The sequence below is a fragment of the Mixophyes fleayi genome, chromosome 6 (genome assembly GCF_038048845.1).
Source record: "Mixophyes fleayi isolate aMixFle1 chromosome 6, aMixFle1.hap1, whole genome shotgun sequence".
In the NCBI taxonomy this organism is placed as follows: Eukaryota; Metazoa; Chordata; class Amphibia; order Anura; family Limnodynastidae; genus Mixophyes; species Mixophyes fleayi.
The window spans coordinates 173103580-173238876 of record NC_134407.1 but is presented as its reverse complement, the minus strand read 5'-3'; the positions used below and the strand labels follow the sequence as shown (position 1 = coordinate 173238876).

The following is a 135297-nucleotide window of genomic DNA, read 5'->3' as shown; positions in this document are numbered from 1 at the left end:
GGGGGACAGCAATAGAATCCTAACAGTACCCCTCCCCCTTGAGAAAGGACCCAGGACCCCAAACCATTTTCTAACCCTAACCCTAAATCTATCCCTAGCTCTGACCCTTACTCCAATCTCTCACTATTTCTGACCTTCACGCCAATTCAATTCCTAAATCTAACCCTAACTCTGACCCTCACACCAACTCTATTCCTAATCTAACCCTAACCCTGACCCTAATCTAGCTCTCCCTAAAACTAGCTGTGGCTGGATCACTTATAAATAACTTATGGTATAAACTTATTTAAAGGAAATAGCTCAGGGCGCTTATTTATATAATTGCAAATGTACTTATTTTTGATACTGTGTTTATTTTGGTTTAGGAAATGTCTTTATTTCTGAGTCCAGGGGAGGAAAATTGTTTTTTGTTTTAACCTTTCTAGAGGAAATCCCAATTAGGCATATGTGGGGAGGAAGGCTGTGTTGCTGATAGCAGGAAATGCTAACTAAGTCTTTTGATGTGAAGGGTCAAATGCCTGCTCTGGCCTGAAGGCCCAGCAGGAAGTCATTACCTCTATCCTGATTAAAGTGAAAGTAAATCTCTGATCAATGTGATTTAGAATATCACAGATTACTGCAAAATTTGTTAAGTATAAAATGCATTTAAAATTCATGTTTAAAAGAGCATCTCACATCCTGATGTTAATCTTTCAATGAAATATTGCAGTCTGTGCGGAGCCATTTGATCAGGAGGCTGGCTTACCCCCTGCCAAGACTAGTCTCTAAAACTGTATAAAAAGAGAGCCCTTGTACACTGAAATGTATCATTATTGTTCCAACTGACCTGATCACTGGTGCGTTAAACCAGTGTGAACTGTCCTTGTTAGGACTACTGGAATTAAATAAACATCACTTGCTTCAAAGACCTGCTTGACAATTTCTTCCATGCTGCTCTGAGGTTTGTACTCAGCTCTCCGGTACCACCGCCCTGCCCACTACCCAGCAGCTCTGGACAGTGTGATAGGCCATGGGGGAGTCATCCACAGCAACCCTGATCCATAGGGAGAGGTCTGGGGTATCAGCCCAGGTACACCAGCAACGGGGTACACTAGCAGCGACAGTTACCCAGAAGGAACGCGGTTCTGGATGCCGTTAAAGAGTCCAGTTGTGGCAGCAGCTTATACCCCTCATACTGCGGTTAGAGGGTGCATTTGGGATAAAGAGAGGGAACGGTGGCACAGTAAGCCCAGTCGGTTCCCAGCAGCAACAGACAGGGTGGCATAAGCGGTCCATCCTGTCGCACTAATTCTTTTAGAGATCTCTATCATGGTTGGCTGGGAAATGTCTGATGAAAACTAGCCTTGAGTCTATCAGCATGTAAGTCTCAGTCATCGACCCACGACCTTTCCTCAGGACCATAACTTTGCCATGCAACAAATACTGTAGTTTGTTCCGGACCCTACGGGAATCTAACATTCTCTCCACAGTATACTTAGGGCACCATCAATAATTACTGGTTCAGAAGTCTTAGAACTTGCTCTTTTGCACAAACCCTAGATCGGAACACAGGTTTCAACAAGGAACAATGATTTATCACATTTCTGGGTAAATCAAGGCATACAGTAGCTGCATTTATCTTCTTAATAATTTTGTAAGGACCGATATATCTAGGACCCAACTTAGTGGTTCATTGGCAAATGTTAATATTCTTGGTATAGAGTCAGACAAAATACCCTACCTAGAACCTGAACCTTCTATGGTGCTTATCAAAAAAATGTTGGCAGCTTGTGTCAAATCCCTATTGTCTCCTCTCCAAACAGATTGCAGTGACATACAGACATCACAGACCACAAGAGGCGTGTCACTTGGAACCAAACTGAGGGAAACCGCTTTGGGATGATACCCATACACACAGAAAAATGTAGAGATGAAGTGGAATGTGGAGGATTATTATATGTCAACTCTGCCCATGCTAAATGTTCAGACCAATAGCATCTTAAGAGCTGTTCCATGGTCTGGTTTACCCTTTCCTTCTGCCCATTGCACTGTGGATGACATGAAGAGGAAAAGCTCAACTTGATGTCCAACAGACTACAGAAAGACAGACTACATAATGACTTCCAAAATTGGGCCACAAACAGTGCCCCATAATCAGACACAACATCCTCAGGTATGCCATAAAATCTCCCAATATGCTGAACACTAATGAAACCAATGCTTCTGCAGAAGGGAATCGGAGCAAAGGAACAAAATGGGCCATCTTGCTGAATCTATCTACTACTACCCAAATTCAAAATCCATGTATATGTGTGTCAAAGGCCTCTTACGAATAGGAAGCGGTTGCAGCAGACCAAATGGGACATCAGTACCTTATTCTTGGGAAAAAAATGGCAGAAGACAGTACGAACATCCCGTCTGCAGGTTGGCTACCAAACCAACCTAGATACCACAGACTGCATCTTCCTAATACCTGGATGAGCAGCTGTGATCAAGTAGTTCAGACAATACCTTCTGTTATAGGTTTTTGGAACAAACAACAATCGCCCAAGAAGTTCAGGAGGCACAGAACCTTGAAATTGCTGTAACGACTTAGACAATGCAGCAAATAACAGACGCAAGAACAGTAGAGGAGTCATCAACAATACACTCTTGTCTACAATCAAAACTTCTAGAAAGTGCATTTGCTTTTACATTCTTGGTACCTGGGTGAAATTAAATGACAAAATTAAATCTAGTAAAGAACAATGCCCACCTCGCTTGTGAAGGTGCAAGTCTCCAGGGCCCATTTAACCGCTAGTAACTCACGATTATCCCCATGGTACTTCTGTTCAGCGGAGAAAAACTTTCTAGCAACATATGCACAGGCTTGGAACTTAAAATCTACTTTTGTGACAAGACAGTCCCTGCTATTACACTGGAGGCATCAACTTCTAAAATAAATGGAGCTGTGGATCTGGGTGCCATAGGACAGGGGCAGAAACAAATGTTCTCTTTAATGTCTCAAATGCAATTACAACTAGTGATTACCAATAGCAGGAAAGAAACTGTGCGCCAAAAAGGGCGTGACCACATTGTGTTGTGGGTGTGGCCAACATGGGGCATTGATACATACATTATAATAAAACATTACATTTATCACGCCCTCCCAGCAACATCACGGCATCCCCCCCAGACACATTATGACACCCCCAGCCCACTATACTTATCTATGCTACTGGTGCTGCTGACATCCATTAGGGTGGGGACTTCCTGTAGAGTGAGCAGGGAAGCTCTTAGTCTCACAAGATTACCAAATCTTGATAGACTTAGAGCTCCTCGGCTTGCTCTGCAGGCTGTGTCCTATGCAGGGACTGGGAGCAGCTATCCGCTCTCTCCTACCAATAAGAGCTGGATTAATGATCGGGGGGCCCGGGGTATTTAAGACAGGGGGTCTCTATTATGTAACATGGTTATCATTTTAGACAAATGTTAGACAAATACCCAGGCAATACTGTGTGCAATACTGTTAGTTGCACACAGCTCTGCCTTCACAAGCAGTACAGTGTGAAGTGGAACATACCTCCCAACTGTCCTTGTAGTCGGACCAAATCTCACTAAATGATACAGTCACCAAAATTCGGAACAGTTGGCAGACTGTCCTGCTCTCTCCTACCTGTTCTTGTCACTTTCATCACCTGTGGCTGTTGGATCAGTTGCTGTTTGTCTGGATCCTGGAATGTTGGAGGCCCTATTTGGAAAAAAAATTGGTACATGTAATTTAGAAAACTCCAACCAGCCCTGGGGGTAAATGTATCAAGGTGCATTTTGCAAAATCAGCGATTTTCTCGGGAGAGTTGAAACTTACAGATGTATGAAGCTGAGATTTCATGTAAAATTGCCAGAGATGTGTTTCTGTCAAAAGCGCTATTTCCAAAATCGATAGAGATCAAACTCCCGACTGTTTGCCACTCTAGCTATACAAGTTTCAAATGTATGAAGCTGCGATTAAGCAAACTCAGGAGAGTTTGCTTTCAAACACGCTAGATACAACACACTGCATCCTAGCAGTGTGTTTAGTAAACACATCACTGTTACACTGCCTGTCATATAGCCGGAGGTCCCGGCAGCTGTCAAAACTGTAAAAAATAGATAAAAGTTAATACAAAAAAAAAAAGTGGGGTCCCCCCCTCTATTCACTATTAACCCTAGTGCTGCCAGACTACTGCTGGTTCTGTGAAAATTGGGGAAAAAAATTTCGTGGGGTTCCCCCGATTTTCACTATAGCTGGGGGACACGCGGCAGTGGTCGCCCTACCATAATGACAGACCAACCCCAGCCTGTTCAGCACTGGGCTGGATTCCCTAGGGAGTAGGGTCCGCTGAAAAAAACTAGCGGGCCCCCCCTCTAGGGACAACCAGCCCAGTGGGTGTAGGGTAATAACGGTGATTAAAGTTGAAAAAAATAAACGGATGCCATTTTGTTTTGTGGAACTACAAGTCCCAGCCAGCCAGGGTGACATAAACGGTGTGGGCATGCTGATACTTGTATAGCTACAAGCACCAGCATACCCATGGCAGCCAGGACATGTTGGCACTTCGAGAACCACAAGTGCCAACATGCCCTGACACCCACGGCTGGCTGACACCTGTAGTTACACAAAAGAAAATGTTAAATAAACCACCACACCCTCATTAAAACCACAACATTTAATACAAATAATAAACCCACAATAAAGACAGTAAACACCCTCATTTATACCACATATTTTTATTAACAATAATAAATGCCCTTTTACTCACCACTGATGTTTTCATCTGTTGTCAGCAGCTTTTAATCCAAAAATGGCTGTCAACCAAGTCCCAAATAAATTTGTATCCAATAGTCCGGCTTGAAAAAGTCCAAAATAAATTTGTAATTCCCAAAGTCCGGCTTGAAATGTCCAAAAAGAATTTGTATCTAAAAGTCCCTGCTTGTAATGTCTTCTGTTCTTCTTGGGCAAAAAGCCCCCCTTGTTGATTACAATCTTCATTTCTTCTGGCCAGGAGGACCCCTTGTTGCTTGAAGTCTTCTGATCTTCAGCCAGGAGGGCCCCAGATTTGTAAAATCCCATCCGGAACATGCTTGCTTGAAAAAAAAAAAAAAAGAGGAGAGCTGCCGCAAACAGCTTCTACAGTGTAGAAGCTCCGATACGCAATGAGCTTAGCTCATTGCGCTAGGTCTGTTTATAGTATATGGGGATTTTCCCACGACAGCGTGGGAAAATCCCCTAATACCATCCCTGCCGCATGTCCCCCTGCTATAATGCCACCAACCCCGGCTGGTTTGTCTAGTGCTGGTTCAGTGAAAATCTGGGTACCCCACGAAAAAAAATTCCCGATTTTTACGGAACCAGCAGTAGTCTGGCAGCACTAGGCTTAATAGTGAATAAAGGGGGTACCCCACGCTTTTTTTTTTTTTTTTAAACTTTTATCTATTTTTTACAGTTTTGACACCCAGCTGTATAGGCAGGGACAGTGATGGGTTTAGTAATCTCGCTGCTACAACACAGGACAGTTAGCTAAACACAGGAGTGTTTTACATTGCAGCAATCCGCCAGAGATGATCAGCGATTTTGAAGATCAGGGTAAAAATCACAGCTTGATACATTTGATGACTTTTGGACTAACATTGCGGGTTAACACCCAAGATTTGCCTCGATTTCAACACGCTGAAAAAAATCGGACCTTGATACATTTACCCCCTGGTGTTTAATCAATACAACCCATGTTTTATAATTAGGCCTCCCTCCAGCCTCAACATTAAAATACTAGTATTCACATTTAATTTCCCTCCCTCCAAACAACCCCAGGAATAAATTAAATAGCATTTATGTTTAAAAAATATACCTATTTCCCACAACCATCACTGCCATTAAATAATTCATATTCACATTTAATAAATAGACGTTATTTTTTTTTCTGAAACAGCCCCACTTTCAATTGATGGCCCCCAAACCACCCCAGCATTAATTTAAAGGTCCAATCACCCCTTCTTAAATTGCTAGGCCCCAATATTAAATTAAAGTGACCCACATCACCCCACAAAAAAAATAGCACCAATTAAATAATTAGCCCCCACCTAAACTCCAGCATTAAATTAATACCCTACTTTCCACATTATATTAACACTCTCCCCATTCCCTCATGCCTGAGTACGTGCCCCCAATTGATATTAAGCCACCATAGAGCCCACAAATCATATTATGCCATACAGTTGTGCCCCCAAATCTTATTATGCCACAGAGTGAACATATTAACACCACTAAATTATATTTGTATAAACTGTGAGTTTATATAAATATTCATTAGGAATAATTATGAACTATACAGCATCCTTTCTCTTCTCCCCCCCCCCCCAAGTGGCATCCTTTCTCTTCTCCCCCCACCTGTGTGGCATCCTCTCTCTTCTCACCCTCCTTCATTTTCTGTATGGCCTTTCTCTCCCCTTCGTTTAGTGTACTTACCTTCTCATCTTCTTTTCTCTTCTTGTTTCTGTCTTCTGTCTTCATCTGTTGGCTCCTCAGACAGCGTGTGCACACAGCACATGTGATCTGGTGGCTGGTTTCTGGGGAGGAGCCAGCCACCAGGAAGCCTGTCACTGCCAGGCTGTCAGTGCACGGTGTGCCCGGGACCAGCCCATATGACCATCGGCCCTTTTGGCATTTGCCAGAAGTGCCAGATGGCAAGTCCGGCCCTGCTGCCAAGCATGAAAACATCATAGTATGTATCAAATGGGTAGTTGGAGGCCACCAAGATGCCTGTATTTGAAAAGAGAGTCATATATGAAATATGGTTTCCTCCCACTCTGCACAAAGTCTCTAATCAAGCGGTGCAGATCTACAAACTACTTACATGCGATGTGTATGGGCAGAGTTTGTAGAGATACAGAATACGGGAGTACATTCATTTTGACAGTATTAGTACTCCCTATCCAAGAGAAGTTCTTGTTTCGCAGTCCCTCAGCTCAGTGCATATCTTTTATATGATAGGGTGAAAGTTGGCTTTGAAGAATTCGGATATAATCTTGTTAATCCAGATATCTGATCCAGATTTCTGATATGTGCCGTGTGCCATGTAAAAGCAAAATCGTGTTTCATCCCTACAACATTCGGAGAAGTGGTGAGGTTGAGTGCAACCTGTTTTCAGTAGTTTATTTTAAAATTGGAGAGTGCTGTTAGGCTGCTGGTCTGATCACCAACCCACAGAACTAGATGACGGAGGTTTTCACCTATAGCAGCCGCCTTTCCCTTAGAGCTAGTTGCGCTCACCGGTACTCAGATGCCCCCAGGACTTAGCTCCAGATGTAGTGTGGGTCGGTAATGCAGGCTTCAGCAGCAGGCCAGGAGACTGGGTAGAAAGCAGCGGATAGTCAAATGATAGCCAAGGTCAAGGGTCACAGGCAAGCAGGGTAGTCAATAAACACGCCAAAGGTCGGGGTCACAGGCAATTTTTTAAATTTAGTCACTAAGTTTGGGACTGAAAGTATAGGGTTGGGGATCAGCACCAGCAGATCATCTGCAAAAAGTTCTAATTTGTAGTTAGTCTCACAAACTTGAATATATGAGATATCAGGGTTAGCCCTTATGGATCTTGACAAAACTTTCATGCACAAAACAAAAAAGAAGTGTTGAAAGTGGGCACCTTTATCTAATACCATTGGTAATTACCACTTGGTCTGAAAGATTCTCATTTACTTTAATTCTATCTGTGGGGTTTATGTATAGTGCAACATCCAGTGTAGTTCAATCTGTCCCAGTCCTAGGTTCCACAGCTCTCTGTGCATAAAATTCCAGTCTATTATCTCAAATGCCTTTTTACTGTCTATTGATAGTAGCGTCTGTATGGGGCTTGGTATACTAGATCAAGAACCTTAGTTGTGTTGTCCCGCGCCTCTTGGTCCAGAACGAATATCACCTGATGGACTTTAACCTATTGACAAAGAGCTTAGCATATAGCTTCACATTCACGTTAAGTAGTGATATGGGCCTATAGCTCGGACATCTGGACGGGTCCTTACCCTCTTTGTGTATGACGGTGATGTGAGCCTCAAGTATAAATTTGTAAAATGTGATTTCTCAGACATTGATTTGAACGCCGATGCTTCAGGGGGACCAACTTTTCTTTAAAAGTTTTGTAAATAAGAGATCGTGAACCCGTCCAGCCTGGGCTTTTCCTGTTGGGTTGGGTTTTATTGCTTTTACTATTTCCATGGGTGTGAATAGGCGTTATAACATTCTTTATCTGTTTCTCAGAGAGTGGAAAATCCAATAGTCTTTAATAGGATGTAATTTTTCTCCTGAATTATGTCTCCCTGGAGGGTCCCCCTGGTTAGATTGTATAGAATACGAGAGTGAAAGGCCACCACTATCATCATCATCATCATCATTTATTTAAATAGCTCCAGTATATTCTGTAGTGCTTTACAATTGAAAATAAACGCAATAATAAAACAATACTGATTAATACAGAGTTAAGGAGGCCCTGATTGTAAGCTTACAATCTACAGTACAATATGCGTTCGATACATGAGGTTAAGTGCTACATATTGCATACCGGTCCAGCCAGATGCATAGACTGCTATGTCTATGGTATTTCTGCAGTTCTTTCCAGTATCATCTTTGATAGATTGGATATGGGTGGTAGCTCTCTGATTGGGTGTATAAATGCTGACAAAAGGGAACATTTGATTGTAGATTTTACATTTCCCCTCCTCCAACCTGTGTTTTTCTTTATCTGAGAGTGTTAAACTCTTAGAGAAGAATATAGCCACTACTAAGGTTTTCCCTTTAATGGTATTACTAAAGTAAGCATGGGAAAAGTAGCAGTTACCAAAAGGGGAGCGGGGGCACCCCTGGTTGTCAATTAATTCTGCTTTGTAATAGTTTCAGTTCTGTTACCTGCTGGGTGAAAACTTCTCTTAGATTGTTGTTTTCCTCTATGGTTTCCTTGCTTTCTTCCAAAACTGACAACTGGCAGTAAGGTTCGAAAGGTTTGCTTGGACCCTGGCTACTTCTTTATGTACCGTTTCCTGCATTTTAAAATCTTGTTTAGTTAGGCTGCAATAATTCAGCTATGTCATGAGTTCCTGCTCCAGTGACATTGAGAGCAGGGTCCTCAGCTAAAGATGTAATTTCAGAGATAGTCGAGAGGATCGTTGAGCATTGTCATAAGTCAGAGTGTTGTGGTGTATCAGTCATTTTCATTATTAATGGACCTTTCTTGGCTTTGCCCTTCTACTTGAAGAATTGAGTAAAAGTGAGTGGCTCTTGGAGGATCTTATAGTTATATAGAGATGGACTGTTAGGAAAGGTTGTCACTGGTTGCTTTCATCCATTGTAGGTCTAGACAGCTATTTACGTTGAAGATGTTTTAATAATAGCTTTGAATTAATAGCTATACATTACTTGGTAGCATGCTTCCAAGGTTCCAGAACTCTTCATTCACAGGCTCCACTCTAGAAACACTATTGTCCACAAAGCAAGGATGAAAATAGAGCATTCATATTTGTGTAACAAATGTTTCAATCTCCAAAAGATGGCAGCATTGCTGCACTAATATTACATATGTTACCTTAGGTCACGTATACACGAAGCAATGCTGCCATAGTGTCCAGATAGGAGAGCCACACAAAGGGACTTTTACAGTAAGTCAAATCATCGTTGGATCATCCTCTTATCAGACACGCTGTCCTGGGATGATTTTTTTTTTTATAAATGGGGCCGAAAAAACATCTGTCATCATTGCGATGACAGATAATAATTAACAGGGCAAAACCCTGTTAATTAATAATTATGTCCCTTAGTCTTTACAAAATCTGGAGGAAGTTCATGTATGTCACTCATTCCTATATAGGTGACCTGTGTTTTCCACAGGATTTACTTATCTGTCACCAATGCGCTGCCTTGTCATCAGCGATTATTCCCCTCAGCAATTACTCATCAGATCTTCACTCCTAAGCTGTTGTTTTCTTCATAAGATCCCCATCACTTTCCTTGTCACCAGTTACGTGTCTCTCTCACCGATCTCCACACTTACCTCCTCACATCTAACCAGACTCTCTTCTGTATCCTATCAACTCTTCTGATCACCATCACTCTCCTCACAGCTCCAACCGTGACTTCCCTCACTCACCAACCGTCACTTCCCTCAATGACCAGCCGTCACTTCCCTCAATGACCAGCCGTCACTTCCCTCAATGACCAGCCGTCACTTCCCTCACCAACCGTCACTTCCCTCAATGACCAGCCGTCACTTCCCTCAATGACCAAATGTCACTTGGCCTCACCAACCGTGACTTCCCTCACTCACCAACCGTCACTTCCCTCACTCACCAACTGTCACTTCCCTCACTCACCAACCGTCCCTTCCCTCACTCACCAATTGTCACTTCCCTCACCAACCGTCCCTTCCCTCAATGACCAACTGTCCCTTCCCTCACTCACCAACCATCACTTCCCTCACTCACCAAGTGTCACTTCCCTCAATGACCAACTGTCTTTTCCCTCACTCACCAATTGTCACTTCCCTCAATGACCAACTGTCCCTTCCCTCACCAACTGTCACTTCCCTCACTCACCAACTGTCACTTCCCTCACTCACCGTCACCTCCCTGACTCACCAACCATCAACTCCCTCACTCACCAACTGTCAAACTGACTCTTCGCGGCTGAGCACATGCCCTTTTTCTTACAATTCCGAGCAGCCCAAAAGGCTCTTGGGAGATGTAGGTTTTCTTTTACTACAGTGCGGCACAACTAACTCTCAGGGGTACTGCATATGGATATCAGTTAAACAACAAGCATAAGCAGTGTGCATACATTTATAAGTAGCTGGGAAATATATCCTTCCCTTTGGCAATCTCTGACTTTACTTGTCAAAGATAATATATTTCACTTTTTTCCATTACAAGCTGTTATTCTGTTTCAGTCCTTACCCCTTCATTAAATGTACCTGTCAGATATTACACTGCTCACAGCAGACACATTATCAGCCCTGAACCTAGTCCCACCCCAGCTCCTCCTCCACGCAGAATCCTGTCACAGACAGAATCACCTACAATATAAAATATAATTAAAAAATATATATATTAATTAAAGAGAAGGCATTGAGTGGGCAGGAACAAAGTACCCAGGTCCCCTTTGGGCATACTCCGATGGTCATGATGATGATGGGGGACAATAGGACCACGGCCCTATCTGCCAACTCACAGTCCCCTTTGAGCTGTATTGTGAGCCTATTGGTCAAAGTGGTCTTCACCCCCATCCCCCAGGGTAGCTCTAAGAGGCCTTGATCGTAATACTAAAATATTTGATATTTTTTGACACAAAACTACTACTCATATATAAAGAATATGAAGAATGATGTGCTGTAAAAATAATATTGTAAAATACATGTATAGGAATCACCTTACAGCTTCATGACCTGCAGAAAAATAAAGGTCTTTGAACTCTTTAGAGAATTTTAACAGCTTTAGTATTTACAAAATGGGCTTAAGCACTGCATGATGCTTAGTGATAGCGGTGTACACAGGATTCTTATTTGTATCATTCTTAAAAAGAAAATGAAAATATATCTTTCCATGACTTGAACATTTGAAATATTGAACAAATAATGGTGTTTTTAGATCAAACCTACTTATGAAGTATTTGTATTATTTGAGTGTGAAGGAAATGTCTATCTATACTCCTACAGACATACCAAAGCAACATAATACTTTGTATGTGCAATATCACATGTAATTGCAGTATCATACTATACGCCCAGAAGGATATACCAAAAATGAAATACTTGTTGTCTGCTGAACTGATTAACTATAGAGGAATTTAGTCTTATTTAAGACTAAAAGAAAAGTACATTTCATTAGACAGAACCACGTCAAGAAGAGTCAAGCAACATGAACCTATCACAGTGCTCGGAACATGACCAGCTGGTTTATAGGACACCCTTACATTTTGTTCTCAAGGAATATAATCGCCTTTTGAAGAACACGGTCACATTGCTTCCTGAAAGAGTGCTGTTTGAACTGAAGGAGTGATGGAGTTTGTCAGGACTGAGACCTTTGCTACTGGTTATGGGTAGACTTAATATGTATTTGTATATAGCATTTTGTATTTCGGAGTACTTTAGGAAGTTTTTTTACTATTTGCACATGCAATGCTCAAAATTTTGGGTTCAAGTTAGTACCAAATGTTAGGAACTCCTCCAGCCAGTACAACAACACCCGGAGTTTGCTCCGAAAGTCTGGTGTTCACTGTTGCCCCTAGTGGTGGGGACAGACTGGGATGCAGACAAACGGAGGGTCGTGTGATGTGTACCGACTGTGGAGAACCCCGGAACGGAGAGTTATGGCAGACAGCGTATCCAGAGAACAAGCCGAGGTCAGGGGTCACTTGCTGGGTAGAATAGTCAGAAAACACGTCAAGGGTCGGGGTCACGAGCAAATCAGCAATATCCAAGCTACAAGCCAGAAGGTCAAGGGCACAGGCAAAGGGCAAATCCAAGGTACAGGCAGGGGTCATACACGGCAAACGAAAGTCCAAAGGTTTTCACACCACAGCACACAGCTGGCAGCAAACAGAAGACTGGAAGCTATAACCGGCATGGAGGCTAAGCCCTCCCTGCCTTAAATACAGGAATGGATAAATGAGAGCCTAGCTCTCTAATTGCGCTCAGACTGGCATTAATTACATTAATTAGCCCGCAGACTTGCTGTAATACTGCGCACGCGCCCGGCTACCCCATAGTGCCAGGACGTGGCGCTGAACTAATTAGCGTCCGACCGTTGCTACGGCAACGGTTGGGCTTGCCCCGGAAGTGATGTCCCGGTCGTCATAGCGACGGCCAGGACGCAGGTGAGAGAGTCGTCTCACCTGCGGCGGCGGTGCCCAGCCGCCGCGGCTCGTAACACCAAAAGGATAATTATCTTATGAAGGGTTATTGGTTATGACTCAAAACTTTCACATCTCTGACTGTAAATTGTACAAGCCGGATTTACCCGTAGCCATGTCTACTTGTCAAAAATACACCTGGAATTTGCTGGATCTATTCCTAATTCACCAAAACACAACCTGATCCTGCTGGATGCATGCCTACTTCACACAAATACACCTATGTTGATGCAATACCTCATTCATACAGACAGATCCAAGGCTAGCTGACACAAAGGGGTCTTATTTACTAAGCAGCAATGAGCCAAAAATCTGGGGGGAAAAAAGTTGTTTTCTCCAGAAATGGCCATTGCAGCTCTTCCTTTAATTTATCAAGGGGTTCAAGCAGAAAAAAATCAGAAATGTCTCCTCCCATTAACCTGTCTAATGCTGGTCACTACAGTCCCCATTAACTTCTATGGGGACTGCGATGTGACTCAATTCAACAATCAGTGAAAAGCTTTGTCACCTCAAAATGTCATTAGCTTACCTATCTAATGTAGTCCTATGGACTCATTCGCCACCGAAGTGCCTTTGTCCTCAGCACCGGGGTCCCATCGCAATGAGCATGCGTGACCTCAGCCTCGCATGCACAGTCGCCACTAGGGTCAGACTCCTAGATTTTGTTGGATCCATACATAATACCCATAAACACACCAGGACCTATGCCTAATTCATGCTTACACATGCACAATGACTAAATAACTGAATCAGACAGATTCTGCTGGATCCATGAATAATTCATCACTACAAATATATCCAGCAGGGTACTTTATTATTAATTATTATTATTATCGTAGATTTGTAAGGTGCCACATTGCTCCGCAGCGCCATACAATAGGGAAAACAGTACATACATAAAACAAGGACATACAAGGTAGACAAAATAAATGCAGACATAACAACAAAGGGTATGAAGGACCCTGCTCATTAGAGCGCTTACATTCTAAAGGGAAGAGGGCACAGCTGAAACAAGAGGAGCTTTTTTTTTTACTTTTTAGTTTTGTGTACATTTTGTGTGGATCTGGTAAGATCTGGGTGTGTTTGTGTGAATCTATTGTGACCCTGGATTTTTATGTGAATTTAGATTCCGGCTTTTACCCACACCCTTATGAAATAAGAGAAGTGGCACAAAAGCAAGCTTTTAACATAGAGTAGATGGATGTTTGATTTTTATTACTTCTGGGTATTTTAGAGAGACAATTTGTGGTTGAACAAGACATAATACACACAATAGCATGTGATTAATAAAATGCTTCAGTGAATGCTTACAACTGGCATATCAGATATTGTAAACCTTTAAAAGAGATTGGGTCAGCTACAAATGATACAATTTTGTTAACCACATGCTGGGATGTGGCAATAAATGGAGTAATCCAATAAATGCTTAAGTTAATATAAACAAACGGAGTGATAATTTTATTAGGTATTGGTTTGCTATTGACAAACTTAAAACAAATGTATGGATAGAAGGCATGTTGTTACAGACACATACAAACATTCTCCAAATAGGAATGTAAGACAATCCTATGAAACCTGTGCCTCAAATTATTGTGGAATTACTAGATTCACTAACTTTGAGTCAGAAATTGGTTTAGTATATTTATACATAATATTGTAATGGGTGTGATGTAATTAGCCATGACTTGTAGTCATATATCATAGGAACATCGCCCGCATCTGTCCCTTTCTCTCTCAGGATGTTGCCAAGACTATCATCCATGCACTCATCATCTCCCGCCTGGATTACTGCAACCTTCTCCTCACTGGCCTCCCCCACTCACATCTCTCCCCCCTCCGCTCTGTACTCAATGCAGCCGCAAGACTCATCTTCCTCTCACGCCGCTCCTCCTCTGCCTCCCCTTACACTGGCTTCCCTTCCCCTACAGAATCCTTTTCAAACTACTCACCACCACTTACAAGGCTCTCTCCCAATCTACAGCCCCCTACATCTCTAACCTCCTCTCCATTCACACTCCTGCCCGCTCCCTGCGCTCAACCAATGATCGACGCCTCTCCTCCACTCTTATCACCTCTTCCCACTCCAGAATCCAAGATTTTTCCCGTGCTGCACCCCTTCACTGGAATGACCTCCCTCGTTCCATCCGCCTCTCTCCTACTCTGTGCTCCTTCAAACGTGCACTGAAAACCCAACTCTTCCTTAAAGCCTACCAACCATCCGCATAACCCCTTCATCTCCTCCACTCGCTCTCTCCCTTGCCTCATCTGGCTCCCCTTGTGCCTGTTCTGTTTACCCTCCCTTAGGATGTAAGCTCACTTGAGCAGGGCCCTCTTTCCTCCTGTCTCCTCACCTGTTCTTCTGCTCCGTGTTTATTGCTTTAACCTGCCTGGAGCTCCTGAAGTACCACTTTGCAGATCGGGTAGGGGGCCTATTTATCATGTATTTGCCATAATCATGTGGAAACTGCCATATCTGTATGATTAAGGCAAATATTAGTATTGTGGCTATTTAACAATAGGCTGCAGCACAAGATATCAAAGATATCTCCAACTTTAACCAAACTAAGAGGCTTATTTTTGCCCGCATTGCATCAATGACAGATGACTAAATGCAGCAAAATACAATTAAAATCATGTCAGGACAGCACATCTGATAAGAGGCTGTCCTGTCAATGACTGTGCCCATTGGCATTTCTTTCACCACTTGATTATCACAGCGGTGAAAGAAGGAACATTGACCCAGTCCAGCCTGCCAGGTAGAGATCCGAAGTTCCCTCTCCGGCGATGCTATAGGCTATCCTATAGGCTACAGCTGCTATTGTGAGATGCCGTTAGATATTGGGGTAAAGCTCTGAAAAGCTAAACTTTTTAGAGCTTGATAAACACCTGCAGACCGCAGTCCCCACCAAGTGGGGACTGCTGTATTCTGTGTTAGTTATCCTAACACAGGAAATATCTCTGATATATCCTGTTTGAGGGTTTTCTTAAATAGCCCGATACCTAAGTTTGCCTGCAACAGCAGTTTCCACATGGTTTTAGGCATGATAAATAGGCCCCTAATGCTCAGTACTGCTATCCCCATTATTTTTTATGGGGACTGTGAACTGGAGTTAATATACAAAGGTCCGTAAAGCTTAGCTTTCTGAGTTTGTGGTCAGCAGGTGGCGTTAGCAGCTGAAGTCTATGAGCACTCTCCTGCAAATGGGATGGATAGAGGGATTTTATTGAGATACCTCCCCTGTGATTGGAGCATGCACAGTTAGGTCAACTGGGAAAAAGAATGAGAAAACTTTCACTATCTCATTGGAATTGTCTTCAGGAGGGGCTGTCCTGGCATTATTATGGTCCTGGCATTATTATGGTCATAAACTGATCCAAAAATACATCTATCATCGCTGCTATCAGCAGTAATGAGATATTGCTTTCAGAACCAAAAATGCGCACCCTGGTCTGCAATACGAGACATAATGTTGGGCTTGATTGGGATGACAGTCAGGGGCTGGCCGGGTTAGGGGTATCTGCCCCCCAGCCCTGTCCAATACTGGGCCGCTTTGGGACAGGTGAGTATGCCACATGCATATTTATTTTTAAAAAATGTTCCTAATAAGCTGCTGGGCTGAGTCTTGTATCCCCCAACTTAAATTTGACAGCCAGCCTCTGATGACAGTGGATGAATGGGAGACAGTTTACGCAATACACAGCCAGCCTCCTGCCTTCTTCCCAGCCAGGGCCTGATCAACCAATAGGCTGGGGCGCTGGGACCTGCCTCCCTCCTCCCCACTCCACCCCTCTCCTCCCTCCTCACTGGCTTTCGGGTGTGATGTCATCATCACGTCCCGACTGGGTCAGTGAGGAGCTGCAGTGAGAAGAGCTGACTGGCGGCTTAAGAGAAGACGACAGGTAACTAGATTTGAGTTTATGCAGGGGGACAGCGTGCAAAAAGATGGACAGAGGGTCCTATCTATGTAGCACCGCATTTTATGAAAGATACTTTTCAATCCTCATTGCATAGATAAGGATTGTGCGCATGCCCCAACCGAAAAGCTTGGGCATGCGCAGAGATTTGGACTGAAAGATGGTGGGTCATGTGACATAGAGGGATCACATGTTCCCTCCACACATGCGCTGTCCAGCTCTGCTCTTCAGAGCTGCCGGCAGTGGAACTTTTCAATTATGCCGTACATTAACATTATTGAAAAGTTAATTTTGTACATTGTTAAATAACATTACTGAGCACTCCCCATACACTGTTATGGGGATTGCCCAGTAAAACGATAAGAGATACAAAGTAGCAGATATCTGAGATATCTGCTGTGATGCTACAGTCATAAATGGCAATTTAGGGGCACATTTATCATTTATCGTAGAAATAGAGAAATGGTTATCAATCCTTATCGGACGGATAAGTATTGATTCATTTCTCAAATTTATCAAAACCGGAGCACAGAAACAGCAGTCCCGATAATCTGCTGTTTCTGTGAAAAGAAAAATCATACTTACCTGCCTCTTCGGACGCGCTGTCTTCCCATCTCCTCCTCCTCTTTTTTTTTTCATTTGTAGATGCAACTGCGCATGTGCAGTCTAGAGACCTCCAGGCTGTGCACAGACACGAGACTAGTGTTTCGGCATCTGTAGTCTGAAATGAGATCAGATGACAGGGAGGGATCACAAGATCACTCCCTGGACATGCGCTGTCCAGCTCTTCTCTCCGTAGCAGAGCTGGACATAACGAGGAAGAAAAGAATCTGTAACAGTTCCGATGATGTACGCCAGCGCTGGCGTACATTTACATTACAAGTTTCTGAAAAATTTGTTTTTTTCGGAACTTGTTAAATGCCGGCCCCGAGCAGTCACCATACTGTTGTATGGTGACTGCTAGAAAAAACGAAGTGCAGAGAAAATTAATGGTTTTCGAGATTAAACAGTCCGATGGAGCTTTCATAAATATCAATTGGAGACTTCCATTACCTAATTACACGGTAAATGCACGATAGTGCAATACCGTCTATTGTTAAATATGCCCCTTAGTGGTTAATCCCAGAAAACAGCAGTTTTTGGGGATTTAACAGGGGGGAAAGCATTGATAAATAGGCCCCAGAGTGTGTTCTGAAGGGACTGTGTATGTGTAGAAAGGGGGACAGTGTATGTGTAGAAAGGGGGACAGTGTATGTGCAGAAAGGGGGACAGTGTGTGTTCTGTTGAGACAGCGTGCAGAAAGAGGGACAGAGTTTGTTTTGAGGGGGGACAGAGTGTTTTGAAGGGGGACAGAGTGTGTGCAGAAAAGGGTATAGAGTGTGAACTGAGGGGGACAGCATGCAGAAAGGAGGACAAGTGTTGTCTGGGGGGACAGAGTGTGTTTTAAGGGGGACAGAGTGTGCGTTCTGAATGGGGACAGAGTATGTTTTGAAGGGGGACAGTGTGTTCTGAGGGACGGCATGCAGAAAGGGGGACAGATATTGTTCTGAAGAGGGACAGTGTGTTTTGAAGGGGGACATGTGTTCGAGGGGGACAGAGTGTGTTCTGGGGGGACAGTGTGCAGAAAAGGGGGACAGAATGAGTTCTGCAGGGGACAGTGTGCAGGGGAGTCATGAATTGGCCGCAGCGATGTGATGAAATGGCTAGGGGGGGGTCATGACTTGGCCATATGGGGGGGGGGGGGGGGTTAAGATCTCTGTATTGTGTGGCTTTCATGAGGAAGCTATCTGAAGAGCCTAATAATGGATGGTTTGTAATGTTTGCACATTTCCACAACTTTCCAGAAGATAGCAAAAACGACAACAAAGCTGCAAGAACAAGCAAGAAAGAACAGCAAGAAGAAGGTAAGAGAATCTGTCTAAATTTGTTTGCTGTAAAATACTCCTTCACTTGATTGGTTCTCTCTCTCTGACATTTTGAACAACAAAGGTGGAGTCAAGAAGGAAAAAGATTACAAAACCCAATAACATAGGGGACAGAAAGAAAACACAAATGTAGGGGAATTAAATCCTTAACATGGCTCTTCTAATGCCTGAAAACTGTCAAGTGAGGCTGACATCCTGCAGCAATACAGTTCCTAATCCATTTAAATCACTTGGAGGGTTTTCCATGGAGGGTCTGTACTCTGATGCTATAATCTACCTGTGCGGGTATGATGGGGTGCGGATGGAAGGGAGGGATATGGGCACCGACTGGAGCCTGTTGCAGAGCGAGGATGGAGGGAGTCCGACTGATTGGAAGTCTGCAGAGGCACGGAGAGCGATGGAGGCGGGGGGGAAGTGCGAGCTCTCTGCGGGGACTGGGTCTTCATCATTCAAGCGACGCTTCCGAGTAGACTTATAGGAAGGTGGTTACTAAGGGCTCCACACACCCCCGGAGCAGCGGGGCCCCTCGGCCGGGTTATGTAGGGAGCAACCGCGGTTCACCTCGCTCTCCCTGCTGCTATTGCAGCGACGCTAGATGGGACAGGCAGCGCCCTCTCCTCCGGAGCTCGCCACGGGGCAAGTGTTGTGGCTGCAGCTGTCTCTTCAGTGAGAGAACTCGGGGAACATTCCCTAAATCACCCCCTTCTTTGTTTTATAGTTGCACACATCGAAGGGCGGGGTGGCAGCTACTGGGAAGCCAAGGAACTAATTTAATCGAGATCATCTCCAGGGACCGTGTATACATGACTTGACTTACCCGGCTAACAGGCACCCTACGCCGGCCACTCTTCCCGCCTCGCCCCGCTAACCGGTTACCGTGTTTATTTCTCCCAGATCGCCTAATTTGTATATTATTTAGCGATCTGTGATCGCCCGTCCTGTGTATCAGGTGACAGATCAGTCGGTAGAACGTTCAGTGATAACATTGTGATTAGTGTGATCCCCGCGTTTTGAGGATGTGATCGGCGCTCGTATTCCGCTGGATTGAGGCAGTGTGCGCTGGGTGAGGGGGTGTCGGCGGGTCTCCTCCAGCCCCGGGAGCCTCTTGTTTTTCTCGGCCAGGCTGCTAGTTCCGCGGCGGGTCTGGTGAGGTCGCTCTCCAGCGAGTATCGGGCTCATCCTCCTCCCTACAGCTGGAAGGTGAGACCGGACAGCTGGCTGTGCTGCTGGGGGAGAAGGTCGGGTGAACTTGGAGTGCAGAGAACCAGATCGCCGACCACAATCACCCGCCGGCTATCGTCACTGGAGGTGAGGGAGCGATATAAAGTCGGGAGTGACCGGAGCTCCGTGGGGAAGGGGGACACCGACACCACGAGGCAGCGCAGGCCGAGCATTCGTGCATGTAAGCCGGGAAAACGCGAGGGGGCGTCCGGTCTATTTCTCCCGGAGGAGACACGTGCAGATCACGGAGTTGAAGTACGCGCACTGGGTGAGCAGTAAGTGGCAAGTTGAACGCCTGCCGGCCAGACGGGGTGAAGGGGATCGGGCAGATGCGATCTGTAGAAGCACCAATTAATATTGTCCATGATCGGATGAAGGTTTATCAGGATGCACAAATTGTAATTTTATCCGCGATGCAGAGGAGGATTAACCCGATATCCTTCACCTTCACCTGGGAAGAGGGTGTTTCAAAAAAAGATGAACACGGTTCCTCACCAGAATACTTTTTCAATCGTGTAGCTTCAGGGACCTATCTGTGCATATATTCATTATTTTTAAATATATATTTCTCATAAATTGAATTGACAGGGGTGAACACTTTCAGTTTGCAGAAATAACGAAAAAAGTGTTAGTGTTGTGCACTTTGACCAATAAATACCAATTATTATGAAAATAATCAACTGTTATTTCTTTATTAAAATATTTTTTTTTTGGACTTCGTCAATAGTTGTTAAAAAAAAAAAAAAGCTAAATACTTATTAAACTTATAAAGTGTATATTTTTAAGAAATAGTAATTTCATTTTGGTTTTTTTTAGGATGTGTGTCTACAACAATATGTCTTTATGGAATCTATTTATGACCCTTTGTTTTTTTTCAATTGATACTTTTCAATCCTTATCTCCTTGATAAGGATTGAAAAGTAATGGCAATGTATTAAAAATCTTCAGTACCCCATATACTTTTGCAAAATCTGAATAAAAATATTGATGCAAAAAAAAGAAAACTCAGGGACAGCAGTGCCGATAACCTGCTGTCCCTGAGAAGTGACTCACCTGATCATCGCAGTCTTTTCTCGATTTTTGAAGTCTGCGGTGATCTTCTCTTTTTTTTTTCTTTTTGTTAGTGCGCATGCGCCGACTGAAAAGTTGGTGCATGCGCACTAACATCTTGGAAGGCACAAGGTACGATAAGTGACAGGGAGGGATCACATGATCCCTCCACACATGCGCTGTCCAGCTCTGCTGACAGCTGCGGAACTTTTCAGATACGTTAATGTACACCAGCTTCATGTAGAAAATGAGAAAGTTTTCAATGGCCACACTTTCATATATAGCGATACTGAGCGCTCCCCATACACTGTTATGGGGAGTGCTCAGAAAAACGCTAATAGGTGGAAAGCAGCAGATATCTCCAATATCTGCTGGAATAATACATAAGGATTTTACCGGTAAACCCCCGAAAACAAACTTTGATAAATAGACCCCTATGGGGCACATTTATCATTTATCGTTGAAATAGAGAAATGGTTATCAATCCTTATCGGACGGATAAGTATTGATTCATTTCTCAAATTTATCAAAACCGGAGTACAGAAACAGCAGTCCCGATAATCTGCTGTTTCTGTGAAAAAAAAAATCATACTTACCTGCCTCTTCGGAAGCGCTGTCTTCGGGTCTTCTCCTTACTCTTCAATTGCGCATGTCCAGTTCCAAGAACTGGACATGCGCACACAGATCCCCTCTCTGTCTCTGCAACGATAGTTGCAGAGAGAGAGCTGTGAGTGACAGGGAGGGATCATGTGATCCCTCCACACATGCGCTGTCCAGCTCTGCTCTCCGGAGCAGAGCTGACAGCATTAGATTTCCTCATGTACGCTAGCTTCAGCTGGCGTACATTAACATGACAAGTTCCCGAAAAAAATGTTTTTTCGGGACTTGTTAGATTGCGGCCAGGAGCAGTCACCATTCTGTTGAATGGTGACTGCTCCCAAAAACGAAGAGGAGTGCAAAGCAGCAGATATCCATGATATCTGCTGCGATGCCCCCTTAATAAATTTGCGGAGGACACTGTGGGACCTTAATTATCCGTTAAAAGCACTATCGTGCTTTATTAAATATGCCCCACAATCTGGAAACTGCATTATTATATTGTGTGCTCTTTATACAAATCTCTCCTATTATGTAGGGTTTAAATGGATCAATGTGGAGGAAAAGTACTCAAAGGAAAGGACACAGTGCAAACAATCATAATAATAAGGAGAAAAAATACCATTAAAGCCATATACAATACTCGAATGAGAACATATAGCTGAACACTAAACTATAAACTAGTTGATCAGATGTCAAACAGAAGAATGAGGCGGTTCAATTAAATTGAAAACTGGATGATCAGAGAGAGGACTAGGGCCAACATGGATTGAGCCAACACTTCTGTGGGGTACTCATGCAATTTAAACCTTTTAATAAGAGGGGCAGAGGAGGAGGAAGGCATATCAATCGTCTCCATGTCAAAACTGAATTGGATTTTAGAAATTATTTTGGTCAGTGTTGGAGGTGAGGAATTTTTCCAGTTCTGTGCTATTGCAGCACTTGTCGCTATCAAAATATGTCCCAGGACATACCTATCTTGTTTCGGGACAATCACTCGTAGATCCATCTGACCCTCAGGGCCTCATGAAGGGACAGTATGCTTTTTTTTTTATTGAAAGCCTGGGAAAGTGCTTTCATGATCCAAAGTGCCCAAAAAAAGGTGCAAAACCATAAAAAAAAAGTGCATAAGGGATGTGGTACATGGTCTTTCTCTAAAGAGGAAGGACCCTAGTCCCCGACCCCCAGATCCAAAAGGACCCTTAGGGGGCAAGGGTCTTCAGGCCCCCTTCGCTGCAAGGCTAGGGGGGCCCCTTTAGCCCCTGGGATCCGCCGAAGCTTCACCCAGGGCTCGACAACTGGTCCAACCCCCGGAAGGGAGGACAAACAATGGTTTCAGGGGGGCCGGAATTGCAGGGCCACACAGGCCCCCCTAGATCTTCCATGGAGTCCATAAGGACCTACCTGTATCCCAAAAAAATCCATGAAACCTGAAAATATAAAAGTGAAAGTGACAAACGTGGAGAAAAATAAATAGTGCAGAGTGGGTACGGCCCCCAACCTAATGGCTGGGCTGGTTATAAAAAAATTCTCACCCAGCCAAAAGGCCAGGACAAAGAATAAGGGTGATGCTAAAAGAAAGTGGTCAAATGTGCTTAGGTGCCAACACAATCACTTGATCACTGTATTAAGGTTCTTGCCCTTGATTTTTGGCACCCTCGGGTCACCACTCCGTAGGCACAATTGGCCCAGGCTTTCAAAAGCGGCATACCCAGCCCTCTGGCCAGAGGACCAAGTGCAGCTCTGCCACAACTACACTTGATCTTGGCCAAAAGGCAGAGAATCAGGGGCAACTTGATGTGTCTTTATGGGTGTCCAAGGCGCACTCAGATCCTCTCCAACAACTAGGGCTCCCTCTTTATACTCCTCAATCTGTTGTAGTGCCTTGGAGATAAATGCTGGTTGACCCTGATTTGGAGAGTATATTTTAGCAAAAGTGAAGATCTGATTGTATTGTCTATCTTTCACCAGCAGATCTCTACCTTCTCCAATGGAAGTCATCTTCATTTCTGTCAATTACACTTTATTTGAGAACAGATTTGGCAGTGGGATTATTATTGACAAAGCCTAGAGAAGTGGCGGCTCCGTAAGGGGGGCTGTATGTCTTTTGGTGTTTCCTGGATGAATGCAATATTGATTTTTCTCTACTTAAAGCATGTGTAGCAATCAAGCATTTTTCCAGTATGCTAAAGCCCCCAACATTGTGAGGTCCAGTTAAGAGATTCAGTTGCAGGTGCAAATCAGGAGGTACCAGTGTTTTTGAGGGTCTCTTTGCATGCAGCGTGTTCTTCTCGAGCCTGAGTAATGCGTGGGGGGTCGGGGGGGACCGCAGAGAGAGTGGAGAGGAGGTCTGTTCCTTTTGTTTCCATTCTTCTATATTTAGTCTCCTCTAAACTATGTCATAATCTGTTTATTTTATCTATTATAAATTACTCCCATAGTTTAATTCCATTTTAGGCTGCATGGTATGCTAGTTTTAAAAAATTGTTAATTCTGGATTCCTTTTTTTATGTTTTTTTTACAATAAAATATGTATTTTATACACTGCTTGCTCTCTCTTCATTTGTTCAATAGTCTAATGTATATGATCACTATTCTGTTACCTGTATACCTATTTTAGAGTGGCATCCAATGATATAATTATCATACATTATTATCCACATTTATTTTCATTAATTTAGTATAATGTTTATTCTAATATGTGTTTTGGGATTTTGTACTCTTTTTGGTTATGATCTGGTATTAACATATTTCAATTATATCTCAGTCCATTATCTCACTAATACATAACCTTTATTTACTGAGATTTTAATTCTCAAATGCCATTGTCCTAATTAACCATCCCAATCTCAACACTTGTTAAATTATTATCTTTTATTTATAAGATGCCACAAAGGTTCTGCAGCACCATACATGACATATACAGAATGCAGTGATCCAAAACACATAAAGCGCTACGGAATTTGCTGGCGCTATATAAATAAATGCTGATCATGATGATAAGATGATACATGAAGAGCAAAATACAAACACCAGAGATACTGAATAAAAATACAGGTAACATGGTAATGCAGATCAGATTATCTGTGGGACAGTGATTGAGAGTGATGGTAGTAATCAGCGGGAAGTAGGCTTAAGCTTAAGAAAGCAGAGCTAGGAAGCAGGCCAAAAAGTAGAGAGGGTGATGGAATATTGGAAGGAGAACACGAGGAAAGAGGGCCCTGCTCGTGAGAGCTTCCATTCTAAAGGAAAGGGGGAGTCCGAAATAGGGTGATATGGACTAGGAGAGTGGGGGTGAAAGCTGAGTAAAAGGGAGTTACGAGGAAGGCTGGCACATATAGAAACTGTTGTAATACCTACACCGTTCACCTGATTTGGATGTAAATACCCTCAAATTAAAGCTGAAAGTCTGCAGTTAAAGCACATCTTGTTATTTTCATTTCAAATCAATTGTGGTGGTGTATAGAGCCCAAAATATGAGAATTGTGTCGATGTCCCAATATTTATGGCCCTGACTGTACATGTGCCTTTTGGCTGAGAAGCAGACAGAGGATTCTGCCCCGTTACTCTGATTATGTTTAAAGCTTAATCAGAGCGGCCAGGCAGGATTCTCTGTCTTCCTGTCAGATGACAGACACATGTATATAGTGCAGCAGGCAGCCTGCAGTCTGGATCTGCCACAGTATCCATGTAAATCACTACTGGCCTGCAGTGATAATTCACATTGTTTCCAGATGTCAGTAAATGTTTTACTTATTAATATGCTTATTAAAACAACAATTTGCTCACGGAGCAGATAAAATGTCCCTGTTCTGAGCTTTAACTGTCCTGTGTGGTGGAGGGTAATGCGAGGGCAGTACATTGAAATTTATATATGTTTTTTCTTGCACAAGCTGTTAGGGATCTATTTATTAAGACCCCTGATACGTAGATTTTCTCTCACTACATATTGCAGAGATAGAAAATCTTTTATCTGGTAATCTATTAAGAAAATGTCACCAGGGCAGCTGTGCAAAGCTCAGCTCCCTGGTCATACTGGCTGACAGTGGAGAGAGGAGTCTTACTGGTATGCGGGACCGGACATGTGAACTGGAATCTCAGGCTTGGTCTTCCCGTTCCAGATTCTACAAAAAATTAATCATTTAAGTTTAAAAAATAATAAAAACACTTAACTAAAACACATAAAAAAAGCTTTATTTTAAAGCTTATGTTATGGGGAGTGCTCAGTAAAACGATAAGGGATACAAGCAGCAGATATCTGCTGCGATGCTACAATCATAAATAGCAATTTAGCGGTTAATTTTCGGGGATTTAACGGGGGAAAGCTTTGATAAATAGGCCCCATAGGGAGAAGCCCTAAATACTGTGATAAATTCTCTTTTCACAGGTTTTAGCTCTCTTTAATAAATAGACCCCATAGTGAATGATGTTTTTTTTGACTACCCCTGATCTGACATGTGACATCTTACAGAGTCTCCTGGACTAGTTATAAGGATCTGCTGGTGGACAAAAAAATAGCAGCATTTCCGCCCCAAGTGATCAAGGTCAGTAGATTGGAGAGTGGCCCTGCCTGATTCTGTTGGGTATACTGGAATATCCAGTGTTTTTATCACTCCTTCCCGATTCTAGTTCACCATTTAAACCTCTTTGAACATTCATCTCTAGTTATCTTGGGTTATATGTTTATGTGAGTTTGTCGGGTATAGCTCACTCTTGTAGTAGTGCTTCAAAGTCTGCAGTAATTATGTAAACGTTAAGTCTACCTGCAGCTATGATTCTGCTGAGGTGACAGTTTTGTGCCTGAGTGGTTTGTGTTCAACCTGTTGGTGTTGTTTTATGATACTGTTATGGGATCCTGTATCCACTTATTCTCTAAATCAAGCTGAATACAGCTGTGCTATTTTTTGGGTGGAAAATTATATTATTATTTCTCTTTCCATGCAACAGTGGGGTACAGTAGGTGGAACTGGAGTAAAGACATTGAAGTAGGGTGTTTTCTGTGGGCTCTAGCTCTGTTATTTTATTTTTATCTTGGTGTTGAGACTGATTGGGGACGCCTTCCAGGGTGAAATTGCCTGTCAACCGCCTTCTCCCTGATCGGAGGAGAGTAGCCTTTAGGCTTCCCTCTCTCTGCCAGGCTGCCAGCTCCTCTCTTGTTACAGCAGTGCATGGTAATTATTAGCCATGCTCCCACAAAGCTCCACTGGCTGTCATTGTGTCCTCTTGGAAACGAGCAGAGCTCTCAGCGGAGACGACCACCAAAGCAGATCTCCTTAGACAGCTACTGTGATGCTTTCACATTGTGCAGCATCATGACCTCCGAGAGGTAGACGGAGCCGATTGAGATCTCCATGATGGAATGAATGGTCTTGGCATCTGTAATCTAATGGGCACGAGGGGAGGGCCGCCATTTTTTGCCTCAGCATCACAGCAGTATTTCTCTGCTCTGGGTCCTTCTCATTTGGTGTCATTATGCAATCATTACTTAGTTAGCTACTATATGGACAAAAGTAATAGGACACTTGACCATTACACCAACAGGGACTGTAATAACATTGTATTCAAATATATATATTTTAATATGGAGTTGGTCCCCCTTTTGCAGCGATAACAGCTTCCACTCTTCTTGGACGGCTTTCCACAATATGTTGGGAGTGTTTCTGTGGGAATTTGTGCCCATTCATTCTGTGGAGCATTTATAAGGTCAGGCACTGATGTTGGACACGAAGGCCTGGCTCGCAATCTCCGTTCCAGTTCATCCCAAAGGTGTTCAATGTGGTTGAGGTCAGAGCTCTGTGCAGACCAATCGTGTCCTTACACTCCAAACTCATCAAACCTTCTCTTTGTAGTCCTTGCTTAGTGCACAGGGGTACAGTCATGTTGGAATATGAAAGGGCCTACCCCAAACTGTTGCCACAAAGTTGGAAGCATAGCATTGTCCAAAATGACTTGGTATGATGATGCATTAGGATTGCCCTTCACTGGAGAAAAGGGGCCTAGCCCAAACCCTGAAAAACAGCCTAATGCCATTAACTCTCCTCCACCAAACTTCACAGTTGGCATAATGCAGTCAGGCAGGTAACGTTCTCCCCACATCTGTCAAGCCCAGACTCACAAATCTGACTGCCAAACAGAGAAGTGTGATTCGTCACTCCACAGAAAACGTTTCCACTGCTCCACAGTCCAGTGTCTGTGTGCTTTGCACCACTCCATCTGACGCTTGGCATTGGTCTTGGTGATGTGAGCCTTGAATGCAGCTGCTTGACAATAGACACCCATTCCATTAATTTGTGTGGGTGTGTGTGTGTGTGTGTGTGTGTTAGGGGATTTAGATTGTAAGTTCCAATGGGGCAGGGACTGAGGTGAATGAGTTCTCTGTACAGCGCTGCGGAATTAGTGGCGCTATATAAATAAATAGATGATGATGAAATTCCCGCGGCACAGTTTTTGTGCTCATATTAATGCCAGTGGAAGTTCGAAACTCTTCAGCTATGGAATCAGCAGTGTTGGCGACTTTTACACTAGTTCAAAATCCAAAGCTTGGTGCAATCACACACCTCTATAGCATAGTAATCCATAAATAGATGGTGACTTTTTCCCCTCAGTCATTTACAAAGCTCGGCAGCCTTGTTGCTTGTGCTGTGTAAGAAGGAAATAAATAGAAAAGTGAATGATTTGTTGCTGTGTAGCTTGTCCCCAGATGTTCTATTCCCTTCTCAGATGAAATACATCCAAGATTTCCAGGGAGAGAAGCAGGAGTTGGAGAGGAATGTAGCCAAGTTCAGGTGACTAATGTGTATAGTGTGTCAGTGAAGACTGTGCCATATGGTTTCTTGTTACCTAATTTCCCTTTATGTCTGCAGAGAAACACAGTCAGATCTCATACAGAGCACATAGAAACCCAAAGTCCCAGAAAATCCTAAGACCCTCAGCAGCAGAAATTAAAGCCTTAGTGCAAATCAGAAGACGTCAAAACCTGCTAGAAAATGGAAAAACGTTACTCCACCAAAGAGCGCTGGGGGAGATATTCCTGGAAAAATGATGCGCTCCTAAACATCCCCACAAATCTTGTTGAAACACAAGTCCTAAAATTGCTTTCAATTTCGATTTTCCTCTAATCTTGGTGATCAGTGGTTGGTGGTCAAACATAAACAATGTTTCGATCCATATACACTGATCAATTAGTACTTTTTTTAAATGTAATAAAGTGTAAAGAAGTAGTATGTATATTTTTTTACATTGTCTTGTATATTTTTGAAAATATAATTAGAAATGAAGTGTTGTAATTTATTTGATGCATAAACAAGCTATACATTGGTTGTGTTAGGAACCCCTCCAGCCGGCACAACACAACCCGGAATCTACTCTGCCATTCAGGTGTTCACTGGAGCCCCTGATGGTGGGGACAGACTGGGCCGCAGACTGACAGAGGGTCGTGAAGTGTGTACCGGCTGGGGAGAACCCAGGCAAGCGGAGTAAGGTCCGCGCAGAGGTCAAGGGCCGGCAGCAGACAGCGGTATCAGTAAACAAGCTGAGGTCAGGGGTCACAGGCAGATAGCAGAAACGATTAACAGGCCAGGGATCAGGGTCACAGGATACACGAGCGAAGTCAATTCAAAGCCAAAAGGTCATACACGGTAAATCAGACGTGGTCTCAGAAGACTAGAGCAGGAACAAGCAGGTCAGCAGACTGGAACACAGAAGCTATAACCGGTAATGAGGCAGCAGACCTCATTGCCTTAAATACACAGATGGGCCAATCAGAGCTTGCCTGCACCCCTGAGGACTAATCAGCAATCTGGCTCCAGACCAATCAGGGCTAGACCCTGTCAGACACCCACCGTTGCAGGCTAATGCCTGTAACTACAGCCCTGCATTAATTAACCAACAGGCTTGCCTGCGCACGCGCCCAGCAGTTCTCCTTTGCCGGGACGAGCCCCCGGAAGTGACGTTCCGGTCGTCATAGTGACGGCCGGGACGGAGGTAAGGGGGTCGTGGCGGCTGGGCACCGCCGCGGCTCGTAACAAGTTGTAGGGAATTGTAGGGTGGAATTATAGCACACGCCGGCACTTTTGTGAAAGCTTTCTACAGATGACTCCATTCTTTACAGGCTATATTTATGTCTAATATAGCTTGTAGTTCCTGTGCTATTTGTTTCCTGATAATTTGTCTTGACATTTTTTTTTACTTCTGGTACTGCACTTTTCTTCTTCTTTTCCCTCTATATCCTAGGCTTGCACCATTTTCCTTTTCTATATCCTAGGCTTGCACCAGACATTTTCCTTTTCTATTCCCTAAGGTTGCACCAGACATTTTTCTTTCTCCTCCTGCTCCTTCCCTTCTCTATCTCCTTAGTTACTATTAATTAGAGTCAAGTCCATCATCTGTTTTACACAATCCTTAGTTGTCAATATAGCTTAGTGTGTAGAACACATAATTTAGCTAGTAACCCTAGCATCCAGGCTTCATAGCTATCATGCTTCCAAATGCTATCCCTAGGCCCTCCTGGCTTGAGATAGACTCCATGCAGGCTTCTTCTCACTTAAGCAGACTTCTCAAATGCTGCCACGCAGTGATCCCTTAGGATCCTGAGCAACCAGTTCACACGGTTCCAGCAATGTAGTCCATGGCACTGGATTCCCAATATCTAAATCTCTGCATTACTCCTCCCATCCAGTGTCAATCCCAGTCCTATTGCCTCCACTTGTGCAATAGTGTTAGAACACACCCTTTTCTTACCCAAGATGCTACAAAGACTCTCTAATCCATTCTCTCATCATCTCACACAGCAATCTCCACCTCTCTGGTATCTGTTTCTGTAAATCCCTGCAAGGGTCCGCCATATACTCCAGAATGCAATTCAAATTGCTCACCCAGTATTATAAATCCATAAAGCCACTACTATGTATTATGAGGAATAATGTGGTATAAAAATACTGTAAAATACAAGGATAGTATGTCACTGAAGAGTAATAAAAAAAGATTTCATAAAAATATAGGGACATAGATCCCCATAACGGATCCCGAATAATGTTCTCACATAATTCACAAAGAACAAATCCCAAAGATATCTGAGCAGGGTGCACACCACCTGCAGTGCATCGGTAGCACATACTGATATCACAAGTAAGAAGACAGTATATTAAAAACAAAGAATAGACAAGACCAAACCCAACCACCTCATAAAGCAACACTTACGAGTTCCTTACAAATAAATAAATAAACGCAAGGGGAAACGCATAAAAGAATAGAAAATAATGTAATTAAGAAAAGAAAGAAATGAAGAGGAACCAATCCAATTGCTTTGAAGGCAAAGCATGTGTCAAATTATTTGAAGTCATCTTCTAATACGGTCCACTGCTGTTTCTGTGCTCCATCTAAAGAGGGCCTATCTTGGTACTTAGTGTAGTCCTGAATTTGACTCTGTCACATCCACTACGACCTTACTTCTGTAGTTCATCTAGTTCAGAATGTTTTTTACTCGTGCTTAACCCTTAAAGCTCTAGTATAGAATCAAAAAGAGTATAATAGTGTACACCGTGCGGTAAGTAGATTACGTTTCAGTATGAAAAGCTCTCACTAAGTGTTGAAATAATCAATGATTTCAGCAATCTTACGCCGATATCCACGGATATATCGGTGGTTGTTAGACACAACAAAGCTGAATTCCGTGCAAAATTCATCAGGTACCAGGAGCACAGCATCCATTTTCATTATTCATTTCATTTTCATTATATCATTTATGTTCCAAAAGAAAACATACCCTTAGTGTACACTGTGTAATATATAAGGACAATATGAGGTCTAAGTGCTATTGCACTCACCTGAGCCAAAGAATAAATAGAATTTAGACATTTATTATACTGATGTCTGTCGGTATGTGTGATTCCACTTGTGTACAGGAAATATATTCAGAGAAAAATACATATCAAATTTAATTTGATACATCTTATAAAGTCATATTCTCTTTATGATGGCCACAGCATGCAATGACTGTGTGTAACATCTGATCGCAGATGTTTATGTTCCTTCTAAAACAAACCAATCTTTTATCCTTGAAACATTGATGGTCTCTATCTGACATGACAATAGGCCATGGTGCCCCTCTATTACTGGGCTAGCTGCTGTAGGTTCCCACGGAATAATGTCCCAATCTCTGATCTTGGGATAGTCAAAACCTTGGCTTTTTGGTTCTGCAGTTGAGCCATCTGGTATCCTCTGCTATGGAATGTTTTCATAATCTCATCCAATTGTTTATTCCATGTACTATGGTCACTAGTAATCTGTGCTACTCGGAGAAGCTCAAAAAGGGTAATACGCGCTTTAGTGCTTCTGGATGACGGCTTGTCACTTTTAAAAGTATTTGTCTGTTGCTTTATAAAACACTGATGTGCAGACACTGTTCCCCTTGAAGTATTGTGAGTGCCAGTTATGTTTATACATCAATCTGCCACATTTAATACCATTGACAAGTGAAGTGAATAACATTGATTATCTTGTTACAAAGGCACCTGTCAAGGGGTGGGATATATTAGGCAGCAAGTGAACAGTCAGTTCTTGAAGTTGATGTGTTGGATGCTGGAAAAATGGGTAAGGATATGAGCGAGGGCCAAATTGTGATGGTTAGACGACTGGGTCAGAGCATCCCCAAAATGGCAGGTGTTGTGGGGTGTTACTGGTATGCAGTGGTTAGCACCTACCAAAAGTGGTCTAAGGAAGGACAACCGGTGAAACGGCATTTGGGTCACGGGAGCCCAAGGCTGATTGATGCACGTGGGGTGTGAAGGCCAGCCCGTCTGGTCAGATCCCACAGAAGGGCTACTGTGGCACAAATTGCTAAAAAAAAGTAATGTTGGCTATGATAGAAAGGTTTAAGACCACACAGTGCATCACAGCTTGCTGCGTAGCCGCAGACCTTTCAGAGTACCCATGCTGATGCCTGTCCACCACCAAAATCCTCTTCAATGGGCAGTTGAACATCAAAACTGGACCATGGAGCAATGGAAGGTGGCCTAGTCTGATTATGTTTTCTTTTACATCATGTGCTCGCCAATGAATCATTTACCTGGTGAAGAGATGGCACAAGGATTCACTATGGGAAGAAGGAAAGACAGTGGAGGCAGTGTGATGCTTTAGGCAATGTTCTGCTGGGAAACCTTGGCATTCATGTGGATGTTACTTTGACAGGTACCACCTACCTAAACATTGTTGCAGACCAAGTACACCCCTTCATGGCAATGGTATTCCCTAATGGTAGTGGCCTCTTTCAGCAGGATAATGTGCCTTGCCACACTGCAAAAATTGTTCAGGAATGGTTTGAGGAACATGACAGAGTTCAGGGTGTTGACTCCAAATTCCCCAGATCACAGTCCGCTCAAGCATCTGTGGGATGTGCTGTAAAAACAAGTCTGAGCAATGGAGGCCAAACCTCGCAACTTACATAACTTAGAGGACCTGCTACTAAAGTCTTGATGCCAGATACCACAGGCCCCCTTCAGACGTCTTCTGGAGTCCATGCCTCAACGAATCTGAGCTGTTTTGGTGGCACTATGCAGACCTATATAATATTAGGCAGGTGGCTTTAATGTTGTGGCTGATCAGTGTGGTAGATATATATATAAATCTCCATAATAGTGAAGTCCATTAGTGATTTTATTTGCTCTTTAAGGGAACCACGAACCAAGACCCTGAACACAGCTATGCAAGTCTCCCCTGTAACAGGACAATCTCTATGCACTCATTGTCTCACCTGAAAACCTGTTTTAACAACCCTATTTCCCCTCAGCTTCTCATGCTCCCTCACCTCTAACTTTTCTCTCTACACTGGCATTTTCCTATCCTCTTTGGTACATCAATTGCCCTTTAATCTAACCAATCCTGTATCTCTTGACCAAGCCTCTCTCCAACTACTGCCTTTTCTCTTTTCTTCCAAACTACTTGATTGGCTTGTGTACAATTGCCTATGTCACTTTTACTCCTAAACTCTCTACAATCAGGATTCCAACCCCAACATTTCACTGAGACTGCTCTTAAAAAAATGATTATCTACTTACAGTGTACCCTCTTCTCTTACAAACCCCTCACTCCATTGGTATTTGTGACTGTTCTTCCCTGGTTCAATTCCTACCTATCCAACCCGTCCTTCAGTTTATGTGCAATATTCTCTCCTCTTACGATCTGTTGCGGGTCAAGGCTCCATTTTTAGGCCTTTAATTTTGTCACTGAACCGGTGTTAGTGAACTAATTTGCTCATTCTGCCTTTAGTACCGTGTGTGTGTGTGTGTGTGTGTGTGTGTGTGTGTGTGTGTGTGTGTGTGTGTGTGTGTGTGTGTGTGTGTGTGTGTGTGTGTGTGTGTGTGTGTGTGTGTGTGTGTGTGTGTGTGTGTGTGTGTGTGTGTGTGTGTGTGTGTGTGTGTGTGTGTGTATGACACCCACATCTAACTCTCCCCTTCTCTACCATCTTGAGTGATCAATTGTTTCTCTTATTTCCACATGGATGTCCCAATGCTTCCTAAGGCTCATGTCCAAAACAAAACTCATTATGTTCCTGCCTCAGTTACCAATGTTCCTTAAATCTCCCACATGGAGACCACACGTTCTTTAGTCTCCCTAGGCCTAATGTCATTCTTGACTTGCCATCTGTTTTGCTCCTCACTTCCAGTCTGTCTCAGTCCTGTTGCCTCCATCCATGTAATATTGCTAGAATATGCCCTTTTCTTACCCAAGATGCATCCAAATGTATTTATTCTTGTTTCCTCACACCTTGACTACTGTAAACAGCTATCTTGCATTCCTCTAATTCTAAAGCAAGACTGATCTTTCGCTCTAGCTGCTCCACTGCACCACTAGAATCCTATTCAAATGACTCACCTGTCATCTCAAAACCAATCCCTCATGCCCCCTTAGCTATATTTCTTACCTGTGCTTCCTCTCTGATAACCACCTTTCACTCCCACCTCCTTCTCCCATGTACCTACCCACCTATGAATTCCTTAGTACAACTGATCACTCTTGACCTATTTAACATTTGTGAGGGTCAGGTACACACATGGTACTGGAAATTTGAGCTTCTAATTCCACCACTGCAACAAAAAAAAAATAACTGTTCTAGTTACAGTTCTCAGGGTCAATGGTTTACAAATGTCAGCTGTGTGTGGATGATGGAATCTTTGCATAAAATGGTTGTGCAGGAAAATACTGCGATTGGCCTCTAGATGTCGGCATACAAACAAGGTTCTGTGCTATCTCCTTGTCTGAATTCAGTTTATAGCATTAACAGATGGAACACTGGCTTCAGCTACAGTAAGGAAGCAGCCAGGCCGTATAGTTTACACACCACATACTACACCAGTGAAGGCAAAAAACAGAGTGAGAAAAGTATATAGGAGGGAGAGGATTGTGGTAAAAGAATAGGCATAAAAGAAGCGACAACAGCAAGATGTCTGGGTATTTTAGAGACACAATTTGAGGTTGAACAAGATGTTGTAAATATGATGAATTAACTGGCTTATGCAAATTATAGACCCATTACAACTGGCATAACAGTTAATGTAAACATGTTATAGAGTTTGGTCTGATAGGGGTTACATGTGATACAATTTTGTTAACATGGCAGGATGTGAACACTAAATGGAGTAATCCCATAAAGACTTAAGCATAAATAACCAAAAGAAGTGATTATTAGGTGTTGGTTTTCTTTTGGCAAAGTGTAATTTTTTTTTATTACAGTACAAATTAAAGCCATTTTGCTAGATATATACAAACACTTCTCCACGTATAAATGTAGGAATGTTAGGCATCCTGTGGTTCTTAATTTTTTGTGAAATTATAAGGTTATTATTATTCGTTTTTATTTATAGGGCGCCACTAGGTATCCGTAGCGCCGTACAGGGACAGACAGAATCACAGTACAGGGCGAGACAGCACAGTAGTTAACAAAAAGCACAGTAACTCGGAAGCTCAAAGTACAGTTAGATGAGAGGTGCGAGACCCCAGCGGGGTAGAGAGAGGGGTAGAAGGGCAGAAGGACCTCACGGAAGAGGCAACAAGCTGGAGAGCAGAGTTAAAGTGGTGGAGAACAGAAGGAGAGGAGGCCCTGCTAGGTTCACTAACTTATGAAGCCATATACTATGGGGAAACTGCTTTTCGGCATGGTTTAGTCATTTCTAAGTAAAATGTTTATTTAAGAAGAGCCTAACGCAGTAGATATCTCCTGCATTCAGCAAATTACTGCATTAAACCACAGTCCCCATAATACTCAGTGGGGACTGTGGTTTGGCCAATTTTATCGTGTTCCAAAAAACCTTTGCTTTGGATCCCTCTCCGCTGGTGTTGCTGCTCTTCCCTGTGGTGGTTTCTGCATATGGCATCTGTGCGGTAAATCAGAAAAGACTCTGGAACAGTACCCAGAGTCTTCAGTAGTAAAAAGTCCTCGCCAAGGCAGCCTCCTATCAGATGCGCTGTCCCAACATGACTTTATTAGTAAATTGTCCCAAAGGGTCATCTGACACTGCTGCGATGACATATGATTATTTTATGGCAGCAAAATGCTGGTAAATATTAAATAGGCCACTTAGAAGATGTGTTTAGTATATCTAAAAATAATACTTTAATGAATGTGATAAGGCATGACTAGTATTCTTACATTTTATGATGACTTATAGAATTGCAGTCTGATATTCACATAGGCAAGGGAATAACATCTGTAAGAATTGTGAGAGACAACTGTTCATGGATGCTTATAGTTGTAATCATTACACATACAGGAGCCGTGACTAAATGTTGATAACTTATGTGTACTATTAATTTACATCAGGCCAATGCAACATGTGACTCTCCAGCAATTGTGGAACTACAAGTGCCAGCATGAGCAGACAGCTGTTCTGAAGTCCCAAGAAGGCCTGGGACTGCCTGCACATATTTGTATTTGTCCCACAACAGCTGGAAAGGCATGGTTGCCTTCCCTAGATATACACAGCACTGTGCAAGTTTACAGTAAAGAGAATACAACATATAAATTGCTCTGTCAACGTCAGCTGGCACTCTGCAGATCTGTAGTCTGTTAGTAACAGGAGACATAATGCTGGGCGTTTGGTTGATTGGGATGACAGTGATGTGGGTGAATGGGAGACAGTTTACACAATACACAGCCAGTCTCCTGCCTACTTCCCAGCACTCCTTTCCCAAACCTGCCCATTAACGCTCATTGTTACTCCTCTTCATCCCATGCTAATCTCTTCACTTGATTGGTTCTCTCTCTCTGACGCTTTGAACAACAAAGGTGGAGTCGAGAAGGAAAAAGATAGATTAAAAAACCCAATAACATAGGGGACAGGAAGAAAACACGAATATATGGGAATTAAATCTTTTACATGGCTCTTCTCATGCCTGAAAGCTGTCAAGTGGGGCTGACATCCTGCAGCAATACAGATCCTAATCCACTTATTAAATCACTTGTCCCTTTCTATGGAGGGTCTGTGCTCTGACACTATGTATCTATCTGGGTGTGTTGGGGTGAAGGGGAGAGGATGGAAGGGAGGGATATGGGCACCGGCTGGAGCCTGTTGCAGAGCGAGGATGGAGGGAGCCCGACTGATTGGAAGACTGCAAAGGCACGGAGAGCGATGGAGGCGGGGGGAAGTGCGAGCTCTCTGCGGGGACTGGGTCTAGTCCACGCCCGGGGCCAGCGCTGCAGAGCTGGCCATCATTCAAGCGACGCTTCCGAGTAGACGAGAGAGAGAGCTTCCAGAGACGCACACCGATAGGAAGGTGGGTACTAGGGGCTCCACAAGCCCCCCGGAGCTGGCGGGGCCCCCCTGCCGGGCTGTGTAGGGAGCAGCAGCGGGAGGAGGAGGAGGCGGCTCCCCGCGCTCTGTCTGCCCGCTGCTGCTGCAGCGACGCTGGGCGGGGAGAAGGAGCAGGCAGCGCCCCCCCTCCCCTGGAGCTCGCCATTACCCAGGGGCTGCTGCAGCTGCTTTGTCTCCAAGATCCGGCCGCGGAGTCCCGGCTGCACCTTTTGTCTTTGGAAAGACGGATCGGGGTAAGTGTGGCGGCTGCAGCTGGCCCCTTGGATGATACAACCCGGGGAACATTTCTTAGATCACCCCCTTCTTTGCTTTACAGGGTAGAACAGCTCCACACCCGACCCGGGGCTTTCCACACATCGAAGGGCGGGGTGGCAGCTGCTGGGAAGCCAAGGAACCGATTTCATCGAGGTCACCTCCAGGGACCGGGTATACATGACTTGCCTTACCCGGCTAACATGCACCCCATTCCGGTCACTCTTCCCGCCTCGCCCCGCTAACCGGTTACCGTGTTTATTTCCCCCAGATCGCCTAATTTGTATATTATTTAGCGATCTGTGATCGCCCGTCCTGTGTATCGGGTAACAGATCAGTCGGTGGAACGTTCAGTGATAACATTGTGATTAGTGTGATCCCCGCGTTCTGAGGATGTGATCGGGGCTCGTGTTCCGCTGGATTGAGGCAGTGTGCGCTGGGTGAGGGGGTGTCCGCGGATCTCCTCCTCCTCCAGCCCCGGGAGCCTCTTGTTTTTCTCGGCCAGGCTGCTAGTTCCGCGGCGGGTCTGGTGAGGTCGCTCTCCAGCGAGTCTCGGGCTCCTCCTCCTCCCTGCAGCCGGAAGGTGAGACCGGACAGCTGGCTGTGCTGCTGGGGGAGAAGGTCGGGTGAACCTGGAGTGCAGAGAACCAGATCGCCGATCACAATCACCCGCCGGGTATCGTCAGTGGAGGTGAGGGAGCGATATAAAGTCGGGAGTGACCGGAGCTCCGGGGGGAAGGGGGACACCGACACCACGAGGCAGCGCAGGCCGGGTATTGGTGCATGTAAGCCGGGGAAACGCGAGGGGGCGTCCGGTCTATGTCTCTCGGAGGAGACACGTGGGACTAGACTGGTGGGGAGTGGGGGATCGCTGGGGAGAGGTGATCCTGCACGGGGAGAGCAGTCCGCCATGAAGGCGTACACGACACAGGTCGGTCTGCGGCCGCCGCCGCATATTGAGGGGGAGCGGGAAGGGCGGTGGGATGGGAAGATTCGGGCTGCGGTGACCGTAGGATTACAGCTGGAGATCGGGTATTACAGGGGTAGTAACACGGGAGACGGCTCCAGGACAATGCATCCGTCTGGGTGATAGGATAGAGCCGGTGATCGGTCCCGGTACAGGTGAAGGTTTATTCAGTTATATAATTTATAATTCAGCCGGGATTATATTTCCCCGCGTTGGTGCAGGACATCGCCATGGAGCTAGGAGTGGTCCCTAATAACTCGGCTCCCGCACTGCGTGTTACATTGTCGGTGCCCAGTCCAGGACTGTACCGGTGAGCATAGGGGAGGGTGTTGTAGAGTGGATCGCGGGGTTTCGGGGACCGGTGGGCTGGGTGGCCCCGGTATCCTCCATCCTCGCCCGGGGAGGCTTCTGGGGATCCCCGGGAGCGGCTCGAGGGTCTCCCCGGTCCCGGAGGACTTGATACTGGAGCTTCCACTTCGGTCCTCGGGCTCAGTGCGGTGCACTCCGGGGTCGGTGCTAATATCTTCCGGGGAATTCAGTACTCTACGCTCCGTCCCCGGTCAGGAGACTGGAGTTCTCCCCGCGCATCTGCTTTCCGGATCCCGTCCCCTCCCGGTGCTGGGCGTGTTCTGCGGCGGGAGCCCCCTGCAGGCAGAGACCGGGAAGAGCAGTGACCTCCGTCTGCCCTTGGGGGGCATAACTGACCAGAATAGCCCCCTGCTTAATACCTCCATCTGTATCACTCAGCAAACCCTAGTGTGTGCGGAATTACTGCATCATTGTTACTAATATATAGGCCTGTATAAATATCCCACTGTCGTCATGTGTACAGCACCAGGCATATTATTAGTATTGTATCCATGACTCGGTAGTCAGCAGAGGTAATCGCTTTGTTTCCAAATGCCTGGACATATTTAATTACTGAATTTACTTATTACTGTACTTATTAATAACAGCAATGGTAGTTATATTATTAATCATACTATTATCATCAGTGGAGTATTTCATCCCATATTGTGGTAATACTGTTCAAATTAATGTAAATAATATCCGAGGCCCAATGAAAGTTCTCACTTTAGATATTACTGGTACTAACCCACTGAGGGAGCAGATCAAATGTCCCTGTCCTGAGCATTAACTCTCTCATGTGGAGGAGACTATTTGGAAATGGTCCCCTGGAGTTTCTGTATGTTGGTGTCTGTGTTTTTTTTTTTACAGTGCTCAAATTGTTAGTGAGCAGTAGTGTAGTGTGTTTCATAGACTACCCCTAATCTGACATGTGTCTTCTTAGGGTCTCCTGGACTGGTGCTAAGGATCTGCCCTGCAGAGGATGAACGGAGCTGCTGCTGGAAAAACAAACGCCAGCATGACTGCCCCAAGCGATCAGGGTCAGTAGATTGGAGCGTGGTTCTGCTGGGTATATCGGAATGTCCAGTGTTTTTGTCTCTCCTTCCCGATTCTAGTTCACCTTTTAAACCTCTTTGAACATTCATCCCTAGTTCTCTGGGGGTTATATGTTTATGTGAGGAGTTGGTGTGAGTTTGTCGGGTATAGCTCGCTCTTGTAGTAGTGCTTCAAAGTCTCCAGTAATTATGTAAACGTTCAGTCTACCTGCACATATGATTCTGCTGAGGGGACAGTTTTGTGCTTGAGGTTTGTGAACAGCCTGTTAGTGTTGTTTTCTGCCACTGTTATAGGATCCTGTACCCACTTATTTTCTTATTAAAGCTGAATACAGCTGTGAGTTAATTGAAAAAGTATTTTTTTTTTTAGTGAAGGACTTACAGTGACAAACGCCAGGATACATTAAAGCCCTAAGACTGCTGCATTATCTCATTCTCTGCATAAACTATTCAAATCTTCATGTGTTTTTCTTTTATTCCACCCAGACCAATGGTCCCAGGAGGATATGCTAACTCTCATTGAAACCATGAAGACCCTACTGCCCCCCCTGGACAGCACAAAGTTCAAGACCACAGAGTCCCACATGGACTGGAACAAGCTGGCCTTTAAGAATTACACTGGACCAATGTGTCGCCAAAAGTGGACCGAGATCTCAAATGAGGTGGGAAGAGATGTTAATGGGAACATGTTTAGTGAGTTAGAACCAATCCTATATATATATATCACTTCATATTCAATGAGTTTTGATGGCACAGTTCCAGTGTTCATTTGTTTAATATAAAATTAATTAACACACACCCTAATGTAAACTGTTACAGATATTCAAAGTGGATTTATGTAGCTTGTATAGAAGTATAAAAAAACATTTGGCCTATAGCCTTGCGCCCTTATATGATCTAATTTTGTTATACTAATCCATAAATTGACTCATTTATAGTCATTTTTCAATGGTCTTATAAAGTGGTTTATTTCTTTGGCGTATAACCACTTTCAAAGGACAGCAAGCAATTAAAATGTGTGACATACTGAAGAAAGTTTCCTAGAATATAGATTCTTATGTATGAGTGCGGAGAATGCTGAAATGCATATGTAACTGTTTCTGCCAAGTGTTGTGTTAGAGGAAATCATTTTCCTTTGTCTTGAGCTATCCAGCTAGTCTAATGCCACCTAGAGGTTACTGAAGTACACTACAGAAGATTGTTGTTCGGAAACGGATGGGATTACAATCCCGCTCTATGTTAAATATTAGGAACATATGACCTCATTCACATATTTTTGAATGTCCATGTGAAATGGAAAGTATATAGCCAATCAATAATAAAAATTAGAAATAAAAAAACCATTCGCTAAGCCAAGTAGAAGGGTGTTTTATGTAGATCTGTTTACTGTAATTGAACTGCATGTATGTAATTAAATTGCCAACAAGCTAATTCAATGTCGTGTGCAGGTCAGGAAGTTTCGTACACTTACAGAGTTGATTCTGGATGCAGAGGAGCATGTAAAGAACCCATACAAAGGAAAGAAACTGAAAGTAAGTGCTGATATTTCTGGATATAGCAAATGATATAGCATTTATTTGTCCACAATTTCACTGGACCAACTTGCAAAAGTGTAATTCCCTTTTACCTTTTTTTTTTTTACTTTTTTTCTATTAAGAACTTTATTTAAAATTTCCATCACACAGCAATATATAGACCAAACATGAACATTGGAGTCCAAAGGAAAGTGTAATTACTTTTTACGGTGTAATCACTGTGGAGCAATCATACTAAAATCGATGTGGATGCATTTTATATAGAGGTGCATTTGTTACCACAATCTCCTTGCATCAGTTTGACAGGAGCTATATACATCACTACATGTGATTTTCAGAGCTGTGCTCTTCCACTATATAACTCTTGGTGGCATCCTGCCTGCCTCCATTCCCCATCTCACATCATAACTCTGCCCCTGTCACATGCAACCTTGTCCTCACTAACATAATCACAGAATAAGACAGGTCGCTACTCCTTGTACTTATCTCCTGAAATATTTAGTGCTCTTATGAGCATTCCAATGATCTGATTGGCTGCGAGTTCTATCCTCACCCAGTTAAAAGCAGAATACAATAAGATGCATTATCACTAGACAAACATACCTTGTTTTCCATTATCACTGTCCTAACTATACCGTTTTTCATTTTTGATGAGTGCATGGAAATCAGTAACTGGGTAGGCTATGAGAAAGTAAGTTCATTTTATAGGACATTGGTGCATATGTCCTTTGAAGCAGCAGTGAGCATATGGTGGTTATTGGGTCATATGTAGCCATTAAACAATTCAGCCGTGCTCCACCTGACCAGAAGTCATTATGCTCCTCATGGCTTCTTACTGACTCAAAATTCAGAGCTTGGTGCATTCACTCAACTATATACCATTATAATCCATGAGTAGTGACATTTTTTCGGAAACACTGAAATATATTAACTCTTTATCTACAGCTGATTTAATGTCATAATTTGCAATTACTTTTCTTTCCAGATCAGTTAATTAATGCGTATTTTCTATCACAACTTTCCAGAAACATCCAGAATTTCCCAAGAAGCCCCTGACACCCTATTTCCGCTTCTTCATGGAGAAGAGAGCAAAATATGCAAAGTTACATCCAGAGATGAGCAACTTGGACTTAACCAAGATTTTGTCCAAAAAATATAAGGAGCTAACAGATAAAAAGAAGGTAACGTATGAGATGACCTTCAAGGCTTCTAGAAGAGAGATAGTGGGTTTGGATAGCAGAGAAGGGTTTACTGCCGTGTAGCTTGACGCATATGTCCAATTTACTTTCCAGATGAAATACATACAAGATTTCCAGAAAGAGAAGATTGAGTTTGAGAAGAACCTGGCAAAATTCAGGTGACTAATGTGCATATAGTGTCTAGGCAGTGAAGACTGGGACATTCGGTTCCTTTTTATTTAATTCTCCTTTTATGTCTGCAGAGAGGAGCATCCAGATCTCATGCAGAGCACAAAGAAATCTGATGTTCCAGAAAAACCTAAGACCCCTCAGCAGCTGTGGTACAACCACGAGAGGAAGGTTTATCTCAAAATAAAGCCTGATGTAAGTGCAAAAAGACCTCAAACCCTGCTGGGCACATGACAATAAGGAAAAGTGTCACTCCACCAAAGACCACCGAGGTCAAATATAATATTAAAGAGATTTTATATAATTAGTTTCTTCTTATTGATGGGTTATTTAGAACCTTCAATTCTGGTGATCGCACATCTCCGAATAACAATTGATAAACGCCCATTACATGTGGCAGCTGCTCATACCGCCATCTCTGGACTCCTGCCTGTCAATGACGGGCCTGAGTGTCCAGTCTTGGGACCAGGAACTGTTTCGTTCAGCTCTTGGCTACAAGATCATATCATAGTGTTCATAATGGAACACTGTATGTTTCTAATGCGGAATGCATATCACTTCCACATTAAGGAGGGAGCATCTGTGGTGTCATTACAACACCTCAGTGACAGACAGGCTGGATATGGGGAGATGTTGCCTAACTTAGGCCTTATCCAACACACTGTATCAAGAGAATCAGTGTAAACTAATCTATTAATAGCTTGGTTTGATCCAGTTTGCATTCATTCTATAATTATTGACTCTAGGGGGGACAAATTGGGGTCTCTTAGGAGGAAAAACAAAAATGTTGCATTTCTGCCAATTTTTGCTTATGTTTCCCTGTATGTTACAATTAAAAGTATGTATTTATTTCAGTATGCTACCAATAGAGAGCTTAAATTGTCCTGCAAAAAAAACAAAACATTCCTTTTAAATACAATACATGACAAATATATGGTCCTTGTGATACAAAATAACCTTGGTCATTATGTGGTTACATTGAAATACAGTCTACTAATATGTGCAAGTTGTTGTTTTGTTTCACACTTATTTCTGTTATACATTCTTAGCATTTATACTCTGTCAGGGATTGCTCAGGACTGGTAGTTAACACGATCTGGGGAGCCTAAGCCTGCTTGCCACAAGCCCTGAGTATGTTTGTCATCTTCTGTGTTTCCAGGCCAGTACAAAGGATGTGAAAGACGCTTTAGGAAAACAGTGGTCTCAGCTCTCGGATAAGAAACGTCTAAAATGGATCCACAAAGCTCTGGAGCAGCGCAAGCTCTATGAGGTGCTTTTGATGTACAATATATTGGGAGTGCCTTAAGTGGTATATGTGTCTTACCCCAGGGAAATGAAGATCTAAATACATGGCTGAAAGGCACAGACTGAAGCCAGAATATTAAGTATGTGTTTGATAAAAGTTGAATAAGGACATGTATAAGCCCAATACATTAATCGCCTGAATACAGCATTGGCTACTAGTGTTAGAGTATACACAACTCATGGTACAGTGGTTTATAAAGGTACAGGGTGTATTTACATGCTGGGTATTGTTGTAGTATTGCATTGGGAATTCTCTGCTTTGTACACTGACGTCTGTTCCAAAAACCCACAGAACGTGATGCGGGAGTACATCCAGAAACATCCAGAGATGAACCTATCCGAAGAGGGCATGACCCGCTCCACCCTTACCAAGGCAGAGCGCCAACTTAAAGATAAATTTGATGGCCGGCCAACTAAACCCCCTCCGTAAGTCATGGTGCCCCACCACATTAATACTAAGTGGACATATGCCTTTTATAGAATTATAATTAAAGAAGATATATGGTTGCTAGAGACTACAAAACATTGATCTGTTGGATGATTTGCTAATTGCTGATGATCTCAGGAAAATGTAGGCATAGATAGGAGTAAATTGTGGATCCTTTGTAAGAACAGAAAAGACTTTACCCTTCTAACTGTATGTCCTTTCCCCCTGCAGGAACAGCTACTCCATGTACTGTGCAGAGCTGATGGCCAACATGAAGGATGTCCCCAGCACGGAACGCATGGTTCTCTGCAGTCAGCAGTGGAAGCTGCTCTCTCAGAAGGAAAAGGATGCTTATCATAAGAAGTGCGAGCAGGTAATATTCTTCTTATATCACAGACTTGAAGAGCAGCTTCCACTTTTCTACTTCTGTTTCTATGTTTGTTGTACAATGATCTCCTTTTTTACATTGCTTTTTCACTTTTCGGAACTGGTTACACAAGGGGGAGCGGGAGATAGCGGGTGGGATAAGAGCAAAGTGTAACCAGTTTGTTTGGATGTTAACAGCTTATAACAGTATTCAGTCCCACCAATTCCTTTGTTCCCAGGAAATGCTAGGGCAGCATGTAGTCAATCTGAGCCTCTACAACCTGTGGCTCTCCTGGTATGGTGAAACTACAAGCACCACCATGCTTTGCCAGCTGAAATAGCTGTTAGGACATGCTGGAACTTGTAGTTTCACAACCTATGGAGAGCCATGAGTTGTCCAGTCCCTACTCTAACCATTAACAGGCTGATTTAGAATTAGGAGCAAATACAGATACTAGGTGCTGAATTTGCACCTAGAACAACCATTTTGTATTGCAAGGGAGGAAATGTAAACCTGCTTCAGAGTTGTGAGGGGGAGGTAGCCTAGCCCAACTGTACAATGCAGTGCTAAGATAGTGCTGGCGAGTATGTGTATGCAGAATGCAAATATGTCCCCTTCCTTGTACCCCTTGTAGTGTAACATGATTTGCTCCGCTATAAGTTTTGCATCTAACTCTGTCAGCCCCTAAGGGGGACATTCAGTTCAGTGCTGTGCGTCTCCGGGACGTCCACAGATACACACTGCGCCGATGTTCTGAATCTCTCCTTATCTTTCAGAGGAAAGCAGTGCTCTGAATTCTCTACCGTAAAGGCCGTCAACCTGCGCTGCCCTTGTATTGCCCCCTTAAGAGTACAGCGTAATGAGGCCCCTGTCACAATTGTGTGGTAACTATGTGGTGTTGAACATACCTCTGTGTGAAACATTGTTAATGCCTCCAATTTTTTTTTCCCTGTCTCTTCGCAGAAAAAGAAAGAATATGAAGTGGAGTTAATGCGTTTCCTTGAGGTGAGTTGTACTTGTAGTAACAAAGTGCATGCAGATAAAATATTAGGTCTGTGTAAGAGGGAGAGACACCTGTTTGGAGGGATAAACTATTCTTATTTATTTATTTTACTTTTATTTAGAGCCTCCCAGAAGAGGAGCAACAGAGGGTTCTTGCAGAAGAAAAGATGGTAGGCATGCACAAGAAAGGATTGGGCAATCAAGCATCAAAGTTAGCTGCACAGGAAGCTGCAAAGGTGACTGGTTTTAAATCTCGTCACCAATATGTGGTATAAAGTCTCATTTCTTTTACCAGTATTTTTTTTTATTTCTTTAATGCCGTACCGTTTTCTTTTCATGCCTGCGTAGGCAAAGAGCAAATCTGGGCAAGACAAGAAAAAAGCTGCAGATGACAGGGGTAAGCTGCCTGAAACGCCCAAAACCGCAGAAGAAATCTGGCAGCAGAGTGTGATAGGGGACTACCTTGCCAGGTTTAAGGTAAGAGGGTAAAGGAACACATTAAACGTGTTCATATTTTGAACAAACATAAAAAATATTTAGGAAGTGATGTGTGTCTGTTGGACTAATAAATAAGTACATAAAACGTGTTGTGGGTTTTTAATATAATTAATTTCTTGTATCTATTCCACATTTAAATCTTAGAATGACCGAGCTAAAGCCCTCAAGGGCATGGAAACCACTTGGGTGAACATGGAGAAGAAAGAAAAGATCATGTGGATTAAAAAAGCAGCTGAGGACCAGAAACGATATGAGGTACCTTTATTCCTTTACAATGTTCATACACACTGCACCACATACTCTTTCCTTTAGACATTCACTAAATAGAGATGTATGTTGGTTTTAGCTGATCATATGTGTTTGGTTTTTTTGTTTATTTTTTTTTTTTTTTTTTACAAAGATAAAACGCCCCCATTGTGTACTATAGGTTTTCTTGTATAATATTTTATCAGTTAATGTTTTTACCCAATCTATCAATATGTTTGCTTAGTAGACTGCTAAATGGACTTAGATGTAGACCACACTCCCTATAAATTCACAACATTGGAAAAGAATAATCAATGCTGTTTTTATCAAACAGTTTATGTAATGTCATATGTAGCATCCTTGTTTCAGCAGCAGCATTTATTTGAGTTCTAGCCCACAGGATATTATTTTTTTAGACTTTAACTCCAAGACATTTGTGTTATGGTTTTTGCTTTGTTTTTTCCCCCCAAATGGTTAATTTCCATTATTTTTAGTCTTAACATCATACATAAAATGTAATGATTTCATGCAATGTTGTATTTCGGTCTTTTATCTGTGTTAGTTGCATGGTAACTCTAGAGGTGCACATCACAATTGAATTTTAGACGTTTGTACCATCATCATTATCTGATTTACATTATATTTCTAAAACTTGTTTTATTTCTTTCCAACATTATTATGGAGTTGTTGCATAATATATTTACTAACACTGTGTGGTCCTTTTCAGAGAGAGCTAAGTGATATGAGGTCCCCTCCAGCCACAGCAGTCGCTGGGAAGAAGATGAAGTTCCTGGGAGAACCCAAGAAAGCACCAATGTGCGTGTAACTTGTATCTACATATTTTCAGATTGTCTGTGTTTTATCATGGCATCTGTTTTATAGTTATCATTTTTATTGGACAAAAAAAGACCTGAGAGAGGCAGCCATTTTGTGGCGTATAGCAAACTGCTCAAATATTAGAACTTTTCAGGCATCCGTTTCCTGGAAACAAATATTAATGTCACTTTTTTTAATACTAGCCCTCTCCTTCTCCACCCTCAAGCTGTTTTACTGCTTGGTGAAAATAGCTTGTGTAACACCACTCTTAATTGTACGCAGCCATAATATTTTTTCTTTCTATGGAACATAGAAAGAAGAAATGGCTCAGCACACAAAATGGTTGCCATTTTGTGTGCCGAGCCAAATTCACAAGTCTGCAGTTTATCAGTTCCACAGACACCAGTGACCTCACTGAGGCACTTCATACACAATGTCCATGAGACCTTAACAATATTTGTGAGGCACTGATTTTGTTAGTTTTATTATCATGAATATTGTTTAGCCGAAGTGAAAAATAGCTGCTTTCTCCCTGGGTGTTTATTCACTACCTTCCAAATCCATGTTAAGTCTCTCCTGATTTTCTCATTTAGGAATGGGTACCAGAAATTCTCACAGGAACTCCTGTCAAACGGAGAACTGAATCATCTACCCCTGAAGGAGCGTATGGTGGAAATTGGAAGTCGCTGGCAGCGGATTTCCCCCAGTCAGAAAGATTATTACAAGAAGCTGGCAGAAGATCAACAGAGAATCTACCGCATGCAACTTGAGACATGGATGAAGGTATGAAATGACATTCAAGACTCCACCTTGGGTTTTGTTTCTAATCAAATAAATTATACTACAAAAGCAGTACGTTTTATTTACACTCTCCTACAGAGATGTTGGGAAAGCTCTTTGTGATCTTAAAACAGAGCACATTAAGGCGCACCCATCACCTATCCCCAGCAGAAAGATACCCTTGTGGTCTGAACCTATATATATAAGACTGAATATTTCTTTCATTAGAATCTAATACCTCAAGAATATTGGTCCTTACATTTTTCTCTCTAGTGTCTGAGTCGAGCAAACGGCATCCATTTTGTGAGTCTGATGTCGCCTGTGTATGTTAATACATTTTTAGCCTTTTGAAGTCTTGGTGCACCTGTAGCAATCTCATCGCCTGTTTTGCGCTTTGTAAATTTACCTCATTGTATGTAAATCTCAGGGTGTAGATGAATAACATCTTCCATATTGCTTGCAGGGATTGTCCTCCCAGGACCGTGCAGCTTACAGAGAGCAGACATCGAGTGTAAGTTTTCCTGTATGGAGGGGACAGGTTCTGCTGTATTGGGGTTGAAATTCATGACTGACCTCTTTTAACATGTTTGTTCTGTTGGTTTTACAGAAGCGCAAGAGTACAACGAAACTCAAAGCACCCGTCGCAAAATCCAAGCCGGTGGTGCAATGCAAATCTGTGAGTGTTCCAGCAAAGATTGTATGGCTATGGTGGAAGGGTTTCTGTAGTTAGTTCTGATGGAGACCAGGGGCTGGGGGTATCTGTCCCCAGTGTGGTCCCATAGTGGACTTCATTGGCCTGCTTTTTTTTTATTTTTTATATTTCTAATAGGCTGCTGAGCTCAGTCTCGCTTACCCCTGATTGAGACTCACTCTCTCCACACAACGGACAAATAGAGCCAGAAAATGAATGTAACCATGTATTCTTTAAAATATATCACCATTTTGACTCTAGTTTACACTTTAGTGATATTATAGCAATAAAGGTGTGGAATTATTATTATATTATTTGATTGCAGTGTTGTGGTGCTTGGATGTATAGATTGTAGCTGTCAAGCAGGCTTGCAGTTTCTTTTTGTTCCAGGTGTAGGTTGTAGTTTTCTGAGGGCCAACTATATATTATTAACTCAAGTTCCTATATGTAGGATCCATGTAGCCTGGGCCATACCGGATAAAGCTATGTTTAAGATGCTGTTTGTTTTAGGTATAACTGAGCCACTCTTTCCTTTCAGGAGGATGAGGATGATGACGACGATGATGAGGATGATGATGACGACGAAGATGAGGATGAAGATAAAGAGGACTCCTCTGATGATGGAGACTCTTCCGAGTCTAGCAGTGAGGAAGACAGCGAGGATGCAGAGGAGGTGGGCCAACAAGACTAGGTTTGAATTTGGGGAAGGAAGAGTGCAGTACACGGCAACCCTATTTTCCTTAATAATCATTCCGTTCCCCCTCTGCAGAATGAAGATGAGGAGGAAGAAGATGAGGATGAAGAAGAAGATGAAGATAACGAATCGGGCTCAAGTTCCTCGTCCTCCTCCTCGGGAGACTCCTCAGACTCTGATTCAAACTGAGAGGGAACTGCCAGTCATCATGAGTGGAATAAGAAAGTGGGGCTAACATGTTTCAAGGGCACCTGTCGCCTACACACTGGAGAGAGACCTTTTGTCTGCTGAACCAATATTCATGACGCTGCAGCTTTTCAATACACTAGGAAACCGTGGCCTCACTGAGATAAACAGTGGTCAGAGCCACTTTACGTCCTGAACTAATATTCACAGAGTGCCACTGGGCACGCTTGTATTAATAGGTTGCATTCTAATGAATATTCATTCAGCCCTCCTCTGCGTGACGTTAATAGGGGGGGGATACTTTAACCCCTTAAGAACGCTGATGCTCTCCAAGGGTAACTCACAAGGAGTGTAAGATTTACACTGTGAACCTTGTGTCTCTTTCACTCGTTTTGAATTAGGAGGGATCCCTATGCTTTTCAAATGAATATTTCCAGACTGACATTTTTTTATTTATGAGTTCACCTTTTAGTTCTACGAGTCATCCATCCATATCTGCTTCTCTAACCCCTAACTTAGCTGTTCCTCTGTAGCCAGTTATAAATGTGTCTACTATGCTGTTTGTTTTCCCCTCTGCTGCCCCATAGTTGCACACATTGCTTGTGCAGTAAAGTTTGCCCGAGGCCAGAACCCGCTACATTTACTTGGTAAGCCTGACTTTCACATGTTCTCAATAAACAGGCCTAACCCACTTATGTCACATTGTTCCTATATAAATCGTTCCATGGTGGCATGTCTAATATTCATTCAAGGCAAAACGCACCTTGACATGAGAAGAACATTTTGTTCTTCCCTTCCCATATTACCAGTCAGATGTATTCCTTACTCTCAGTTTCGTTCCATTTCCCCCATTCTGCATCTCTGCTCTCCCTCCTGAAACCCACATGTGCATCTACTTTCTCGTTTTGTTTATTCCCATGGTTTATGGCAAAGGGGCAGCAGTAAAGTGAGGAACTATGAGATTTCAAGTACAACCTGCTTCTGTATATATCGGAGGTCACAGAATTTGTTTGTGAGGTAATAGCAATTTTGTGGCGTGAGTGCAGCCTTTCAAGTCACTAGGAACTAGTGACATCACTGAGGCATGAAGTACAGTGGAAACTGTTGCTCACTGTGCATAATGTGACTCAGGACACAAAATGGCTGCCTCCGTTATGCATAGGGGACAGGCGCACTTACATTTTTGAGTGGGCTGTGACACCATACAAAAATCAGCTGACCAATTCAGGAGTGTTCTATGGAGATGCATTCAAACTACTCAATTCTTGCAAACCCCAGGAAATTGTAATTGGTTATGAAGGAGAGGTATATGGTTATTTCTTGCTTGTACTTAAATCGTATTTTAGCCAGCCTGTTTTAGTATGTACATCTATTTAAAAAAAAAAAACACAAAAAAAAACTTTAAATAATTCAGTTTTTTTGGGAAGGGCGGCTCCGTTTTAAGAAACAGAAAAAAGCCCTATAAGTTACTTTGTATTTTTTTTTTTTCCCTTACAATTCTTTCTCTTTTTGGGGGAAATGTAGATTCTTACTGTGAAGTCGAATGCACGGTGAGAGACAAAACACTTTTAGTGCATTTTTAGCACTATGAAAAAAAAAATAGGATATGAGCTGCGTTACAGAAAAAGAAACCCTTTCTTTTTTTCCTATATGGACAATATTTAAAACACAAAAATGCTTTTTTTTGTAGGTTAAATTTAAAAACAAAAAAAAAATGTGTTTTGTAACAGATTCATTTGTTTAGTGTAGACAGTTTAAAAAAAATAAAAATAACGTGCGTTCTCATTATTTTTGTTTTGTACAAAAGGGGGAGGGGTGGGGGAAGAGTTTTCTGTTAAGTACTCTGGAAAAATAAAACAAAAACTTTAGGGATTAATGTGTGGTGTGAATTTGTGTTATTTTATTATTATTATTATTATTCTTCCTACCATTTCTTCCTCTATGCCAGACTTGGGCAATTATTATTCTTTATTATTTTCTGTTTGCTGCCACTGGGGGGACACTACGACAATGGGGTATAGTAGGTGGATCTGGAGTAAAGGTACTTTAACACTCAATCTGTTTGAGTGGATAGCTCCTACTATGCCTCTCCTGTTTGGTGCCATCCTCCTTTTTTAGTTGACATACTTTGGAAGTAGGCACTTTTATTTTGGTCCCTTGCCTAATTTTTGTCTGTAGGCTTCCTTCACTCTTCCAACTGGGGCAACTGATGTCCTCTCTAACAGGGCGGACTGTATGGTCCCGATTGATCAGGCACGTATATGCTGAATTTGAGCGTTTCATAAGCAAAACAATGCATTTGCACATGTCCTGAACCGAACCGTTGACCAGTAAATGCAGCCATGTCCGCTTAGTCTTCGAGCGCAAAGGACACTTACTACATCTTTCCATTTCAGGGAGTGAACAGGTCGTAGTCCATTTACAGTAAGCGCGTGTCAAACTCAAGCGCACACGGCCACGTCCGAATCAAGCTCTGGGCATCTCGAAGTGATTTGGTTTTCTTCTGTATCTTTTGCTCCAACTACAGGACTAGTCTAAGTCCTGAGTAGTAGTGATGACAGTCTTGTTCGCATGCTAGAACATGTGTTTGCAAGAAGGAGCAACTGTAAAAATGTATTCTATGTTCAGTAGAAAAAGATAAAAGGGGAAAGCGCTCGTGTTTTTATGTACTATATTCAGTAGACATTAAGAACATTCTAATTATTTTTTTTGTTTACTGTTTATTATTAATGTCTTATTAACTGGTGACATTCTATTTTTTGTTTTCTGTCCGCTCTTATGCAAATTAATAATCCACATAGGCATTGGACATAACCTGTAGTGTTTTGTGTAGTAGAGCACATCAGACTTTATCAGCGCACGTATCTTGAGATCCATTCCTTGATGAATTCAAGAGTGCGTATAGCCGGTTTACGTGCGTTTTAAGAGAAACGCACGTTGCGCTCAGAATGTGACTTGATGAGGCCCCACGTGTATAATTATACTGGCGGCAGTGGGAGAGATGCTGGAGGTTAATCTCTCAGCCCAAACTGCTTGTTGACATCTCCTTAGCAGCGAGCAGATCTTTGCATTAAAAAAAAAAAAAAAAGTACGTCTCTGCAGGGGGGAGACTGCACGTCAGGCTGCTTAAACGGTGGCAACTACAGGACTCGCTGGGCAGATGGGAGAAAAACCTGTAAGTAGGCTTGACAGTCTTACTCAAGAAGGTAAGATTGTAAATGGCCATTGTGTATGGGCTGTCTTAGGGGGCGTCCTGTCTTACAATATTTGGGTTACCAGATGTTTGTTTGGGCCTCTAGTTATGTTAATACCTTTAGCTTATAATAGGCGAGGTCTCTTACATTATATTCTTGTGTGTATTTGTGTTTTTTATGTCGCCATGTCTGAAAAAGTGCCTTCCAAAATTTGAAAATCCACTGGAAACTGCAACACTATACTTGTGCCAAATGTAATGCCTAATTATCTTGTGGACAGTCTGACCCAGGTGCCCTGTGTGCAATGTGTGAGGTGGAGCTCTGTGATCAGCGGTTGAACCAGCAGACATGGAGGAACCAGCAAGGGCTAAGTCGCTGGTGTCTCTTTCTGAATCGGCTCTTTCTTCGGATGAGGATGGCGAATTGATTCAGGAATCTGAGGGGCAGGATGTGTATAGTGCACAGGACACTTCAATGTGTGGAGGATTTAATCCTAGGTGTTAGGGAAACCTTGGGGTTATCAGAGCTCGTGGTTACAGATTCCTCCGCCTTCTCCTTTTTTTTAAAAGACAAGCAGATTGATTGTTTCCCTCTGTCTCCTCAGCTCTCAGAGTTGGTTGTCCTTGCAAAGCTGGACAGAAAGTATCAGATGCCGGGTATTTTTAAATCTCTTTACCCCTTGGCTTTTGAGGAGTGTTAAATTGTAGAGTTCTTCAAAAGTGTATTTTGTCTCTTTAGACGGTCAAGAGCAGCTCCTTCCAGAGGATAGTCGTTTTCTTACAGAGGCGGCTCCCATAGGGTTCAGGGCTCTCGCAGACTCGGTGCTCCCAAGCTGTCAGGTGAGCGCTCCGCATGACCGGCTCACCTGCCACGATTCTGTGGTGGGGCTCCTGCTGCGATTCTAGGATCAGTGGCAAGATTCGACATCAGATACCGGGGTTTGAGGGATTGACTCTGGGCTATGTCATAGACTTAGTAAGATTCACCCTGCACTGTTTCTTCACCACAAGTCTGCCCTTGTGTGTACTCAATAGGCTGGCAATCCAGGGGGCTATCCAGACGCTTCTAGTCTCGGGCGTGATTGCTTCGGTCCCGTCTTTGGAAAGAGGTTTGGGGTTTTACTCCAACCTCTTTCTGGTCAAAAAACCTGACTCCTAATTTCACCCGTTATTAAATCTTAAAACTTTCAACAAGCAGGTTCAGGTTCTGTGGTTTCAGCTGGAGTCTTTGCGATCCACGATTGTGGGCGTGGAATAAGGGGAGCTGCTGGCATCCTTAGACATAAAGGATGCTTACCTGCACATCACCATATGGGAAAATTGTCAGAGCCTCCTTCGCTTCGCAGTCCGTGCGGCACATTATCCGTTCTGGGCTTTACCCTTTGATCTAGCCTCCGCCTGAGAGTTTTCACCAAATTATGTCCGTCATGGCCAGTATTCTGCTGGGCATTACTATCGTCTCTTATTTGGACGACCTATTAAAGGTGCTGCCCAAATGTGTCCTCCTTCAGCACATTCAACTGACTATTCAGTTTCTAGAACCTCGCAGCGGTATTCTAAATTTACACAAGTCATCTTTGACTCCTGCTAAACGGATGCGGTTCCTGGGCCTAGACTTCGACACAGTGTGTCCCGGAGGACAAGGTTCTTTCGCTTCAATACAAGACCAGGTCCCTTCTGGCCAAACTGCTAGGACCCATGGCATCCATGTTCGAAGCTGTGCCCTTCACCCAGTTTCATTCCCGGCTGCTCTAGTGGGAGCCTCTAAAGAAATGGTCAAGATCCTCCCTCCATCTGGATAGGCAGTTCGTCGCGCTGTCCACAACCATGCATCACTCCCTTATGTGGTGGTTGACCAGAACACATCTGGTCAGGTGTTATTCCTTCCAAGCTTTGGAGTGAACCTTGGTTACCACAGATGCCAGTCTGTCCATTTGGGATTGCGGTCATAAATTATCTTCGGTTCCATGGCCTCTGTTCTCTGCAGGAGTCCTTTCCCATCAATGTTCTGGAACTAAGAGCAATATACAGGGCGCTCGATCAGAGTTAAAGGGTTCTGGCCGGCAGGCCCCTCAATGTTCTATCAGACAATGCTACAGCAATAGTCTGCCTGAACCATCAAGGGGGAATGCCCAATGCCACCACGATGCATAAGACTGCGTGGATCTTGGCCTGGGCGAAATGTTATGTTCTGGTGATATCAGCCATATTCATCCCGGGGGTGGAGAATTGGAAGGACAATTTTTCACAGCCAAACCAGGATCCACCCGGGGGAGTGGTTCCTTCATGTGAAGGTCTTTGTTCTTCTGGTTAACTGTGGAGTCAGCCAGAGATTGATTTCATTGCATCCTGTCTATTCAAGGTCCCTTTCTTCTGCACAAAATCCCAGGATCCGGCAGCAGGGTACACAGATGCCATGACGATCCTGTGGTGGTTTCTTCTGGTATACCTGTTTCCAATGCTCTCGCAGGTGCTCAAGATACTCAAGAGAACACAATCCCACCATTCTGGTGGCTCCAGATTGGCCGAGCAGAACATGGTACTCAGACGTTCTACGGATGATGGTAGATCCACCTTATAAGTTGTCTTTGTCCAGATCTTCTCCCACTCTTTAAGTCAGATGGCCTGGAATTTCTCGTGCAAGGGTGTGCAGACCATGATCAAGGCGAAAAAGCTATCTTCGTCTGCCAATTACTATACTGTGTGGAAAGCTTAGATTCGTTTCATACTTTAGTCTTTCCCGCCTGCTCTCTTTCCTGCAGGACGATTTTGACGGGCCTATCTCTTCTCTGAAACTAAGTTTTTCAGCACACTCAATATTCTTTTAGTGCAGATTGGCAGTCATGAAGGATGTCCAGACTTTTTTTTATTTATTTTTTACAAAGGGCTCTAGATGCCCAGCTTCCTCTGTACATTCGGTAGAGCCTTGGAATTTTAATATGGTGCTCAGGGCTCTTGCTAAAGAACCCTTTGAGTGCTTGGATTCTGTTGTTCTACATTATGTTACATGGAAGATGGTGTTTTTGCTTGCCATTTCCTCTGATCGTTGGATGTCTGAATTGAGGGAAGTTGTGCTGTAACCCCACCCCCCTTCTGATATTTCATTCTGAAAGGGCAGTGCTTCTCCCTAAACCCTCACTTGTGCCAAAGGTGTTCACCTGTTTTAATTTGAACCAGGAGATTGTCGTTCCGGCATATTGTCCTAGTTCTTAGACTTCTGATACGTCCTTGCATCTTCTGGATGTGGCTCGGGCCCTCCGGTGTTATGTCAATTGAATGGTATCCGTTTGTAAGACTAATGAACTTTCCATCCTCTGATGTCCACAAGCGTGGTTGGCCGACAACTAAGCAATCCATTGCTCGCTGATTAACATCCACCATTGTTGGGTTTATGTTCAGGCAGCTAGACCAATGTCTGTGGGTTTGAAATCTCATTCCACCAGGGCTTTGTGGGCTGTGCGTCATGGTGCTTCGACCGAACTGTTGTGCCAGGCTGTGATGTGGTCCTCTGTTCACACCTTTTCAAAGTTCTGCAAGTTACAGGGCTTTGCATCTTGGGATGCTACCTTTTAGGGACAAGGTTGTACATGCAACTGTTCCAGAGCAATTCCTTCCTTAGCTTTGGTATGTCCCCCAATGTGTCACAGTACCCCCAATGGCAGGAAAGAGAAAAGAGGATTTTTTTACTCACCGTAAAATCCTTTTCTCTGACTATATTGGGGGACACCGTGCTCCCTCCCCTTGCTCTAGTTTTTAATTTTTTGGGGTGTTTCCTATAATGCGGTTTTCTTGTTAGGCCCTCTCTTCTGGGCTTTGTTATACAAAAACTGAATATGGCTCCAGATTGAAGGGGAGGAACTAGCCATTCAAATGTTTGAGTGTTAAAGTGCCTTTATTCTAGATCCACCTACTGTACCAATGTGTTGCAGTGTCCCTCAATGGAGTCAGTATAATGGATTTTATGGTGAGTAAAAAAAAAATTATTGCTGGATTTATTTCGACATTCTTTGGTGGGTGATATTGTTATTTACCATCAATAAGTCTGAGAAAGGACTAATGAAACTAAAGGGTCAGCTGGAAAGTCTGTGCAGCATTGTACCTGTGCCAAATAAAAGAGTGTAAAATTATCTTGTGGACAGTCTGACACCGATGCCCTCTGTGCAACGTATGAGGCGGAGATCTGTGACCAGCGTTCGTCTGCCATTGCACCAGCGGCCCAGGATAAACCGGCTTGGCCTAAGTCTCTGGCAACAACCATAGCTGAACTCGCTCAGATAAAGTCCATACAGGTAGGTGACGACTATCATTCTCTAAACGCACCACAGCTGGTACAACTTGTTAGTGGGACTTCCCAAGCTGAGCCAGGTTTATCTCTAGCCGAGTCTGCTCAGGGTCTTGCAAGGGCTTCTTTCTCATTGGGACGCTTTCTTAGCGCCCCCTCCCCATAGGACAACAGTCAAACTTCATATTACTGAGACTGTTCAGGTCCCTATCCCTGACTCTGGAAGACTGGGGAAGACACTTATATTGTCCAGGACATCTCTAATTCTCAGTGTGTGGATGATTTAATCATGGGCCTTAGGCAGACTGTAGGATTTGCGAAGCTCACAAGTTTGTGATTTTTCTGGCTTTTTCAGTTTTAATAGGAAATAGAAGCAGACTGTTTGCTTCACGCCTTCTCCTAAGCTCTTAGAGTTGGTTTCTGAGGCCTGGCAGATACCTGACAGAAAGTTTTAGATGCCTGGTAAATTTAAATCACTCTACCCCTTACCATTGGAGGAGTCTATTAAATGGGAGAGCTCTTCCAAAGTGGATCCTCCTATTTCCTGTTTATCCATAACCACTACTATTCTGGTGTAGGGTGCAGTTTCGCTCCAGTATGGCTTTCATTTTTTGTTAGATAAGCATATGTGGCAGCAGAAAACTTATCTTCAGTCTTGGCCAACAAGGCCATTCAAACATGGGCGGAAAGATGGCTAAGGGCCTGCAGCTGATTTGTTGGGTTTAGTAGAGCATATACATGAAGCTACTGACTTTGTATGTCTGGCATCTTTAGACCTTGCTTTATTCAAGGTTACTTAAGAGAACGAACACCAAACATATGGACAGGCAGTTCAACACACTACAGCCTCCCACCGCTCCCTCGTGTGATGGTTGACCAGGGCAAATCTTGTCATAGGTCAGTCCTTCCAATCGTGCCGCTGGACTTTAGATACTACAGACACCAGTCTGTCCAGACAGGACACGGTCATAATTAATCTCCAATTTCAGAGCCTATGGTCTCTCCAGGAGTCGTCATTGCCCATCAATGTTCTGGAACTCAAAGTGATATACAGGGCACTCATTCAGTGTCAAAGGGTTCTGTCCGGAATGCTTTTAAAGGTCAAATTGGACAATGCTAGAGTGGTAGCCTATCTTAACCATCGGGGGAATCGCACAATGCCGTGGCAATGCAGTAAACGGTGCTGATCATGTCCTGGGTTGAACACTATGTTCTGGTAATATCGGCCATTTTCATCCCGGGAATCGAGAACTAGGAAGCGATTACCTCAGCCGCAACAGGTTCCATCCAGGGGAATGGTCCCTTCACACAGAAGTCTTTGCTGTTCTGGTTCAAGGTTCAGGACAGCTGTTGATTGACTTCATGGTGTCCCATCTGAACTTCAAGGTTCCTCTCTTCTGTGCAAAGTCCAAAGATCCAAGAGCGAGGTACACAGATGTCATGACGACCCCATGGCAGTTTCTTCTGGTATACATGTTTCCTCTGATCCCCATGGATATTGGAGACTAAAAAGGGTAGCCACCATTCTGGTGCTTCCAAATTGCCGGCACCTGACATGGTACTCTGACGTCCTAGGTATTGCGGTAGAGGCACTCTTTAGGTTGTCTGGCTTTGACGGCATAGTTACTGAAACCCTGATTCTTCACAGCAGGGGTTTCTCGCGTCACGTTGTGCAGACTATGATTAGAGTGTGGAAATCATCTTCCTCTGCGATGTTACTTTCATGTGTGGAAAGCTTACGTTCTGTGGTGGGAAGGCCACACTTTCCTCACATTTTGATTGTCTTTTTCCGCTTGCTTTCCTTTCTGCAGAATGGTTGTGATAAAGGTCTGTCTCTTCTTTGAAAACGGCAGGTTTCATTAATCTCAATTATCTTCCAGCGCAAGTCGGCAGTCATGAAGGATGTACAGACTCTTCTACAAGGGGTTCCACACGCTCAGCTCCCCTCTCTACATACAGTAGAGCCTTGGGATATTAATTTGGTGCTCAGTGCTCTTACTAAGGAGCTCTTTGAGCCTTTGGATTCTGTTGATCTCTGTTATGTTACTTGGAAGGTGGGGTTTTCACCATCTCTTCTGCTCATCAGGTGTTTGAGTTGGGGGTGCTGTGCTGTAACCCCCCCTTCCCCCTCTCTGGTGTTTCATTCTGCTAGGGCAGTGCTTCGCATGAAACCCTCATTTGTGCTCAAGGTGGTCTTCTGTTTTCACTTGAACCAGGATATATTCTTTCCGGCATTGTGTCCTAGGTCACAGGCTTCTGATGTGGTCTGGCCCTAGGTACTATGTAGACCATACGGTTTCCGTTTGTAAAGCAAATGACCTTTTCAGCCAGTATGATGTCAACAAGCATGATTGGTTGGGATGTAAGCAATCTCTTGCTCGTTGGCTTAAATCCACCATTTGTCTGGCTTATTTTAAGGTGGTTAGACTGGTGCCAGTGGATTTGAAAGCTCATTCAACCAGGTTTATGGGTGCTTTGTGGCGGTGTGTCATTGTGCCTCGGCCAAACAATTATGCTAGGCTGCTACGTGGTCGACTGTGCACACCTTTTCCAAATTCTAGAAGTTGCAGTGCATTCATCTTAGTTCGCTAGCTTTGGATGCAAGGTTTTACACACAGCTATTTCAGAGCAATTCCTCCCATTGGGGCAGCTTTGGAATGTCCATATTGTCGCGGTGTTCCCCACTGGCAGGAGAGAGAAAAGAGGAATTGTTACCGTATTTACTTTTTCAATGTTTCTTGTTACTCCTAGTTAGCCCTCTCTTCTGGGCTTTGTGATACAAAAGCTGAGGATGGGCCCATATGGAAGGGGCATAGCAGGGGAGGAGCTATGTACTCAAATAGTTTGTTTTAAAATGCATTTCTTGTTCCACCTACTATACCTCACTTTCGCAGTGTTCCCCAATGGAGTCAGAGAAATGGATTTTACGGTAAGTAAATCCTCATCTTTTATTTATCTGGTCTCACAAAGGCCTGCAGTGCCATATAAGACATTTACAGTAGTAAACAATAAACAGACACCGATGATCCATAACACATTACATAAAACATGAAAAGCAAAAGAACACAAAGACCAGACATTCTCGTTAAAACAAGTTACACACAAATAACTTGGTAATAAAGATCATGTTATTAACTGGACAGCGAGTGAGAGTGATGGTCATGTCCAATATGAAGTAGACCTGGGGGTATATTTACTAAACTGCGGGTTTGAAAAAGTGGAGATGTTGCCTATAGCAACCAATCAGATTATAACTCATTGTCTAGAATGCATTAAATAAATGAAAGCTAGAATATGATTGGTTGCTATGGGCAATATCTCCACTTTTTCAAACCCGCAGTTTAGTAAATATACCCCCTGGTCTCAAGAAGAGAGAGCTAGGGAACAGGCCTGGAAGTACAGATGGTGATGGAATAGTAGAAGGAGAACACGAGGAGTGAGGGCCATGCTCGTGAGAGCTTACATCCTAAAGGGCAAAACAAAAGATTAAAGCTCCTCTTCTCCGTAAACCGTCAACTCCACCCTTCATGCATGCATGCATACTGCCAATTGATGGTGCATTACCCTTTCACTTCATTGTTCGACACAGGAGAGATCTATAACTTTTCTTAATGCAAAAATACCAGCTTTCAGAGTGCTTATCTTACAACTCCAAGTGTCCTCTGGAGAATTTTTAAAAGTGTACTTTCTCTCATGTTATTGGGGGACACTGCGACAATTAGGTATAGTAGATGGACCTGACGGCACTTTAAATCTGAAAGTTTGGAGAGGATAGCTCCTCCCCTACAATGCCTCTATGACCCTCCTAGATGGAACCATACTCTGCCTTTTGTAAGTGCCCTTTGGAGTAGAGCCCTTGATCTGGATTTTTGTACTTTAATTTCGTTTTATTCAGTTGTTTGGTGGTTTTTTGGTAGAGAGTTCTAGGATGTCTCCCAGGAAGAGAATAGCCTGCAGGCTTCTTCCACTCTGGGTCCTCAAGTCGAGATGAGTAGCCTCTGGGCTTCCCTCACCTCCAACATGTGGCAGATGTTTCCTGCTCTTAGCCTTCAGGAGATTGCTGGCGACTGCCCAGGTATGCTGTGTGAGTGGCACTGGGGCAGCTGTGTCTGCAGGTTAGGTCCTCTTTAGCAACAAGCAGTCCTTCAGGTGAAGGGAACGCCTCAGCCAGGGGACGGAAGCCACAGCAGATCTTCTTTCAAATGGGAAGGGGGGTACAGCTGAGGCTGTACTTACTCAGGAGCGACTGGAGAACTCAGGGGGGCATGATAAGACTTCCTATTCCTCATTGGTGGTGAGTAGGAAGGGAGGGCTTTCTTCACCTACCCATTGGCAGGCTTCCTCAGCATAGAAACCATTTTCTATCCAGCCTGTTGTCTCTCCTGCTGTGCTCCTCTTGCTGGTGCTGTTTTTCACACTATATAGGATTTATACTAGTCATTTAGTTTGTTGATTTCATACTCCTTCCTACTTTAGTGTTGTGTAGTGTGAGTGAGCCCACCTTTATATCTAATATAGGTGTCAGTGATTAAGTCTGTCTGTATTATTCTTCAGCTTTCAGTGTTAACTGAAAATACTGATTTCTGTCCTTTCTTTGGTAATTCTTGTGTGTTAACTTTACCACTCTGGCTAAGAAAAGGACTTTCAAGACTAAAGAGTCCACTGGAAAGTCTGTGTTGCATTATACTTGTACAAAATGTAATTCTAAATTGTTTTGTGGACAGTGGACCCGGATGTTCTGTGTGCAACGTGTGAGGTGGACTTCCGTGATAAATAGTTGCCAGAAACTCATGGTAGAATCCGCTTGGTTTAAGTCTCTGATGAAGTCCATTGCTGAACTCACTCAGGTAATGTCTTGCAGAGAGGTAGGTGACTCTTCTCTTTTAGTTCGCCACACATTCCGCCTTAACAGCCACTACTGTCCACTAGTAGGGTGTCCCAGGCTAAGGATTGTTTGGCATTGTCTCTTGCTGAGCCCAACTTGTCTTGCTAGGGCCTCTACCTCATTGGAATGCCTCATTAGAGCCACCCATAGGTTGATGATTAAACATCTTGTTGCAGAGACGGTTCAGACAATTGTCTTTAATTCTGACCTTTTCTCCAAAGAAGACGGCGAGTTGCTTCAGGAATCTGAAAGGGGAGGACTCTTATGGCGTTGAAGATTCCTCTACTTCACTTAGGGCAGATGACTTAGTTTTGGGAGTTTGGAAAACTTTATAGTTTGCGGATCCTGAGTTCCAGATGTTGGCTTCTCCTTTTTTAAATGGCAGAATAATCATGTCTCCTGTTTCCTTCCATCTCTTCAGCTTTTAGAGTAAGTTTCAGAGGTTAGACGTTGTCTTATTCCCACCCTCTTCAAAATGGTATGTGTGACTGGATATAAATTTATTTAAAGGAAATAGCGCAGGACAATTATTTATATAATTGCAAATGTACTTATTTTTTATATTTGTGTGTATTTTAGGTAAAGGAAATATTGTTTTGTTTTAACTTTGCTAGAGGAAATGCATTATTTCTGAGGTATATATCTGATACAATAAGCATTTGTTGAGGAAGTCTTTTTTGTGTATTTTGGTGTAGGGAAATGACTTGTTTGGGGTTTTGTAACTTTTCTTTGGGAATTTTCAAATGGAGGAAATGTGTATCCTGCAACAGTCTGAAGAAAGGACCCGTGTTAATCTCATGTTAATTAGACCTTTTGATGTGTGATGTCCAAACACACCTGGAGGCACAGGAAGGTTTAATTAGACTTGCTGTTAGATTTCCTCTGTGTCTAAAACAAGATGCAGGAAATCACAGCACGTTTTAGAATATTACAGATAAGTGTAAATATTGTTAGCTTTGCAATGCATGTAAATCCATGTTTGGGTAAACATATTGCATCCTTATACTAAAAATAGCGCAGACCTCAGGGGGCTAGCTTACCCTGTGAGACTGTGTCCAAATCTTTTTTAAAAAAACAATGTTTTGTATTGAAAATTGTTCTTTGTTTCATCTGACCTGCTAATTGGTACCTTCAACCAATGGGAGCAAATAAACATCACTTGCTTCAAAGACCTGCTTAGAAACTTCTCTATACCTGTGACCTACAGATTAGACCCAACTCAAATCCGTTCCCGGCTGTTCTGAGGTTTGGACCCAGCTTTCGGTACCAGTGCTCTGCCCGCTACCCAGCAGCTCTGGCCAGTGTGATAGGTCAGGGGAGATCCATCCACAACAACCCTGACCCATAGCAAGAGGTGATTGGTACCAGCCCAGGTACACCAGTAACGCGGTACACTAGCAGTGTCAGTTACCCAGAAAATACCCGGTACTAGATGTCGGTAAGGAGTCCAGTGATGGCAGCATTTATAAGCCTCTCCTACTGCAGTAAGAGGGCGTATTTGGGATAACGAAAGGGAACGGTGGCAAAGTAAACCCAGCCGGTTCCCAGCAACAACAGACAGGGTGTCATAGGTACATCCTGTCACAAGTACCATGACCTTTTGTCTTGCTGACAACTCGCTATCGTGGCCATGGGCATCGTACCATTCTTTTCATCTGGTCTGGGCCAGTTTTAAATGCTCCTGCACCAAGCACATCACCCTCCTCACCCTATCTCGCATTTCCTACACATATCTTAATACCAGCTGTTCCTTGGTCTGAAACGTCCCTTCCCAGCTTTCGCTTACCATATCTAAGGATCCATGTTTTTTCTGGCCATACAGCAGTTTGAACAGGGAGTATCCGATGGACTCCTGGGGCACCTCCCGATATGCACACAGGAGTTGCTGCAAGGCCTTTTCCTAATGTATCACTTCAGACTGCACATATACACTTAGTAGGTGTTTTAAGGTGCCATTAAACCTCTTACACAGGCCATTGGTCTGCGGGTGGTAAGGGGGTAATCCGGAGGGGCCTAATACCCCATTTTTCCCCACAGGGTCTGGACAAGATCCCCTTGGAACTTTGTTCCTTGATCCGTGACTACCTCCTGAGTGTATCCAACCTGCCTGAAGATGTAGCCCAGGCATCTATGGATGACAGCGCCACCGTCTCAGGGTACCAGGTGGCAAAATCCACCAAGTTCAAGATAAACTTATTTCCAGTGTGACTGTGAATCTCTAATGGGCCTACCATTTCTATGGCTACCCGGGCAAAGGGTTCTTTGATGGCGGGGAGGGGTTGCAGCAGAGCTTTTCTGGGGCCTCTCCCTATCCTTTGACATGTATCACAAGAGGCTTTATACTGTTTTACTTATTTGGAGACTCTGGGCCAGAAGAAGTTCCTTAGCATGCGGGCCAAAGTTTTGTGAGGGCTAAAATGAACCTCAGCAGGGATATCATGGGCGAGAGCTAGTAACTCTGCCCTGTAGGGTTGTGGTACCAATTGCCTAACCGCCGTCTCTGGATCCTGATCTCCCGTAGACAGGACCACCCTGTATAACAAGCCCTTGTCCCTTACAATCTTACTTCCTGTGACTCCCTCTGCCTCAGTGTTAGCTTCTTAGTTTAGCTAGGGAAGGGTCTGTCCGTTGGGCATTTATAAGCTCTACTCTGTCCATCTCCCCCAACTTTTATTCTGGGACAGCAATTTATATGTCAGTTACTCATCAAGGGTGCTGTCAACTGGTCACTGGCTCTTGATATTGGGGGTTGTCCCTGGGTCCATTTTGGAAGAGAGGCTGTAACCGGATGTTCCTACTCTGACTCCAGGATACCACTTGGACAAAAAGGGTAATGAGTCCTTGGCCCAAATCGTTGCCCAAAATCACCTTTGCGGACAGTCCCTTTAAAAAACCCCACCTCCAAATGTCTATGTCCTGCCCCCCCAGTCCAGATGTACCCAGGCCACCTGGATATCGATTCACTAGTTCCCCATAATAGCAATCCTAACATGCTGCCAGTCAGTAAGCTGGGACCTGAGGATCACATCTGGTTCCACCAGCGTAAGGGAGGCTCCAGAATCTCTTAACCCTTGCACCTTGCAGTCCCCCACCCACACATCTTGGAGGTGACTTGCATGTTGCTGGGGCTGTTTTTTTTCATTCCCTAAAACCAAGATTACCACGTAGACCCCATCCTCTGCCTTTGGCACATCAGGATGAGGTTGTGCTGATTCCACGTTCACTTGTTAGTTCTCCTGAATGTATTGGACCACCGACACAGGCACCAGGATATTGCCCTCTGAATCAGGGACACTCCTCCTTCAGGTGACCCACTTGGTTGCAATGACAGCACTGCCAGGGGACCTGTTCTCATGCCCTGGATCTCGTTGGCTCCACCATTGGGATTCTCCTGATATTTTCTCAGTTAAAGGGGAGCCTCTCCTGCACACGCTCTGTTGGATTCGGTTGAGACCCTCCCCCAGCAGGCACATAGCTGGGTACACTTGGGGCTCTCCATCTGGGTCGAATGGCCACATAATGATCAGCCAGCTGACCTGCCTCATCAGAAGTCTCAGGTTTTTGGTCAGCCAGCCATTCCCAGATCTCTGGAGCCATTTTTAAAGTCAGCTGCTACGGAAGGATTAAATTCTGTACCTGCTTCACCGAAATTGTCCACTTGCTGCATGCCCTCCTCAGCTGGCTGGCAAACTCTGTGTCCGATTGTTACCAACTTTTGTTCAGGGCACGAAATTTGTACCTGTAAGTTTCCGCAGTACCCTTGAATGTGCACAACAGTGCTTTCTTCACTGACTCATAGTCCCCGCAAACCTGGGGTGTTAATGCCTGTTGGCAATCCAGCACTTTTCCAGTCAGGCTCAGTCCCAAGTACCAGGACCATTTCTCTTTCTCGACCTCATGGACATGCATCAGGTTCTCAAAGCAGATGGGTGCCAATCTCCTCTCATTTTCACAAAAGGTTTGGACCCCACTATATCCCAGTTGGGGCCCTCTCCAGGTTTCCTTATGGCTTATCACCTGCAGTCCCCTGGGCACTCCAATTAAGACCCCCAACACAATCTGTTTGATTCCTGCTCTTTCCTGTGAAGTCGCTCTTTCTCCCAGCACTCACAACCAATTCTGTGGTACTGCTGGGGTGGCGTCGGGCACTCCAGGTGTAGTGACTGGGGTTAGCCCCTTTGGGGATGGTCAGCGATTCCTCCTCTCCTGACTTTCATCTAGTCTGGGTGGACTTTCTCCCACTCCATTAATCGGACCACCAGCACCTCTCAGATTTCAGAGTCCTCATAGGTGATCCTGTACCTCCTGAAAAATCCCTGCAGGCGTTGTTTTTTTCCCACTCTGATAAGTTTTCTCTTGCTCAGTGAGCCTGCTCAGGTCTGCCTCCATGGCCATCTCTGCGGGATCTCCTACTAGTTCCCATTGATACTGGTGCTGACCCTCTGTTGCCTCTTGTCCTTACAGAGCATGACCGTATCAGAATACTAGTCCCTGCACTGTACCCAATGTCGAGAGTGTGTGATCCCACTGTCTGCCACCAAATGTGAGGATTTTAGAACCAAAATACACTAGGTTACCCGGCTCCCCTTAGGTTCAGATATCACACTGTAAAGAAGAACAAAAGATACATTGCTATCTGTAATTTTCTCACAGTGAGACAACAGAATATAAAACTGCACACTTTAAACAATAGATCAGCGAATCACAATTGCCAATAGTCTTAGCAAGGTTCCCCACCAACCTTAGCCATGCAAAAGTTGCACAGGCAAAAGAGTCTGTCAACAGAAGGTCCAGGGAGTCTTGGTATCATGCTGTTCCTGAACGTTTGGCGAACTCTCTACCAGCGTAGTGGGGCTCCAGGTATCTGTCTCCCCACTACTGTGGGTGCATCAATTTACCCAGAACCTAGCGAGTATCTCCCAATGGAATGAGGTGACGACAGGTCCCAAGATGAAGCAACTGCCGGCTTCCCCAGGTACAGGACAGCAAGATCACTGTGTTTGCTAGTAGAGAACAGAAACTCAACACCAGTCAGCCCCACACCTTCCAGGAATCAATCCTCAGAGTGAATACCATCCCTCCTCTTGGAGTGGCTCCTTGTATCCATAGTCAAATTTCAACAGTGTTTTCCCCTGGTCTCCTTCGTAAACTTTGGTGGGTGTTGGGCCGGGGGTTGGAGTGGGAATGGAGATAAGCTGACCTTCCACAGTGGCTCCCCTACTGTGTTCCTGCCACAATGACTGGGCCAGTCCTGTAGAAGACAATTGGTAATACGTAGCTTTCCCCACCTCCAGATCTTGGATAACACACAGCCCATCCTGAAATTTAACCTCTTCCACGCTTTTGTTATGTCAATAAATGTATCTGAAGGTGGACAGCAGCTTTAACCTGAAAGACATATACCCCAAATATAGGGTTACTATAGAACAAAACTTACTTTTTATTTTCCCCTGGAGTATATATATTTTTGTACTACTAGGGGTGTAACTAAAAATGTCTTGGGACCCCTACCATCATAAATTCATACCAACCACAATGTATTCGCTATCACTAGTCGACATTAGTCTGAATATATATATATATATATATATCATTGTATCATCATTAGTTTCCAAATCACATAATTGTCAACTAGCAGATCCTAGCAGGGGCCAGCTGCTTGTGGCGGCACACTATGTACGTGTGCTTTGCGGCCAAGAGACAAGCAGATGATCCTTCCCAGATGCTGCATTTATGTTTTAAACACAGCATTCTGTACCTGCCTCTCAACCACCAGGCACATGTAGTTTGTGTGCAGCTGCAAGCAGCCCATTCCTGCTAGGACGGAAGGTGGGTCGGGCCCATCATTCAAAGTTTTGCGAAAAGTCTAGGGGGTAATTGTATGAACCTCCGGATTCTTCAACTCCGGCGAGTTCAGCATCTTCAGCGCTTAAATTTAAAGCGGCACTGCCTTGTAAAGGGAGACTTCCGGAGTTGAACAATCCGGAGGTTCATACATTTACCCCTAGATCTGCCCCTGTAACTGCCTGGAGGAGTTGTTATGAGTTAATATTCGATTTGTACTTTAAGGTAATTTTTTTTCCTGTGGGAAAGGGCCCCGCTGTTGGGTCCCATAGCAGTCACATGGACTGAGGAGAAGTTGTGGACCTAGCAGTTATTGAAGTGCAGAGTTTCATTTAGTGGTTTTCACCAGGGACCGTAGCCAGAAGGTGATGGACTTTACAGCGAGACACTCTCAGGTCACGGCCTGTAGCTGCACCCCACTATTAAACTGTTGATGCTGGACAGATCTGGGCACAAGGTACAGACAGGGTTGAAGACTGGCCAGAGTCTAATGGGCACAAGCCCACTGGATTCAGTTAATTAATAAATTAATGGTGAGGATAGCAAAATACAATTTACTATGAAAAGTGTTCCAGAAAATGAAAAATATAACACAGCATACAATTAACTTATAGACCCTTGATATATCATCATTTATTTATATAGCGACACTAATTCCACAGTGCTGTACAGTGAACTCCCTCACATCGAACACAGCCGCTCACTGAAGAGATTGGAAAGTTGAAAACATATTGTAAGGGCAAATGCAGCCCAGAATACAAGTCAATGTCAGAGTGCAAAAGAAGAAACAGCAAAACTGAAGAAGAAAAGGAAAATCTGCAGAAAGAACTTGATGTCAAAGATATACAAGAGACAATTAAAACCATAATCCAGATTAAAAATATTGGAAAGCGATACAAGGCTCAGTATGAGGAGATAAAGACTCAGCATGATGAGCTGGGTTCTGAGACCTTCTCAGCTCAGACAGCACAGTCAAAAGAGAGAACCTCTCAAAAAGAAGTGCATGAGTTAAGAGATTCTCGTACCCAGGCTGAAACGGAGATATCAGCACAGGAAAGCCAACAAAAGTCTATAGATAAAAAAAAGAAAACTATATTGAATCTCGATAGATTATAATAATAGATAATTCTGTTAGAGTTGTCCAAAGTGGAAAAAGACCTTCAGTACAAGACTAAATCTATTCAAGACAATGTAAAGCAGGTGAAAGCGGTTCAAGGCACAAGAATCCAAGAAGTAATAATGTTGTCCAAAAGCTGGCGCAGACCGTGAATATTACCAACCTGCCTCTGAAGTAGCTGAAGAGGCCGAAAAGTCAACCGCATCAGGAAGCAGAGTCCCTGTCCTCATCTATTGCTCCGCTGAAAGTGGTGCAGACCAAGTATGTGGCAGCAGAGGAACTGAAGAGTACACCCCACCAGTCCCTAGTTCCACAACGGCACTCTTCAGTGGATTCTGGTAAGACTGTTCCAGGGAAAAAAGGTGCTGGGCAGTGGAATGAACTGAAACATACGGAGACTGTAGGCTCACAACTTGTAGATTGGCCAGTTATGCCAGGAAGGTTCCTGCCTTGTATGAGCTGTGATAAATATATGGTCAGATATTTTAGATGTGATGACCTTTAAATCATGCAATGTGATAATGCTTATGTAAATTGCAGAGTATCTTTATGTACCCAGTTAGCCTGTGCTGCAGACTGCCAGATGGGCCCAGACAAACAAATGTGTAAAGTTTCTTTAGAAAGCAGTTGGGGTAACCTGTATACATGGGTATACTCGGCATTATGTTACCGCTGAAGTGAACATAGAAAGTGGTCACGTGGTAGTCACTATGGGATTATTTCCTGATTTTGGATTTGATGCAATATTAGGGAAAGATTTTTCCCGATTCTGGAAATTAAGGGAAACCCAGTTGGCTACACAAGTAAATAACCCAGACCCACTTGATAATGTTACCAATACAGTAGGAGTGTTCCACGAGTCTGAGGGGTTCTCTTTTTCAAGCGTAATTGGAGAGTTAGAAAATAACAAGGGCTGCAGTGGAGCGCAGGATGATGTACCTCCCACTAAACTAGGAAATGTTGTGGAACCTGGTGACCGTATACCTGAATTTGTAGTGAGCCTGAGAGAATGAGAAAATTATTAATGGGGAGCTAGTAGATCCTGGTGAAAGGTTGTCCTATCCTTACATGGTAATAAACCAGGGGTTGTTGTATCAGATGTTCAAAAAAGGAAAAGACATTTTGGAATGGTTGATAGTTTCTAAACTGTATAGAAGAGCGGTGTTAGACTGGGCTTATGGTTTCATAACTGCCAAGCATCTAGGGGTAGGAAAAACCTCAGATAGCATTTTACAGCAGTTTTTCTGCCCAGGGGTTTGAAAAGATGTATCTGATTATTGTGCATCCTGCCCCGAGTGTCAGTGCCATGTTTCCAGGTCTCATCATGCCTTATCTGTGTGGAGTTTGTATGTTCTCCCCGTGTTTATGTGGGTTTCTTCCGGGTGCTCTGGTCTCCTCCCACACTCCAAAAACATACTAGTAGGTTAATTGGCTGGTATTAAATTTAGTCTCTCTTGGTCTGTTTGGGTGTATGTTAGGAAATTTAGACTTTAATCTCCAATCGGGCAGGGACTGATGTGTGTACAGTGCTGCAAAATTAGTGGTGCTATATAAATAGCTGATGATAATGATGATTATAAAAGTCCGCTTGTGCAACTACCCTTTGTTAAGGCATACCGGCTAGTGAAAAGAGAGCCAGAACGGACCTACCATGAGAGGATTATGAAGCAGTGGAAAGATAGTGTAGCTCTAGCAGCTACCCCAATCTCTCCAGTAACCGCTATTCCTTTGGGTCTGAAAGGAACCGTAGCTAATACCCTCGCACCCAGGCCACAGCATGAGTTGGTGAGAAATAGAGGTATGTTTAGGAATTACAAGAAGCATTGAGAAAGTGCTGAATGCCAGAGGTATATGTCCCAGGCTTTCTGCATTGTGTACAATAAAACACCAGGTCGAATGTTTCTGCGTGTAGGAAAAGCTTCCCAAAGTGTGTTTCCCAGCTGTAGGAAAATATGGTAACACTCCCTGGTGTTATGAATGGAGAGGGCAGGCTCTGTTCATCTGGCCTACTACGGATCTCCTGGGCCTCCAACCTAAGTGTAGGCTGATTTGCAACTGCACCTGTGTGTGGGTGTTTAAAAAGCAGTCAGGCTGGACATGCAAGGCTAGATTTACTAAACTGCGAGTTTGAAAAAAATGGAGATGTTGCCTATAGCAACCAATCAGATTCTAGCTATCATTTATTTAGTGCACTCTACAAAATGACAACTAGAATCTGATTGGTTGCTATAGGCAACATCTCCACCTTTTCAATCCCACAGTTTAGTAAATATACCCCGCAGTCTCTAAGACCTAGGAGGAGGTTTGATGCCTCCTGAGAGACTCTGCAAACGATTAGCAATTAATTCTGTTTTGTATGTGTGTGGGACACAAGGTTCTTCACAGCAGAGAGGGTCTTCCTGTGTGTTTAGTTAGTGCCAGACAGGCAAGGTGTTTATTTTGACACTATTTATGACTTCTTTGCTGCTGTTTGCTACCATCTACCCCAGGAGATGGCACTTGTTCCCCTAATATAAATTATATTCTAAATCGGGCCTGTGCATTGATTTCCTTGGTTTCCAGAATAGGTAAAATGGGGGTGTAGTGTGGTCTAAAAGTGAGTGATGGTTAGCTTACATGCCATACAGGTCGACATTTATTAAACTGGTCCAACCAATCAGACATTTGCTTTCATTTTGTACACTTTAATAGAAAAAAATTCAAACTGTAATTTGTTGCTATGGGGGAATTCAATTGGTCACATTACTGTAAAGCGGTCTGCACACTATTACCTTTATTACGGTAATAGTGCACTTAAAAACTGTTATTGCGGTAATTTCAGCGCCGGCTTTTTGCTCGCAGCCTGGTTAAATTTACCGTAATAACGGTAATAGGTTTAACGCTGCGGTACTTCGGAGGGAATTGAATTCCCCCCTATGTGTTTCAATACCTATCTTTGCAGTTAATTCTTAGGGGCCAATTCAATTCTACGGCGAGAAGCGCGGCGTTAACAATATTACCATTAATACGGTAATTTTAACCTGGATTTCATCTCGCAGCTCAGGGAGCCGTGAGTAAAAATCCAGCGTTGAAGTTACCGTATTATGCGCAGTTTTACTGTAATAACGGTAATACTGCTAACGCCACGTTATTCGTGGCAGGATTGAATCAGCCCCTTAGTGTTATCTCTTTTTCTATATGGTTGCAAAACTACACAGAGCTTATGTATACAATTTTGTACTACTAGATATACAATGTAAACAGAGTAGCCAAGATTTTGAAGTAATTGCCATATATACTTTACTACTGCATCTCAGCATGATCTGCTGCCTTGATAGACCTTACTACACATCAATTCCATAATAACGTTTATTGAATTTGGCTATGTTTTGTTTTGGTATTTCATTAAACCTCTTTAACAAGTAGTAACATATAAAACCCATGAAAATTGCATATGATAAGAACAGGAATTATACCGTGAATTCAGAAAATAAAATGGATGTGTCCAGGGATCCTCAAAACTTGGCACTGCCCCTAAACTGAGAACAGTTGGGAACTACTATGTAAATAATGATACACCTAAATGTAATTTGAGGTGTTGGACACAAGTCATCGATCGGTATCTGATCACCATGTTGCTCTAAAATGAGATTTACCAACAATGACTGCTGCCTTACTAGCTCCCTGCTCTGTTTCCATGACAACACCACATCACCACGCCCACCTCTGCAGTTTCTCCAAAATCTATACCACACCCCTCGCATCTGATTGGCGTCTGTGTTTTCACTTCCTTCCGATTGGCTGACGCCTTTCTCTTTTCCTTTGTACCATTAGCAACCCCGTCCCTCTCCCCTGGTGCTGCAGTTTCCTCCTGCAGTGGGTCCATTAACATAGGACTTGCTGCTGTTTACAGACACGCCCAGTGTGGGCGTGGCATCTCGCTCGATGTTCTCAGCCGGTGATTGAGTCCGCCTGTTAAGGTAAAATGGCGGCTGGTGGTATTAGGTGCTGAGGAGACCGGACAGAAGAGGCAGACGGGGGGTAATGTTGGGTATGAACAATGAAATTCCTATCTGCTTGACTCACATGCCGATAGCACGTTGTGTACAATTATATTGATTGCTTCTGGGACAGAAAGCTGTATATGCCAGTAATGAATGTTGCACTTCTGCAGGAGTGTGTATTGTGCAATGCACCAGCATTTAGGTGTTACTCCTCCACTGATTGCGTACTAGATAGCCTAGTATGTCATTTATCCTATGACGAGCGAAACATGCATTTGTGTACATTATGGTAAGTGTGGGTAGCCTGTGTCTCTCCAGCTATTGGGGGAACTACAAGTCCCAGCATGTGGCATGCTGGGATTTGTAGTACTGCAGCAGTGGGGGGGAAGCACCAGTTGCCAACTTATGCAGTATGTACATTTAGATCTTCATTATTTAAATTACTGCCTATAGTCACAAACTGATTGTGCAATAAATGTAAATATCAGTGGTTTCCAGTACTGCCCATTGCCTGTCTGTCTCAGCACAAGAAAATATGGCTTTAATATGAATGCAATATCTGTTGTCGGCTCATGTTTTACATTTCAGTTGTGAAGGTGCCACTTCTGTGGATCACATGTGATCAATATATACCCTTTGTTTCCTTGTGTTATAGATAAGGGGGAGTGGTCGTCTTTTTTCTGCCTGGTCAGGCATCATCATCCCCCAAGTACTGGTTGCAAATGAGAATGGACGACATGTCTCTGTCTGGCCTGGATAACAGTAAACTAGAGGTGAGGAGGTGTAATAAAGATGTACCCAGAAACGTCACACTTGTTCAAATGATCATCTTTTGCGGGACTATGCTGCATTGCCAGTTGATAACTACTTCATGATTTAATAATATATAGCTCATGTTAATATAACAATAGTTATGTTTTAATATAAATTTATTTAATTTGTTGGCAATAAAAAAAATGTGATATAAAATACATTAATATAGGAAAAATCCAGTTTCCCAAATATATTAGATAAAACTACACTAGGTGAGACCTTAGGTATTCAGCAAAATATCATCCTCAGAGTTTCATCTTGCATGTTTCTAAACTGTATTAGCAAAATTATATAATATAATATCCAAAAACATACTGGTAGGTTAATTGGCTGCTATCAAAATTGACCCTAGTCTCTCTCTGTCTGTCTCCCTGTCTGTCTGTGTGTGTGTGAGAGAGTGTGTGTCAATATTAGGGAATTTAGACTGTAAGCTCCAATGGGGCAGGGGCTGATCTGAATGAGTTCTCTGTACAGCGCTGCGCAATTAGTGTCGCTATATAAATAGATGATGAGGATAATATATTTTAATTGGATGTTATTGGTCACAACCTCCTTTGCAAAGTGCTCCAGTTTTCATAAGTATTGCCCAATATAATTAAGCATTTCAATAGAAACTGTCCCCTTTGACTAAATGTGTTTTTTGGGGGGGTTTTGCATAGTGTCGTGTGGAAGTTTCAAAAAAATAACCTTTTTCGGTGTTCCTCCCACTTTGAAAGAGAACATAGATAAACCTTGTTCCCTTTATGTAAATGCAGTGATTCAGCTTGGGAGTGATGCCGCATTCTGCTGTATCTGTTGGCTTCCTTCCTAATATCACAGCTCCCCTGCACATGAATTGAATAAAGTAAACCGTCTGGGAGCGAGGATAGACCAGTATGTAGCATGACATTCAAGCCGAGTCACCGCTTGTGTGTTATGAGGTGCCCTCTTCTGTACTTTCTGCCGAGCAGACTGCTTGTGTAGCACAGGGCACTATGTAATAAATGCATTTAGTCAAAGTGACAGGTTCCCTTTAAAGAAGGTAATGACCATAATCTAATGGAGTCTAAAATGTGGAAAAGAAGCCTGGAAGTGCAAAGCTTTTTCTGAGCCAGACTATTACTACAGAACTATCGTGCATCAAACACTGGCATAATGACAAGGCGGCACCAGAGAGCAGAGAATCAGTGTGGCTATTGAGTCCAAATATTATACACAGGATTTGTCATAAAAAAGGAGAAGAAATTACCTTATTGTTACCTTATTATTACACTTATTGTTGCTAAATTAGATGTGCTATATCTATGTCTAGACTCTGGTTAACGACCACTATGTTGCCAGAGTTAATGTTCCCTGTCGGCATGTGTAGCTTTGTACAAGGGCATTTATTTTCTCATTCATTCTAGCGGGCAGTGAAAGCAGTACAATTGTTGCATTTTGACACAGGGTTCAAAAGATACAATATTAAACTTTGTTTTTGATACAGAAAATATTTATTACAGAATTACATCCACAAGATTTAGCGACCAGTACTGCAAATACATGAAGTAGTCGTTTTGAATTTAAACACACTCAATCTATTAAAAGTGGTTACACGAAGTATACAGTGGGGGGTGTTTTTTGTTTTTTCATCCTGCCATTCTGCTGTTATCGGTATTCCTCCTTTACTAGTATTCTGTATTACCAACTACTGTAATTCATAGTGTACCAGAGCTATTATTTTCATTTTACTTATTGATATACTGCACACACAATTATCATCATTTATGCCCTGATGCATGCCTGATATATAGTGTACCATAAAATGTATCACACAGCTTCCATCTAGAATGCAACTCGTTATTCTTACTCTATATTCATACTGTGACTTCTCTGCAGTATTTTATGCCATTTCCTCCTACCCATCCTAGCTGTTGTCAGATACTGGCATCTAGCCATCTAATTTGTTTCTATAGGTTACAGCTCTTCATATCCTACAGTGTTTGTCTTGTTTTGACTCTAGAAATTCTTTTTCGTAGGCCATTTCTCATGACATTTACACTGATCTGGTAGAGGACACGTGTTTGGGGTTGAGTTTCGAGGTCCACCGAGCTGTTAAGTGTGGATATTTTCTGCTGGATGAGACAGACCCAGAAAGTATGAAAGATTTTGGTATGTAACCTTTCATTTGTGTGAATATTGTTATTATATCTCTTCTCTACAAAATAATAAACAGCTGGGGAAGCATGGGATTTCATTTATTCGGTGAAAAGATTACTGTTTAGTACAATAACATTCCTCTCTGAACCAGGAGAGGGGCTGCATTGTTGTATGGCCATAGCTTACGTATGAAGCACTGTCTCCCCTTCTCAGGCCCACTTTTCTCCCAACCAATAAGAAGCACTATAAGGCTGACATATATGCAAGAGGCTGGTGTTAGAGATGCAGCTCTTCCGGTCTGACAATTAGAGGCTGGTGACTGGAGCTTGAGACACTGTCTTCCCTCGCTTCTTAATTCTCAGGAGACCAGAGATAGCAGAGGGGCAATGGTGCTGTTCACCTATGATGTTTAGTGTATTGGGTATACTACAATTCAGACATGGGGAATATATTTTATTTTAGATCTCCTATTAAATCTCGGTATTATTATTATTATTATTTTTTATTTATAAGGCGCCACTAGGTATCCGTAGCGCCGTACAGGGACAGACAGAAACACGATACAGGGAGAGACAGCACGGAACAGTTAACAAAAAGCACAGTAACTCGGAAGCTCAATGTACAGCTAGATGAGATGTGAGAGGCCCCAGCGGTGTAGCTAGAGGGGCAGAAGGGCAGGAGGACCTCACGGAGGAGACAAGGAGCTGGAGAGCAGAGTTAAGGTGGTGGAGAACAGGAGGAGAGGAGGCCCTGCTCGAAGGAGCGTACAATCTAAGGGGAGGGTAGGACGGACAGAGTCTTTTCAAAAATAATGGCCATCCTGTGCCAAGTCCACATTAACACTGCGTGAGGAGTGGAGAAGAACATTGAAAATGGTTATATATAGAAGCAAATAATGTATTTCCAAGCTGGCTGTAAGGGACTGACGGGTATATTTACTAAACTGTGGGTTTGAAAAAGTGGAGATGTTGCCTATAGCAACCAATCAGATTCTAGCTGTCATTTTGTAGAATGTACTAAATAAATAACTAGAATCTGGTTGCTATAGGCAACATCTCCACTTTTTCAAACCCGCAGTTTAGTAAATATACCCCTGAGTCTTGCTGGTTTTCACAATGAATTATTATATTACTATAAAGTCAATTCTAAGATGTTATTTAATGTACTGTATTTTTCAGACATATGTAGCTATTAAAAATGTAGTACTGTGCTATATCATGGCCTCTATCATTTTTTTGCTGTCTCCACCTTTGCCAACTTCTCATTTGTTTTGTCAGAATCAGCAATTGGCATTTAATGTTAGGGACAGGATGTAGAATGCACAATATAAAATATATACACTTCTAAGGTGTCCTAGAACAGTGTTTTCTTTCTCTATTCACTTTGTATTCTTGTTACACCCTGAATACCATTTCCCCCTAATATATCTCCTTATAATATTTAGCCTTTCCTTTGTATAATACAGTTGTCATTGTCTTGTTTCCATTTTGCAGAAATCATAGACCAGCCAGGGGTGGATATCTTTGGTCAGGTCTATAACCAGTGGAAGAGCAAAGAGTGTGTGTGTCCCAATTGCAATCGCAGTATAGCAGCCTCCCGCTTTGCCCCCCACCTAGAGAAATGTTTGGGCATGGGCAGGAACAGCAGCCGCATCGCAAATCGGAGGTAAATGAGGGGGGGGGGGGGGGGGGGAAGAAAAAGTTACAAATGCTCTTCTTTTTTTTTAATTTAAAATAATACACTTTAAAACAAACAAAAAAATAAAAATAGCTCCCCTCTCGCCCACTGCCCTCAGCTACAAGAGGAAAAGTAGCTTACAATCAGGAAGGTTGTCTGCTTGTTGTATCCACCCCCTTCTTGTTACAAATGGTATTAGATTTGCATTTCAAAAGGAATAGTGTGAAGTTAATACCTGATTCCAAACATCTTCAGTCCCATGGGTCATTTGATCGTCCGTTATGTTTCACCTAAAATAACCAGAGATTAAAATTTCTGATTGGTTTTCAGAATTGCGAGCAGCAACAACATGAACAAGTCAGAAAGCGACCAGGAAGACAATGACGATGTCAATGATAATGACTGGTCATACGGATCGGAGAAGAAAGGTGCGTTTAGTCAGTCTGGAGGTAACTAACCAGTGCTGTGTTATAATAATATGCTAGTTTTCTGTCATTATTTCAGTGGTCTGTTCAGAACATTATTGACATGATTTTTTTTTCCCTCCTCTCTGCTTTTTTCCTCTTTTGTTCCTTACTTATTCTTTAATTTTCCCACACAATCCGAATTTTATTTTCTTCCTGTTTTGTACCTGTATTGCCTGCACATCTGCTTGTTCGGGTTTTTTTTGTTCTTTTTCACTTTCATTCTTTATACCTGCCCAACCACCTCCATTTTTAGCAAAGAAGAGAAAATCAGAAAAGGTAAGATGATTTTAAACTTCTGCTACACATTATGTTAAGACAATGTTTCGTCAGAATACAGTGCTTGTGTAGGAAGACAATTCTTAGTTTCCATATTCATTCCTGGTTTTCTTTTTGTTTTGTTGTTTCATCTTCTACTTCTGAGGTGGAATCTCTTTGTGATGACATAAAAATAGGTTTCTCATCTTAAAAGTAGAGGACCGGTAACCTGATACCCCCAGCTGTAGTTGGCTTAAAGCCCAGCATGCTCAGATAAGAAAATTTGGTACAACACCTGAAGGGCGCTGAATGCTTTAACCAGTCTTCTTTTCACTGGTCTCTTCTGCTTTGTCTTTTTGATAAGATTTTCTCAATGCTTTTCCTTTTTCTGTTCAACTTTGTTTTTTTTTGTTTGTTTTATGTATTCAATGATTTTATTTCCTTTCAGAACCCAAACTCTCCACGGAGATCCAAGTCCATAAAACACAAAAATGGTAAGTAATATGTTTATAGCAGGCTTCGATGACCTGCGACTCCAGCTGTTGTTGACCTCAATGTTCCAGCATGCCTTCTGGTCCAGTGTATGGTGACACACTGTAAAAGGTCACTACAGCTGGAGAGCCACAAGTTAACTAAGCCTGGTCTGCGGAGAGGTGAGTGAATGTCGGGCGTGTTGTACAGACCCTGGGAGTCCGTTTGAAACATGGTGTAAATGTACATTTGCGCATAGCAACCAGTGCTGCACTAGACCAATAAAGTGTGGTTGCCGTTGGCTACTGCCCATTTGCACCATATTAGGGCATTTCCTTCTCCATTTATATCACTTGTGTAGGCCTAGTCTACCTGTGGCTATCCTCTGGCAAAGCCTGCTGGTGGTGTAGTTTCACAACACCTGGAGAGTCAGGTTGGCCAGGCCTGCACTAGTGTACAGGGTAATGGATAAAAATTAACTGACAGTGACTCCTATTTATTCATGAATATCTTCCTTTTTTTAGGAGACCTCTCCGTTAACACAGACCCATTTAAGGTACAGTTCTAGTCTCTGTGTATTCATTTACAGTTCCTAGAAGCCAAGGAGAAGTTTGGCTATTGATAATAGAATTGACAATAATAATGAGGGCAATCTGTCTCATGTTTCGGTGATGGGCTGCAATTTTCTTGAATTTTGGTTCAGCCCAAAAAATGATCACCTGAAGTGTGTGAAGGTAACAGATTCACTTTACATTTTCTTGGCGTTCAGGCTGGTGGTGTTTCCATCTAAGGCTCCCTGTGGTACTATGATGATCTTTCTTTACAATTCCTTCACAAGTATAGCAAATATTGTGCAGACAGTGTAGTTAAAAGCCAATTTACAGGTGGTTCAGCTGCTAGTTAGCATCTATTTTGTATAGAGCAAAACGTGTTCTGTAGCATTACAATAAGGCAAGATTACATACAAGAGATGTGAACGACCTCGCTCAATTAATGTAGGGGCTCAGAGATAATCTGTGTTCTTAGGAATATTGGCTCAGCCCACAGCAACACAGCTTTACCAGATACCCAAAGCAGCTATTTTGTTTGAGCCACATTTATATATCTAATTCAGGAATATCAAGGGACAGTCTAGTAAGCCTAGTAGTGTAATAAATGATTTCGCTATGACAGTTTTTGCAGCAATGTACATTCTGCTGTAAGAAGCAGATTGGCTAATTTTCTTATTTTGAGGGTCTCTGTTAATAAAAAAAAAAAAATAGAAATATATAATTTGGCCACTTGCTGCACATGTATTTACTCCCTAATTAGTGGATCCTACAGAAAGCTAAAGATTATATTATTGCACATAAAAAAAATACATAAATGTTGAAGTATCGCCTACTCTGGAGAAAACAACTAAAACAAAATACTGATGTCTTTTATATTGGCTGACATAACCAAATTAGTAATAAATGAAATGTATATGGTATCACTAAAAGTGAATAATTTTGCGTGAAAGTAATTTAGGAAAGGATCATGAAAATATTTTTTAAAACCTATATATAAAATGTTCTTGGGTAGTCTGAAAAAATAAATAAACATGTTGTATGCCTGAACTTCATTTCCATATAGAAGTCTTTTTGACACCATGATTTTCCATATCTGTTTGACTGCTGGGCACCTCACCAGATTACTCTGTGCTGTTGGTGTACAGAGTTCCTTCTGTTATCTAACTCTGTAGCTTCCAAGTTACCTCTGTTCCCCTCCTCACATCATGACATGGACCCTCTCTAACAAATAAGAAAATGGTCACTACCTCCTACACGATCAGCATATATAATGTTGCTGTGACCATTCTGATGATCTGATTGGTCACAGGGTAGTTCTATATTTGCCCCCTTCAAAACAGGATATGCAGGAGATGAACATTTAATATAATAGTATCACCTGACCCTAGTCAAATGCAGCTTAAAATGTTACCCCTGGTGACAACATAATGCAAACATTGGTCTGATCAGGGAGGGGTGAAAATGTTGTCTTCTAGATGTTGTGCTTGGAATCATGTCTTCGAATTTTGGATGATTTTAATTATATGTTGTGTAACATTCATGATATTTATTGCTTTTGGATTTGTACGCACTTCTGTAGGATGTTTTCTCTAACCGGATTACATTTGTGACAACCTATAAGAAACTACTGAACCGCCCAAGTTAATGTAGTCTTACTTTTTTAAATGTCTGTTATGTTAGTAGGTAAACTGAACACGTGCACAGCATTGAATACTGTATTGTAGTGATGTTAATTTACATGATCTATAAATATACCGCTTGTCATCTCCCTTTGCAGTACAATAGCAGTACAGGAATTAGTTATGAAAATCTTGGTCCAGAAGAACTACATACACTGCTAACCACGGTAAGGATATCAGCCCCTCTAACCCACTTGCCAGCATATGTGAATCTGCATTAATGCATATTTTATTAATACTTGGGGTATTTTTTATCATAGAACAAAGCTGAATTACTGGGTACATTTAAAAAACATTCTCTCAGCAGTGAATTATTGTATCATTGAGGCTGCTATGATTTTCATCAGTAAGGCCTAATTTTTCTATGTATTTTGAGGTTGAATGTTTCTAGGCAATAAATGCTATAGTGATCTGCATCTGTTGTGCATTATGTCATTTTCTATGCAATTATATGGTATCCTCTTCAGTACACTCATGTGACAGGACTAAAAGAAAAGAAAATGCAGGAATAATAGCGGTCTCTGATGGGGGGGATCCCACTGACTGCTTATCATGTCTGATGCAAACTTAGTTTCACTTCACTTTAATTCCAAATTAACAGTAGGCGCTGGACATGGCACGTTAGATGGCACAGTACTGCCAAACCGATTTTATAAATAGACTCCATAGGGAAACGTGTAATGTTCTGTCCCATAGCTAGGCAATTCCCAGTAATATTGACATAGTTTTGGTTGTGGTATGAGTTACAAGCTCTTGCATGGGAATCATGATTCCACCTTTACACAATACTACTTTGAGCCTAGTTTGTGGTCTGGAGCTGCGAGTGCGATCATGTCTGGCTTTGGTTCATGAATCATATGAAAACAAGTGTGTTACTGAAACCAACATATGTGAGTTTATATGCAGGCTATTTGTCAGGTGCTTGACCTAAAAAGAGACCTAAGCCATGTTGATTTGTCCAACATTAATTACTAGTAACAATCTTCAGTTTCGGCATAGGATCTTATTCAAAATGTAATTGCAATGAAGTCCTACTTACATTTAATGCTTTTAATATCTGGAGATATTTACACAGACAGCTTTAGGTTCAGCTGCAGAGACAGCCAGGCACTCTTCCCTATATGTTACCCCATTATACAGCAAGTCATTTTTCTTTGTGATTTGCTTTCTCCTAGCAATGTGGTGTAATATCGGAACATACAAAGAAGATGTGCACCAGGTCAGTATTGTCTATTACCATGTCCTGAATTTGTATAAATCCAACAGAATTCTTCTTTCCTGTAGTTGTCAAACTAGAAATGAAAAATTTGACAAAAAATATAACGACTGCGGTAATTATTAAATTACTTTCATCTGGAGGGATCAACACACAATCAGCCAATTAGAAGACATTATGTATCTACAGCATGTATCTATATACCAGTCCTCTTGTACCCACAAAAGCTATTCCTCCTAAGAAGCGTATCTGAGGATGGGTACAGGTTTACACAAGGTTGCAGGGGACTTGCTAAACCTACGTGTACACAGCTTTGCTTTACTCAACGTATAATTGCCCACCCTTGTTCTGGTGCTCTAGACGTAAGGGAGTAGTGATGTATACTAATGTGGGGAAACAATCCTATTCAGCAGACTAAAAAGTCAGTTTGATAATATACATGTAATTAAACAGTCAGTTCAATATTGATTCTCATGACTAGATACATTTTTAAACAGATATGTTTTTATGCTGAAATAAATAGCAGGGTAATGATGTGGAGAGGCATTGGTATGGCAGTGCAGTTCACTGGAATAACCTGTCCTTTGCAGTATGAAATGCATGTTGTTGTTTTTTTGTGTTTGGCTAAATCGTTTGTTTTGCTATTTAACCTTGCAGGTCGCTACGTTGTCCTCAACACACCGATGACCAGCGTAGATCTGTCAGGGTTTACCTCCTAGGCTCCTCTGCGTAAGTTCTTGCTTATATATGGTTACATACTTTAGAAGCCCATAATTGAAGCTTAAAATGTAACAGTCAGAGACTGACCAGAGGTGTTGCTGAATGGAACAGGGACATGCTTCATTTTAACCACACTGGTTCAACCATACAGCATTAGTAGGGCTGACCCCAGCACTATTCCTCAACTTGGGGGGAAAAAATCTTGAGCTTAGACACTGACTGGTGTATGGTTGTCTCACAGGCCGCTGTAGGCAGGCGCTAATGTCCATGACCGCATTACTGACACTGCTCTCCCTCCTTACACAGCTCTCTCCCGGAAGCTGATGGCAGTACAGATAATGACAGTTTTGATGTGGTAGAGGGACAGGCACTAATGAGTCGACTGCCATGGGATGGATCATCTGATATCTCTCCATCCGACTCTGCCTCCTCCAAAGCCAGTAAGTTATTTATGGTGGAAGGGATTGTGCATGCGTTATAAGATCTAGGCCTATCTGCAACATAACACCCGTCATAACAATGTGCTATTAACTATATTGTGTTTAATCAAGTCTTAAGCCAGACTTATCGCTGGTTATATATAGTACCAATTTTATTTTGTTCATGGGCATTGCTCCAAATATAACTTCAGACATTTAGTGCCGGGTATAAAGTGTACCCTTTGTCTAGATGCTGTGAAGGCAGCCAGTCTGTGGGCTTATACCTCAATGACGTCACTAGTTTATAGTAAATTGGCTGCGTTCTCATGAGCATTGCCTCAGTTCATAAAATGCACTCATTGGATTTGATGTAGAGTTGACTTAACGCCAGTGTGCATGGTATAAATTGCCTGAATGCATCAGGCCCATTAAGGCAAGGCAGGCCGACTACTCGGCCCTATACTACACAGAGAAGTGCTAACAAAGGCGAGAGACCGGTGGATAGTCTGTGTTGTCACAAGCCAGTATCAAACGGCTGCTGTGTAAATAGCATGACCCACAAGTCTATTCTCATGAATTGGATGGTTTAATTTGAACATAAATGGATGAACTCCTGTTTTAAGAAAAAATAATATTTGTGAAAAATCATTGTATTTTGTGTTATCTGATCCCTAGGTACAAATAACTCAGATACTCGGAAACCCAAGAAGAAAAAGCCAAGTCACATTAACTTGGGCAGCGCAGGGGGTGCCAACAAAAAGAAGAAACCCAAAGCCCCTGCCCCACTGACACCAGGAATGTACAGTGAACTCAACTGAGAGGAAGGATGTTGTGTCATGGACCGTATATCTGTGGGCCATTCTATACATGGGCTGTTACCTCTGCCTGCTTAGCCCACTGGCTGCAAATGGTTAATACCAGCCTCGCCCCTCTTCCCCAATAGTAAACCCTCTACTGTGAAAAAACATGTCCTGTAAGACCGTGTACTCCTTTCCACCAAGTCCATTGATGGCATCTCTGCGTGCTGCCATGTTTTCTATGCTGCACTGTGCTGCCTGGCTACCAGTGATGTCATGTGTGGTCCTCAGAACTTGGTGATGGTAGGAGTTTGGAAAAAGGGTTGAGGGGAGGGGGTTTCAAAAACAATGTGACTTTAATTGGAGTCCTTTTATTGCGACTAAAAGCCTTTAGTCATGAAGTGTTAGACTTCTGCTGCTGAGTCATATAGTGACATGGGGCTTTTTCAATGGATAATTGGACTCTACTATAACGGGACCCTGCCCTCCCTGTGCTGTAACTCTCATCTCTGGAACTTTCTGGAATGCGAGACTATAAACTTGAAGACTTGCAAAAAACCACGTATGACCTCATCACTTCTGGCACAAAGTGTTCTGCTGTGGGGCCCCAACACAGCTGAGGGGCGCCATAGTGTTTCTGCCACTGGCAGGTGAAAGGTTAATGGATATCTTGCACGTATTAAAAATTCACACTAAGTATTTCATTGCAAGCAGGTTTGTAAATGTGTATAGTGGCAGCATTAGTCACATTGACATGTTTATGTTGATAAAGAGCCACTTATAATGGCAAAGTGACTTCACAATGGTAACAGATTGATTTCTTGGTTAAAAGCAACATCTTTTTTTGCTTTGATAAAGTCATTTGAAATTGTTTCCATTGGCTATGGAAAAGGATACAACTGATGGTAGATGCACAGGAAGACAATACATGTTGAAACATAGGGTGGCACAGTGACAATGTGGATAGTATTGGTGCTCAATTCCAAGCAGGGCACGATCTGTGGGATTTGTATGCTCTCCCAGTGTTTGCATAGGGTTCCACCCACAGTTCAAGAAAAACATACTGGCAGGTTAACTGGCTGCTTACAAAATGGAGGTGTGTGTGTTCATGTGGTAGGGAATTTCGACTAAGCTCTAATGAGTCAGGGATTGATGTGAATGATTAAATCTCTGTAAAGTGCTGCGTAATATGACAGATACATTATCTCTCCCCCTGTGCTGTGAGCAGACGCATCTGATTGTCACTGGCACCTGAACTTGCTGGCTCGGAAATCATCAACATTTATATAGCGCCAGCAAATTCCGTAGCGCTTTACAATTGAAAACAAACGGTAATAAAACAATACTGGGTAATACATACAGACATAGAGATAAGAGGGCCTTCCTTGCAAGCTTACAATCTATAGGACAATGGGAGTTTGATACACAAGTGTAAGTGCTACATCATCTTGCATATTGGTCCAGCTAGAATGCAAAGGTAAAAAGTAATGAGTGGGCCATATGATCACTCTCACAGCAATGTTGGTCAAATGATTGTTTTCTTCTGTTAGCTGTGTAGAGAGTGGTAATAGGGTAACCTAGGGAGATTGAGAAAGTGTTTGAGGAATAGTGGATAAGGCTCTGAGTAGGGGAGCTTAATAGGGCCCTGGACAATATTATAAACAGCTTCATGTTGGAGATGGGGCAACATTGATTCTTTGGTTATGTTCTAGGCATGGTCATAATGCAAGAGGCATCGCTATTGCTTTATGCAATGCTAAGCCCTGTTTCCCTTCACATACACTGGCAATGGGAACGCACTGGGGTTGGGTAATAACAAATTTTCCCCCATGATCATGATGTTCAGAAATTTATCACAATAAATATCCAATGGGCATTTACACACTACAGAGAGCGCTCTAGTGATGGATGTACAGACATTCATGGCTTTATACTGATGTAAAACACTTACACTTTGACACATTTGCGAGTTAGTGTTTCTGTAGTGGTGAATGCTGGGAGTGTAGGTCAGTAATGGTGCATGCTGGGAGGTGTACTAATATTGTTTACGGAAGAAATACTGTTGTTTGGTTTTCAGAATATATATATGTCTTTCTATCTCATATATATATATGTCCCTCTATCTTGAACATTATGAATCTATACTCCTGCAGATTTTCTGACATTATGTGAATAATTGCCCTCAGATAAACCATATTTTAGCTAGTTACCTGAGTGAACTGCTGGCTAGATATTAAATCTGAGTTGCCATTGAGGCATTTTCTGCAGCCGCTGATGGGGTACAACGAACGTCATCTACAGGAAGCACCACAAGACTTCATCACAGAGACATGTGGAAAATCGTGAACTACCTACGCTGTGAAGTTTGATCAGTCTGGGGGTGTTCCTTTATGTTTGTTGATGGTGGGTTCACTCTTCCACCATATCTTTGGTGTCTAGTAAAGGAGACAGCAGAGGGCTGCTCTTTTCACGGAGTTAAGGTGACTGCTTGCGCTGGTTACTCCTACTGAATATGTCATCCCCTGGGACTACTGCTCACATGGAGCAGACCTCTCCCCCTCTATCAAAGATTTAAAGGTAAGAGATGGAGTAGGGGGCTGTCAAAGAAGTATGGGCCAGAGTGACACCTATTACACTGTGGTCACTTACTTTTCATTAGTGCACCATTACTATGATTGAAAGGAGGACAGTTGGCAGACAGTGATGTTCTCGCCGACCTATTCTTGCAGCTTTCACTATCTGCTGCTGGTGGCTTAGGCTGCATTTCTGGATCCTAAGATGTTGAGCCAATGTTTACAAAAAGAATCAGTAGATAAAATATGGAAGTGAAGCAATGAGTGAACACTCTAGGCCTTCATCCTCCCCAACATTAATAACATGTTTCTCTTTCACCCTATCTGGGGGACACTGTTACCATGGGTTGTATGAGGGGAGCGTGGAGTTGGCACTTAACTAGTTAACTATTTAATGTATCAATGCTGACAGACCTCTCCCCTCTGCAACCCCCTGTAGCGCCTCAGTTTAGTTTAAGTGCCCAAGGGAGGTGGGCTTACGTTTTAGGCTAGCATAGCTGCTAACTTTTATTTATTCTTTTATTTTTTTAGAAATAGTTTGTTTTGTTTTTTTTTTGCTATCTTATCTGAGGAGTGTGCTCTACAGAGAGAGAGAACATGCGCCTATTAGGCAGTCGCACTACACTGTCTTGTGAGAGCTGTATGGCTCTCATTGACAGCGCCTGCAGTGTTTTAGTACTGACAGGCGGCTTAATGAAGTCACACTGACAGCCTCCCGACAAACCGGCGTTGTTTTAAGAGGCATAGAGCGCCAGTTCTCAGAGCGATGGCGGCCGCCATCTTGCTGGATATTACCAAGTTCCCCCCTCAGAGAAAGCAGGGGGGAATCTTGTTTTAGCTGCATAAACTTCAGCAGGAGGAGAACGGATGATACATTTTTCGGTGGGCTGTTTAAAATAGAAACAAAACAGCCACTGATTCCAGAAACAGAGGAAGGAAACCTTGGGGAGGCGGAGCTAAGGTATATAGAGCTCCCCCACCTCTACTGGCATGCTTGGACTCTCCCATATGAGTTTGCCTGGAAAGACGACAGACTCTCCTCTGTCTGATATCTGGGATACTGCTGACTGACTCCTCTCCTGCATATCTGTTTTAGCTGGAAGGCTAAGTACCAATATTATATACCTTTATACTTAGGATTGGATATAATTCTTAATGTGTTGCAAGTAGATTAAAATATATTGTATTCTACTTACTCAACTTATATCTTTTTCATATTTCTTGTTACCAGATACAACTCTCGCTGCCATAGCTTAGTGTGTATACTTGTAATTATTTCAAGCCTATATCTTGTGTGATTGAATTTCTATAGCTTCAGTGTGTTTTTCCCTTTAAAAATATGCCTGATAATGGGAAAGCACCACTTACAAAATATTTTGCTAGTTCAAAGTGTAAAGTTAAATTGCCAAAAGGACCCGGGGACACTTTGTACTGATTGTGGCGTAGGGTCACACACTGCGCAGGCCCAGACTAATGTACTACCACTACCGGAGGAACCGGCATAGGCATCTTCTCTGGTGTAGTTGGTTACTACACTGGTCCAACTGCTTACTAAGCCTACCGGACTAACCGGTTTCTGCTGTTCTTCCGTCGCTTCAGTAGAAACTTCTCTCCCTGTGACAGTAGAGATTCTAGTGACCACCGGGACATCTGAAGTGGCTTTGGCGGGTCCATTATCCTCTTGCTAAACCAGGCCCGTCCTCTGGATAACCAGCTTGGTCCTCATCCTTGGTCAGAGGCCTAGATAGATTAAACCGGTTTCTAGACGCACCAGGACCTATTCTGTCTAGAAATAAGAGGCTTCAGTTTGCAAATCCTCTCCTATCCCTCTCTGTTTCTGAGAGATCATCAGAAGAGACGGGTGAGCCTATTATTGACTCAGATTTTGTGCAGGTCACAGACCTGGAGGAATCTGCTAGATATCAGGCTATTGACGGATCTGGGCTTGGCAGTCAGACAAGCCCTGGACCTTATGGATTTGGATGAACCCAAATCCAAATGAGAAGACGAGCTATCCGTTTTCCACCGTCAGTGGAATTAACAGACATCGCAGAAGCTGCTTGGAAGCAGCCGGACTGGAAGTTTACTATTCCAAAGAGATTCCTTGCCTTATACCCGTTACAAGCCACGGCGGTACTCGCAGCTGCCGCAACTCGTCTCCTGGGCTCCCCTGCGTCCCGGCTGTCACCTTGACGACCGGGATGTCACTTCCGGCCTTGCCAAGGCAGCGGTCGGACGCTTTCTCCTGAGCGCCGCTTCCCGGCAATGAAAGAAAGCTGGGCATGTGCGCAAAGCCTCCCAACTAGCCTGCAGGCTAAATAATGAGTATTAATTAAACATATGCAGGGGGCTGTGGATACTTCAGAGCCAGGCTCTGGCTGCTTTTAGTATTTAAGGCAGGGAGGGCTTAGCCTCCCTGATGGTTATAGCTTCCAGTTTTCTACCTGCTCCTGTGCTGTTGGTGTATACCTTTTTGGATTGTCTTTGCCGTGTATGACCCCTGCCTGTACCTTGGATTTTCCTCTTTGCCTGTGACCCTGATTCATTTTGCCTGTGCCTTGGACGCCGCTATATTGCTCGTGACCCTGACCTTTGGCGTGTTTCCCGACTATTCCTGTTTGCAAGTGACCCCTTGACCTTGGATTTTGTTTGACCATCTGCTGCCATCTACGCTGCCTCCTGCTACGGTTTTGTATCACAAACTCACACTACATCTGGAAATAAGTCCTGGGGGCATCTGAGTACCGGTGAGCGTATAAAGCTCTATGGGAAAGGCGGCTGCTAAAGGTGCAGACCTCCGCCAACTAGTTCTGTGAGTTTGTGTGCTGACTGTCAGCGTAACACCAAAGGTTGACACTCTGGTAGCTCGCTTAGCTTGTCACACTACACTTTCGGTGCCAGGAACAGCGGACCTGCAAGATGCCACAGACAGCAAGGTTGAGGGTCATTTAAAATCAATCTATGTAGCGGCAGGCACTTCTTTCAGACCCATGTTTTTATCGGCGTGGGTTGCTAGAGCGATGGAAGCATGGGCCAAACAGTTGGCCAAGGGACTGCAGGACTCAGACTTCCTTTCCCTTGCTCTGCATCTAAAGGAGGCATCTGGATACTTATGAGGCGGCCCAAAATGCAGCCTCTAGTTCGTCCTTCATATTGACTTCGGCGGTGGCAGCTAGAAGGACCCTGTAGTTGACGTCCTGGGACGCAGATACAGAATATAAGAAATTGCTTGAAACATTCTCGGGATCATGACGAGAGGGTACATGTTAGACCTGTCAGGTCCACCCCCTCCTCGGTTGTTTGCAACATCTTTGCCCCGCGATCCAGAAAGGAAACGGGCAATGCGGCTCTGTGTCGCTTCTCTTCTTTCTGCAGGAGTCATTTGCACGGTACCAGACAACCAGAAAAGACAAGGGTTCTATTCAAACCTGTTTCTGGTCCTGAAGCAGGATGGCTCATTGCGACCCATTTTTAAAAATGTTAAATCTACACCTAAGGGTGGACAGATTTCGCATGGAGTCCCTCCAATCAGTAATCAATGGATTGGAGGCAGACACATTTTTAACATCAATTCATAAGACGCTTACCTTCAGTCACTTCTCAGATTTACGGTGTGATTGGCCCACTACCAATTCCTGGCACTCTCCTTCGGCCTTTTCAAAACGCCCAGAGTGTTCACAAAAATCATGTCTGTAATGGCGGCATGTCTTCGGTACAGAGGGGTCAAAATAATACCATATTTAGATGACCTCATCAATGACACATCAGAGAATCTGTTACAACAGCACCTGACTCTTACCATCAACTTGTTAATAAACCTGCACAAATTACAATGGATTCCCTGCCAGAGGATGACCTTTCTGGGACTCATCATGGACACCAGAGAATAAAAGGTGTTTTCTCCTGGAGGACAAGGCCAGGTTGTTGCAGGAAGTAACTACATGGGTCCTGGCTACTCCCAGTCCAACCATTCACTTCTGCATGCATCTCCTAGGGAAGATGGTGTCGTCCTTTGAGACAATTCCATACGGTCGATTCCATTCCCGCTGCTTCCAGTGGGATCTCCTAACAAAGTGGTCAGGTTCCCATCTGCAGTAGGAACGCAAGAGGATCCACTTGTCTTCCAAAGCGAGGGTTTCTCTTCAGTGGTGGTTGATCCAGGATCACCTGGCGGTAGGCACTCTTTTGCACCATGGTCCAGGGATCATAGTGACCACAGACGCCAGCCTGAGGGGGTGGGGGACTGTGGTCCTTCACTTGCGACTTCAAGGCCTTTGGTTGACTCAGGAGTCTTCTCTATCTATCAACATTCTGGAGTTAAAGGCCATGCTAATGGCTCTTCGGGGCGCCCAGACCTTGCTTTAGAATTTCCGGTCAAGTTACAATCCGACAATGCCATGGCAGTGGCTTATGTCAACAGACAGGGTGGAACCAGAAGTGAAGGAGCAATGGCAGCACAGATTTTGGCCTGGGCAAAACAAAATGTTCCCTCAATCTCAACAGTGTTCATCCCGGGCATCCGTCACTCCCCCGTCATGCGGTAATGCTGGGGGAGTGGTCACTCCATCCGGAGGTCTTCCAGTAGCTGATCCTAAGATGGGGTCTCCTGGACCTCATGGCGTCGAGGCACAACAGGAAGGCCCCAAGATTCTGTGCAAGGGACAACCTGGCGGTAGCCGCCAGCGCCATGACAATGCCATGGGACTGCCGGATGGGATATGTTTCTCCCCCCTATATCCATGATTCACCGCGTCCTCAGACAAGGGGGACTCCCAGTGATATTGGTGGCTTCCGCCTGGGCGAGGAGAGTATGGTATGCAGACATCTTCATGGCAGTAAGTCAAGGGGTGCGTCTACCACTGTGAGACAACCTCCTTGTCCAGGGCCCATTCAGACATCAGGACTTACCTCGGCTGACTTTAACAACATTACTGTTGAAGCCAGCCTTTGGCGGTCAAGAGGATTCTCTCCTAGAGTCGTGAACACACTCTTACGAGCTCATAAGCCTTTCAGGTCTTATCTACCACCGCATCTGGCGCACTTGTATCAGATGGTGCAAGAATTGACCGTGCCATACATCGGTTTTTCGTCTACCCTGTTCCTGGCATTCCTCCAGGATGCAACATTTTTTCCCCCAGCACACTGCTTTAGCCAGCAACAGATCTGCCATTTCTACTGTAGATAAAAATGCAAAAGTCTTTGTTGCACACATTTGCAAATGTATGTTTAAGCCATCCGCCACGCCAAGGCGCTTTTGCTAATAGGATGGTCCTACTCTAAACAATGAGAGTCCCATATATTTGGGCCATACATATGTGTTTTTAAATTGAGAGCCAACTTACCAAAGATGTACCCCAGAAGCCTCCAAACAGCAATTCAGTGCCAGTACCCCCTCTCAGCTACTGACACCAACATGTCTCTCAGACAAATACAAAAGTGGAAGCTGCTCAAATCAATTTATAGGCCATAACAGGTGCTTAAAAGGGTGGGGTTATCCTGCAAGGAACATATACACAACATTTTTCCCCCAGCACACTGCTTTAGCCAGCAACAGATCTGCCATTTCTACTGTAAAAAAAAAAAAATGTTGTGTGTATGTTCCTTGCAGGATAACCCCACCCTTTCAAGCACCTGTTATGGCCTATAAATTGATTTGAGCAGCTTCCACTTTTGTATTCCTCCAGGATGGCCTGGATGTAGGTCTCCGTTTAGGTTCTTTAAAAGGTTCAAATATCCGCCCTTTCGGTTTTCTTTCACCTTCGAATGGCGGGCATGCCAGAAATTAGGACGTTTCTGCAGGGAGAATTGCATATCTAATCGCCTTATGTCCTGCCTACGGCACCATGGGATCTAAACCTTGTACTTGCTATGCTTAAGGGGCCTCCTTTTGAACAGTTAGATTCAGAAGATTTAAGGTTCTTAACGTGGAAAGTAGCGTACCTTTTGGCGATTGCATCAGCTCACAGTGTCAGAGTGTCCGAAAGGAGCCCTTTCTTGTCTTGGGCCATGTTTGGTTTTTCACGATGACAGAACAGTTCTACGGACAATGCCTTTGTTTGTTCCAAAGTTGGTTTCGGCATTTCACATGAACCAAGAGATTGTGGTTCTAGTGTTTAAGGCAGGGACATCGTCTTCCGGACTAAATTCGATGGAGTGTTTGGATGTGGTCAGGGCTCCTCGAATTTATGCAAGGAGGAACCTCTCACATTCGGCGTACGGATTCTTTATCCTTTTTGATTCATATAAACCAGGATGGCCAGCCTCAAAACAATCCATTGCAAGATGGATTACTGCTACCATTAGGCAGGCTTATGTATCCAGGGATACGACTGTTAATTAAAATGAAGGATAGTAGTGGACATAGGGTAAAAATAGGACGCCAATATTGGGTCTGGGGAGATTTTCACAATTGAAACAGATTGGCAGTTGCTTACTCTGGATCAATTTCAAATATAAGTGAGGGATCGCAGGAGATCCAAAATAGGTTGAACTTGATGGACTGATGACTTTTTTTTCAACCTCATCAACTATGTTACTATGTCATTGCTAACCGACCTGTGCCAGGTCGACTTACTGCCCATGCCACCCGTTTAGTGGGGGCATCTTGGGCAGTGAGAAATGAGGCCTCAGCGGACCAGCTTTGCAGAGCAGCCACCTGGTCCTCGATCCATACTTTCACAAAATCTATCAATTTCATGTCTTTGAGTCTACAGACGCTAATTTTGGCCATACTGCTCTACATACCGGGCAGTCAGAGCAGTCTCATCCTTAGGGAGGATGCTTTAGAATCTCCCCATGGTAGCAGTGTCCCCCAGATAGGATGAAAGAGAAAAGAGGATTTTTATACTTACGATAAATCTGATTCTATCTGGGGGACACTGCGTTCCCTCCCTTCTGCTGTATGTTTTTGGTTGCTTGGCCTATCTTCCTTGGGGCTTTATAATTTAAACTGAGGAGCAACAGGGGGTTGCAGAGGGGAGGGGTCTGTCAGCATTGATACATTAAACAAGTTAACTAGTTTAGTGCCAACTCCATGCTCCCCTCATACAACCCATGGTAGCAGTGTCCTCAGTGCAAGTGTAACTCTACAATTGCAAATGAGTGCCGTTTACAAATCTTGTATGTATTCTTAATCCCTCCGTTTGATCGCTGCCAAGGAGTATTCAGTCATATTTAGCAAAATCACTTGCTGATACTTGTTAGTATTTATACCCAAAATATAAGGTCTCTATAATCATCTGGACTCCTAAATGTGACAGGGAGTGATTTACTGACTGCCTCCTAACCATGCCAGTCTCACTGGAGGGAATCATTAGTTCACGGAATTAACTCAGTAAGTTAGTAAGTTATATGTGCTAACTGTCATTGCAATGTAAGGAATCTATATCTCTAGACTGGAAGTGACAGGGAGTAAATTGCTAACTGCCTCCTAATTAACCGATCTCACTAGGGGTAGGGGAACATTAGTTCAGAAAATAAACTTGGCACATAGACAACAAGCAGTAAGCAATTAGTGTATTAACCGCGGACCAAAGGAACTAATCTGTTCACATATCAAAACCTCATGTTTTGACTGAGATTCTGAGGTGTAGGCAGTGTAAACACCAACACGTGTTTTCCTGACCGCTTTATCTAGGCAAAAAGAGTTTGTTGGGGTACATTTTGCTGGAGACCATCAGATATGACTCAGTCAGTAATGGATACACACTGTAAGATAATAGTTAATTCACCTGAAACTGATGTTGTGGGGAAAGGTCTATTTAAGAACTTCGACAGAATGAAGAAATCCTATGTTCTCCTGTTCATTTCTTCTCCTTTATTCAATGACATTTTCACCATTCATCTTGTGACAGACTGGTTTGGCCATACAGTATACATTTTACTACTTTAGTGCTAGTCAGACGTGTGTGTGTTTGTTAGTTTGTTTTTTTTGCGAGATTGTGCACATTGCCGGACAATATGGTATCAAATCCTGTGGGATACAAAGGCAGAGATTTGAGTAAAAAGATTGAGACGATGGGTCTCCGAACTGCTATGAAGACGCTAAATTGAATCTACCTCTTGTATTTTATTAAATTGTATTAAAAATCATCTAAAATTAATTTAAACCTATCAAATTCAATAAAGCTTCATATATTTTCCATGCGCAAACTTCTACATTTACACTTTGTATATTCCAAGTGAATGAATTTGACCTGTACACAGACCCACACATGCATACATTAGGCCTGATTCATTAAGGAAAGTAAGGCAAAATATTTTTTACGTTTTTTTTCTCCTGGACAAAATCATGTTACTATGCAAGGGGTGCAAACTAGTATATTATTTGGCACATAAGTTAAATACTGGCAGTTTTTTTTCAAATACTTGATAGCTTTATTTTTAGACTGAAATTTAAAGTTGATCTAGGACATGCTCTATCCAACTATAAATCTGTCCCTACATTTTAAATTTACCTCCCCCTCCACTGCCAAGGTGCAAAGTTACTCATTTTTGCTTTACTTTCCTTAATGAATTAGGCCCATTGTGTTCACTTTGTGTCAATTACAACAGCTCATCATTCAGAAATTGTGAAGATACCAGGTTTTCTGTCCCAATTCTACCCACTTCACGCTTGCTGACCACCCAGGCGGGCCTTATTATGTTAGGGAAGCCTATCAAGTACCTTCTCGGGTTTATATAGTCCCTCAGGCATATGCAGTTGGAAAAGTACAACAGTACATTTATTGTAATAAAAACAATCACTAGAATATTACATACACACAGTAAATAAATGCCAGGCAGCTTCACCACATTATCTGTCCCTTACACCACTAGCTTAAGGAGTTACAGTCACCTGGCTGTCCAGACTTTATGACCAATGGATCTGCCGATGTATTTCACTGGCAGAGAATGGCAACTCAGCACTAGATCTTGCACCTTCCAGGAATCAAATCACAGAATGACTCGGCTGGTTAAGGTGTTACGAAACTCATTTTACCACAGAAGTGTTGACACTCTGTAAAAATACCATATTTACCATTCTACTGGGATGCTTCTTAAGTACATAGAACATTTTGATGTGGGGAAGCATTATGACATGTTAATGAGTGTACTCACAATACTCTGTTCATACTTTAACTTATTTTGTTTAATGGCCAATTGTACAAGTCCTATTTATATATGCTGTTTCTAATCAGCAGTTGGCTTAGGCTGGGTACACACTACTGTGTTTTCAGACGATTATCAGGCCATTCAGACAATATATGACTGATTGGCCTGATATCACAGTAGTGTGTACCCTGGAACGATGAATAATCACTGATCAAGATTTTCAAACTGAACTGAAAATCTTGTTCAACTATGGAACTATGTCGTTCCAGTTCTGCAGTGTGTATGCACTCTGCAGAATTGGAATGACAATTTAGCCTAAAGCAGTATGTAGCAGCACTTGCCTGTTACTGGAGGTGTCTGGTGGCCCGCTCATCTCCCTTTGTATCCTGCAGATGCAACTGTTCATAACATATTCCAGGCTGGTGGTGACAGGCAGCGGGTGATTCCTCATCTCTGGAACGGGTCGGTGAAAACTTGAATGCACTGCAAAATACAGTCCTCTCTTAGACCAGCTTGAGTAACACCTACATTCTACATGGGGCTTGTGCAAATACCAGAGACCAGGCGGGAGAACATCTGATGGAGATTGATCAGATGCCATCCAGGACTGATGGAATATGCAGTGGAATTTTACTCTGTGTCCTTACATAGAGTGAATGGGTTTGGATTGTGTGACGTGATCCTCTCCATAAAACAACGCACACTAAAAAGTTCAAGATATAGTCCAAATATTTGACTTTCTAAAAAAAAAACAGCCAAATTGTACTATTAAAATTTCACACATTGAAAAAAAAAAATTTGGATAATGGTTCTACTTTTAAACGTAATCTCCAACACATGGCTCGTTGTAGATGCATGAGGTAGAGGCAGAGTTCAACCTCAGGTGTGGATGGTTCTAACTAGGGTTGTGAGGTTTAAAACAAGACTTGTAGGGAACTTTCCGAAGGCAGGAGCAGGACGAAGATTCTGTAACTCATAACAACTGGATGTTTCATTTCATTCTCTAGACCGTGCTAGAAAAATAGCAGACTCTGTTTGCTATGGGTTAAGGTACTTCATTCCTCAGTACCAATTTTTACAGATGTCTCCTATAATATAAACATGCTCCATTGCATTTACATCCGGTGTATACTTGCATAGCAATAACAGAAAAACATATCTGAATTGGCCAGTGGCCAGTTATAAGTGGCTGACATTGTAACCCCAGCTACAAGTAATCTGAGCTCTTTCATTCTCCAATTACGCTGCTCTTATTACAGGGCATATGCAGGAGCAGGTTCTACAGATCGAGCCATGAAGTGTGTGAAGAGAAACGTGAATGTTGACAGATCCACTTAAATACATGCACAATAATATAGAATGGTGTTTAGTGCAAAAATGGATGTTGTATCCCATAGCAACCAATTTCTTTTGCATTACTATGTTACACTGCTCGAGAGAAATGACAAACTAGTTAGTTGCTATGGGTTACAGTATATTGAACCAATTTTAAAAAATAAAACTTAATGGGGGGAATTTAATTGGCTGCATTACTGTCAAAAGTAACGTGTCCGGCGCACCATTACCGCTAATGCCGTAATTTAACCTGAATTTCTGCTCGCGGTCCAGCGTTGATATGACTGAACTAATGGTAATAATGCTCACTATTACCGTTACTACGGTAATAGTGTGCATTATTACCGTTAGTTCAGTCATATCAACGCAGTAACGGTAATAGTGCGCAGGACGCGTTGCTTTCAGCAGTAACGCGGCCAATTGAATTCCCCCCAATGTATGTTCCAACAGTTACAAAATACCAGAAATGAGCACCTTTTACACACCCAAGCTATGACTGCACTAAACCTGTGATACAGGAATTAGCAGGTGCAATGCTGTGCATTGTATGAGATGCTAAGCTAAATGCCCACAGATGGTTTTAGTCCGCTTGTGTTGGGTCTTAGTTTCCTTCAAGTAGCTAGAAAAGAGGACACTTGATTGTCTTAAGACCATGACATAAAAAGTGTCTGTCTACCCCTAGCGTAAAGCCTGAACCATTTGTCTGTCACTTGTGTTGTACAGTGGAATGTATCGCCATTAGTGAAGCCTAGACATAGATGTGATAACCTCAATAACTAGTTTTTCAAGGTTTGTGGGACCGATCACATAATCTATCGGAATACAAGCTTGCAAGTAATTATGTATAAATTGTCTCAAAGTGCAAGTCATAAATCATGTATGCTAAATAGACTGGATGAGAGACATAGTCGCTCATTTAGTGTGTTAGATGCCCCCTAACCACTGGCACCCTAGGCAACTGCCTGTGTTTGTCTAATGGTAATGCCAGCCCTGAATGTATGAATACAAAAAAAAAAGGAAACAAAAGGCAGCACAACTGAAATTCAAATAATTATATTGTGTTGAAAAAAAGGATCTGAGTTTACATTACAGCGGAGAGCACATGGTGACAGACTTGTCAGTGCACAAGCCCTGTCTTCAAAGAGTGCACTGACATGTCTGTCATCATTTCCTTTCTGCAATGTAATCTCAGATCCTTTCATTTTCAACAAAATATAATTCTTTGCATTTCAATTTCATTGTGTGCTGCCTTTTGTATGCGGCCTGCCTTGAATATAATTGCATGCTTCAAGGAAAGCTTGTCATTATTTCCTATTTTGTTCACAATTAAAGATATTCACTTAAACTCATTTTTGTTATACTTACAAAAGTACTGCCTCAGGAATTTTTCTGCTGACTCGTTACCACCCTCTGCTGGGCGCTGCACAAATTAGTAGCTTTCTAAGAGGATAAGCCTTCGAATGGAGGTCTAGTGACCCCATTGTTAAAATAACGCCAATCGTGTGGGGGTTAAAACCTACATGAATTCAACCATTTTGTTTTTGTCTTTGAGAGGACATGAACTGTTTACTTTTGGTCTTTTTTTTAATTATTAGTATTATTTTATTATGGGCAGCACGGTGACTTAGAGGTTAGCACTTCTGCCTCACAGCGCTGCGGCATTAGTGGTGCTATATGAATAGATGATGATGATTAGAGAAAACCAGACACAAATCATTAAAACACTCATTGCCATGATACATCCCATAGTTGCATTTACTTTTCTTGAGGTTCTCAAACTATTTATCTTGAAATGATTTAATGAGTAATAACTGAATAGCAGGAAAAAAACCCTAGTGACATCATTATGGATGTCCCACCACAATGGATCACCCCGGTGTTTTTGCACAGTACAAACCATTTTGAACACTGTTTCTTTTTACAGATCATGAAGCCAGGAAAAAAACAGAGTATTTCCTGTACAGCACCAGTTAATAATGAATAATTGATATTGGAGTGAGATGGTAAGGAAGATAGTTGCATGTGAGTATAGGCTTTTTTATTTTTTATATTTTATTATTAGTATTTTACTTTTACTATTTTTTATGTTTTATTATATTTTAACTTATGGCACCAGATTGATATGTTGCCCTCTTCCCCTCACGAGGGAAGTGATAGATGACTCTTCTTCCACTCAGCAAAAATTGATCTCTATTAAAAGTGCCCTGCTATGGCCAAGCCCCTGCATTGATGTCACTGGTTTCCATGGCAACAGCAGAAGTGAAGGTTCTGGGAAACACAGTTCTCGGGGCTGCCAGTGTCAGCATATTCCATAGCTGCTATCATACTTATTTATGTCCTGGCAGAATCCACTGTATTCTGTCATCAGCATGCAGATCGGTGTTCAGCATGCTGTCACCATGAACTTGTTAAAGGGATGTTTGTGTCATACAATTTTAAGACATCTAAATGTAATAGTTATCTTTTAGGACATCCAGTAATCAAGCTAGGTTTTTTCTTCTCTACGCCCTATACCAGTGGTGGCGAACCTATGGCACGCGTGCCAGAGCTGGCACTCAGAACCCTCTATTGTGGCAGTACCTCTATTCATCAGAGATGATGCTATTTTGCCTTCCTTGTGTGTATTAGGGCTTAACCTGCTCATTAATTATTCCCTTGCACCTGGGTGTGTCCCTTTCTTATACCTGTCACTCCCAGCACATATTGCTGGTTATTGTTGTTACATTGTTCTTGCTTCCTACTGCTGTGCTTCTGGTTTTCTTGCTGCTTGGGATCTCTCCATACCTCATACTTACCTGCATCAGCCGTGTACCTGGTATTTACTGCAAGCTCATTATACCTCCTGCTTACCTGCATCAGCTGTGTACCTGGTATTTACTGCAAGCTCATTATTACTCCTTCTGTTTTGTACTCTTCAGCAAATAAACATTGTGTGTTTTTCACCATATTCGTGTCTCCTTGGCTGTATTCCTGCATTGAATCGTGACAATCAGATTACTATTAATATTATCGGTAAATATTATTTTTTCTTGAATTTATGTGTATTATTTGTGCAAATAATTTCTCTCCTGACAAATACTTATTACATTATTTGGACCCAGCTACTTAAAAAATGGTACTGTTCGGTAATTATTTTGGCTTAAGGGTGCCTTGAAAAATTTATTGAGACCCTAAGGGTGCCTCGAACTGAGAAAGTTTGGGAACCAGTGGGTTATGGATTGGTTCTGTCATAGATAGTGATTGCTGAACATTGCATGAATGACATCCACACTTATTGACATCTGTTCTGTGCGTCCACTAAACTAAAGGTTACATTGTCATTGCATAGCAGCAGGTTGCGTTTACCTGACATCACATGACCCGTGTAATGCTAGTTGTGCTGGGATAGGTTGGTGTGCAGGGCTCAGTTCTCTATGGCCTGTGTGTGCTATATGAGAGGACAGGACAGACATGGCACTCATTGTACTGGGATTGTCAGGTGGAAGTTTGTATTGGCTGCTGTCCATAGGAACCAACCTGGGCTTCTGTTAATGGGAAAATGAGAGCTTATATGGATGATCAAGGTCTGCACGCCTCCTGTGTATGTAAAATGTGCGCTACACCTCCAGTCCATCTTATTTGTGCAAATTCCCCAAGAAGTAGGTCCAATGCATGTACAGCGGAGGTGAATCAAAGGTAGGAGATGCACTCGGATGCCTTTTTCAGAGCAGGCCAAAAGCTGGTGGTCAGTGGAACATTGCCCCCTTGCGCTGGTGGTCAGCAAATTCAAAAGGAACCACAGCTGAGAATCACTGCCGTAGATTGTTGATTCAGGGAATATCCATTTCTTTACTGTTAACTAATAGTGTTAGCTATTTCTGGTATAGGCATAGATTTGTATTGGGTGCTTCATTTTATTCTTAATTTTGTGTTTTTATAGACTCCAAGGGCTAGATTTACGAAGCTGCAGGTTTGAAAAAGCGGGGATGTTGCCTATAGCAACTAATCAGATTCTAGCTGTCATTTTGTAGAAAGTACGAAATAAATGAAAGCTAGAATCTGATTGGTTGTGTCACGGGCACTAGGAGTCTTTACCCAGGGATCACCAGGTGATAGGCTTACCAGAGCAGTGTAGATGGTAATATGGTACTCTGGTAGCAGGGTGATCACGGAACAGGAAATAGCAGATGATGGAGATGCTCAGGAAAGTCTATGACTAGCAGCACTGGTCATATGGATGTAGTAATACACGAGGAACTGTATGGACAAAGGACACGTGAAGGTAGTCAGTGGTCTGCGGTAGCAAGTTGTACCACTGCTATAGTGAGGAGGAATGTCCAACAGAAACGAGGAGGTGATGAGAGTCAGCGGTCTGCGGATAGCAAGTTGTACCGCTGTCTGAGTGAAGGAATGGAATCCAAGTGGAGGTATCCGGGGAGTCAGTGGTCTGCGTTAGCAAGTTGTACCACTGTTATGTGAGAGGATACTGGAACAGGTGACACAGGAAACAGGGATCAGTGGTCTGCCTCTAGCAAGTTGTACCACTGAATATATATGTGAGGAGGAGCACGGGGAGAGACTGCAATACAGGGGATACACGGGCACCTTAAACTTGATCCACAATAACATGCACAATATATGAATGACTGAACAGCACTGCAATAATAGAAAGTCACTTGAAGTAATCCGGCACAAGATAACACAGTCAATGATGGCAATAGTCTCAGCGGATAGTAAACTCCAGAGGAGAACAAACTCAGTCCAGCAAGATATGCAATACACCAGCACAGTCAATGAGAAGTATGCATACCGTGGTTCAGAAGCAGGCTGTCAGACAGGAGTGCAGAGATACCTGAACGGCTGGAGGCCGGCAGGGTGCGAAGTCCCTGGAGGGGTGAAGCGGTAATCAAGTAGGTGCAGCGCACAGGTAGGTAGACCAGCAGGGGAACAAATACTCAGGAAGCAGTAGTATGTAGGACTGGACTCCTGGAGGACCCTGAAGAGTAGCGATGATCTAGATGAGATGAAAACAGTGAGGCGCAGATCCGATGCAGACTGGCGAGTAGAGACCAGCGGGAACACGGAGAAGCACGGAGAGTGGATCAGCTGTTGTAGGACGAGTAGAACTGAGGAGTAGCAGCAGCAGGACTCTGCAGGTACACGGAGGTAGCGGATAGCAACCAGCAGGTGCAGCCACGATGAAACACGGGAGAGCAGAGCTGAGCTGGAACTGTTGAGCACGGAGAGTAGCGGATAGGAATCAGTTGTAGCAGTCTCGAGGAAACACGGGAGAGATGAGATGAGCTGAAGACTGAAGCGCACGGAGGCAGCGGATAGGAATCAGCTAACAGTCACGATGATACATAGCAGAGTTGAAGTGGCTTGAAGACTGTAGTGCCCGGAGGCAGCGGATAGGAATCAGCTAACAGTCACGATGATACACAGGAGGGTTGAAGTGGTGTGGAAACCACAGGAGTAGAAGTGGTCTGGAAACCACAGGGGTAGAAGTGGTTTGGAAACCACAGGAATCAGCAGCGCTGAATACACGAGGAAACACAGGAACACCTTCAGAGGCTCATGGGGAATGAGACTCCAAGATCAGGCAACGTGGTATTGACCACAGGTGCTTAATATAGGGAGTGTTGCCTGATCTGCCAATTAAGTTAAAGGGACAGGTACTGAAGGGTTTGAAAGGGCTGCGCATGCGCAGACCCTCAGGATGGAGGACGACCACGGTTCCTAAATGTACGGGAAGAAGCACTCACCGTCCGGTGAGTGACAGGTTGCTTTAGGCAACATCCCCACTTTTTCAAACCCGCAGCTTAGTATATCTAGCCCCAAGTCTTGAACAACCAAAAATGAGTACAGCAAAAACAGATAGGGGAAGATCATTCCTAGAGGCCTGGACAGAGTTATTTGCAGTGATTGAACGCAATGGGAAAGCGTTATGTATTCTGTGTAATGAAAGTGTTGTGTGTCGCACATCAAGTGTCAGACGGCACTTTGACACCAACCACAAAAGTGTTGCCAAACTTGGTGAAACTGAAAGAAAAGAGTTTCTTTAAGGGGAATTGAGGAAATATCATTCCCAGTATCTTAGTTTTTGCAACTTTCTTTCTAGAACAAATCATCTGACAGCTGCTAGTTTTCAAATTTCACCGTACATAGCAAAACATGGTAAGCCCCTCTCTGATGGGGATATTATCAAAACGGCCATGTTGTCTGGTAGTAATTCCTTTTTTTATTATTTCCCAAACAAGGATAAAATTATCCAATGCATCTCTGAGATGCCAATTAGCAGAAATACTGTTAAAGATTGAGTCCAGCGTATGGTAAGTGATGTTAGTCAGCAGCTCACCACTGACTTACAAAAGGCAGCCTGTTACTCCATGTACTTGGATGAAAGCACAGCTATAAATAATCATGCAAGGTTAGCAGTAATTTTGCGTTATGCTGTTGGTGGCATCATGCGAGAGGAGCTGGAGAAACTGGTGTCTTTGCCTGAAAGAGTGCGATATCGTAATGAACTGTGCCACACTATCTACATGTTTGGAAAATACACCCTTTTTTTTTTTTTTAACAGGTTATATTTTTATTTTATAATGCCAGATAATGTAAATGATAATTTATTTTCTATTTTTTGTTTTAACTATAGGGGGTTAGAAGTTTTTTTTTCAACTTTCTGTAAGATTCCTTTCATGTTGAATGGATTAAGTCATTTACAGGATATATTCTGAAATGCAGGAAGGAAAATACTATTAACAGAAGTTGGCTCTTGTGCTGTAAGGATAATAGAACATGACAATTGTTTTGGGTGGATAGAAATAGGTCATTGTAATTGCTATTATTATCCATATATTTTTGAATTATTTTTTTTTAAACTCTTTATTTAAAGAGGAAACAACAGGAAAAATATAACATAGTGAACATAAGCGTATTAATATACAAGGTGTCTCCTCTGTGTTTTATACATTTATATTGGTGGGGTGGGGGGCGGGGGGGGGGAAGAGGGAGGAAGGATGGGAGGTAGAAAGGCACAAATACTAACAATATTGCTAATAAGTAGGCATGGAACATTGCTAGGAAAAGTAAACCACACGATTAAATTGGCGAAAAATTAACAGACATACGTTACTCACCAGCAGCGCGCCGTATCCAACCTAGGGGATCCGGAGGCGGCCCAGGAGCTATATTCCAACTGTGGTATGGGGAGCTGTACTGGATAGACAGCTGCGGCTTTTTAGTGAGTACCACGGGGCCCACACCTTATCAAAATTTATCATGAAGGTAGCACGTTATACTCTCCATGCTTGCGACATGCCATATGTAGGACCGTAATTCCTGCATAGAGGGAGCCCTAGGGTCTTTCCAATGCTTTGCTATTAGGGATTTAACAGCTGCCAAGATGTGGGAGATAAGCTTATTAGAAGGCGCGCTCTCATCAGTTATAGGGCGAGAGAGAAGGAATGACCAGGGGTCCTTATTTATCTGTTATTCTGACACAGAGTTTATAAGTGTAAGCACCATGTTCCAGAAAGGAACTATACGAGGGCAGGTCCACCATATATGTAGCATCGTACCTCTCTGGCCACATTCCCGCCAGCAGCTCGGAGTGGCCTTCGATACAACTTGTCAGGAGTATAGTACCACCTATAGTACACTTTATAGGCTGTTTCCTTAATTAATGTAGAGATCGAGCTCTAGGCAATGCCCTCCCTTATCTCCTCCCAGCATGAGTCATCGTCATCTTGAGGAGGTCCCAGGTCATTTTCCCATTCCCGCTCATGTCGGCCTGGGGTATCAAAGGTATATTTTATGAGCCAATTATAGATCCGAGAGATCATCCCTTTAGTGAGAGGGGAATGTAGACACATATACTCAAAGGAAGTAAGGGTCCGGAGAACATCCTGGGGGGGCAAAGACATAGCAAAGTGTCGGACCTGGAGGTACTCAAAAAAAAAAAGCGGGCGAAATGGTTCAAAACTGTGGTGAAGCTCCGACAAGTTGGGATGACTGCCAGGTCCGAGACAAAGGTCCAACAAAGTGGGTCTCCAGGTCCACCCACGCTATAGACTGGTAAGGGGCATAGGTTACCATCACCTGGGTCAGATGTGATGCCAAATAACAAAATTTAATATCTGGAAAGCCTCTGCCTGTCCGAGCCCTGGGCTTTTTGAGCACTGCTACCGAGATTCTAGGGGGCTTGGCACGCCATATAAACTTTAGGAAGGAGGAATGCAAATCTCTAAATACAGAGTCAGGAACCCTCACCGGAAGAGTCTGAAAAAGATATAGAAGTTTAGGGATCAAGTTCATCTTGATAGCGATAATCCTCCCCAGCCATAATATGATAATGCTCTTCCACGTGCCCAGGTCCTGTTTGATTTTAGTCAGAACGGGGGGACGTTTTCCTGATATAATCTATCATAAGTTGAGGTGATATAAATTCCAAGATACTTGATCTTATTCGCCTGCCAGCGTAGTGCGAAATTGGGCTGTAAACTGGTCCCAAGGGAAGGGGAAGCATGAAGGAGCATGGCCTCTGATTTAACAAAATTAATTTTGTAGTCTGAAAGGAGGCCATATTCATCCATAAGTTTATATAAGGCGGGTAGAGACTCCTGAGGGTTTGTCAGAGAAAGAAGTATGTCATCAGCAAAGAGAGAAACCTTGAATTCCCGCTGCCCCACTGTCACACCTGAGATCATTGCCGTCTGTCTGATCATTGCCGCCATGGGTTCTATCACTAGAGCAAAGATTAAGGGCGATAGGGGGCAGCCCTGTCTTGTCCCATTGGAGAGGGAGAGAGGATCAGATAAAGAGCCGTTAACCAGGACCCTAGCTGAGGGAGAGTCATAGATGGCAGATACCTCGGTCAGAAATTCAGCCGAGAAGCCATACGCCTTCAGGGCAAGGGTCATAAAATCCCAAGAAATTCGATCGAATGCCTTCTTGGCATCCAGAGAAAGCATTATGGCCAGAACATGTCTTTGGTTAATAATTTGAACAAGGTCTATCACTCGGCGAGTATAATCCCTAGCCTGGTGACCCGGAATGAAGCCCACCTGGTCATAGTGGATTAAATCCGGAAGGACTCCATTCAGGCGGGTGGCCAGGATCTTAGCATATATCTTAATGTCGACATTAAGAAGGGAGATGGGACGGTAGCTTGCACAGGCGCTAGGGTCCTTCCCCTCCTTATGTATGACTACAATACGCGCCTCTAACATCGATTTAGGGAAGGAGTCTCCATGCAAGACAGCATTGAACAGGGAACAGAGGTGGGGAACCAAAGTCTGTGAAAATCTTTTATAGTAGGCTGCGGTGAAACCATCAGGCCCCGGGGCCTTGGAGGTCTTTTGGGCCTTGAGAACTGCCAATATTACCTCCGATGTAATCTCCTCATTCAGTTGTTGAGTTAGGCTACTTGAAAGGGTAGGGAGGTTCACACTTCTCAAAAAAGTTGCTATAGTATCCGCAGGGAGAGCGCTCCCGGGATTCAGAGCATACAAATTATACAATGTAGAATAAAATTTCTGAAACTCGCGTCCTATCTGGTCAGGACTGTAAATGGGAGAGCCAGAAGGAGACTTCAGGGCCATAACGTTGTTTTGAGATATCTGAGCCCTCAGAGGGGTGGCTAATATTCTGTCAGCTTTATCTTCCTTTTCGTAGAACATCTGCCTCAGCCGTTTCAGAGCCGAGGCAGTGGACTCAGAGAGAAGGAGTTTCAAGTCAGATCTCACCTTTAGAAGTTTGGTCAGTACATCTTCATCGGGGGATAGTTTATGCTATCTCTCCAGAGTCTGGAGTGGAATAGTTAATGACGCACGTTTGGAGATAGCATGGCCTCATGCCGTAAGAAGTTGGCTAACAAGATGGCCTCGCACTACTGCCTTATTGGCTTTCCAGAGGGTCATGGGGGAAGTATCGGGGAGGTCATTAAAGAGAAAATACTCCTCAAGAAGGGTCTGGAGCTCTAAGGTAAGTGGCTGATCATGTAGAATGGAGTCATTAATACGGCATGTAGCGGGGCGAGGGCGGGATACTATGTCTGAAAGATCGGCTGATATAGGAGAGTGGTCAGACCAAACCATCGGATGTATATGGGCCGCCCTGAGCTTCAGTGACAGATCGTGGCTGAGGAAGACCATATCTATTAGCGAGTAAGTGCCATGAACCGAGGAGTAAAATGTATAGTCTCGGGATGAGGGTTCCCTAAGGCTCCAGGAGTCAAAGAGGAGATGATGGGAAAAGCGAAAATACACCTTTTTATATGTTCACATAGTCCAGTGGTTCCCAAACTTTCTCAGTTTGAGGCACCTTTAGGGTGTCCATAATTTGTCCAAGGCACCACTAAGCCAAAATAATTACCAGGTAGTCCCGTTTTTTAAGTAGTTGATATGTAATAACGTAAGAAGTATTTAGGCCCCTTCACCATACCACTGCACCCCTTCACCATATCTCATGTGCCCCTTCAAAATATCACCCTGCGCCCCTTGCCTTACCTTTTATTTGCTATTATTTCTTTTGTCTTCTCCTCAGTCTTTTATCTTCAGGCTCCCCACTGCCTCTTCACTGAAAATGTTGGTGTTGGGCATGGTGACATCAATCCCGACGTTCAGGGAGAATATAGGGGTAGATGAAGGAGAGGAGGGCACCTGGGTACTGTAAATGATTTTTGTTTTTTTCGCCCAGGTGGCAGACTAACGGAGGGTGGCAGGCAGAAGGGAACACTTGGCGTGCCCCCCGCCCCTTGCCTCACCACTAGCCCTGTTGGTGTATGCCATTTTTACCAGTGTGTTAAAGACATACAACTGACTTATCACCCACATACCACTGAGGATAACTAGGCTTACCTACTTCAAAAGCTTGAATTTGAATATATGGAGACATTTGTTGTAACCTAGATAGTATGTGTCCTGTACATCTGGGTGTCCATGCACCCAGCTTCAAAGTGAAAATGGATATTTTGGAGATATTAATTATTGTCCCAAATAACGTCACATTTTTGTTTAAATATATGTCTACATCTCTGCTCTGTTCATTGAAAATAAAATTGTTTTTTTAAAAATGCTCTGAAGAAAGAATATTTAATTTCTAAAAAGTTCCTGTTTCTCTCCCTCCCCTCTGCCAGAGTCACCCATTCAGCTTTTCCACCACACCTCTTCTAGTGAGGTCACAAGAAGGGGGCACAAGGTGTGAAAGAAATCTGTTTAAACATGAGCATGATATGAGAAAATTGTTCAGTTTCTGGGGATCAATGTAGCATTGAGGATTTGTTCCATATCGTTCTGCTTGCTTCTGCCTCAGAGATCAAGAAATAAAGTTAGTTTTTTTCTGTTTCTGCATTTTTCGTTTTATTTTAAGAAACTTGTTTGCATAATTACTTTACTGTTTATCATTTTATTATATATTTTATACCTTAAGCATTTTGACCTTTTCATCATATTAAGAACATTCTGTTTTTGTCTTCTTATGCTATTCCTGTGCTAGATAGCTTGGTTTTTATAGCACTATATAACTGAAATACCAGGGTTTGTTTGGTTTACGATAGCTCTGGTTAATTTAAGTTTTGATTGTAGTGGTATATGTCAGTAAGTAACCAAAGAACTTCCCCAAAGTGTTAGCTTTGGAATAAACCCTTGGTGGTGTCAGTATGGAGTGCGAGGTACAACTAGAGGGGATTTTAATATTTTTAATGTAGACCAGGTCGTTGTGTTGTGATTAACTCATTGTCACACACATCACACATGCTCAGGTGAGTGCTGTATCTGGCATAGTGTTTACCTCATATTTCACAAACGACACTGTAATGTGATAGCCAAGTTAATGATTACTGACACAGAGCAGTAAGGACTGATGAAGCGAAGGAATTAAAGTTATTTGCAGTAATAAGAAATGTATAAAGTGGATAATAAGAGGGGAGCTGTTACAATGGGATAAATCAAATGGATAAAGAAGAAACATTGGGGAAAGGTCACACAGAAGAGAATGGGTTTTGTGAACATAAAGAAAAACAGTATACAACTCTCATTACCCCAGTTCTCTTGCAGTGAACAGTAGGTGTCCTACATCCCAGAATTGTGAGATCTGTCACTAGCTGAATGGTTCTTGCATAGTGATTATTCAGAAATACAGGGGATTACTGCCTCGGAAGGAGAACATTCCGTCCAGAAACCAGGAGTGTGACAGGCAGCATATTGGTATTTACTGAAGAAATAGACCACATACTAAATTTGTAAAAATTAAGTCCTCTCAAAATAAGTGAAATACTATTTGTCCAAAGTTACCAAGATTTGATTGAAACTAAATATAAACAAAAATCATGTACAATCGTAGACTTAATTGGTCAAAATACTATAACTTGTCTTACCATGTCCTGGCCGTGACCCTGATCACTATCAGGATTTGTGTCCATATACATTGCAGGCAGCTATTGTGTAGGCTATACTGAATACTGGTTCAAAAGCACACTGGATAGGTATAGATAATATAATCTTTCACCACATGGGAGAGGAGGCTTTATCCTGTCTTGTACCTTAGTATTTTATGTCCTGCCTGGTGAATTAAAAAAAAACCAAACTCTGGACCAGGTACCAGTTATCTGCACTATCCCAACAGGAAATACACAATAACTCCAGGATACAAAAGCACAAAGCTTCCTTTGTAACAGACTCTACTAAAAACTTTTTAAACAAAAACTTTGTTATAACTAATGTTTTCTATCAGTTATAATCTGGTTGAAAAGATATAAACCTTTTTAGAAGTAACTTGTAACAATTTTGTATTTATTTATTCCTTTGTGAGCTTCATAAACAAATTCACAAAAGAAGAGAAAATGGATATTCGTACTGGAGACACTCGGAGCCTGAGTCATTAAGGCAGGCATAATGATGCGCATTGTGTATATGTTTTAAACCGCACGCAAATCGGATCTGCATACACCCGAAGACAACCAGGAATGGATATAAAGATACGTGTGGTGTTGATTACCAGTGTAGGTTTACTCTGATCTACTAGACAAGACACTGCAGGATATGTACAATACCTATGTGCAATATAAAATCTTAAAAGAACTGACAGAAAAAAAAATAATATTCATCTATTAATGTTACCTGTCAATAATAGTCATTTATGATTATATAAATGGAAATTTCAAAAAAATATATTTTATTTTCCCTTGGAAAAACATCTATTAGGCTGTCCTTAATGTCAACTGTACATAAAATACAATTTCTACAGTTGCTGATTGCAAAATACATTTTCACATACATACGCCGCCATCAGCACTAGTATATGGAACTTAAACTAGCCCCCCGGTTGGAGTAAGAGATACATCGGAAAACCAGTGTACTTCTGTGTACTGCACAGGAACATCCTTATTGTATATTACCTACGTGCATCCACCCATTCCCCACCCTGTTCCCTCCCCTAAATCGTAGGCTGTAGTAAGTGTCGTTGCGCTGGAAGTTGACTTGAACGTGGCTGTGGCTGTTGCGTATCATACGGCTCTGAGCATGCGCAGCCTGATTTTTAGGCACAATACTCAGAAAACCGGCACATACATTCAGGCCCTCAGACTCTAAATCAACACCAATCAAAAAATGAAAAGTCCTATACTTAATGGACTCATTAAGTATATCATACACAATCAGGCCCGCCAAGAGGAATTTGGGGCCCCGGTACAGCAACTTTAAGCGCCTCCCTCCACACATGGTAGGAAAAGGGATGTGTGAAGCCACGCAGTGGCGCTGCTGTCAGAGTGGGCGTGGTCACATAGTGATGGGGGCATGGCCAACTTGGGGTGTGGCTGCGCCTCTTTAGACATGACATATTATGTATTAAAATATTGTTGCTCTCACCTACCTGTTATTGCAGCTTTCACAACCTGGTATTGGATTCTTGTATGGATCCTGGAAACTTGGGACCTGTCTGTAAAATGTATGGGTACATGAAATATGGAAAGCAGAGCAATAAATGAATAAAGAAAATATAAAGAATAAGGAGAGCACCCTTGTGTCTGCCACACAATACAGAGGGCACCCTTGTGTCTGCCACACAATACAGAGGGCACTCTTGTGTCCGCCACACAATACAGAGGGCACCCTTGTGTCTGCCACACAATACAGAGGGCACCCTTGTGTCCGCCACACAATACAGAGGGCACCCTTGTGTCCGCCACACAATACAGAGGGCACCCTTGTGTCCGCCACACAATACAGAGGGCACCCTTGTGCCCACCACACAATACAGAGGGCACCCTTGTGTCCGCCACACAATACAGAGGGAAATCTTGTGTAGGCCACACAATACAGAGGGCAATCTTGTGTAGGCCACACAATACAGAGGGCAATCTTGTGACCACCAACTCAAGTACTTAAAACCAGATTCAGATAAAATTGCGGCAATAGATCATGAGATTACATGAAAAAAAATAATTTGGCATGTTGCAGGTATATTACTTTTTGTAAAGAAAATCTCTGACTTTCAACAGCGATCTCAGCAGCATTGTCATATATACAGATGTACAATGCCCTATATACACGCAATGTCAGTCATATAACATCGCCACCCCCTGGCCCCTTGCACTAACCTGCTAACATCTGTTGGGAGACATTCTCTGCAGATGCTAATAGCTCTGCAATAACAGGCAGCCTGATATGTTGCCTAGCTGCCTGTCTGCATCAGATCACTAACAGGCCCGGCCAGGTGAGCTCAGCCCCCTCCTCTATATGCTGGAGCGGGTGAGCGATTGTGTTGAAGGCTGCAGAAAGGTCCAAGTGGATGAGAAGGGAGTAGTGGTCTTTGGATTTGGCAGATAAATGGTCATTAGTGACTTTAGCTAGGGCAGTTTCTGTGGAGTGGAGGGGGCGGAATCTAGATTGGAGAGGGTCGATGAGGGAGTTGTAGGAGAGGTGGTTAATAAGATGGCTGTCCACTAGCTGTTCAATTAGTTTGGAGGCGAAGGGGAGGAGAACGATAGGGTGGTAATTGGATAGGGTGGTGGGATCAAAATTTGTTGTTTTTTTTTGTTTTTTTTGAATAGACAAGACTATAGCATTTTGAAAGAGGAAGAGAAAATTCCAGATAAGATAAATTAAAGAGGTGGGCAAGGTGGGAGCATGCAATGGGAGAGAGGGATCTGAGGATGTGGGAGGGGATGGGTGAATACATTTGAAATCCTAACATATAGGGACTGATTCATTAAGGAGTGTAAATGCTAATACATGCCAAATTTTGCGTAAAATCCCTCTGCACATGCCCAGAACAAAAGCATACGCCAGAGAACGTAACAATGTCCAATTATTCTTTGAGCGCAAAGGACCCTTACTACAGCCTACGATTTCATGGGTGGAACGGGAAGTGTAATGGGCATATGCATGTAGCCAATGTACAGTAAGCTCAAGCAGCAGCGACCGATTCAAGCTTTGGGTATCTCAAAGGTATGTGTTTTCCATTTGACGATTACTAGTGATGATGACCAGCTATCAAGCTAGAATGTGTTTTCAAGAAGAAGCAACTGTAAATATGCATTTTATGTACAGTAAACTTTAATGATATCCTAATGTATTTTATAGGAGAAAAAAAATAAAAATAAACAAAATGTTACAAGCCGCGGCGATGTCAATAGCCGCTGCGGCTCGCTTTCTGCACTGCCTGGCGTCCCGGTCATCTCCTTGACGACCGGGGCGTCACTTCCGGTCAGACTTTTGCTAGGGCAACCGCCGGACGGCAAGCCTCCCAGAGCAGCAGTAAATTTAAACAGCCTGTGGGCTAATTAACTTTTGTATTTTTCAATTAGGCAGTGCTTGAGGCTGGTTTCAGGGGCTTAACCTCCCTGCCGCTTATAGCAGTCCAGTCCTGTGCTGTGCCGACCTGCTCTTCGATATCTATTTGCCTGATCTGCAGTTGTGACTTTTGCCTGTACCTTGGACCCTGCCTGTTTGCCTGTGACCCTGACCTTTTGGCCTTTATTCTGGACTTCACTGTTTTGCTACAGACCTCCTCTGACCACCCACTCCAGTCTAGGCTCGCGCCCCCGGCTCCATCTGTGCTGCGGACATCTTGGATGAGCTTTTACTACTCTGAGCCTATGTCCTGGGGGCATCTGAGTACCTGTGAGCACATAAAGCTCTACGGGAACAGCGGCTGCTAAAGGTAAAGATCTCTACCCTCCTCTTCTAGTACCATCCCGGTGGTCGTAGGCCCTAACATTATAACCGGCCAGTGAAATTACTGGAGAGGATTCTTCATGGATAAAAACAGGACGAACCCCTCTCCAGCCCAAACCCTGTCCCAGATGGTCCAAGGACTATCGCACTGTTTATCCGCACAAGAGGAAGCCTCTAGGACTTTGCAAGCCCAGCAAGGTCCCCTGGCACCTGCTCTACAACCTAAATTGAACCTGCCAGACATTTCCTCCCGGCACAGAGCTTTATTCCACAATTTTAAAGAAAGTTGTAAGCTCGGCATTATTATATCCCTTCTTCAAGGTGACCCCCAGTCCTGGGCGTTCAGTCTGGTTCCTGCAAGTTCTTCCTTACAGTCCGTTGTTGCATTTTATAATGCTTTAGGCCTGCTCTATGACAACCCAGATCGGGTGGCTTCAGCCGAGGCTCACCTTAGGGCCTTAAAACAGGGTTGGCACTCTGCTGAGGAATACTGTGCCAAGTTCAGGCGATGGTCTACCGACAGCGAATGGAACGATCCTGCTTTACCCAGTCAACTTCGCTTAGGATTGTCGGAACAGACCAAAGATGCTTTGGTACAGTACCCTTCTCAGACATCCTCTGAGAGTCTTATGCAGCTCGCCATCAAAATTGATAGACGGATCAAAGAGAGAAAGGTGGAGAAAGAGGCACCGTCTTGCTCATCATCTGCTTTTGTTTCTGCGTCCTTGAATACGGAAGAACCAATGCAATTAGGATTCTGCGGTCTCTCTGCAGGAGAAAAAAATAGAAGCCGGACACAAGGTCTGTGCCTTTACTAAAGGGCATTTTTCTCATTCCTGCCCTAATAAGTTGGGAAAAGAGTTGGCCTAGGAAATAAAGGAGGTTCACCTAGGTCTGCAGATGATCTCCTCTAAAAATGCAGTTTTGGTTCCCGCGCACTTCACTAATGGTGCTCATTCCTTTGATATCTCAGCCTTCATTGATAGTGGTGCCACTGGAAATTTTCTGGACATTGAATTCGCCAAGTCTTCTGTAATCCCCTTCAAGAGTATCAGTATGGTTTTACTGTATGTGGTCTACATGGATGGTCACTCACAGGCAGCAAGGTCTTGTATGAAACGCCCCCGTTACGCCTGACAATTGGAACCCTTCATTCAGAAACTCTGTCCTTCTACTCTATTAATTGCCCATCTGTACCAGGTTCTATGAGCAGCTCACCCCTGTAAGAAGTTGCTTCTTGAATATTTCTAATTATACAGAAAGAGACCCTCACTTTCCCTGAATACATTGTTCCACAGGCACATTTACTTTATTTTAAGCAATTAGTTTTATAATATTTTGCTAGTATATTTAATGAGGACAATCATAAAATTGTGTATGACCAATAATAATAAAGTATAGTACTTTTGATTTAGTGACTGGTGTTGATTTATAGTCAGAGGGCCTGATTCATTAACAAATGTTTGTGTTTTAAAAAAAAACCACACGTACATCAGGTATACGCACGTCTGTATTCAACAAGGAGCGGATGTAAAGATATGTTCGTTGATGAATACAGGTCTGGGTACGCTCCGATCTAACACACAATACACTGCAGGATACATCCAATATATATGTGAACTATAAAGTCACAAAAGAATGCACATAAAATACATTTATTAGGATGTTATGAACATCTACTGAATATAAAATGTACTTTTAGAGTTGCTCCTGAGTGCAAACACATGTAGTTGCATACGCTAGTAATCTGCACTTACACAAGATCTGTAGCTGGTGCAAGTGATACGACTGAAAAACACGTACCTTTGAGATGCCCAAAGCTTGAGTCTGTATATTGACTACGTGCATACACCTAGTCCCCTACCTGTTCCGCCCATGAAATCGTACGGTATAGTAAGGGTCCTTTGTGCTTCACGATGAATTGGACGTTCTCTGGCTATGGATTCAGGGCATATGCAGTGAAATTTTATGCAAAATACGACATGTATAGATATATAGGTATTTACATTCCTTAATGATTCAGGCCCAGAGTGTCTCCAATACAAATATCCTTTTTCTCTTCTTTTGTGAATGTTACATATATTCAGGAGAGCAGCCTGAGATACATGTATGATATGGTAATTTACTGTGGGCTAAGACCCTATTCTAGTGCGGGTATACTTTTGATTTTCATATAATCATCATAAGTTGCTATATTCACATCAAAACCTCACATTGGAGGATATTGGTTGGACATCTGACACAGTGTAAACCAAATATATTATAGTACCCATTAACATTAGGGCTCTACTGGGTTAAATGAAAGTCTACATTAGTATCTCTCTGACCCAAACACAAATTATAACTAGGTTAATAACAGACACCAAGGGGTAAATGTATCAAGCTGAGAGTTTTCCGGTGGGTTTGAAAAACCAATCAGATTCTAGCTCATTTATTTAGTACATTCTAAAAAAATGACAGCTAGAATCTGATTTGTTGCTATATGTGTGTGGTCATCTTCCGTCTGTATTAATAGGTTCCTGTGCCGAATGACTAGATCTCATCCATTATGGCTACCCGTTTGTGAGTGGAAAACTGGTGCAAAGGCTGTTTTGTCACATCATGCTTCTATTTCGCGCCACTACACTGGTCAATCAGGATAAGCACATGGACTAGCACATAAATATAGTCACTGTGGGTGTGAAAAGTGTTCCTTCTTCTGATGTGAGGAGACGCAGATTAAGGAATTCTGTACTAGATGCATGCTGGGGGGAGTCAATTGTCCCCGAAGTACCGCAGCGCTAAAACTATTACCGTTATTACAGTAATAGTGCACGTAATCACCGTTATTACGGTAGTTCCAACACCGGCTGCGAGCAGGAAGCCGGGTTAATATTACCGTAACAATGGTAATATCCATAACGCGGCAGTTCTTCGGGGGAGAATTGAAATCCCCCCTAGGAATGGGAATGCCGAAAGAAGCCTGCCCATCCCTCTCCCAGGGGTAAGTTTACTAAACTGCGGGTTCAAAAAAGTGGAGATGCTGCCTATAGCAACCAATCAGATTCCAGCTGTCATTTTGTAGAATGTACTAAATAACTAGAATCTGATTGGTTGCTATAGGCAACATCTCCACTTCTTCAAACCTACAGTTTAGTAATTATACCCCCCGGAGCCCAATAGACACAAGGTGGGGAATTCAATTGGCCGCTACTTGAAAAAGTAACACGGCCTGAGCACTATTACCGTTATTATGGTAATAGTGCAAGCAAATATCGCTATTACGGTAGTTTTAACGGCGGCTTTTTGCTCGCAGCTCAAAAAGCCGGGTTAAACTCACCGTAATAACAGTAATGGCTTTAACACGGCAGTACTTCGGGGGGATTGAATTTCCCCCAAGGACAGACTTTCCCGTTTCGAGCACACAGTGCTGTAAGCTTCTGGCTGCAGGTCCATAGATGCAGGTTAGATTATCAGGGTTCTAAAAATAAAATTAACTTCCGCTAACTTAAATGGATTTTATCCAATGTGTCATAAGCTTTTACATGTGTAACACAACAATTCATTGGAGTGAATTCTCATTTCATTAAATGTTATATTGATGAAAATAAGGCTCGCGACCCTCAATTGCAGTTCATCAAGAAGCAAAATTATTTTATTCATTCATATATTAACCCTGTAAATCTGCTTTTATTATAGATTGGAGATATCAAACTTGTCCCCATTCCTCCATCTCCCTATATAGTAATTAATGGTGGGTAGGGAGCAGAGGTGACACATCCTATTGCAGACGAGTTCTCCTATCTTCTTTCTTTAAAAGTCCATAATGCAACCACTATGGAAACATCTACCGCTTACCATTTGCACTCCATCAACATTACAGAACAGAGGAATTATTATAAGACTGGACAATGGATTTAAGGAATCCCGTCTGTGATACAAAGTTTTGGGATCTCTGATTCAACTGCCCCGAGTCCGCACCCCAGCCGTCACTCTACTAGGTGGGTAACCACAGGACAATTGTTTAGGTCCGACAGGGTTTGGTTCATCTCTGATGAAGACATGGTATGCACAAAGGAAGTTATTCTTGTTAAACAGTTTTCAAATACTACACTCAATAACACCAACCATTGAATGGCTTTGTGGGGTTAAACCCCAAAATCCAAATCATCGGGGAACAATCTCCTCAAACTGACCTCCCATATTTATAGGTGCAAGTACTAATAAAATAACGCTTGTGTGGGTTCATAAAATAGTGCATCACAACATGCACACAATTCTCAAAATCTAGGATCTGGTCAACGTTATACCATGCATCATCATATTGTCTGTATTTGGTACAAGACACGGAAATTAACACAAGATCTATATAAAAAATATTGGGTGTCAATTAGAGATATAAAAAAAAGAAAACAACTATGCACCTGGACAAACCATGTTATAACTAAAAATTAGAGATGAGGCAAGACACGATCCCCTCCAAACTCTAAATCCGTCTACACATTTGAAATTTGCTCCCTCTGCAATGCAACATGGTTTTGCCAAGGTGCAAACTTGTTTTTTTGAGTTTTTATTTTCTATCTTTCTTCAAACTTAAATGAGGTCCAATGCGTCTAGATGGAAGGAGTATATATTAAGTTATAAATGTGCCTCTTAGGATGGTGGGAGGAGTAGATTGTTTACCATCCATAAAATATCATGGTACCACCATAACATCACCCCTTGAGAATCCTTGTTTCAAATAGTGTATGAAGCTGCCTCACCTGGAGACTATGTACTCGCTGGTCGCTCTGCTCCAGCCTTATACATAGCTTAATTCTCTTGGTGCCACTGCCTTATATACACAAAACCTTTCTTTCTGTTTCCTCAATGACATACTGATGACCTCAATGCCAGCATTGTGTCATGAAGGTTACCAGGTGATTCTTTATGACATAATATGCACCTGTTAAACAAGGCTACTAGGGAATAAACTGGGGCACCATGACAATAAGCATATCTGATACCGCACAGTAATTTCTACCCCATAAAATCATAATCAAGGTTAATCCCAGCCTCAATACCAAGGAATTCATGGGATTAAGACTGATTAAGGTATTGGTGAACTGATGCAGAATACAAATCAGCTTTGTTGTTTCATCTCATAGAGTAATGCTATACAATAGTTCAATGTTCTTGTACCCATCTTCCCCAAGTCTTTTTTTTTTTCCCCCTTATCGTCCATACATGCCAAAGACCAAGAAACTGAAGAACACAGTAACCCCTACCAGGGAGACAGTGGCAGGAGCAGTGAAAAACTGGCGGTAGTTGATCCGGAAATACCAGATCAGTGCCAACATGACCACAAAGACTGGAATCATCAGGTTCCCGATAGGTGGCGTGAGGCCAGTGTTCTCTTGGGAAGTCCCTCCAGATTCAGCTCCTACTGGGGAGGTCGGGACGGTGGCCTGAGAGCGGTGGCAGTGGATGACACAGTTATCTACGATATGGAGGGAACGCAAGGTCTGAGAAGAGTCATGAAGAAGCTGTCCCTGGTAGATGAGCTTCATCTGGGGTTCTTGACCTGGGAAGTATTTACTGATGGAAGGAGGAGAGAAATGAGAAAAATAAGACTATAAACCGTGTGAGCAATGTTGGTTCAAAGACGTACAAACAAGAAAATACAAAATACTATTTAGAATTCTATTCCTTTTCTTAACTCCTCACTGTCCTTTGAAGACAAAAAAAAAATGCTACAGTCATAACATATTCAGTAAAATAGTACTAGTGTTTGCTATATTTGTGTACTTATAAGTTGGATGTATGAACGATTTATACAGAAGCGTTTATGACATCACAATTTTCTTGCATCAGATTGAGTTTCAGTCTGTTGTCTACTGCGTACTTCCATTCCCCTCCCATCATGTCAATGTCCTTGTCACTTGCAGCCCTCTGCTCACTAACAATCAGAGTAAGTAAAATATAGTTCACCTGTACTCACACTTAGCCAGTCTATGCCCAACATATGACTACACAAGCTTCTGCTCACATTACACCAGTAACCCCATGTAGTGAACAGGGATGAATTAGTCAATTAGTTATAAGGATTAACAAATAACATAACTGTGGGGAATAAAGCATGATCCTAATTGCATTGTAAATGTTGTACATCAAATGAATCCATTTATAACTTGTTTCCTTGCAAGTTAAATGCAGATGACTTTAAAGCTGAGCCCTGCTCTTACAGGGTTAATGAACTAACTCAATGTGGCCCTGCAGACCCAAGAGTTACAAGAGAACACCGACACCGTTGTCAGCTTTAAAGGCCCCATAGGGTGAACTGGTTTTTGGCACCTAAAGAACCGTTAGAGAGACTTTAGGGAGCCGTTCACAGCTTGTGGTCTTACACAAGGATGATGACTTGCAATCTATAATATAAATGTCTAGTGGCGTGTGTTAGTCTGTCTGTGTGGAAAAAATAAAACCAAGCTGCAGCGCCACCTGCTGGGCGGAGTTATACACTGACCTACTAAATTCTTAGTGTGTGTGGAAAAAAAAATTCAGAAAGGGCTGAAATTTGGTATACTAAGATGTTTTTAATTTGTTAATTGTTAAAAGTGTTTATAAAGACTTAAAAAATATATATATATATTTCTTGAAGGAGAAGTGACAGTTGGGAGTGGTTGGTTGTTGCCGGGGGTGACAGTGGAGAGTGGTTGGTGGTTGCCGGGGGTGACAGTGGGGAGTGGTTGGTGGTTGAGGCCTGGGCTATGGCCCAAATGCATGACAAGAACCTTTTTAACACCTTAAGTAGCTTGATTTGACTAGAATGCATGAGTATCATGCACGGGTTAACTTGTATTTTATATAAGCAAAAATAATTCCATTTCCAAAATACACTTACATTTAATATAATTAGTGATCAGCCACACATTCATAAATAGTATGATGAAGGGCAGCTTACATATCAAACAAAGTCAGCGGAGTTACTGACAGGAGTAGATCCACAGGGTTAACAGTAACACTGAATACTGTGGGCCTAATAGAGTTGGATGGAACTTCAACCGCTGGAGGCAAAAATCCATCTCCTTATAATGCGGAACAAATCACATTTTTGAGTTCTATGTGACCTGCAATTAGGCGGATCGGTGGCATGTAACTGCAAGTTTTGCACAGTAGGGGAGAACACCCAGAACTGTAGCACACCCCCTGGAGATGGGGTCTATTCAAAGTAGGCCACCTCTCAAGATTTGCTCCTCAGGAGGTGTATCCATTGCGGCTCCCAATGCCTAGTGCAGTGGTTCCCAAACTTTTGCAGTTCACGGCACCCTTAGAGTCTCCAAATTTTTTCAAGGCACCCCTCCAATATAATTATTGAGCAGTCCTGTTTTAGAAGTAGTTGGGTCAAAAAATTGTAATAAGTATTTAGGTCAGGACAGAAATACTTATTTAGTTGTATGTAAAAATACCCCCTCTGCATCCAGACACTCTGTCCCCCCCCTGCATCCAGACACTCTGCCCCCCCCCCCTGCATCCAGACACTCCGTCCCCCCCCCTGCATCCAGACACTCCGTCCCCCCCCCCTGCATCCAGACACTCGTCCCCCCCCCTGCATCCAGACACTCTGCCCCCCCCCTGCATCCAGACACTCTGCCCCCCCCCTGCATCCAGAAACTCTGCCCTCTCTCACACTGCTCCCTGTGCCCTCTGTCGCCCCTCCGTCACGCTGTCCCCCTCCTCTGCCCTCTGCCCCTGCTGTCCCCCTCCTCTGCCCCGCTGTCACCCTCCTCTGCCCCTGCTGTCACCCTCCTCTGCCCCTGCTGTCACCCTCCTCTGCCCCCGCTGTCACCCTCCTCTGCCCCCGCTGCCACGATCCTTCTAACTCCTTTTCCGCGGGCCAGCCATATAAAAAAAAAAGAAAGAACACAGTAACTTACCAATCCGCCGGGTGCCGGGACCCAGCAGCCTCCTCTCTCCCGCAGCAGCTGTCACTGAATATCGACGTCAGTGACAGCTGCTGCGGGAGAGAGGAGTCTACTGGGTCCCGGCGGATTGGTAAGTTACTGTGTTCTTTCTTTTTTTTTATATGGCTGGCCCGCGGCACCCCAGTGACAGCGCCGCGGCACCCCTGGGAGCCGCGGCGCACAGTTTGGGAACCGCCGGCCTAGTGTAAAGATACGTGCTGATGATGACTTGCAGCAGCAAATATATTTACTAAACTAAAAAGAAACAATAAATAATAAAAAAAAAAAAAAGCCTCTCCACTGCTAAATTAAGTAACCATCATTGTACTGTAACCTGGTTGTGGACAAGGAGTGTGGGATCCCCCTGCAAAAACAGCCAGTATGGACTGGTCAGGCTATAACAGGGAGACTCTCAGAGTGGGGATCTCCTGTCATAGGATACCAGCCTGGTCTAGGAGAATCAGGCCTGCAAAAATAGTGCCCCACTCCACCATAAGTGATCAAATCGAAAAATCCCAAACCCTTATAGATTGAAGAGTACTTGTCCCTAGTGGATGAAAGGGGTATGGATAGAAAGAGGTCAATACACGAACGGCCAATCAGAGCAACTGATTGGCTGCAGCATATTGACTCTTAGAGGTTAATTAACACAGTTTCTGTACATTTTTGGTACTACATGCTCCTATGGGCTCTGGCTGCCAAAGTCCAGCAGCCACTGGCCTAGACTCTAGTAAAACTATGTTTTGCATTTATCCTCTTATTCAATGTATCTCAGGATTTTATTTGCCTTTTCAGCCTACACCTGACACTGTGTGCAGCTAATTAGCTTTCTGTCACCTAGTATTCCTAATTCCTTTTCCATCTCAGTTTTCCATTAAATGTGTACGTAACATAGTTATTACCATGACAAAGGTGTATAACTGTACAATTATCTACATTAAATTTCACCTGTCCAGTTTGCCACTTTGTCCAAATCTTTTTGTAGCAAGTGACTATCCTGCTCTGTGTTACTTAACGTCCATAACTTAGTATCATCAGTATAAGTGTCCACATTACTTTCTAGGCCATCTACAAGGTGATTAATAAAAGGACAGGGCCCAATATGGATTCTGGTGGAATGTCACTAACAGCCTTTTGCCCAGTCGGAATATGTCCCATTTCTAACTCCCCTTATTTTCTATCATTCACCCAATTCTACAGCCATGTACACAAGGTTTCATTAAGACCTAGTGCTTTTGTCTTATGTACCAGACTTTGTTATGTAGAACAGTATGGAACAATTTCACAAAATCCAAATATATCACATCATCTGCACAACCAGGATTTAGTTTGAACTTACCTCTTCGTAAAAACGAAGCACATGTAGTAGAGATGACAAGTCTTTCATGAATCCAAGCATATACTGTGTTAAATTATTTTCTACAATATATATTTCAGAATTGCATGCCTCAGAATGCCTTTACCCAGATCAGGCTCACAGGTCAAAAAGTCTTGGTTCACATTTTCAGGGCTTCCGCGAATTTTGTGTGGGGGTTGTCTATTTTTTTTTTTTTATTATTTTTAATATGCACTTCCGGAGGCAGTGCTGACATTGCCTTTTAAATGTAATGCTTTCTGTCAAACTGACGATCGACAGTAATACCTGTCGTCACAATGGCAAAATTGTAACTGTGGCGACATAATGAACACGTTACCATTCTGATTGTCGATAGTATGGTAAAACATTTTCATTGTTGACATATCATACCCAACGCCTTTTGTATTGATGCTTGAAATTCATTACGGAAATCAACATTTTAATTTTCTAGAGGATTTATCATTGAACTTAGATATACACCTTGCTATTGCTCCGGCAATTATGTTGATTCATAATTTAGAGATCCCATGCACATCATTAATAACAGTCTTCCCTTTGTGGCTGACAAAAAAGAAAAATAGACAGACAACTTATACAATCATTACATTTACTCTCATATCTCTAGACACTACATTTACACTGACCCCATTATACCACACTTCACTCTGTATACCATCTGTTTCCCGGACACAAACATCTCACACTATCACATATCCTATATCTCACACTATCACATATCCAACATTTTACACTTAATCACCTGAATCTTCCCTAAGAAGTTTACGGTTTTCCCCTTAAGCTGCTAGAAGACTATCATTTAACCCAACCCACCTACGATCTCTTACTTACACATGGTGCAGTGGGTAAGGACTCGAGGAGAATGCTAGTGTAAAACAGTGTGATGTAGGCAACAGTACACCTTACACTCCTTTCTGTCTAAGGATCTTTCATATCAGCAATACCAAATCTATGGGGGTTTGACTTTTTAGAACACATGCATATTTTTTATATAGCACTCACTGAGCTTCATTCATACTCTGGGCTGAACTTTTAAGACATGGTAGAAAAAAAAACAACTCTTCCTTGACTAGATGCCATGTGTCGTGTGCAGGCAGGTTGCCAGCAAGGGACAGACAGCAATGTGTGCACATTATTAATCCAGGCAAACCTACAACAACATCAAACTCCCCTGTGACAAAAAGACAGAGGTGTAGTACATGTTACCCAGAGCATCCAAAGCTTCTTTATTACCCTATGTCAACCCCATAAGGCACCAGTCCCAAACACACCTAATACAATAATGCACATATGGCAAACTAACCCTGCAGTACACAGATAAATATGTAATCACACTCAAACACCATAGATGCAGAGGGTGCAGCTACTATGGGTCCTGCAGCTGAGTGCAGCCCACATTCCCTGATAAAGCCCCATGTGTGTACATGCGTTTTCAGCATTGGGCAGTACATGGGGGCCCTTACAAACTTTTGCTATGGGGCCCACAAATGACTAGTTATGCCCCTGTCCATACTCTCCAACATGGTGAAAAGATTACAAGGCTTAAACTAATAAAGAAGCAAGGAAAATACAAAACTGAGCAGATCATAAAACAGTATAAATAAGACATAGCGTCCATAACTATAAACCAATGTGATAGACTTTTGCTTCACAAATAGGAGGAAAAATTATCTTTCTTTCTGGTTGAGACCCCAGTTCAGTATATTACTGCTCCCAACTGTAAAGTGCTACGGAATTTGCTGGCGCTAGATAAATAAATGTTGCTGATGTTATGTAATTTGCATGTAATAAACTAGAACATGTTGCAAAGGTAAATGTGCCCAGGTGGTGCCACCTCCCTTCTAGAAGTACGCTAGGCCTATTGCCAGACTTCACTTTCAAGATTTCCTTCTCACCTTTTCAGAGTTCCAATTGTGTCATCTGGCCTCACTAAAGCCACTTCTTCAGTTTCATTCAGAAACTTCAGCCTAACTGTGATCAGTCCTTCTTCTGGCTGTGTCTGCTCTTGACCTGTGCCAGCTTTATTCTTCCATTCATGATCTCTGCCTACGCTCTTCTGCGCTTTGGCTTCCTCTTCTACTGGAGAACTGTCCTGTCCTTCAGCATCCCCTGCTGCCAACTCTTCCACCTCTTCCCTTACAGGTGGCACAGGCTGGCTGCGCTTAGGCACTCCTTGAATATCCAGCATCCGGTCAAGGTTGGGAGTCTCACTGCCTGCACCCTGCTCGCCACCTTGGCCTTGTTCTCCTTCTTCTGGTTTCTCCACTTGTGGCTCCACAGTACCCTGTGGTTCTGGACTAGGGGGCACGGGGTTACTGAGCCCAAGGAGAGGTTCTCTACGTCCAGTGGGTATCAGGCTACCCAGAAGGGGATCACTGCCTTCAGCCACATAGGTTGACAGCCATGCCATAGAGAGTGCTAGAAATAAAATAAATAGGCCAACTGCCACAGTAACCTCATCGCCGAGACCCTCTATCATGGTGGGTGGGGGCGACTCCATGGCCTTTTCCTATGGAGGAAAAAAAAACAAAAAACCAGGCAATGAAGAAAGAGTGTTTTTACAATGTCCCATAATATATCATAATACACATAACAAAGGAGGAAATAAAAAAAATCTATTATTATTAACAACACCAACTCTCTCCATCTGTGCATGTTCATTAAAATATAAGAGATTATAAAGAATTTACCTGAAAAAACTATTCTAAATCAAGAATCTCATAAAATATATATATATATATATATATATATATATATATATATATATATATTATACACACACACACATAGCCAACCACCTCACCTAGCCCTTGTAGCTTTATGTATAAATATCCTGTCCTCAACAAACATTCACCATAGAGCTTCAAGTGGACATTGGCGAGTATCCAGACGGTGTATTTCACCATTAGCATTCTCAATACTAAAGACATTAGCTGATATCATAAAATGTTACTCAGACCTTGGACTTGTGATTCAACACTAAACTAACCATGACATTTTACCGCTAGTACGGAACTTTACCTGGCTCCTAAAGCACATTGTAATATACCGTGTTGTACTAGTATGCGGTAAACCTTGTACACAGATCCAACGTCTCTGTATAAAATATGCAACTTTTTCTTCTTATCCCATGTGGCCCATTGTCAACTGTAGCATAAAAACAAAGAGCGCTATGAAAACTATAAAATAATGTTATATTGTACTATACCCAAGATAACTACACCATGATGAACTCATTTCAGGCAGGTCTGTATGCAAACACATTAATATGTAACAACTATTTTCAAAAAAATTGTTGAAGTGTCTTTTGTCTACAAAATAACAAATGATTCTACAGGTATGTGCTATTTTAATAGAAATAAATACATGGACACCAGTCAATTGATGTGGGATGTGCCGACCCAAAAAGACAGATACCAATGCTGAAAAAAACCCATAAAACTTCACGTGGGGAAGGGGGTTTTGGTCCACACAATTCTATTTCCATCAATGCTTAGTAGTCCGCTCTCTGAAAGAAGGTCACAGCATTGGTGTAGACGGGCTTACACAACAGTTTGATCAATATGCGTACTAAGAAACCTGTGGTAATACCATGTGCAATAAGTTGCAATGTACAATCGAGTATAAAGAATAGGTTCCTTCTAGTGCAGTAAGTACATTCAAACTTAAGAGTTTTTCAACTAAGTGCATTAATATCGGTGTATTAATTGCAAATGAGAATAGGGCTATCTGTGGAAATATCTTTTGGTCCTCCACACTTCTTTGTGAGATGCTGTCTTAAATCAATTAATAATAAAAAAAAAACAACCATCATGTAGTATATTAATGTTACTTTTTACAGATGAAGGATTTTTTCCACATGTTTAAAATTTAATATTTTACCCTGTTTAGCTGGGGTTCTCTCAATGTTTCTAAGTGGAAGCACACAGTGCTTATTTACATGTGCATGAAATTATTACCAAACAGCAGGTATGATTTACTTTTTTCTTCTTTCTAGTGTTTAGAGCTCCTACACATATATACCACAGTATACTTAGTATGTTCTTGTATTATACAGGTTTCGAGTATGCACCTTTCAGCCTCTGCTATGATCTCAAACAGATGTTTACATATAAACTAGTAGGTCATTTGCAGGATACTATGACAGAGTACATGGTACACTATCCAAGTTATATTTAGCAAATGAGTATACCCATAACAGAATAACACCCTATAGCTGTAAAGATCACAGCCCTAGGACTGGTGTTAAGGGCCAAGCCGCACTACACAATAGGTTTACATAAAGACACCAGGACACTATTCTAAAAATTTAGATGTTACTGTAAGCTGACACCACCAAGATATCACATAATAAGATATACTGTATACAAACAAAAGACCATTCTGCACATGTGATATATAGACAACACTATTTAAGATGTTATGTAATACTGTACACAGATAGGAAACTTCTATGCAATATATAATGAAACTAACACTACCATAAAAGGTTATATAATACAATATGCTGTATACAGCTAGACTATTATACATTTCACACTGATTGGACGACTGATAAAGGATATGTAACACACTATAAAGTGATGGAAAAGTATTGTACACAAGCTATAGGAGAGAGACACACAATAATAGCAGTACACCCCGAAATAAGAGCACATTGGTTACTTGCCCACCCTGTATAGTACTCAGTGTCACCCTATATAGAATGGTACAGACTGTGGCCTGTGTAGGAGAGGGTCAGTGCCCGGTGTCTGCACTGCGGGTGTACACAGCACACACACAACCCTGGGACACACTCACACCGACACAAACACACAACCGGTACCGGAGGGCGGCGGGATACCGGCACCAATGTTGAGGTATGGATCATGTTACTCACCACCGGCCACCGCTGGGATCCTGTCAGCCCCAAATCGGGTCACCCAGGGCCCACCCGACACAGGAAGGTGTGGCGTCAACAAAACGAGACCTGGGAGGCGTGTCTGGGTTACGTCAACCGTCAGAGCCGGAAGCGTACAACATATACAGCTCTGCCCTTCCTGCCAGTACCTGGGCTTGTCTTTTCCCCACCTGTCCTATAGGAGAATAGAGTGAGGAGAGATATCAGTCCCCGCTGTGCCCTGCCTGCCAATACCTGGGCGTGTCTCTGCCCCACCTGTCCTATAGGAGAATAGAGTGAGGAGAGATATCAGTCCCCGCTGTGCCCTGCCTGCCAATACCTGGGCTTGTCTCTTCCCCACCTGTCCTATACGAGAATAGAGTGAGGAGAGATATCAGTCCCCGCTGTGCTCTGCCTGCCAATACCTGGGCGTGTCTCTGCCCCACCTGTCCTATAGGAGAATAGAGTGAGGAGAGATATCAGTCCCCGCTGTGCCCTGCCTGCCAATACCTGGCCCCACCTGTCCTATAGGAGAATAGAGTGAGGAGAGATATCAGTCCCCGCTGTGCCCTGCCTGCCAGTACCTGGGCTTGTCTCTTCCCCACCTGTCCTATAGGAGAATAGAGTGAGGAGATATATCAGTCCCCGCTGTGCCCTGCCTGCCAATACCTGGGCGTGTCTCTGCCCCACCTGTCCTATAGGAGAATAGAAGAATAGAGTGAGGAGAGATATCAGTCCCCGCTGTGCCCTGCCTGCCAATACCTGGGCTTGTCTCTTCCCCACCTGTCCTATACGAGAATAGAGTGAGGAGAGTTATCAGTCCCCGCTGTGCCCTGCCTGCCAATACCTGGGCGTGTCTCTGCCCCACCTGTCCTATAGGAGAATAGAGTGAGGAGAGATATCAGTCCCCGCTGTGCCCTGCCTGCCAGTACCTGGGCTTGTCTCTTCCCCACCTGTCCTATAGGAGAATAGAGTGAGGAGATATATCAGTCCCCGCTGTGCCCTGCCTGCCAATACCTGGGCGTGTCTCTGCCCCACCTGTCCTATAGGAGAATAGAGTGAGGAGAGATATCAGTCCCCGCTGTGCCCTGCCTGCCAATACCTGGGCTTGTCTCTTCCCCACCTGTCCTATACGAGAATAGAGTGAGGAGAGTTATCAGTCCCCGCTGTGCCCTGCCTGCCAATACCTGGGCGTGTCTCTGCCCCATCTGTCCTATAGGAGAATAGAGTGAGGAGAGATATCAGTCCCCGCTGTGCCCTGCCTGCCAGTACCTGGGCTTGTCTCTTCCCCACCTGTCCTATAGGAGAATAGAGTGAGGAGAGATATCAGTCCCCGCTGTGCCCTGCCTGCTAGTACCTAGGCGTGTCTCTGCCCCACCTGTCCTATAAGAGAATAGAGTGAGGAGAGATATCAGTCCCTGCTGTGCCCTGCCTGCCAGTACCTGGGCTTGTCTCTTCCCCACCTGTCCTATAGGAGAATAGAGTGAGGAGAGATATCAGTCCCCGCTGTGCCCTGCCTGCCAGTACCTGGGCTTGTCTCTGCCCCATAAGAGAATAGAGTGAGGAGAGATATCAGGCCTTGCTCTGGCTTTGAGGGTATGCTGGGACTTGTTGTTCCACAGCATCTGGAGAGCCACTTGTTTCCAAAACCTGATACACAAAAGCACAATTGCCAACCTGACTCCTGTTTCTGCTTTTCATACTGCGGTAACCTGAATTCAATAAACTTATCTGTATGGAGTTTGTCTGTTATCCCCGTGTTTACATGGGTTTCCTCCGGGTGCTCAAGTTTCCTCCCATACTCCAAAAACATACTAGTAGGTTAATTGGTTGTTATCAAATTGGCCCTAGTATGTCTGTGTGTGTGTGTGTGTATGTAGGGAATTTAGACTGTAAGCTCCAATGGGCCAGATACTGATGTGAGCGAGTTCTCTGTACAGTGCTGCGGAATTAGTGGTACTATATTAATAAATGATGATGATAGTAAAATATGTCTTTAAGTCCCGATAATGAACTCAACCCAGGTGATTGCAGTTTGAAAATAAAAAGTAACATTTATTAAAAAAAATTAATACAGGACTAATAAAGGTTAATTTTTAGTCTTAATATGGGAAAATGAACAATGGATCATAATCGGATATAACCTAATAATATAAAACCACAAAATATCTGTTTAGTGCAATACACATTCTAACTCTATACTCTAGCTTATGTTTACTGACCTTAGCTAAGTAGTAGCACCTCACTTAAGCTATACATTATTGTTATTATACATATATATATATATATATTATTATTATTGTTTATTTTTAAGGCGCCACAAGGTTTCCGCAGCGCCGTACATGGTACAAACAGTAGACTATACAGGGTAACACAGTACAGAACAATAAACACAAAGTACCAGTACTTCAGAAACTCCAGGCAGGCAGATACAGTAGAGACGGAGTGGAAGAACAGGTATGGAGACAGGATGGAAGATGGGCCCTGCTCATACGAGCTTACATCCTAAGGGAGGGTAAACAGAATCAGGTACATAAGGGAGCCAGTGAAGCAACGGGGAGAGAGAAAGGGGGCAGGGGAGAACCAGAAGAGGTGAGAGGTTAAGTGGATGGTTGGTAGGCCTTAAGGAACAGGTGAGTTTTAAGAGCCCGCTTGAAGGAGCACAGATTGGGTGAGAGACGAATGGAGCGAGGGAGGTCGTTCCAGTGAAGGGGGGCAGCACGGGAGATGTCTTGGATTCTAGAGTGGGAAGAGGTGATCAGAGTGGAGGAGAGGCGGCAATCATTGGCTGAGCGCAGGGAGCGGGCGGGAGTGTGAATGGAGAGGAGGTTAGAGATGTAAGGGGCAGTAGACTGAGAGAGAGCCTTGTAAGTGGTGGTGAAGAGTTTGAAAAGGATTCTGTAGGGGAAGGGGAGCCAGTGTAAGGAAAGACAGAGAGGGGAGGCAGAGGAGGAGCGGCGTGAAAGGAAGATGAGTCTCGCAGCCGCATTGAGTATAGAGCAGAGGGGGGCAAGGCGGGAGCAGGGGAGGCCAGTAAGGAGGAGGTTGCAGTAGTCGAGACGGGAGATGATGAGAGCATGGATGATAGTTTTGGTGGCATCTTGAGAGAGGAAGGGACGGATGCGGGCAATGTTACGGAGTTGGAAGCGACAGGCTTGGGCAAGGGATTGAATGTGGGGGGCAAAAGAGAGAGAGGAGTCGAGAGTGACACCTAGGCAGCGGAGTTGGGTGACAGAGGAGATAGTGGAGTTGTTAACAACGATAGAGAGGTCATGATGGGAAGGGAGCCTGGGTGGGGGAAAGACAATGAGTTCGGTTTTGGAGATGTTAATTTTAAGAAAGCGAGAGGACATCCAGGATGAGATGGCTGAGAGGCAGTCAGTTACACGAGAGAGGAGGGAGGAGGAAAGAAAAGGAGAAGAGATGTAGAGTTGAATATCATCAGCATATAGGTGATACTGAAGACCGAAAGAGGAGATGAGAGCCCTAAGGGAGGAAGTATAGAGCGAAAAGAGTAAAGGGCCAAGAACAGAGCCCTGAGGGACTCCAACAGGGAGAGGGGAGGGGGTGGAGGAAGAACCAGACGTGGATACGGAGGAGCGATTAGCAAGGTATGAGGTGAACCAGGCATGGACAGAGCCAGAGAGGCCGAGTGAAAGAAGAGTTTGCAGTAAGAGGGGGTGGTCCACGGTGTCGAAGGCCGCGGAGAGGTCAAGGAGGATGAGTATGGAGTAGTGACCCTTGGATTTGGCTGATAGGAGATCATCGGTAACTTTAGCCAGGGCTGTTTCAGTGGAGTGGAGGGGGCGGTAATATAATTACAAAGCTGCGAAAAACTTTGCTTTTTGCAAGTAATCTTAAAATCCTAATGGCATCTCAGGATGGTATTAGGCAGCCGATCATGGAGAGACCCCTAGACTTACCTTTATGCAGTCAGAGCCTTTTGCATACATTAAACTGCGTATGCGTAGAAAAACAACGTAAAGTAAGACGAACCATCACGTAGGACCATCATGTCTGTGCAAGGAGAAATGTGAAACCCCATTCTCTGTCACAGAGGTGGGGGACTTTCACATTGCATCACAAACAAGGTAAGGGTTGGTAAATACCTGCAATACAACATTTGCCTATATCAGTGAACATCATGTAAATAGACCTCAGTGTTGTTACATTCACAGTGAAGGATCTGGTGCTGTAGCTCTATCCTGTTTTTCTGCCTATATATGACTGAAATACCCCATATTGTTTACCCCTTCTTTATCCAGACCAGGATTCTTATTTATTTAGACATAAAACATGCGCTGCCTAGCCAATTAGGGAAGGATGCATAATTTTCCAACCTCTTGTGTACTACCAACTACTCTACTAAGTACTACTAATAAATTAATATTATTACTTTATTCATGTTCCTAATTTATTTTTCATTATATTTTTAGCAGTAATATAGTGCATTTGTAGATAACAGAAACTGTAATATATATTACAATCTTAATGAAAAATGAATCAATGAGTTGCAGAGCTTAGTTACCATTTTATTTAATTCCCAGTTGTGCATAAAAATAAAAAACTTTCCATGTAATTATACATTTTTGTATGATATCTCTTTGTTTGACCATAGGCCTGTATAGCATAATTGAACCTGCTTCCCTTATTGTGTTCTCCCTAGGCCCGGAGAGTAAGACGATTTTGGTGTCATGTTATGGACATCAAACAAAATTATTTTGAACTTCTCTTTTATGAGATTTCCTGTTGTTAAATAGTTACATAGCCTTGGTAACAGCAGCAAATGTTTCCCTTTGGATTTAAGAGTTTTATACATGTAAATTATATTTTTTAATAAGATTACATCAGGACCAACCTATTATAAACACTAGTAAGGCAGTTGCCAAATTGATCTCACAATGGGAATAAGATTCCTTCTGACTCCACAAACACAACGATTGTGCAATCTAAGCATCTAAAGAACTGATCACCACTGCCAGATAATTGAATATTCTGACTACCCATACAGTGAAGAACCCATTTCCAAGCTGATGGTGAAACTATTTCTTTTAGTCAAAGGGGATGTCTACTTAAAACTTGCAAAGTCCTGGTTATGAATGGATCATCAGACAAATCCTTTTTATTGACCTAGGCTGGACAAATCCCATGAGCCAGATTGCAAAAAGTTAGACGGCACCAGCATCTTTTGCTACCAATGGATTCCCATTGTTCCTGGCACCTTAAAGATCATCTTGGCTTCTGTATTATATATCTTTTTATTCACCCCTTACCTTGGGCATATTAAAATTATATCATCTCTGAAAATTCTTTTTTTTCCATCTAAGCAAGCCCAATTTGTATAATCGTTCTTTAAAAAGTAATCCCTCCATTACCTTACTTATTAACAATATTACCCATCTCTGAACCTTCTCCAGTTCTCCTACTGTCCCTCTTGTAGACATGTGTCCAAAACTGCACCCATATGAAAGATATGGTCGGATTGCCAAGTTATACAATGGTACATTCATACATATATTCAGGGGCGCACGCAGGCTGTTCTATACAGCAGCCGCGGCGCTGTCAAAGAAGCGCCCACGGCGGTGCTGTATACAATACAGCACTGCCCCGGACGCTTGTTTGACAGCGCCGCGGCTGCTGTATAGGACAGTGCTGCTATGGTGGCCACTTAGTTAGTGCATGGGGGGGGTTTCTGGAGACTCAGAAACACCCCCCTGCGTGAGCCACTGATATTTAATGTAACATTATAACAATAAGAAGTTAAATGTAATTCCATTTTAAGTCATGGTCAACAACCTATATATTTGTAGAAACTACAGACACTGACATTTTACAATGATCTACCTTTTTATAGCAGCAAAATGAAAGAGGTATTACCTTAAAAGTACTTTATTGGGCGTGGTCTGGAAGCCATCTTGGGAGGTTAGAATTCCGAGGAGCTCCGTCCCAACTCCTCATTTAAACAACTTAAAGAGGGAATATACCTTGCAAAAGGCGAGAACCAGCACATACCTTTGAGGCTGAAACATCCAGGCACGAGTGGGGCATATTAAAAATAAATAAAGCGGACCCTGAGCGGAGACATCTATGAATGCTCTGTAAGGCGGGCTGACCCCCAGAGCTGCGTCGCCGCGGGACCCGCACGGCAACGAAGAAGGTGACTCCCAGCAAATAAACCAACATCCTACCTGTGCCTGGGGATTCTCCAGCTCCTCCGGCGGGGGGACCGTGATCTGCGGCCTGTTTGTGCCCTTCTGTCCACGGCTGTGGTTTCCCTCAGAAGCGCAGGTGCCGCGACTTCCGGTTTTCGGAGACCAACTTCCGGTCGGCGGCAGGAGGTTAACGGAGGGTGCCGGCAGGAGAGCTCACCGGGTCTAGCAGGACTTCTGGGTTCCCTGGCAAGGCCCCCGCGAGAGGAGGTTTGAAAATTTTTTTTTGATAGAGCTTGCCCTGACTCCCGGCTTCGGAAGGGGACTCCTAGTCGGCGGCGGAGAGAAGGAGAAAAGCGGAGAGGTGCCGTCCTAGAGCCTCCCAGCAGCATACTCCCCCAGGTACCTAACATAGCACAAGGCAGGACCAGAGAAAGGCCTAATCAAGTATAAGGTGTGCCATCGCCCTGCTACAGAAACACCTGTTGAATAAGCTGCAGATCCATTTTGTATAGTGCCTACCTCCCTTGTGAATTAAAAAGTCAGTATCTGCTCCTCCAAGCGCTGAGTGGAGAACATCTAGCCACCAAAACTGCTCTCTAGTCCTGAGGGAGACAGATGCAGGGCTTATACTGATCCCTTTAAGTGTAAATTGCCCTAGATGCATCTATAGTATAATACAGTACCTTCAGGCTTCACAGAGACCGCTGCCCCCTAGTGGTCAGTTGCTTATACTGCCATCCCTGAATTTCTAAGCATATAGGTATCACACTGTCATAAACACCAGATTCTCAGTCCTTCCCTGCAAAGGCTGCTCTGGGCCGCTGATTCATTCATCCATTCCATATTCTACCTATTATTGGATTCCGGCTCGGGCATCCTGGGGTGCTCAATGACCCTTTAACCCCCTAAATGCTGACGGGGGGGGAAGTCTCTTCTACACTGCTTTTCAACTCCAGATTCATGTGAGCCCTCCTTCCTAAGTGGGTCCGTCCATTGTGATTTACTCTGCTAACCTGCCTGGACATACCGCCACTCCTGTTTAAAATTCCAGCCCTTTGGGTTTCTCCACAATGCCTAAGGGAGGTAAGAAACCTCATTCTAAAGGACTTCCTCAGTATTTCTCGAAGCAATCGACTTCAACTCCGCATCGGGAGAGAACAGATTCCCCTCACACCTCTGCTGAATCTGAATCAGATGAGGATGACACATCCCCGATAACCAGACGGGACTTTTTATCGCTAATCAAAGAAATGAAAGAGCTGAAGTCTTCCGTCCATTCAGAGGTGCAAACTGCTCTTCACTCACTACGTGCGGAGGTGGCTTCAATTGGTGCTCGCACAGACCAAGTTGAACAAAGATTGGAAACGGTGGTGTCCTCCCAGACAGGAATG

The 135297-nt window shown here is 43.1% G+C and overlaps 3 protein-coding genes across 10 annotated transcripts; 2 read left to right on the top strand and 1 right to left on the bottom strand.

The window, feature by feature from the left end:
- Positions 1–20011: 20011 nt before the first annotated feature.
- On the top strand, positions 20012–51812 carry UBTF (upstream binding transcription factor). Of its 6 annotated transcripts, none has more exons than XM_075177277.1 (20): positions 20012–20034; positions 39911–40007; positions 40509–40684; positions 41471–41554; positions 42583–42738; positions 42850–42914; positions 42999–43119; positions 44084–44194; positions 44522–44655; positions 44888–45029; positions 45987–46028; positions 46148–46261; positions 46374–46502; positions 46668–46778; positions 47497–47585; positions 48179–48368; positions 48829–48876; positions 48973–49041; positions 49595–49729; positions 49826–51812. In XM_075177277.1, the coding sequence occupies exons 2-20, from the start codon at positions 39950–39952 to the stop codon at positions 49937–49939; spliced, it is 2088 nt and encodes a 695-aa protein (XP_075033378.1). In that variant the 5' UTR covers positions 20012–20034; positions 39911–39949; the 3' UTR covers positions 49940–51812. The 6 variants fall into 6 exon arrangements, with proteins under 6 accessions (XP_075033378.1, XP_075033376.1, XP_075033379.1 ...); XM_075177275.1 differs by lacking the exon at positions 20012–20034 and adding an exon at positions 36937–37362; XM_075177278.1 differs by lacking the exon at positions 20012–20034 and adding an exon at positions 37464–37633 and having other exon boundaries at positions 49595–49747; positions 49826–49913.
- Positions 51813–73079: 21267 nt separating this feature from the next.
- ATXN7L3 (ataxin 7 like 3) lies at positions 73080–85226 on the top strand. Of its 3 annotated transcripts, none has more exons than XM_075177270.1 (13): positions 73080–73216; positions 73896–74013; positions 76051–76183; positions 77665–77836; positions 78179–78297; positions 78569–78591; positions 79019–79064; positions 79566–79597; positions 81370–81438; positions 82447–82490; positions 83145–83216; positions 83514–83647; positions 84302–85226. In XM_075177270.1, exons 2-13 carry the CDS (start codon positions 73963–73965, stop codon positions 84442–84444), a joined length of 1038 nt encoding a protein of 345 aa, XP_075033371.1. In that variant the 5' UTR covers positions 73080–73216; positions 73896–73962; the 3' UTR covers positions 84445–85226. The 3 variants fall into 3 exon arrangements, with proteins under 3 accessions (XP_075033371.1, XP_075033370.1, XP_075033372.1); XM_075177269.1 differs by having other exon boundaries at positions 73081–73287; XM_075177271.1 differs by having other exon boundaries at positions 73082–73287; positions 78179–78276.
- A 31958-nt stretch (positions 85227–117184) lies between these two features.
- TMUB2 (transmembrane and ubiquitin like domain containing 2) lies at positions 117185–127859 on the bottom strand. The gene is made up of 3 exons (XM_075177268.1): positions 127755–127859; positions 124771–125384; positions 117185–119134 (listed from the first exon to the last, which is right to left on the bottom strand). Exons 2-3 carry the CDS (start codon positions 125373–125375, stop codon positions 118771–118773), a joined length of 969 nt encoding a protein of 322 aa, XP_075033369.1. The 5' UTR covers positions 125376–125384; positions 127755–127859; the 3' UTR covers positions 117185–118770.
- Positions 127860–135297: the final 7438 nt, after the last annotated feature.

Coding starts and splice junctions, on each gene's coding strand:
- ATXN7L3 (XM_075177270.1), top strand. CDS start 73,963: ATGAGAATGGACGACATGTCTCTGTCTGGCCTGGATAACAGTAAACTA. Junction 77,837..78,178: donor AGCCGCATCGCAAATCGGAG/GTAAATGAGGGG, acceptor ATTGGTTTTCAG/AATTGCGAGCAGCAACAACA. Junction 79,065..79,565: donor GTCCATAAAACACAAAAATG/GTAAGTAATATG, acceptor TCCTTTTTTTAG/GAGACCTCTCCGTTAACACA.
- UBTF (XM_075177277.1), top strand. CDS start 39,950: ATGAACGGAGCTGCTGCTGGAAAAACAAACGCCAGCATGACTGCCCCA. Junction 40,008..40,508: donor GACTGCCCCAAGCGATCAGG/GTCAGTAGATTG, acceptor TATTCCACCCAG/ACCAATGGTCCCAGGAGGAT. Junction 46,779..47,496: donor AGGACCAGAAACGATATGAG/GTACCTTTATTC, acceptor GGTCCTTTTCAG/AGAGAGCTAAGTGATATGAG.
- TMUB2 (XM_075177268.1), bottom strand. CDS start 125,375: ATGGAGTCGCCCCCACCCACCATGATAGAGGGTCTCGGCGATGAGGTT. Junction 119,135..124,770: donor ACAATTGGAACTCTGAAAAG/GTGAGAAGGAAA, acceptor TCCTTCCATCAG/TAAATACTTCCCAGGTCAAG.